Source organism: Panthera onca, chromosome C1 (genome assembly GCF_046562875.1).
Source record: "Panthera onca isolate mPanOnc1 chromosome C1, mPanOnc1 haplotype 2, whole genome shotgun sequence".
Taxonomy (NCBI): Eukaryota; Metazoa; Chordata; class Mammalia; order Carnivora; family Felidae; genus Panthera; species Panthera onca.
Window position 1 is genome coordinate 1,416,218 of NC_138346.1, and position 137,988 is coordinate 1,554,205.

Genomic DNA, 137,988 nt, shown 5'->3' on the forward strand with positions numbered 1-137,988 from the left:
TTCATAACAGGAATTTAAAGACAGTTTGGTTTATTAGCCTAATGCCCAGGCTGCAGTTGGAGGGAGCAGGGCAGAGAGAGGGGGCCTGAAAGTGAAGGATAAGAAGTAAAGAGGGGGGGATCCAGGAACCAAGGTGGATATGAAGGGAGAAGGGGAATTGGGAGATAGAGGGGTGGAGGAAGCACCCCAGAGCCTTAGCCTGAATCTAGCCACTGGGGGCGGCGGGGGGGAGGGGGGGGTGGTGCGGCTAGGCTTCTTTGCATGTCTCTTTCCCCTCTTTCTAAGGGGCAGTCTGGGTTGAGAACCCCAGGCCCTGCGCCTGCAGAGAGCCCCGCCCTCTCTCCAAGAGGCCCCAGTTGCTTCCTTTGCAGAAAGTCCTTGTGCTGTTTCCCACCACTGTGCCTCTCTGCACATTTAGCCCGGTTCCCTGGACTGCGCTTTCTTTGCTCTTTGGAGAACTCCTGCGCATCCCCTGAAACCCTATTCAGGTCTCCTCTCTCCATAGTCTTCCCTAGAGACTCCTCGGTCCCCACAGCTAATCCTTTTTCTCTCCGTGACTTCAGTCCCCTTTGTCGACTCGTCCCGAACCAGACCAGGAGCTCCGCTCCGTGCCTTCCACAAACTTGCACGGAACCGCCAAAAACCGGCTTTGGAGTCCGGCAGAGCTTGAGGAGATCTTGGCTGTACTGCGTCCTGGCGCGCGGCGGTGGACGATTAACCCCATTGTCCCTCGGTTTCCGCAGGTGTCTCCCGGGCACACCCCACCATGCTCTCTTCCCGGGGGGCGGGGGGCGGGGGGGAGCGTAGGGGGCTTAGTGCTCTCCCCACGCTCTCCCTGAGACCTTGGCCCAGAGCTGGCTCACCGGCCTCTGCTGGACGTGGAGGTCGGTGCCCGTAGCGGACACAGGCGGCCGGGTTCCCGCGTCTCGCGGGGCTCAGGCACAAGGCCCGCTAGCGCCGGGGCGTGGGGGGCTCGGCGGCCGCGGGCAGGCGGGGGCCCCGTGAGGTCACAGAGGGGCGCCCCCTGTTCCGCCAAGGACGCCCGGGGGCGGGGCGTGGTCTGGGGAGGGGCCGGGCGCGGGGATTGGTGGAGGCCGAGAGCGTCCGGCGCTGGGGCGGTGGGCAGGTCTCCAGGGAAACCCGACGCTCTGGGGCTCCGGGCGCTGCGCGGAGCGGGACGAGACTTGCGAGTGGGGCTGCGCTGCGCTGGCCGCCGCCCTGGGCGGACTGGCTGCAGAAGGTGTGAGCTCTCCGACCCTCGGTGCGGCCCGCGGCAGGGGCGCGGTCGGGATCCCGGCGGGAGCGCGGTGAGACGGGAAGGGGCGTGTCCCGGGGCTCTGCGCGTGGTCCCGACGCCCCCTGGGCCCGGCCCTCTGTCCTCCCGCGTCTGGGACAGGCAGGAAATTTGGGACCCGACGTGCTTGTGTGAGGTCGGATGAGGGCCGTCTCCCTGCACTTGGTCCGGCCGCCCTCGCGGGCTGGCATCAGAGACCTGGGGGGAGGGGACGCCTGCTGTTCGGGGAGGAATATTGCCTCCAACGTAGGTCCCTAAGGAGGTCGTGGGAGGGTGGCCCAGATGGCTCTTAATGTGTGGTTCCTGCCCCCGCAGGAGGGACGCTGGCGGAGTTTCCAACAGGATGGGGGTATCGACCGGGTTAGGGGAGGGGGGCTTTGTTTCTCTGAGGCGGGTGGGGCTGTGGGCATGTCCCCGGGGCCCGCCAGGAGCTCTGAGGGCGGATGTGGGTCCCTGGCTTTGCTTTCAGGTTCGAAGACGATAGGCATGGAAAGTGGGTGTCCCTCAGCCTTGTATTATAAAGTCCCAGATGATGACATCTCTGAAAATCAGCTGGCAGGGAGAGACGGCCAGCCTGCTGCCACTGACTTCCTGGGGACTCTGGAGATGCTCTCTACCAAAAGGTGTGGGGGCCCTCCTACGGGGGGGGGGGGGGGGTGGTTCCCAGCCTCACCCTGGGGACCAGACTTAGCTGGGATCCAGCGTTGGGGTAGGTGCTAAAAACCCCTAAAAGTTATTTTACCCCTCAAAAAGTAGTCTCTGGAGAGAGAGGAAGACCTGAGCGTTGTATCAGCAACCACTGAGGAAAATTACAACACGGGGTAGCTGGAACACCCCCTCATTCCCCCCCCCCACCCCCCCTCCGGCCAGATGTCCGCACTCCCTTCTAACTCGGCCACTCTGCCTTGGCCTAGTCTCGCCACGAGGGTTCCCAAGCTGGGCGGCTTCACACTATGGTGTTAACAGTGAGAGCCCACACCTCCCAGGCCTACTCTGGGCCAGGGGCTGGCTGCCCTCCCCGCCTAACCGTGGCATCTTGTGAAACCCACCCTGTAGTCCTGTTGTTCTTGTCCCTGTTGGCGGACTGCACTGTGCCTCCCTTCCCCCACTCACACTCGCGAAATCCGTGTTGAAGCCCTAACCCCCAACGTCCTGCTGACTTGTGCTCCTCCACAGGCTCAGCGCAGGCACAGGCCCTAGCCGTCCTGGCCCCTGCCCCGGTCACCGTCACGTGAGGTCTGGAGGCTCAGGGGTGGGGGGCTCAGAAGCTCTGCCCTGCCTGCAGCTGCGCCTGCCCCCGCTGCCCCTGTCCCCCCTGCCCCTGCTGCTCCTCAGGCTCCAGCCCGAGACCCCGGTTGTCAGGCCGCCCTGCTCTCCTCTGGCAAGCACGCCATTCTCCGTGCACTGACACACCCAGCCCTGGAGGTGGGGCTTTTGGGGAGTGATTAGGCTTAGAGTTGTGGGGCCCCATGATGACATTAGTGCCCTTCTAAGAAGAGGAAGAAGCCGACACTTTCTTTCTCTGCCACATGAGGACACAGGTGCCATCTATGAACTAGGAGCCTGGCCTTGTCTGGGAACCGAGTCTGCAGGCACCCTTAGATGTCTAGTGTCCCCCTCCAGAACCGTGAGAATGGATGTTTGTGGCTCAAGCTCCCTGCCTGCGGGACTTTGCAATAGCCTGAGCGGACTGATAGAGTCCCTGTTTTACAGAGGAGAAAGGTCTCTGAGCCCCAAGGGGGACAGGGAGCCTGTCTGGTGGCAGAACCACATGCCCACCCTGCTCACCCGGCCAGCCAGCTGGGCATTTCCAATGACTCAACAGTGGGCCTTATGGCTGATTGCTCGTGTTAGTAATTTTCTTGCTTTGTTTTAAAATCATTTCCTTTGGCTTTTTGAGGAAATTTTCCATTTGTTCATGTTTTTATAGTCCATTACCTTTTCCTCTTAATAACTCAAAAAAAGGTGTTTTTTTTTTTTTAATTTTTAAATTAAGCATGTAGTGTGTGTGCCCTGTGGCAAAGCAAGAAAAGTGGCATGTTAGTCTGCTGGGGCTGCAACAAAGTGCCACCCACAGGGTGCCTTAAACAATAGAGATGTATTGTCTTTCAGGCCGGAGGCTGGAGCCCAAGGTCAAGGTGTGGGCAGGGTGGTTTCTTCTGAGGGTGAGAGGGAGAATCTGTTCCAGATCTCCCTCCTTGCCTTGTAGACGGCTGTCTTCTCCCTGTGTCCACACATCATCTTCTCTCTGTGTGTTCCTGTGTGTCCAAACTTCTTTCCCTTGTCATAGTACAACAGTCACATTGGACTAGGCCCCCACTGATGACCTCACTTTAACTTGGTTACCTCTGTAAATGCAGTCCCAGGTAAAGTCCTGGGATGTAGGCTCTAACGTAGGAGTGTGTGTGTGTGTGTGTGTGTGTGTGTGTGTGTGTGTGTGTGTTGGGGGCTGGGGGGAAACATAATTCAACCCATAAGCACAGGTAAGCCAAAGAAGAAACAAACCAAAGCGCAGCCCTCAGATTTTTTCATTGTTGCATGTATGTATCTGTTTTTCCTGGCTTCTTTCTTCAAATGCATAACAAAGTGGCAAATGGAGATTTTTGTGTTCACAGCAGCTGTATCCCTTCTTTGGGCAAAGCTTTGTGAAGCCTCTGTGACTCACTGCTGGCATTTGAGGGCTGGCTGGTGGAGGGGGCTCAAGGTCCGGGGGTTTCCATGCTTTCAGCAGCCCAGCTAGACCGTCAGCCCGACAGTGGCACAGGTCTGTAGACCAGAGACATCGAGATACGGCATCCCCAGAGAGCCCTTAAGTTGAGAGGGAGGCAGAGAGGGGGGCCGTGTGTGTGACGGGGGCTGGGGGTAGGTCACCCTTTAGGTCAGGATTTGTACTCTTAGCAAGAGCAGAAAAGAAGCCAGCTCGCCCTCGTGAACATTTTCTGCCCCTTGCTGTGCACCCGCCCATCCCTGCGGTCTCTCTTAGTAGGCAGCTGGCTGCTGCTCTTGGACTGAAGCTCCCTCTCCTTGTTCAGACCACCCACTGGTCCATGCGTGCCTGCCAGGTGTCTGCCTCCTGCCCAGCTGTGGGCCAGGCTGCCGGCCCCCGGGGGGGAAGGCACTGCCATGGCGCTCTGGGCTGCTGGTGGACACAAGGCTGGCCCCGCAAACAGCTGGAGCTGGAACCCATCAGCTTCCAGGACACCGGCAGCCCTTTACCCATGTTAGAGACTCGGGGTTGCACACTTCCTGTGTGACCTTGGGCAGTCACTGCATGCCCATGCCTCAGTTTCCCGCTCTGCAAAATGGGAGTGGCAAGAGCGTCTGCCTCGGGGTTGTTGGAGGAAGAGACGAGATAGTGTGTGTTCTCTGCACGTGGTCCCCCCCTCAGGCCGGTTCCGGCATTGATCTTCCTCGCCCCCCCCCCCCCACTTCACCTTCCTAGGGACATCCTAGAGGCCCCGGAGGAGGAAGAGGAGTCCGAGGGTCCCCCCAGGGGGCAGGACCTGAAGGAGGCCTACATCCAGCTGGTCCGAGGCGTGCAGGAGTGGCAGGATGGCTGTGTGTACCAAGGGGACTTCGGGTTGGACATGAAGCTGGGATACGGTGAATTCTCTTGGCCCACGGGCGAGGTAGGTGGCTTCCGTGGCTGTCCCCGCCAGGGCCTGGCTGTCTCTTTTCTTCTAAGAGGGGTGTGAGGCAGACTTGCCGGTCTCCAGCAGGAAGGGTGCTGGGCTTGTGTCTTTTCTACCTTCCAGAGAGAAACCTTCCAGAAACTTCCAGAGAGAAACATTCTCACAGTTGTCCAGGGTCACACATGCAGTTGGCCTGGGCATTCCCGGGCTGCGGCTTGGGAAGGGTTACTTACGATAAATTCTTATTCTGGGCAACTGTTCAAAAACTTCAAATTACTGCATGGAGCTGTATGTACGTCGGTGAAATTGCATCGTATTTAGGGTTAAAGAGAAGGGAAGGATCTTTTTAGCAGTCAGATGGGAGCAGGCTCCAGAGCCCACGCAGTAGGCCGCGTCCAGGACCCCAGTGGAGACTCCCGGGGACCTGTGGGAGCTCTGCAGGTGCCTGGGGGAGGGCACAGCGGCCTGGCCTGTGGCACGACCGCGGCCGACACCTGTAGCTGCGGCTGCCTGCTTGTCCAGTGGGGAGATTTCCAGAGCGTGGGTTCTACTGTGAGCTGGGGAGACGGCCCCGTAGGGTACTTTCGTTCAGATCCAGGCCCAGTGGGGTCCAGGCTCAGAAGAGCAGCCGGGGCTGGGTGTGTCAGTGCGTGATTGCCAGAGGAGAGCAGGGCGGCCTGATAACCAGGGTCTCGGGCCGGAGCCTGGGGGCGGCAGGGGCAGGGGGGGCAGGCGCAGCTGCAGGCAGGGGCGAACCTTCCCCCGCACCCCTGCCGATCCCTCTCCCAGAACGCACCTCAAGCTCAGACGAGCCTCCGGACCTCAGGTGACCGGGAGGCCGGGGCCGAAGCCTGTGTTGAGTGGAAGCCACCGTGACACTGGTGGTTCAAGCGCTGACTCCCGTGGCTCCGGGACTGGCACTGAAACCAGTCCTCGGCTAGTTTCTTTCTTTTACCCAACGCCGTGGTGTCCCGTGCCCTCGTTCGTGGCTGTGGGAGGTTGGGCGTGCCGGCCTGTCCCGCGGAGCCCGGGTTCCACCGTGAGGGAGACCACGGGGGGCGGGTGTGGTGGCGGGGCCTCGGCCTCATTACTGCCTGGCGGGACCTCCGGGTCCACGGAGCAGCTGCTTGTGCAGCCGAGACAGCTCACAAGCCGGAGAGGCCAGGGGGACGAGAGAGTGTGCCACCCACCAGCGGTGACCCTACACGCGTTAATGGCCTGAGCACATCAGCCCTGGCCGGTCAGACGCAGCTCGTGGTGTGAGTGCAGGGGTGGGGACGGATGGGGTGGCTGTGGAAGGGCCTCCCTCCAATGCTGCTTTCTCCTGGGGAGGGGGGCAGAGAGCCTCTCTCCCGCGTATGGACCGACGCTCGTACACAGACAGTTGTTTTCGAGTCGGGTGGACTCCGCTTTCCCCCACAAAGTGGTGCGGGTGTTGGCAGGAGCGGGCAGCCCCTGGCCTCGTGCCCCTCTGCTCCGCGTGTCCTCGTGCTCGACATTCTCTTCAGAAGCGCCGGCGGAGCCCACGTTCAACCCAGGCAGCGCTGAAAAGGGCCTTCGTTGGCTCTTACGATGGAAAGCCCATCAGCGGGGCTCTGCAGCCCGAGGCCTGGCTGGTCCGGGGATTCTGATGACCTTGTCGGGCCCCCTCTCTCCCCGTCTCTGTGTTGGCGCCCAGACTAACCTTCCGCCACCTGGCGAGCCTGTGGGAGCTACGCCTGACACTTCTGGGGGAGAGGAAGGGCCCTGGGGACACTGGTCTGGCCCCGGGCATGGGTCCTGTGGCCAAACCCAAATTGAGGCCGGGGCCGGGGGTCGGGAGTCGTCTGGTCGGACAGACCTGGTCACTGGTGCCTGGTCCGTCAGCCACCAGCCCCACGGGGAGTCCTCTCCGTTACCCGAGGACAGAGGAGGGCACGAAAGCAGCCACACCTGGGGCCCCGTTCCTACAGAGCCGTCTCCCAGCGTTGCAGGACCGGCCTGCGGCTGGCATGGGAAGAGCTGGCAATGGGCGTCACATTGTTTGACCCTCCTGAGGCCCCAGCAGGGAGGCGGGCCGGCACAGACCCGCCACCGGCATTTGTGGGGCTTGGGCCACGAGCGGAGGCCGGCGTCCGTGGCTCAGTGTAGCCACACCAGTGTTCCCGCGCAGGCCCATAGCTTGCCCCTGGGGTCACACGTGGGGCCGCGCGGGTGAGCCCGAGGCTGGTGGCCCCCCACCCCCCGCCCCCGCCAGCCTGCTGCCTGTAAACCCAGGCAGACGTGGAGCTGAGCCCGGGTCGGGGCTCCGGCCCAAACCCAGGAGTCGCTCCGCAGTGGTGGCCATTCCAACGCCTCTCCAGATTCCCCTACCAGAGCTACGGCAGGCGACACGGGGGCCACCGGGGCCCGACCGCCTGACACCTGCTCTGTGTGACATAGGTGACGTCTCTCATAGACTCGTTCGGCCCCCGAACTTGAAGGGGCCCCGTGGCCAGGTGCCCCTGTGGTCCGCCTCACTGCCAGCCTGGCGGGCTGCCTCCACCTGGGGGGCTTCCTGGAAGGCTGGGGTGGGGGGTGGCCAGGAGCAGCTTCTCGGACACAGCCTGTCACTGAGCGCTCTTCACAGTTGTACCACGGGCAGTTTTACCGGGACCACCGCCACGGGCTGGGCACCTACCAGTGGCCCGACGGCTCCAGCTTCACTGGCATGTTTTACCTCAGCTACCGAGAGGGCTACGGCACCATGTACCTGAAGACCAGGCTCTTCCAGGTGAGGGGGCGGGGCCACAGGGGAGAGGGGGCGGGGCCGCCCTGTGGGGGTGAGGGGGCAGGACTACCCCAGGTGCAGGTGAGGGGGCAGGGCCACGGGGGTGTGAGGGGCGGGGCCACCAGGGGAGGGGGAGGGGCCGCCAGGGGGTGAGGAGGTGGGGCAGCCCCTGGGGGGGGCGGTGTGAGGAAGGGTGAAGGAGCTGCCCCCCCAAGGGGTGTGTGAGTGTGAAGGAGGGTGAGGGGGCGGGGCGCCCCTGGTGGGGGGAGGTGTGGGGGTGTGAGGGGGCAAGGCTGCCCCAGATGTGGGTGACAGGTGAGGCCGCCCTGGAGTTGGGGGGGAGGGGGGAGGGTCACCCTGGGTGCAGGTGAGGGGGCGGGGCCACCCCTGATGCAGATGAAGGGCGGGGCTCTGTGTGCTCAGGCCACTGGACAGAAAGATACTTAGGTCCTGGGGAAGTTTATTTGTGTAACAAGTGGTAACTTCCTTATTTTTAAAGATCGTTAACAGTACCAATAATAAGGTTCATAAAAAGAAAAGGAACACGAATGAGAAGACAGGATGCTTCATGATCCCATTTTCCAGAGCAGGGAGTTGTGTATCCTTTAGATTAAACTGCAAATGCACCGTAATATTTACTTTTTTATACATAAGCTGGATCATTCCACATAGATTGTCTTGAAGCTGGTCTTTTTAAAAAAAAAATTTTTTTTAATGTTTATTTATTTTTGAGACAGAGAGAGACAGGGCATGAACGAGGGAGGGTCAGAGAGAGAGGGAGACACAGAATCTGGAGCAGGCTCCAGGCTCTGAGCTGTCAGCACAGAGCCCGACGCAGGGCTCGAACTCAAGGACTATGAGATCATGACCTGAGCCGAAGTCGGCCGCTCAACCGACTGAGCCACCCAGGCGCCCCTTTGAAGCTTGTCTTTATTTGTGGAGGAAATTCCTGGTTTTGCAGAAACAGTTGCCTTTCCTCCTTTTATTTCCGGACAGCGTAACTTAGGGTACAGTTCATCCCCTTGAGTGTGCAGTTGTGAAGGTTTTCACGAGCGTGGAGTTGTGTGACTACTACTGCCGTCAACGTACAGGACGGCTCCTTCTCCGCTCCTGCCGGTGCCCCTTTGGGACCGATCTCTCCTCCCACCCCAGCCCTGGCCAGTTGTTTTGCAGATGATTTGCCTTTGCAAGAATACCAGGCTAGTGAAATACAGTAGGTAGACTTTTGAGGCTGGTGCCTTTCACCTAGCGATCGTATTGAAGGTTCATCTGCCTTGTGGTGAGTCCGCAGCTCCTTCCTTAGTGCTGAGCAGTGTTCCAAGTGCATGGTGCCGTTCTCCATTCCCAGCTGACAGAAGCTCGTTTCCAGCTTTTGTTGATTATGAATCAAGCTGCTGTAAACATTTATATATGGTGTTTTGTGTGCATGTTCGTGTGCAAGCATTGTACCCCGTCCAAGCCCCTAATATATACTGGAGTCCATCTCCAGCCCCACCCCCTCAGCTCTCGATGACGCAGCTCTGCTTTTCATCACAACGTCCCCTTTTCCGTTGTTTCAGATCAGTGGAATGGGTGTTACTGCATGTTCGATTTCTCTGGCTTAGGGCGTGATTCTTTTGAGATTCGTACGTATTTGCATATGGCAGCAATTTGTTTCTTTTGCGGTGAGGTAGTATTCCGTTGTGTGGATTCGAGACACGTGTTTTCCTGATTCGCCAATAGCTACATGTTTGAGTTCTTTCAAGTTTTTGGTTATTATGAGTAAAACTGCTAAAAACGTTTGATTACAAGTCTTCATGTGCACACACGTCTGTCTTTTCATTTGGGTAAATACCGCGAGTGGGATCGCTGGCCGTAGGTGACGTGCATGGTAAGTTTTGTAAGAAACCTCCGAAGGGTTTTCCAAAGTGGTTGTGCCGTTTTCCATTTCAGCCACTCATGGGGCGCCTGGGCAGCTCAGTCAGGTAAGCATCTGACTTCAGCTCAGGTCATGATCTCTTGGTTTGTGGGTTCGAGCCCCACATCGGGGCTGTGCTCACAGCTCAGTCTGAAGCCTGATTTGGATTCTGTCTCCCTCTCTTTCTGCCCCTCTGCTCATGCTATATCTCTGTCTCTCAAGAATAAATAAACATTAAAAAAGTTAATTTTAGCCACTCGTAGGCTTATCGAGTTTTCTTTCCCTGGTTCTTGCTTTTTTATGTCCTAGTTACGCGATTTTAGCTTAATCCAAGTTTCCTAAGATTTTCGTCTGTGTTCTCTTCTGCATGTCATGGTTTTGGCTCTGACATTTAGGTCTGGGATCCGTTCTGGGTTAATGTTTGCACTGCACGTGAAGCAACGGTTGGTTGGGCCTCCTCCCCTCCCGCACCTCCACCTGTAGGCGGCCGGCTGATCCGGTGCCATCGGTCGAGAAGACTGTCATTTCTCTACTGCTGCTTTTGTACCTTTGTTAAAAACCACACTCGGAGACACGTGTCTAGCCGTCTTTCTTCATGTGATGTCGGGACTGATCCGTGGGTGCCGGTGTCTGCAGTCCTTTTCCGTCGGTTCCGACGGCCTCCTCACCTTACTTGTGATTTTGGACAATATCGCTGGACCGTCATTTCATTAGAGGGCGCAAGTTGGTGACACTCTAAATCTACGATCCCTCCTTCACTTATTAACTAGAGTTCTTTTGTCTACAACAGCCTTCATCAACTGTTTGGTTACTTTGAGGTAGTTTTATGGGGAAGGCGAAATGACACTTGATCTTTTCCTTTTTTGCCCCTCGTCAGGGTAACAAGTGGATGATTACCTAACATTCTTCAATGGCGATCGGTGGAGCTTACTCGGGTTTTTTTTGTTTGTTTGTTTTTCGGATCTGTATAAACTCACGGATTTTAGTATATTTGGTGTATCTCAGCACATTGTGGTGGTTATGCTTTTGGATGCCCAAATTGTCACTCTTGGGTCGGGGGAGTTTGGTTTTTGCTTTAGTTCGGTTCTTGCAGTAGACATAGCTCCACCAGGTGTCAGTTTTCTTGCCTTTTGTTGGGGCAAGGAGACCCCAGCTCATCCATACACCTCCTGCCCTGGTCCCAGGATTGACTGTTGATCTGGCAGGCCTGGTTCCTAGATGGGGCGTGGTGTGGAAAGACCACCGTTTGGGTGCTTATTACTATCGTGTTGGCTGGTTTTCATTTGTAGGCTTTTTCAATAGCAGATCTAGATTTTTTTTTTTTTTATCTAAAGGAGAAAAGACACCATCAGTTCATACGGACGTCTCCAGCTCCAGTTTGGGAATACGGGGCTTTTACTCAACAGCCATGGTATCGTATTTGCACGTCTTTGCAATTAGTCTTAAAAATCTTTGTTTCTAACGTTAACAAATTTCCTATTTATTTCCCCCCGTGAAATATGTATGACAGTTTCAGAATGATGGCGTAGCATTAGCTCCAGCGCCGTGGCTCCTAAAACAACTCAGGGCTCCTTTCCTGCCTTTTGTCCCTGGGACCCATCCCACTGGGAAGGTGGAATCCAATCACGTGAGCTACTATCCGTCCGTGCTGCCTGGAGGTAGAGCTAGGTTCAGTGGTGTTGCTTTCATTGTTTAGGATTTGATTTTTACGATCTTGCTTTAATTTAGTTTGGTAATTCAGTAAAAAACGGATATTTTTCTGAAGGCAAATCTAGCAAACAGGGTCCCCCCACAGGAGTCCAGCTTCCACTGTTTCTATCCGGAGTCCTCTCTCGTCACCGGGGACTGTTTGTACAGCTTCCTCTTTGCATTTACACACCAGGAGCACACGTGCACACACGTTCCTCCCCGCGTAGGCAGTGGGACGTGCACCCTGCACGCTTCCCGGGGCCGCCTGTGGTTGCCCTTCCTCCCGACAGCCCAGACCCCCTTCTCACTGCTTGGGAAGGGTCAACCAGACGCGCACTTTCCTCCAGCCTTTGTGGTGCCGAGGGGCGCCGTGGTGACTGTCTCGCCGGTGAATGGTTCCACGCTTTTGTCGGTGATCTTCGGGATACATTCCTAGAGGGGGATTGTTTGGTCACAACGTAAATGCATATCAAAGGCAATTTTTTAAGCCTGTGGCGTGTAGCGTCCTGGAGACACATTCTCCTTTCTTTAACTGTCGACATTACTGCCATTGTATTTTACTAGTAATGTAACTGTTAGCGTTATTAAGAGCTTGCTGCTAGACGTACTGTTGTGAACGCATGTGTGACTATAGCTTTGATCTCGTTGGGATTGTTTCCTTACGATGTTAAGGAGATTATGTCCTTATGATAGAATCCTAGAAATGGAGCTCTTGGGTCAGCTCTTGGGGCATGAACGCCTTTGGTCTCCGCACAGACCCCCAGCAGCTGCCTTTCCGACCGCCTGCCTCCCTGCACCACCTTTTCTTGCCCCGTCCGTAGTCTTCCTTCTCGGCCCATCCACCCTGTGGCATCCGCCGCCTCGGTGATGCTCCGGCGCTGCCAGGATGAATGCGCACCGCCTCCCCCCGGCCCCCGACCCTTTCACAGACCGCGGCGGCACTCGGTGCCCTGCTGCCACTCGGCAGATTCTCCCGGAAGTGCCCCTGCCGTCCCCACCCAGCTGCTTTGCACGATGAAGTCCTCCTTGGCGTGTCTTACTGTTCCTTGCATGTTCTTTCCTCAGCTCTAGACTGTGAACTTCTTGTGGGGGACTGTGTAGCTCAGAGACTTACGCCCCAAGTAAGTCTGCAAGCCCGCGGCTCTGAGATAGGGGCCCTGCCCACGGTCCCAGGCGAGGGCGTGGCACCAGGGAGTGACACGGAGGTCCCCGCTGCGGCTCCCAGTGACCTCCAGATGCCCTTCAGAGCCAGCTCTCCTGGGAAGCCGGGCCCCTCTCCAGCTACCCGTCCCTTTTTGTGGGCCCAGCATTACCTTTCATCCAAGGCCCTCTTGGCCCTCCCCTTGCCACACATCCCCCACCCAGCACAGACCACCCCACCCAGCGGAAGGGCCTCGAGAGGCCCAGAAATCACTGCACTCTGCTGGGTTCATGGGAAGCGGGGGGGTTAGCTCCCTTTCCCCCCCACCTCCGCCTGTCTCCTCAGGTCACACCTGCCACAGTCTCTCTGACCCAGGGCCCCGCATCTCCGCTGCCCCGGGTGGCTGGGCTGGGCCCACAATGTCACTGCTACAAGGGGTTCCCTGAAATGAGCCCACACGTGGTATCCCTGACACGCTTTCACCTTGAGACCCCCGGTCATGTCCCCACCTTACCGCTAAGGCCACTGCTGACCACCCTGGGTCCGAAGCACCTTTCTCCCCCAATGCATTCCGTATTTACACGTTTGCTCTGGGACACCATGCCGGGTGCATACTCGGCCTCCGTAAGTATTTGTTGACTGAATGAAGACGCTTCTCTTGGAATTTTGTTTTTCTTTGATTTTGAGAAAACGGTTGCAAAGCTTAGGGCCCTGCTGAACGATGTCTCTTGCCCTGGTGACTTTCGTTTCGCAGGGGCTGTACAAAGCGGACCAACGGTTTGGGCCGGGCGTGGAGACCTACCCGGACGGCAGGCAGGACGTCGGGCTGTGGGTCCGGGAGCACCTCATCAAACTGTGCACGGAGGTTCCCCGCAGCTTCTCCATCCACAACTACCCCGAGTACTCGGGCTTCCTCACTCACTCTCCTGCTAGACTCAGCCTCTCAGATGAGGAGAAGGTGGACTGGGACCAGCCAGAGGGACAGGACCCCTTTTTCTACGACTATAAGCGGTTTCTTCTGAACGATGACCTGACTCTGCCTCCAGAAATGCACATTTACTCGACCGACAACAGCCACCTGCCCATGACCTGCTCTTTCCGCAAAGAATTAGATGCCCAAATCTTCCTTAATGACATTCCTCCATTTGCTGAGGATGAAGAACCCTGGTTTATAAAAAATGAGACCCCTCTGATGGTCAAAATCCAGAAGCAAACCTACAAATACAGGTAACTTGCCCCATCTTTCTTTCCCTCCCACGACGGGCCCGTGCTCGGGGCTGGGCTCCTGGGGGGGCCTCTGGCACCTGGCTGAGTAACCCGCAGGGTTATTTCTTGGGTTCACGTAAAGGTGCTTCTCCTGTTTGAGGCAGCGCAGCGACGAATAGGGAGGGAGAGCCGTGCGGGGCCGGTGAGCTGGGACACACGCCCCGGGTTGCGAGCATGCAGGTGCAGGAGGGTGCCGTGGCCTCGATGTCTGCACAGGGGCCCGGGATCCTGCTCACCTGCTCTCGGGAGAAGCAGTGGTCAGGAGGTTGCTGGGGAGCACGGAGTGAGGGCAGTCCCTAGAAGAGTGTAGAGCCTTGGGAGGAGCTGTGGAATAGGGTCAGCCGGGTTGATGGAGCCGAGTTCAAATCCTGGCTCTGAGACCTTGCGTGTGTTTGCTCTGTGCAGGTCGGAGCCCGTGCTCCGGCCTCTGTGGGTCATGTCTGCACACAAGGTGCACACGAAGAGATGTATGAGAGCAGGTCTGAGCAGAGAGCCGAGGGTGGGAGGGCCGGGGAGGGGTGGGCTGGGGGCTGGCTGAGCCTCTGGCTTCTCGACGTCTGGGAAGGCGTGGAGCTGCTCCGTTGGTCTCCAAAGACCAACCCAGTCTCCAAACCCCCAACCCCGTCCAGCCCTGGAAAAGTAGGCAGCCACCTGACGAAAACTGATTTTTTAAAGTTAAAAATTTTAAGAATATTTTCATTTACTAAACTTTGTCCTCAGATATAACTAAAGTATTTTAGAATCCAGGTTTGGTAAGCACAAGTGGTTACTTATGCATTCATATACCCACCCACCCATGTACCACCCCTCCATCCACCCACCCCCCCCACCCCTATATCCACCCACCCACCTGCCCACCCGCCCATCCACCCACACACCCCTCCATCCGTCCATTACCCACCCACCCACCCATCTATCCATCTACCCCCACCCATCCATCCATCCATCCATCCACCCACCCACCCATCTATCCATCTACCCCCACTCATCCATCCATCCACCCACCCCCCCACCCACCCCCCCATCCACCCACCCACCCCTCCATCCATCCATCCACCCACCCACCCATCTATCCATCTACCCCCACCCATCCATCCATCCATCCATCCACCCACCCCCCCCACCCACCCCCCCATCCACCCACCCACCCCTCCATCCATCCATCCACCCCTCCATCCATCCATCCACCCACCCACCCATCTATCCATCTACCCCCATCCATCCATCCATCTATCCATCCACCCACCCACCCTTCTATCCACCCCTCCAACCACCCCTCCATCCACGGACCCCTCCATCCACCCACCCCTCCATCTGTCCATCCACCCACCCACCCATCTATCCATCTACCCCCACCCATCCACCCCTCCATCCACCCACCCCTCCATCCACCCACCCCTCCATCCACCCATCCACCCATCCATCCCTTCATCCCTCCACTCCTTCACCCCTCCACCCCTCCACCCATCCACCCCTCCACCCATCCACCCACCCCTCCATCCACCCCTCCACCCCTCCACCCATCCACCCACCCCTGTATCCACCCATCCACCCACCCACCCAGCCATCCATCCACCTCTCCATCCACCCACCCACTCCTCCGTCCACTCACCCACCCATCCCCCCCGCCCATCCATCCACCCACCTCTCCATCCGTCCATCCACCCACGCACCCATCTATCCATCTACCCCCATCCATCCATCCACCCCTCCATCCACCCCTCCATCCACCCACCCACCCGTCCATCCCTCCACCCCTTCACCCCTCCACCCCTTCACCCCTCCACCCATCTACCCACCCCTCCATCCACCCATCTACCCACCCCTCCATCCACCCATCTACCCACCCCTCCACCCACCCATCCATCCATTCATCTCTCCCTCCACCCCTTCACCCCTCCACCCCTCCACCCATCCACCCACCCCTGTATCCACCCATCCACCCACCCACCCAGCCATCCATCCACCTCTCCATCCACCCACCCACTCCTCCGTCCACTCACCCACCCATCCCCCCCGCCCATCCATCCACCCACCTCTCCATCCGTCCATCCACCCACGCACCCATCTATCCATCTACCCCCATCCATCCATCCACCCCTCCATCCACCCCTCCATCCACCCACCCACCCGTCCATCCCTCCACCCCTTCACCCCTCCACCCCTCCACCCATCTACCCACCCCTCCATCCACCCATCTACCCACCCCTCCACCCACCCATCCATCCATTCATCTCTCCCTCCACCCCTTCACCCCTCCACCCCTCCACCCATCCACCCATCCCTGTATCCACCCATCCATCCACCTACCTGCCCATCCACCCATCCAGCCATCTACCCCTCTGTCCGTCCATCCATCCATCCATCCATCCATCCATCCCTCCACTCCTCCATCCCTCCATCTATCCACCCATCCACCCATCCATCATTCAGACATCAACTGAGCCAGTAATTGTTGGTAAGTGTTGGGTACAGAAGCTGCCATAAATCTATAGGTTCTTGACCATGAAGGAGGTTATGTGTGCACAGGAGGCTGAAGTACGTGGTGGTGAATGGGCCATGGGACTTGCATACTCTCTACTCAAATAGCAGAGTGAGCGAGAAGTGGATGTGAGTGCTTGGTGCTGAGTGCCGGACCCATGTGTATCCCTGGCCTCCTTCCCGCCCAGGGTCCCTCCCTTGAGAACCCCTTCCCCAGCACAAATGGAGAGACTGATGAACCAGGGATGCCCAGGGTCCCCGCTGTGTCTCCAGGAACAAGAAGGCCCACACCAGCTGGAACATGGGTGCCATCTTGGAGGGGGACCGGAGCGGCTTTGCGCACCATGGGCCCAAGGAGCAGCTTTCCAAGGAGATGATCCTGCGGGCCGAGGAAGGGGACTATGACTGGATCTACAGGATCCTCAGGGATGACCTCGCCAGCGCCGATGTGGCCGATGCCAAGGGCTACACTGTGCTCGCTGCGGCCACCGTGAGTCCCAGTGCCGGGTCGCCTCCCCTCAGTGGGGCCACCGTCCTCCAGCAGGGGCTTTGCCGGGATGCCTGCCGTCCTCGTGAGGCCGGCCTTCTCCCTCCAGGTTCACTGTCACACTGACATCGTCAACCTTCTGCTGGACAGCGGGGCCGACGTGAACAGGTACACGGACGAGGGCCTCACGCCGCTCAGCATGTGCTTCCTCCTCTACTACCCGTCCACGTCCTTTAAGCCCAACATCGCTGAGAGGATGGCGCCCAAGTCCCAGGTCAGCCCCGTGGCCCTGCAGCTCCCAGCACTGTGCCCCGTCTACTATCCGCCTGTCCGTCTCTCCACCCGGCAGTGCACCTCCCCGCACCTTGCACAGGTCAGGCTCAGATGGGGTGAGCAGACACCGAGGCCTGCGGGCGGGGAGTCGGAGGGGGGGACGGGGCCGGCACGACGTCTAGGGATGCGTGTCCCACGTGAGCCACACGCGCAGTGGTTGGGGCTCTGAGACCCCTCCTGCGGGCTTCAGGGGAGGAATCGCAGGGTCGGGGAGTGAGGGAAGGAGTGAGGCCCGCCTTTGCCCATGGTGAATAATGTTGCCTGGGGCTCCCCCAGGCAGGCGTTGGTGCGAACTGCTCCCGGTGGTTTTGGGTGTAGGCCCAGCAATAGGATAGCTGATCACACGGCGGTCCCGTGTCTCATTCACCAAGGAACCACTCTGTCGCCACGGTGGCATCTCTTGACGCTAGGTTCCAGTGCGGACCGGGGGCCTCCCGGCCCAGGGCGGGCGATGCCCAGGGGCTGGCTCCCTACAGCACAGGGCACCCTGGTGTCTGTCTGCTGAGCGCCGGCCTGAGGGGCAGTGCCTGCAGGGGGCACGCTTCCGCCCCTCAGGAAACCCTGGACCCTAACCGTCAGCCCCACGAGGCTGCCCGGCCTTGACCGCTGCCGAGAAAGCCTTCGGAGGGGCTGGGGCTTTCTCTGAGCGTGGTCGGGGCCCCTCCCGGGTGGGTGAGGGGACGGCACTGGACAGTGTCCCCTCGGTGGGGTCCTTCCCTCACCTCATCGCGGGCTCCTGAATCTCTTCTTCGGGGAAAGGCTCTTACTGCACCCCGGCCTGTGCCCATGGTGCACAGCCTCCCTCAGCTGCCAGACACTCCCTGAACCTCTGCCTCTCCAGGGCCCCGGCTCTCCCTGGCCTGTGTGTGGTTCTTGACGTGTGGCCGCACCAGGTCATCAGAGTCCAGGGTGGGTGGGGGCACACCGGCCGGGGCCCCAGCGTGTGGTGAGCAGGTGCACGCAGGGAGCCCGCCAGAGGCCCTGCTGCCCTGGGTGGTCCTGTGTGTGGGAGGCGGGGTGGGGGGGGGGTGGTCCCTGGGAGGAAGGAGGCGACATCCCTGCAGGAAGACTGCGGTGGAGGGTTTGTTTTCGTAGCAGCGTTAACGTGTGCCTTGTGAGTGCCCTCTCCTTCCTGGTCAGAGGTTGTTAACTCAGAGTCACGACCAACTTTCAGTTTCAATGTGATCATAGGAACGGGGACGGGGGGAGACTGTGTCGGTCCTTGTGTTGCCCCTCGGCCGGGAGCTTCTAGGGACAGGGGCTGACTTTGTCACCACAGCCTCTCCAAGCCCAGAGCATCTTCGGGGGGACCCTGGTCGCAGGGGAAGCCTCAGTGATTATTGGTGAAGGCAGCGAGAGCCCCAGAAAGGGTTTTATTTGTACACTTAAAACACTGGTAAAAATCGCTCCTCTCCTCTTCTTTGAAACTTCTTATTCTGGAAAACATGGCACGCACACAGAATAAGCGAAGACGGTGGCATGTGTGGGAGCTTGCGTGGACCCGTCACCGAGACTAAGCAGCTGCCAGCACGCGGCTCACGCACCACGTCCACACCCCCGCCTCCCCCGCCAACTGCGCTCATCTTAGCGTGGATTCCTCATCGGCTCGCTTCAGCCAGAGACGTCGGCTGAAGACACATTCTTCTGTCTCCCTCTCAACACACCGCAGACACTAGCATCTCACCTGAAAACTTTGTTAAGTCCTGTGGGATCCCACCCAGGCAATTTTCCCGGGTTCCCACGTAACCTTCCTCTCAGACTGGAGATAAATGAATCCAGACCCAAGCAAGTTCACACGCCGCACATGGTTGAGAAGAATTACTCTCTTCCAGCCCAGGGCAGGCTCCCCGCCCTTTCCCGAGTCCAAGGAAGCGGGTGGCTTTCCCGTGCCGGGCCTCACCGGCCGCCTCCGGGTGGGCAGCGCGCCCCTCTGCCACCTGCACCCTGTGCGCACCGTCCCGGCAGAGGGCCCTGGCCCACGGAGCCGCCTCTGTCTACCACCTGGCCCTTTACAGATGTGGGTCGCAGGGGGTTGGGCCCCACTGCCAGGGATCCTGCCCCCCGGCTCTGGGATGGGGCCCAGGATCCGCATCCCCGGCCACGAGGATGCTGCTGGTCCCGGGACCACACCGGGGACGCAGAGGCTGTGCGTCGGGCTTGCAGGGCGGCCTCCGCGGGCAGGACCGTAGTGTGAGCCGCGCTGCTGGTCGTGAGTGTCCCGCAGATGCCTCTAGGAACCACAGTAAAAAGATGTGGAACAGGTGGAACTAATTTTGACGTATTTCATTTCACTGGTGTCTCCACAATTTATCATTTCATTGGGTCATTAGTGTAAAGACAGGAGGGCAGTCTGCATTCTTTCTCTGGCCACGCGCACACCGGTTTGGGATGGGCCTCACGTCGAAAGCTCGGTTGCCGCGTGTGGCTGGTGGCTGCCATGTGGCTCAGGTTTCTGTGTGAGGCCCCTGAGATGTGTGCTTCCCTCTCTCGGTTTTTGCAGAGTGCTTTAGCATGGTCAGCTAGAAGCCTTGAAGGTCACTCCCAGCCTTTAGGGCTGGTTCCTGCTAGAGAAATCGGTTAGATAGGATTGTCACCCTGATTTCTTCTTTCTCCTGATTTTCTCTCTCTCTCTCTGTCCCTCTCTCTTTTGGTACTTTCCAAAGGAAGCTCCAAATATGCCAGTAAATCCCAACCTTACCTTCTCATTCCCTGAAATGGCCATGGAGTCCATCTGTTTTGAGGACCTGGTGCCCACCCCAGGCAGCCAGGAGCAGAAGTCCATCGTGTGGGGCAGCGAGGAGGACCGTCTCTCCCCGGGTGCCCGGCTGTCTCAGGAGTCCCCCGACCTGGGGAGCAGCCCTCAGAAGCAGGACTTGTCACCGTGGGACAGTTCCAGTGACCTGGAGAAGGGGCCGGACGGCACGGAGGGGAGTCTGGGCGGGTGCACGCTGGGCAGCCAGGAGACGAACTTCGAGTCTGCCGTCTGTGTGCGCAACTTCTCCTTCGGGCTGTCCCAGGACCTCCTGGAGAGGAGCGCCCAGGCCCACAGCATGCTGAAGGCCCCTTCCTTCAGTGCCACCGGCTTCGACAAGGGCACCATGAGGAAGATGGCTCTGGCCGTGGTGGAGTAGGTCGCTGGGGTGTGGGCGGCGGGGCCGAGGGTCACTTTTACGGGCGGATCTCCTGCTCGGTGGGCCGGCATCACCTCCCTGGCCACCAGGAGGAGGTGTTTCCAGAGGTTGTGTCCCACACCCCCTGAACCTACAGGGGTGCCGTGGGGCCCGTCCTACGCGCTGCCTCCAGGGTCTTAGCGTGGGCGTTCTGTGCATGGCTCAGGGTTGGGGCCTGGTTGTGACCTTAGGGGAACGGTGGCAGTGAGAGGCTAGGAGATGTGCCCTGTGGCTTCCAAAGTGCAGGTGCTCATATACATGTGCCCCCCCACACACACCTGAACACCCGCACACACTCACATGCCCCTGCACACGCCCACGGACACGCACTCTCCCAACCCGCACCTGCACGGCCACGTACACTCATGTATACCCACACACACCCGTGGACACACTCTCGCAACCCACACCTGCATACCTGCACACGCTCGCTCGTCCCCCTTCCCCCGTGGACGCGCACCCCCCACGCTTGTCCTCTACATTCACACAGGCACTCCCACGTGGGCTTGCACAATTCACGTGCACACACTTCACGTGCGCAACTCACGTGCGCAACTCACGCGCACAATTCACGTGCCCCCTCACTTGCCCTGCACAGCTGTTCTGTACGCTCACGCGCGCTTGTCCCCCCTGCCCTCTCAAAGCGTACCCCCCCCCCCACACACCACGGCGTCCCAGACCCTGGCAGGGAGTCTGCGGGTGGACACGATTCTCCTAACAATCCTCAGACTCCGCGTGCGTTCCCTGCACGACGTCCCCATCTCCCCGGCACGCGTGCACAAGAGACGGCATCTCGCTGACACTGCACTTGACGGGGCAGGGCTTCCTCAGTCCTCACACCCTGAGCCCGAGTCCGTGCCTTTCTACTCCACGTGACGAGATGGGAGGGACGCCCAAGGCGCACATGCTCCAAACTAGGGGGATGGTCTTCTCGAAAGCGCCTCTCCGACAGCGAGAGTGGAGAGTGACGCCGCTCTCACTTGCGAGATGACCAACTGGCGTGCCACGGTCACTCGTCCCCACGCGCGTGCTCAGCCTCACACTTCAGGGAGGCAGCTCACAGCGTGTGTGGACAGCAGTGACGCTTCAGTGACATCCCGCCCGTCCAGCGGAAACGGGAATTTTGGAACCCGTGCACCGCCCCCCCCATGTTCTCTAATGACACGTGTCACACTGGGGAGGGCTCAGGTCTTCCCACGTGACCAGGTCCTGGTGTCGCACACCCGGGCGGGGTCGGGAGTCCTCGTGGTGCTGCATTCTGAGGCAGCCAAGCATCCGTTTTCCATAAAACTACGCTATTTTCGTTAAGATGTGATGGGTTTGTTGCTCTTTAAATGTATCAGCAAATCTTTTTCAAAATTTTCATTTTGACCGCAATACAGTAGACACGGGTGGATGGAACCTGCGTAAACAAAGCTTTTTGGGTCCTCAAAGGATTTGAGGAGTAGAGAGGGGTCCCGCGAGCAGGAAGTTTGAGAACCGCTGCTTTAGATCGGCCCTGCCCATCCGCTGCCCTCTTGCCCGTGCCTCCTGGTTATGCGCTGGGGTGGGGTCGGCGGGACCGCCAGACCCTCTGCCTTCCTGCTGTCTTAGCTGTTCCTAAAGCCTGCTTGGCTCATCACCTTGACCTTCTTCCTGCCCAGTGGGGCTGTCGTGGATGTATGTATGTACGTGCACGTGTATGTGCCCAGTGTGTGTGTATACGTGTGTGTATGTGGATGCGTGTGGTAGCCATGTATGGGTGTGTGTGTGTGAGTGTGCTGTGTGCGTATATGTGCGTGTGTGTGTTCTCTGTGTGGCACGTGCCCGTGTGTATGTATACACACGTGTGTGTGGTGTGCACGCATGTGGTCGTGCGCGTCGTGTGTGATGTGCATGTGTGTACGTGTGCGTGCTGTGTGTGTGGTACCTGTGTCCCCGTGCAGTGTGCGTGTTGTGTGTGGGCGTGCGTGCCTGCGTGTCTGGGTACGGTGTTGTGCCCTACGTGTGCTGGCTGCTCTGTGTCATCCGCTTACAGCCACCCCGGGAGGGAGGGCTGGTCCCCACCTCACGCCCCGTGTGGCGGATGACCTGAGCAAGGCCGAGTGAGCACCGGACGCTGGGGTGGGACGGGGCTGCGTCTGGACCCCAGCCCGGCGGGGGCCGGCTCAGGTGTGGCGACGGCGGGAGCAGCCCTGGTCCAGGGCGGGGGCCGGTGGCCTCGGGGAGGCAGGGTCCTGGGCGGTTCCGGGAGAGGCCGTGAATGCTGGGGCTCAGGTGCCACACGTTCAGCGCCCTCCCGAGCCCCCTTTACCGGGGAGCGTCGGTCCCGACTGGGACCGGGGTGCTGTCCCGTGCCTGTCCCCAGCCTGTGACTGTGTCACCCTGGTCCTTTCAGACGCAGAACCAGGTGGCTGACCATCGAGCTGCTGCTGCACCGAGGCGCGGACCCCAACCTGTGCCGCGTGCCCATGCAGGCCCTTTTTTTTGCCGTGAAAGCTGGGGACGTGGCCGGGGTGAGGCTGCTGCTGGAGCACGGGGCCAGGACCAACATCCAGCTCCCGGCTGAGGTAGGACCCGCGGGCTGGGGGTGGGGACCAGGGGGCAGGGGCGGGCTGGCGGGGGGCCCGTGAGGTGAGCGGTCAGAGGGTGCGGCGCGGCCAAGGCTGGCGGGATCTTTTGGCTTCGGCCGCCGCCCGGTGTCCCTGTTCAGGGGCAGGTGGGTCTCGTGTGGCCAGCCCCTCGGCCGGACCGCGCACCCCTTCTTTTCTGAGCATCTGGGAACGTGAGTGCGGGACAGTGGCATGTCCGTGGGAGACCCAGGGAACCTCGTGATAATCTTTCAGGTTTACAGATTGGACTCTGCCTTGGGAACTAAGGTCGTAACCTTTCAGCATGGCTCCGAATCGGTTCACTTATTCTTGCCTTCGTTCATTCCCAGTCAGGCGCCTGTTACTTACACAGTCCTCCTTCGGGGGCATTGGGCTTTAGTAAACTGTTGGGGTAGATGGTAGGGGGAGGAGGAGGAGGGTGCCTGTGCCCGGAGAGCGCCTGTGCGCCGTGGACTGATGTCCTCCCGACTCTTCTCCAAGGGCGCCTCCTGTTTCCCCGACACCCTGCTTTGCGGGTTCTGGTTGCGGGACACGGACGGCCCTGTGCCTCCGCCCCCTCGTGCTGCGTGCTCCTGGCCGGGCTCTCTTCCCCAGTCGGCTGTGCTCCCTCCAGGCTGGCCCGGGGTGTGCGCCTCTGTGTGGCCGGCCCTGACCAAGCACGGCCCAGCAGCCCGCGGCTCTCCCAGGAGTGGCTGGAGGGTTGCTGTGGGCGGAGAAGGACAGGCCTGGGCGGGGACCGGAGTCAGGAGCCGCATGACCATCCACCGGTGGCATCCATCCCGAGGAGGCCCGGCAGGAAGGGCGGGGCTTTCTCGAGGGAAGGGCGGGACAGCCGGGCTGTGGTGAGGCTGGCCCACCGGGGCCCCTCTGCGTCTGCGGGGCTGGCAGATGGAATTGGAGGGTGCGTGTCCGTGGTCCCGTGCGGGCAGGCCTCGATGTCCTGAACATCACGATGAGGCCCGGATGGTGCCGTGGGGTCTCTGAGAGGTGTGGCGCGGGCGGCTGCGCTCCCGCCCTGGACGGGTCTCTCAGCCTGGGGGTTTTGCTCACCCGGGAGCCGGGCCTCACCCCTGCCCGTGTGGCCTCTGCAGCTGGGGGCCCTGACCCCCCTGCACATCGCAGCCGCCCTTCCCGGGGAGGAGGGCATCAGGATAACGGAGCTGCTCCTGCACACTGTCACCGACGTGGACGCCAGGGTGGCCGACGAGGATGATGTGTACAAGCCGAGCAAGGTGCCCTGTCCTGCCGCGGGAGGGGGGGCGGGGGTGCCGCGGGCCCCAGGAGGTGCCCCTGCACACGGTGGTACCTTTATTGCCCTTGCTCTGAACGGGGTCGGCCTACTGCTCCCTGTGCCCCAAAGCCGGCGGGGCCCGCCCCGGTGTGTGCGCCCCGCCGACCCTCTCCGGGGCGCGTGGGGGATGCACTGTCGCGTTCGAGAGGGTTTCGCGGGACGGTGCTGGGCCCCGCGGTCTGGGGAGGGATGCTCTTGCTGGCCTGTGGGAACCCGTCTGCGTGTGAGTCTGCACCCGCCGGCTCTCCGGCCCAGCCTGGCCGGGCGGGAGCTGAGTGTCTGGGCCCTGGGGGGCGAGGCTCGGGGCCAGCGCTGGTCCCCCCCTGTCTGCACAGCTAGACCTGTTGCCTTCAAGCCTCAAGCTCAACAATGAAGCGGGCCCGGCCGGCATCTACCACAGCAGGCCTACGTGTGTGCCGGATGAGGGGGGCAGGACGGCCCTGCACGTGGCCTGTGAGCGTGAGGACAGCTACAAGGTGAGCCGGGCCTTTCCGGGCCGGGCGGCGTGCGTGTGTGGTGTGTGTGCGCACGCGCATCTGAACGTGCGCACGCGCGAGTGCGTGGCCGTGGGCGTGTGCACGTGCGTTCCGTGTGCGAGCTCGTCCTCGTAGGCCGGTCTGCTTGTGTCTCCGTGTGCACGCGTGAGCAGGCTCTGCATGTGGCGCTTCGGGGACGCGGGCCCGTGTGTCTGTATGTGGTGGGGGCGGGGCGGGGCAGCGAGCCCACGGCCCCCGTCAGTCACCGTCTCTGACTCGGGACCCCAAGGCTGGGCCTGTCCTGCGGAGCCCCGGGCTTTGACCCTCCGGCGCGGGAGCCTCTCAGAGGAGGCCGAGAGGTGGGCCTGGGGGGGAGCCGGGAACCAAACCTCTCTCTGTGCTGTAGTGGCCACCGCAGCCCGGGCCGCTAGGCCTCGGAGCACGTAGTAAACTGAGCCTCCGTTTACGCAGCCACAAGGTGAAAATCGCAGCCGGCTTCTCGGGTCTGTGGCACGGGTGGGTTCCCCCCGCAAAGCGTGGTGATCAGTCATGCTGCCTGTTGCAAGGGAGTGAGGGCCTGCGTGAGGGTGGGCGGGGGGCGAGGGAGCGGAGGTGGGAAGCACCCAGACCCCCCCTGCTTCGTGGCGTCCCTGGTCCGTGCTCCTCGGGCTCCGGCCACTGTGCCGAGCAGAGCCTTCAGGGGTGCCCGCGCCCCACGCTAGGAGCAGAGACGGCTCGGCCCCGGGAGGGCAGGCCGACCCGGGCCCGGGCGGTGCGTGCCGGGCCTGGGCTGTGAGTACAGAGCTTCCCCCCCCCACACACCTGCATCTTTGCACTGATTACAGATTTGGAAGCGTTACGGGGAAACAAAGCCGGGAGATAGTAGAGGCATGGTCACCATTAGGTCCAGGGTCATTAGGTCATCGGAAGGTCAAGGGCAGATGGCAGCTTCGCGCCCCTGTTGAGAGATGGGGGCTGCCACCGTCCAGCCGTGCAGTGTTCCGGGGGGAGGAGGGGAGGGAGAGCCCCTCAGCAGATCTGGGCTGGCACCTCCTTGGCCTGGCCAGGGCGGGAGGGGGAAGGGGCGTGCGCTTGGAGGGAGGCCCGGCCGGTGCGCGGGGTCCACACACCTGCAGGGGGAGTCGGGCCCTCAAAGAGTGTTCTGGAATTGAAGCTGCAAAGGCCACTCCTCTCAAGCGCTGCCCTGCACCGTCCCTGAGCCCTGGAGCTGGGCCAGCCCTGCTGCCCCACGGTCGGTCCCCTTCCTCTGAAAACAAGCTTCAGGGCAATTTGCGCGCCGCGTGCCCTTCCCGTTTTGCATCAGAAACGATGTGTGTTTGGAAAGCCCCTTCCCAGTTCGAGGATCCACCCACCCGTCCGTTCATCTGTCCCAGGTCTGGAAGAGGCAAGGTGCTGGTGTGCAGGAGATAGCAACCAAGCGGCAGACTTGATTCCATGGCGTTTGAGTTCATGCTCGATGTCCGGTGCTCCTGGGAGTCCGGGCACCTCTGACCTGTCGTCCTGCCTTTCTCCTCACCCAGTGTGCCAGGGACATAGTCCGGCTCCTCCTCTCCCACAGAGCAAACCCCAACGTGCTGTGGAGCGGCCACTCCCCACTCTCCTTGTCCATCGCCAGTGGCAACGACCTGGTGAGCATGTTCCAAACCCGCTGGCGGTTCACCTGCAACGTTTGTGCCGCTCAGTGGCCCCCGCCCTGGTCAGTCTTTGGGATTTGCTGTTGTCGTGGTGGCTTGAAGACGGCACGGGGCAAGGGGCGTGGTGGATCCCCTCTCCCGTGGCTGGAGCTCCTCAGAGAAGGGTATAGGAAGGAAGGTGAGCAGTGGGGGTGGGGGTTCACCTGGTGGCCGCTCCCTCAGGCTGGGTGGACCCAGCGTCCCAGGCACTGACTCCTCAGTGCACCGGGAAGGGCACCTTGGCCAACACCCATCTCCTGCCGCTGCCGAGAATGCGTATGTTCGCCATGAATCCATCCGCCTGTCCGTCCGTCCATTCACCTACCCCCACCCATCTGCTACACATCTCTCCATCTACTCACCCTCACCCACTCATCCATCCACCAACCATCCATCATCCATCCATCCATCCATCCATCATCCATCCATCCATCCATCATCCATCATCCATCCATCTATCCATCCATCCATCCATCATCCATCCATCCATCCATCATCCATCATCCATCCATCCATCCATCATCCATCCATCATCCATCATCCATCATCCATCCATCCATCCATCATCCATCCATCCATCCATCCATCATCCATCCATCCATCCATCATCCATCATCCATCCATCATCCATCCATCCATCCATCATCCATCCATCCATCCATCATCCATCATCCATCATCCATCCATCCATCCATCCATCATCCATCCATCCATCCATCCATCATCCATCCATCCATCCATCCATCATCCATCCATCCATCCATCATCCATCATCCATCCATCCATCCATCATCCATCCATCCATCCATCATCCATCCATCCATCCATCCATCATCCATCCATCCATCCATCATCCATCCATCCATCCATCATCCATCATCCATCCATCCATCCATCCATCCATCATCCATCCATCCATCCATCCATCATCCATCCATCCATCCATCCATCATCCATCCATCTATCCATCATCCATCCATCCATCCATCATCCATCCATCCATCCATCATCCATCCATCCATCCATTCATCCATCATCCATCCATCCATCCATCATCCATCATCCATCCATCCATCATCCATCCATCCATCATCCATCCATCCATCCATCCATCCATCATCCATCCATCCATCCATCCATCCATCATCCATCCATCCATCCATCATCCATCCATCCATCCATCCATCCATCATCCATCCATCCATCCATCATCCATCATCCATCCATCCATCCATCCATCCATCATCCATCCATCCATCCATCATCCATCATCCATCCATCCATCCATCCATCATCCATCCATCCATCCATCATCCATCCATCCATCCATCATCCACCCATCCATCCATCATCCATCATCCATCCATCCATCCATCATCCATCCATCCATCCATCCATCCGTCATCCATCCATCCATCCATCATCCATCCATCCATCCATCCATCATCCATCTTGCCTCTCTCCCTCCCTTCCTTTCCTTCCTTCCCTTCCTTCCTTTGATCTATAATCCATCCATCCATTCATCCTTTCACTTCACTGTTATTTTTGAGCATCCACTGTGTGCCGGGCGGGCACCATTCTAGGCATTAGGTGTCAAATACGACAAGGTCTTTGCTCTCAAAGATCCTGTATTCTAGTCGCAGGAGACAGACCATAATCTGGTGTGTCACAGCATTTCAGTCAGTGATGAGTGCTACGAAGACAGTAACAGCTGGATAAGGGATAGAGAATGATGAAGGGTTTCCCTGGGGAGGTGACCTGTTGGCAGAGGCCTGGAGGAGACGAAGGCGTTGCTGATGAGGGCTGGTGCACCTGCTCTGTGCCTGGGTGGGTAGGTGGGGCACGGAAGCGTGGAGAGCTGCCTTCTGGGGCAAGGAAGCTCTTGAGAGAGCCCCACGGTGTGTGTCACGTCCAGCCAAGCTGCTCTCACTCCTGGCTTCCTGGTGGCACTCGGGCCAGTGGCTGGGGACCCGGCAGGGAGCGAGTGAGATGTGCCCCACTCTGCGTCTGGTCAGGTGAGCGCAGTGGCTCAGGTGCCCGGAGGTCAAAGGCACACGGGTTTCAGGGACGAGGGCTTCCGGGAGGTGCACCAGGCGCCACGCTGGCCCCCGGGCCGGAGAGCAGGACACGAGCCAGGAGCACTTTGGAGCAAGCGGACAGCGTGCAGAGAAAGTGCCAGGCCTGGGCTGCCCCGGCGTGTGTTGCGGCCCTCCCTGGGGGCCCCCGCGTGCCCTCTCCATGCCCCAGCGTTGCGCTCTGAGCCGGGCAGCAGTGAGAGGCACAGCAAGTGCCCAGGTGGGGCCCCCGTGAGGCCCAGGTGTGGCCGTCTTTGTGCTCAGAACTGTGGGAGCCTTACTCCGGGGATGATCTCCACATGTGAGGGAGGGGACCTGGCGGGGGCTCACGAGCCTGTCTGTGTCCAGATCGTGAAGGAGCTTCTGTCCCACGGAGCTGACCCCAACCTGCTGCTGACCAGAGGCTTGGGCAACGCCTTGTGTGTCGCCTGTGACCTCACCTATGAGCACCAGAGGAGCATGGACAGCAAGCTGGCCCTGGTGAGGAGTGAGGGGCGAGGCGTGATGGTGTAGGGGTGGCCGTGGAGGGCGGCAGGCCCTAGGGTGTAGGGTCTGGGGGGGCTGTGTCAGAACCCTCGGTCTAGCCTTCATTCCTCTGTGATGTTCAGATCCTTGAGAAACAATACAGAGTTCTTGCCTTTTGTGTTCTCTCGGCCTAAGAAATGTGAAGTGCAAACCCGCTCAGCAGGCCAGACAGAAGTCCTCTGGCTTAACTCAAGGAAGTCGCAGGCCATCACTCTGGCTGGGCTGCGGGATCGTAGACCTTCTATGCAGAGCGGGCACCGGCCGGGAGTCCTGGTCAGGGACCTGCCGGAAAGGCATCTGGGGGGCCGTGTCCCGGGCGGGGACCCGGGGTGCCGTGTCCTGTCCATGGACGTGGCTCGCTGGTGTCGGCCCTGTTCTTCTAGGTGGGCTCAGTGTGACCAGGAGGCACTCTGTGCTTTGTAGGTCCCGGAAGCCCCGCTGTTCCCTCCGAGTCCCTTCCTGCCTTGCCAGCTGGTTCTGCCGGGCACCGAGGCACGTCCCCTGCTGCCTCCCGCCTCCCCTCCCTGGGCCTTCCACGGCCCTTCCCGGAGAAGTCCCTCCCCACAGCCTCGTGGCGCGGCTCTCGGTGGGCTCCTCCCTGCCCTGGCTCCACCGAGGGTCGCAGCGTGGTTCCCTGCGAGCTGTGAGCGCCAGAGGGGGAAGCCGGAGGCGGAATGAGACCCTGACTTTCTGGAGGCCGTCGCACTTGACAGAGGCATAACTTTATGTAAAAAGAACCAAGACTCCTTTCCTTTCTTTTCGAACATTTTCGTTTAAATTCTAGTTAACGTACAGCGTGGGATTGGCTTCGGGAGGGGAATTTGGTGATTCATCCCTTGCATAAGACGCCCAGGGCTCATTCCAACAAGCGCCCTCCTCAACGCCCCTCCCCCATCTGGCGCCGCCCCCACCCCACGTTCTCTATCGTTTAGAGTCTCTGGTGGTTTCTCTCCCTCTCTCCCCCCTTCCCATACGCTCCGCCGTTCTGCTTAAATTCCACAGATCAGTGAAATCATATGTTTATTTTTCTGACTTATTTCGTTTAGCGTAACACCCTCCAGTTCCGTCGACGTTGTTGCAAAAGACAAGATTTCCTCCTTCTTGATGGCCGAGTAATATTCCGTTGCATACGACACCGCACCCTCTTTATCCGTTCATTTAGCCGAAGGACACTTGGGCTCTTTCCCTGGCTTGGCTCTCGTTGATAGGGCTGCTGTACACACTGGGGTGCATGTACCCCTTTGAATCAGTATTTTTGTATCCTTTGAGTAAATACCTAGTAGTGCAATTGCTGGATAGTTTCTTGAGGACCCTCCTCACCGTTCTCCAGAGCGGCTGCACCAGTTTGCCTTCCCACCAACGGTACAAGAGCTTCCCCTCTCTCCGCATCCTTACCAACACCCGTTGTTTCTTGGGTTGTTACTTTTAGCCACTCTGACCGGTGTTTGGATTTGTATTTCCCCGACGATGAGTGATGCGGGGCATCTTGTGTCGGCCCTCTGTCTTCTTTGGAAAAGTAAGACTCCTTTCCTTGAGATCCTATTTCCAGATCCCGTTTTGAGGACCCTATTTTGTCCTGAGATTGTCCTCTGAGCACCTGGAAATGCCTGCAGATGGGCTTCTGGGGCCTCTCCGTGCTGCGTCCCGGATTCGGGGCTGGGTATTTCCGCTTGGCCCCAACTGTGCTATCTGCTTCCGTGATTGTTTGGCAGGTGGAAGGACTCTCTTTCTTCACCCTTGAATTGTCTCCTCTTTGACCTTGGAGCCTTCCCCTGGTCCCCTCAGCCTCTGATGTCTGCCTTGCTCTCCGGTGCCTCAAGGGGACCCAACAGCCCTGTGGGTTCTTGCCCCTGGCCCCAAATCAGCCAACTCCGTCGGCTTTTCAATGACTTAATTACTTAAAATTTATTCACTTAATACTTTTTACGAAAACAAACATAAAAGGACAGCAGAGTGATGCCATATTGCCTCACCCAGAAGTACCAGTTATCAACACCTCCCCTGCCCACCTTCCGGCCTCCCTGGCACTTCCGTCTGCCAGCCAGCCAGCCCGCAGTGTGCCTGGCTCCAGGCGGGGCCGTCCAGCACGTCGCCATGCCAAGAAAGTCCGCGTTTATCCGGTGTTTGGTAGGGCCGTGCGGCACCTGGCCCTCCCCGGACCCCCGCCGTCCTGCCATCGGCGGGCCTGCCTTCCCCTCTGGGTCAGCCCACGTTGCGACTGCATCCTTCACCTCCTCCTGCCCTGACCCGAGCCTGCAGCCAGCTTTAGAAGCCACTGCATTTCCTCCTCCTCGACCCCTGAGCAAGTCCTTTAAGCCAGCTTCTCGCCCTTGCGACCGCAAGGCGTATCTGTGAGGTGTGAAAAGCCCAGGTGCAGCAGAGACGACGCAGAGAGGGCTGGCTTCCTCTCTGTGCTTCCCCAGTGAAAGGCACCCCCCCCCCCCCCGCCCGGTCCCAGCGTCCGCAGCTACATGCATGCGTCAGTGGGGGAACGTGGGGCTGTCAGGGATCTGGAACAAGAGAGTCCTTTGGTGCCTCTGGTTCTGGCTGCGAACGCGGTCAGCACGTTTGAGGACAGGCTTGGGGCCTCCCACCCGCTGGCACTGTGCTCTGCTGGCTGTTTGGGGACCGCTGCGCATCTCCGACCGGCGGCCCCGCTCGGCTAGGAAGTGGACCATAGGCGGTACGGGCGGTGTCGGCCGATGACGGCCCGGTTCGCATCGGGTCATACTGGGCTGCGCTGGGCCCGGTGGTTTGGCGGTTTTGTTAAGATGCCGCGCCGAAACTGTAACACCACGAGACCTCTTCACGGAACTCGCCCCCTCCCTCCTCGGCGTGAGCGGGGGCACCTCTGTTGGGTGCCATTCGCTATGAATGGAACGTGGTAAGTCTCCAGCCTGAGACCTTGCTGTGGTGGGCGCCAGAGGTCCCTCGCGCACGCCTACGAACCGACGCACTGCGTTCGCACGGGTGCGCCCACGCGCCCACAGTCACTGCGCGCCCGGGCCGCGTCGGCACGGGGTGGTGAGCGGGACCGGCCTGGCGTTCGCTCTCCCGTCGCTTCCAGTCTGGGGACCGGGACGGTAACAGACTCCAGTTACAGACCTGCGGCGGCTCCACGCGGGGTGTCCGGGGGGCTCCCCGAGGGGGGCCCAGCCTGTGCTCCGCGCTGACTTCCCAGCCGTGAGGTCGGCACGTCTCTCCGGTCCGTCTGCTGACTCTCCACACGCCCGGGAGGGTGGCCCCTGGATAATGTGAGCGACAGTCCTCCTTGCTGGTGGCACCTGCTCTCCTGCTTGGGGCCCTGTCCTCGGGGCCACCCTCCCGCCGCCCAGTGAGTGAGCCTCGGAAGCCTCAGGTGACCTGGGTCACAGCACCGGGCACCCTGGTTCCGAATCCTGCTTTCTGCTGGCTGGGGCGTCCGTGCACATGTGACACAGGCTCTGTTCTCCACAGATTGACCGGCTCATTGATTACGGGGCTGACATCCTGAACCCTGTGACGCTCACACAGGGGGACAAGGTGGCTGTGGGCACGGCTGTCGATTACGGGTACTTCAGATTCTACCAGGTACGGCTTTACACGCCTGTTGGCGATAGGGGTAGAGGACCTGGGGCCGTCGATGGCTCTCGGGCAGGGCTGGGCCACAGGCCCCTCACGCCTGACGGAAGCCCACCCCTGGCCTTGTGGAAGGGAAGACGTGGGCTCCCCCAGTGCATCCTGCTGGTGTGGCTGCTGGTGTGGCTGCCTGTGCGCCAACGTTCTGAGCGCTGTTCCGCTTTGCCCCCACCGTTAGGACGTGTGCTCTCCGCCAGCGTCCCCCCTGTGGTGGCTGGCTAGGGCGGGGGCTGGGGCCCTGCGGGGTGTCACCCCCCCCCCCACCATGGTGGCCGGCCAGGGCGGGGGCTGGGGCCCTGCGGTCCCTGGCGGTAACCTGGCGCTGGGCTGCAGGACCGGAAGATCGCCCACTCTCCTTTCTACGCGCTGATGCCGGTGGACCGGGAGGTCCTCCTGGCCCGGAAGCAGATCCTGGAATACATGGGCCTCCAGCTGCGCCGCGCTGTCTTCGCCAAGGAGAGCCAGTGGGACCCGAAGATGCTGTACCTGAGCAAAAGAGGTGGGTGTCGGCGGGCACGGCCGCGCGGGCGCGGGACCATCAGCTGAGAGCCGAGCCTGCTTCCCCGGAGCGGGGGAGCAGTGCGGGGCCGGCCCCTCAGCTCACTGGCCGGCCGGCCACGTCTCCTCTGCGTGACGGAGCGTCCCCAGAAAGGATAGAGTCACATACCCGAGATGGTGGCCTTCGTACCCGTGTCACCGAGGGGCTGGGGTCGTGACCCGCCAGGAGCAGCACAGGTCGCTGCTCTGGCTGCAGTTGGGCAGGAGATGCTCCCCTCCGGATGGCAGCTGCTGCTGGCCATATGCTGCCCTGGCCACCAGGCCTCTGTGCCGCAGCACGGCCTGTCCTCTGTGCCCCAGAAAGGCCTGTCCTCTGTGCCCCAGCACGGCCTGACCTCTGTGCCCCAGAAAGGCCTGTCCTCTGTGCCTCAGAAAGGCCTGACCTCTGTGCCCCAGCACGGCCTGACCTCTGTGCCCCAGAAGGGCCTGTCCTCTGTGCCTCAGAAAGGCCTGACCTCTGTGCCCCAGCACGGCCTGACCTCTGTGCCCCAGAAAGGCCTGTCCTCTGTGCCCCAGCACAGCCTGACCTCTGTGCCCCAGAAAGGCCTGACCTCTGTGCCCAGCACGGCCTGTCCTCTATGCCCCAGAAAGGCCTGACCTCTGTGCCCCAGCACGGCCTGACCTCTGTGCCCCAGAAAGGCCTAACCTCTGTGCCCCAGCACGGCCTGTCCTCTGTGCCCCAGCACGGCCTGACCTCTGTGCCCCAGCACGGCCTGACCTCTGTGCCCCAGAAAGGCCTGTCCTCTGTGGCCCAACACAGATTGACTTCTGTGTCCCAGTCACCCAACCTCTGTGCCCAGGCTGCCTGGCCCCTGCAGCCTGAGATTTAAAAAACAGTTTCATTTACGATATCAGTAAGAATAAAATACTTATTAATACACTTAACAAAAGCAGTGCAAAACTTATACTCTGAACACTACATTGCTGAAATTAAAGGAGGCCTCGATAAATGGAAAGACATCTCCGTATCAGAATCCCATTGTCTACTTTGTACAAACCAAGAAGCTAATTTAAAAACTCACATGGAATTACAAAGGTCCCAGAATAGCTATAGCAATCTCGAAAGAAAAGAACAAAGTTGAAGGACTCACGCTTCCTAAAGTCAAAATGACAAACTTACTGCAAAACAACAATACAAACAGTGTGGCGGCACAAAGGTACACACGGAACAATGGATGGAATACAGGTCCCGGAAGTAAGCCCACGTGTATGTCCGTTAATTTTCAGCAAGGGTGCCAAGGCTTTTTAGTGAGAGTAAGAACAGACTTTTTAATAAATAGTACTGGGACAGCTGGTTATCCAGACACAAGAGAATGAAGTTTGACCCTACCTCACACCATATACCAAATTTAATTCAATTTGCATCGAAGACCTAAATGTGACAGCTTGGACTGCAAGTCTCATCAAAGAAAACAGGGACGGGGCACTTGGGTGGCTCAGTCGGTGAAGCATCCGACTTCGGCTCAGGTCACGATCTCATGGTTCATGAGTTTGAACCCCGCGTCGGGCTCTGTGCTGACATCTCAGAGCCTGGAGCCTGCTTCGGATTCTGTGTCTCCTCACTCTCTGTCCTCCCCCACTTGTCTTCTGTCTCTCTCTCAAAGTAAATATTAAAACAATTTTTAAAAAATGGACAAAGAGTATGAATAGAAATTTCTCCAAAGAAAGATACACAAATGGGCATGAAGCACATGAAAAGATGCTCAACATCATTAGTCATTGGTGACGGACAAATCAAACTGCACTGAGAGAATCCCTTCGCACCCACCGGGAGGACGGTAATCAAAAAGCAACGCGTGTTGGCGAGGATGTGGAGGAAGCCCTCGTTCGGGGCTGGTGGGAACGTACCACGGTGTAGCCTCTTGGGAGAGCAGTCCAGCTTCCCTCGAATGTTAGCTGCGGAGTCGCCGTATGACCCAGCGATTCCACTCCTGGGTAGAAAGGCGAGAGAACGGAGAATATGAGTCCGCCCAAAACTTGTGCTCCACTGTCTACAGCAGCAGCATTTACACAAGTCAGAGGATGGAAAGAACCCCAATATCCGTCAACTGATGGATGGATGAGCAAATTGTGGCACATCCACATGATGGAATGTGACTCACCCGGAAAAAGGAGTGGAGTGCTGCTACGTGTATGCGCCTCAAAAACGTTATTTTAAGCGGAAGAATCTGGTCCCCAGAGACCACACACACACACACACACACACACACACACACACACACTGTATGAGCTCATTCACGTGAAACGTCCAAACTAGGCAGATGCGCAGAGACGGAGTAGATCGGCGGCCGCCTGGGACTGGACGGCCGGAGAATCACGGCGTGGTGGTTATCGGGCAGGGTTCCATTTTGGAGTGATGAGCACGTTGGACAGTTGGTCACGGCGATGGCTGCGCACCTGTGGATGCGCTAAGGGCCATCAGACCGTGCACTTGAACGCGTGAATTGGATGGAGTGTGGAGGGGATGTCACCGGAGCCGTTAAAGAGCCCCGGCGCTCTAACGAAGAGGTGCTCTCTTTTCTCTGCCCGTGTCCTTTGAAACGAGTGGCCGTGATGCTGCGGCACCACGAGATCCCGCGTCCGGCTCGGCTTTACCGTCCCCTCTCCTGGTGCCACGCAGTGTTCACCACAGTGGCTTTGACTCTGTGTGCACGGTCACGGAGCCGGCTCCCCGGGCCCACGCTCTAGCCCCTGTGGCGGCTGGGGTGCAGCCCTGGCTGCCGGTGGGCGTGGGAGGGACAGGGGAGGAAGGGGGGCCCCACCGTCTCTGTTCTCGTGGCCGGCAGGTGTCTGTGGGGTTCCTGCCTAATTAGAGGTCAGGCGGCCTTCCTGGGGAGGACTGATGTGCTGTGTAAGGAGAGGAAGGCGGAGAGGCGCAGCGGACCCCCGGTAGTAACTAGGGGGGCTCACTGGCCTCTGGCCCCCCAGCTCGGGTGCGTCCCGTTGCCAGCTGCCAGACGGCAGAGCCAGGAGCGTCCGCTCCAGAGAGTGTTGTGAGCTGGCCAAGGGCAAAGAAGCCTGGTGGCAGAGGGGCAGGGTGGCCAGGAGGCTGCAGGTGCGAGGCCAAGGATGCAGGAGCAGAGGGGGGCCGAGGGGTGAAGCCCCCCTCCCCAGAGGTCGTGGACTCCTCCATGGCCCCAGGCTCCGCCCTGTCTCTCAGACTTGCCTTGGGCTGTAAAAGGCCTGGGGTCCCCCACCCAGTTCCCTGCAGTGCTGGGCGTGGTCTCCCGGCAGGAGGGTGGTTGAGGTGGGCAGCTCAGAGCTCCTTACACCCGAGGGCACCACGGCGCGACCAGGCGGGCCCGCGGGGACTGACACGGTTCTCTGTCCGTGCAGCGGAGCTGATCCCCTACCGCAGGCTGAAGCAGAAAAGCACCAGCCTGTCCAAGGAGCTCCACTTGGAGGAGCAGGAGCCGTAAGTGGCTGAGGGTGGCGGTGGGCCGGACGGTGTGGCCAGCCTGACCCCCTGCCCAGGACAGCGTTGCTCCCTCTGAGCCCTGAGCAACACGGGCCGTGGCTGGGGTCAACGGGTGCCGTCCTGGAGCGGCCCGGTGGGGTCTGAGCCTGGGCTCCGCTTCTCAGAGACGTCTCTGCTGGTGCTGCCCTGCGCCCCTGCGTCCCTCCCAGCCCCTCCCCCACCCGCTCCTCCTCGAGGTCATGCTCTGCAACCACCCGGCCTTTCCAGAACAATCTCTTTATAGACGTACCCCCGTGGGCGTCCTGGAAGGTGCCCGCCCAGTGAAGCCTGCTGGGTGAGGTGGGGGTGAGGAGCGGGGACAGGCCGGGGGTGCGTCCACCCCGGGGCTCGCCTTGCTCCCGAGGCAGACGGCGTGGGGGTGCCAGGCTCACTCACAGTCGCACGGGGTGCCCGCTGGAGTCTGCTCCCCTCGTGCTGCGGTGCGTCAGGGTCTCTGACGCCTCGGCATCGTCTCCTCCGGGCCCTGGTGGCGGGCTTTCAGGCGGCAGAGTGTGCTTCCCGCTCTAACCGGCCCCATCCCTGGACGGGGACTTTGGGTCTTCTGTCCGCGTGTGAGTGGCCATCCTGTGAGGGGGACGGCGGCTCTGGCGGGGACGGCTGGGAAGGGCCCGGAGCTCGGGGTCGGGCGGGCACGGACGGCGGGCCCTGCCCCACTGCCCGTGTGGCTCCTTTGCAGGATCCCCTTCTTCAAGTTCTGCTACCAGTGCGGCCGCTCCGTTGGGGTGCGCCTCGTGCCCTGCACCCGCTGCTACGGGATCCTGACCTGTAGCAAGTACTGTAAGACCAGGGCCTGGGGTGACTTCCACAAGAGGGACTGTGGCAGCCTGTTGGCCATCGGTGAGTCCAGCCGCCGGGCAGGCTGCGTGGGGCCTGCTGTGTGTGAGGACACGGGCACCGGCCCGTGGGGTGGCTGAGCGCGGGGGTCGGTTATTCCCTGAAGTCTCTCAGATTCAAGCCACTTGCCACAATTCCCAGACGGGCCTGTTGCGTAGACACTGAGCCTACCTGGTCCTTCTCCGGGCGTCATGTGACCGTGGCTCCCTGGAGGCGGGCGTGGCCTGGGCGCCACAGAACTGGCACGTGATCCGCGGGCCCCATGGGACGTGTGAGGGGCGTTGCTGAACACGTGGGGCTCTGCTGGGCACGTGGGGGCTCCGCTGGACGCGTGAGGGCTCTTGTGGACGGCGGGGGATCCTTCTGGACACACGGGGGGCTCTGCCGGCCACACGGGGGCTCCACCGGACACGTGGGGGCCCCGGTGGGCACTGGTTTCCCTGGATCACAGGGCACTTGGCCTTGGCGCTGCTTCTGGAAGCTTCCTGCTAGCCCATCCTCCCCGCCTCCCCTCCTTTGGGATGACCTGAGGAGGAGGTACGGGCTCGTGGGTGGCGACGCCACACCAGGGCTCCACGGCCCCCCGAGGGTGCCAGTGCTGAGCACGGCTGTGTGCAGAGTTGTCCCCTGGCACTTGACCAGGCGGAGGGAGGGGCAGGTGTTGGCTGCCCTTTCTCGGAGCCTGTCTTTGGTGTGGTCGGACAGAGAGGCCGGGCTGATCCCCGCCCTTGGGTCCGTGGCTCTCTGAGATCTGACTCTCCGCCCTCCACGTTCACCCTCGGTAGAGTGGGGATTTTACTGGCGGGCTCCCGTGGGGTGCGCCCGGATTGGGCAAGGCGCGCAGACCCCGGGCTGGGAAGCCCCCCTCTGAAGAGCTATCACGGCTCACGCTCAGTCCTTGCCACGTGTGCCACACGAGTGCGAGCGTGAGGCCAGGCGTGGCACGGTGGGGTGGGGGGGCTCTCGTCACCCCGTGTGCGGCGGGGAGCGCCGTGTCCCGGGTGGTATGGCAAGCTGGCAGGCCCACCGGGGGTGGCCCTTCTGCGCTCCTGCCTCCCGGGGGCAGCCCGGGCCCTCACCTCCGTGCTCCCTGCCAGTTCCCGGTCCAGAGGCCCACCTGGAGGAACCGCACCTGCTGGAAGAATCTCAGTAATGGCGTGATGCCCGAGGCCCGGGAGGGCCCTGCGCGGCGGCCGGCGGGGGGCAGGCGGTCTGCACCCATGGGGCTGTGCGTGGCAATGTATCCCTCCTGGCCTCGCAATAAAGTGGCCCCACTGGGGATGTTTTTAACCCCTTCTGCCTTGCTCCGCCCCTACCCTAGGGTCTCCCTGGCCGTTCCTGCCCGGCGTCTGTCAGGAGACGGGCACGCTGGGTGGATGAGGGTCACGGCTGGAGCGCAGTCCAGAGATGACCGTGGGGAGGTCACTCCTGCGCCCGGGGGGATGTTTGCGGCCCCTTTCCAGGGGCTCCCAGCCCTGGGTCTCCATCGGTTCGGTTCCTGCTCAGAGACTCCAGGCTCCCTGCTCCCTACTGGTGTCTGGGGCGTTCATTTCTTCCAAGGGCATTTGCTGAGTGCCTGTGTGGGTCAGGCACGCTCTAGAGGGGACGGTGCACGTGGAATTCACCTGTGACTGAGATGGAGGTGACCGTAGGGGTGCCTGTGGGTCGTCGGCGTGGTTGCAGCGATGCTGGGCCATGGGTGGTGGGTCTGCTTTCCTGGAGGGGTGGGAGGAAAGGGGCAGTGAGGTCTGAGGACTGGGGTGTGACCGCTCAGAGCACTAGGTGGTGGGCGTGTGCAGGGGGCGGGGAGCGGGGCGGGCAGGTGGGAGGAATGGTTGGGAAAGGGGGGGGACTGAGCCCGTGTGGGGACCCCAACAAGGCCGGCTTTTGGCTGGTCAAGGCAGCCCTGCCTGTGGCTGTTTTGCCTGATTTCCTCGGTCTCTTGGCTCCTTGGTGGCAAGCTGGCCGGGGGGCTCCCAGGTGATGCTCCCGTAAGGGGGTGAGGAAGGCGCCTGGGCAGGAGGAGAAAGGGCCGTGAGTGGAGCTGTGCAGTTTTGTATCAGCCCCGGAGAGGCACGCGACCCCCCCCAACCACGTATCTGAAAGTGGGGGCTCGGTCGATAGGTTCTAAACGTAGCCACAGACATCGTTCTATGCTATTAAAAGTTTTTCTGCAACATAATTTTCCCCAAATGAAGATGATTTTTATTCTGATGACGCACGTGTTTATACACCTATTGTTTAAAAAAGAACACAACGGGGGCGCTTGGGGGGCTCAGTCGGTTAAGCGTCCGACTTCAGCTCAGGTCTTGATCTCACGGCTCCTGAGTTCGAGCCCCGCGTGGGGCTGTGTGCTGACGGCTTGAGCCCGGAGCCGGCTTCGGATTCGGTCTCCCTCTCTCTCTGCCCCTGAGGGAGCAAATACAAAACACATGTGAAACCACAGTAAACTAACCCGTTGGAAATCGTCCTAGTCTTACTACTCAAGGACACCCTGAACATAGCAGGTTCTAATCTGTCATTGTGCGTGTGCGCACACGGGTTTTTTCATGTGTCCTTCCATTTGTTTTTAATTAAACGACCCATTTTGTGACCTCGACCTGCCTTTCTGATGCGCCGTGCGCGTCGCACCATTTCCGCGAGGGAGCGGAGGCAGGTGTGGCGCCCAGTGGCTTCAGGGCTCACCGGTGGCACAATGCTGTGCGCACACACCCCCCCGCCTCTGGTGTTTTCGGGTTTTCGGAGCGCTCTCGTCTTCCGCCTCCTCCTCTTAGCCTGCTTGTGAGGCTGGTGAGCGAGTCTGCGCCCGGTCGCCCGGTGCCTCGCAAGCGTCGGCAGTAAGTTCGATGTCCCACCTCCCAGGGAGCGCGTGTACACGGGGAAGTCCTCTGCACGCGTGATCCTGTGTTTGGGCTTTTCCTCGTGTTACTGGAGATGCTCGCCCTTCCCGCCTCGGGAGGGCTCCCCCCGGCCTCTTGTGCGGACGACCTTCTTCTCCCAGTTCGAGTTTAGCTGCACGGGGTTTCTCACTCTGTCATCAAATCTGGTCCTTCTGGGTCGGGTTTGGTGGCAGGTCTAGGAAGCCGTCCCCACATGGAGAGGTTACAGGGCCCAGATTCGACAAGCGATCTTCACGCGTTATTGTTTCACCTGTAATTGTCCAGTCAGCCTAGAGCGAATTGTCGTGTAAGATCTGCGAGCCGCCCGGCAAGAACTGTCCCGGAGGCCGAGTGATGACGGGACCCCGGGAACCCTTCGCTTGCCAGCCACGTGTGCCCAGGGTGCCCGAGTCCCCGACTCTCCAGGCTGAGGCCCCTGCGGCATTTCTGTTTACCTGTGACGGGTGCCGGCCGTTACTGCACGCGGACGGGGTCTGCCGGGTCAGAAGGCGCCTTGTTGTCCTCGTGTAACTGTTCTGACGGTCCAGTGTGACTGGGAGGGCGCGGCGTCTGCGCTGGGGGGGCCTCCAGGCGGGGATGTGCCCTCCGGGCCCAGCTTCATAGTTTCCCGTGCAGAGGCGTCACCCCGGCTGCTCTCGGACCTTTCTCTCCCCCACCCAGTCCTGTGGCAAGTCTGCTCAGCTCCGCCTTCAAAGTTGGCCCCAATCAGGCCACTTCCGGAACCTCCTGCCGCCACTGACCCTTCCCTCCCCTCTGTCCCTGCAGCCACCGAGGCTCCGCGCAGCCACAGGGCCCCCGCGTTGCTCCCGCATCCACTTGGCGTCTGTCAGAGTCCTTTGCTTGCCTTGCTCCCTGCGCCCGTCGCTCACAGTCCCCCTTACGGCTGCTTTGGCCCGCCCCTGCCAGTGCCCTGCCCTCTTTCAAACATCCCTGTGGCTCCTCCTTTCCCGTTCTCAGACAGCTGCCCAGTGGAGTCCTCTCTGCTTCTGGGTTGACTTGTGCCTTGAGCACTTCCTCTCTGATGGCCGTGCTCTGGGCACCTCAATATCGTAGGGGACAAGATAACCGGATCCCTGGCCCCCAGGAGTCTATTCTAGAAGAGAGAGCTCTCGTGTGGGAGATACGCCGTGTCTGCCAGACCCCAGGACAGGAACCCCGGGAGAACCTCAGCCGCTGTGAGGCCACCAGCTGGTGGGGACCCCGGCCGCACTGATGGCGGGCCCAGCCGGCCGCTGCACAGGCCCACCTCCCTTGGCGCCGGGGCTTTCCCGCTTCCCGTCCTGTCGGGAACAGCCTCTGGGCTGGTGGCAGGGTCTGCGGGTGCCGACGGACGATCCAGCGGGGGATCCCGTTCCTTTTTCGTGTCTGTGGCTCACTCTTTATCCCCTCCGGGGCTCACATTAGCTGGCAGCGTGGCGGCCTTGTGTCGACAGGGAAGAGAGAGCTTTGCCACCACCAATTTCTTAAAAGGATGGAGATGCATCTTACGGAAAGGTACACCGAAGTTAGTCCCTCCAGCTTGAGTCTTTGCCTCCGGACGTCACTTAACCCATTCATCTGTCTGTCCAGTCCCCGTGGTGCCTGTGTGTGTTTTCACGTATGTGTGAGGCGCCCCCGCCTCGCCCAGTCTCCCCACCGCCGGCGACGCTCAGGCCTGCCTCTGTCACCCAGACATCCTGCTCATCAGGAATCCGGTGCCTTCCGTCTTCAGAAAATGCTGAAGCAGCCGCCTCTCACCTCGCCCTTCTTTGCTGGGCACCGAGGCATGGGTGGGGCTCTGTACCAGTTCCGTGCGGGGGCTGTGGAGACGCTGGCCCCGGCGGACATGCAGTGCGTCCTCTGACCCCTCCCAGAGCAGGTGCATCCCAGCCAGCAGCCGCCCGTCACGTCCTGAGTGCCGTGGGCCGCCGGGCTGGTCTTCTGACTCTCAGGGACAGCTCGGACCTTCGCTGTCCCTGTGGTCGGCTTTCCCCGCTATCGGCCGAGCTGTTTCTGCTCCACATCAGGTAGAAGCTGGACACTGCCAGGGTGTGGAGCGAGGAGGGGGCCCCCCTGGTCGCCTGTCCTGGGGGGTCCTGCAGAGTTCAGCTCCCTCCTCGGAAAGTTCTGTGATGTCGCTGAGCCGCTCTACCTGCTTCCCTCTGAGCACGAGGTGCCCCGGACGCCCGGCTGCCGTGGGTGGACCCGCCTCCCCTCTCCTCTGGCTGCAGTGTGCACGCCCTTTGGCTCTCTGCGAACGTGGGAGTTCTGGTCACTCAGGCCCTGCTGCAGCGTGCACGTCCCAGGAGGACGAGGAGGCCTGTACCCAGGGCAGGCCCCACGCCGAGCCACCACCCGTCTCCCTGCTGGCCTGCGCCCGAGGACCTTTGAGGCCCCTGCTTTGTGGGCTCCTCTGTCATTGGGGGTCTGGCGCCCCTGGGACTGTCAGTCACATGCTCAAGGCGGAGAAGAGGTGCGCGTGCCCAAGTCACACAGGGGAGGAACACTCAGGTCTTCTGTGCCTCAGGGCGCTGCTGGGCGTGGGAGGAACGTGGTGGGGGTGTGCGGTCAGCGGGGACAGCGTGCGGGGCCTGGTGACTCGTGAGGACCTAGACACCGTGGAGGAGAAGGCCTTGGAAGGCCCGGCTGGAGTCCGTCTGGGGGCTCCGCTGAGCGTCAGGGCCGTGAGGGCAGGAGTGGAGGCCAGCCGGGCGGTGGGCGTGGGAGGGACGGGTGCTCAGGGGAAGGGCCTGGTGGGACAGGGGCAGAGCTCGGCACAGAAATGCCCGGCACGTGGGGGGCACCCGCGGGAACCGGGCCACAGAGAGCGCCCACGGTGGCTCACGGGAGATGTGGCAGAGCCCTGGGGGTGGACGTGGCCCGTGATGGACGATCACCGGGACACGAGCTTGCGCTGGGGGTGGGAGTGGTCTCAGGGCTCTGCCGTGGGAAGAGGGCTTGCCCCCGGGACTGGGGAGGGGGAGCCCGGAGTGTGGGACTCTCTCCTGCCCTGCTGGACTGCGGAGGGTGCGTGTCTCTGTGCGTGGATGTGTGTAGACGGCTGCTTGCTGAGCAGGCAGAGCTCTGGACTTGACAGGCAGCTGACTCAGGCAGCTCTGGAGGGGCCAGTTTGCTGAGAGCGGTCTGGGGCTAGCCCACCTGCCCCGCCCTCCCGTGCTCCAGCTTGTGTGTGCTCACCCGTCCCCGCCCCTTGCTCCCGTCTTCCTGCCCCTCCAGGCTCTACTCAGCCACCCCCCTGGGCCCTTGGGGTCCTCTCTCAGGCTGGGAAACAGGTGGCCTGCCCCAGCCCCGGGGGGCCGCACTGGGAGTCGAGGTGGGGCAGGCGGGGGCAGGACAGCAGAGGTGCGGGTTGTCACGGGGTGACCGGATGGCGGCCTCAGGGCGAGCTTGGGGGCGCCTGTGGCTCTAGACGGAGTCGGGCTGTGGCAGAGCCCAGATCAGGTTTAAGAGACGGTCAGGAGGACAGTGGGTGAGGGAGGGAGGCTCAGGCTGGGGAGCTGGCCAGCAGGACGGGGGGCGAACGGTGGCTGCAGCAGGTGCGCTCTGGGGGAGGTAGGGTCCAGGAGGGGACCCTGCACCAGGGGACGGGTGCAGAGGGGTGCTGGGCCTCACTCATCAAGGGAGCCGATGGAGCCGGCAAAGCTGATGGTCTTCAGGGTGCGGGGAGGGGCAGAGGTGCAGTGGGAGGGCCAGTGCTGGGGAGGTGGAGGGACCAGCCCGGTCGCCACCGCCCCCTCCCCAGGCCTTCCATACCTGGGCTCTTGGGAGAGCGGGCAGAGCCCCGAGGGGCGGCCGGGTAAGATCAAGGGAGCCTTGGGAGGAGACCCCCAGGAAGCCGGGAACGGGGGTGGTTCGGGGAGCCTGAGAGGGGAGCGGCCAGAGATGAGCTCGGGACGGAGAGGGACGGTCGGTCCGGAATGTTGGCGATGGACACAGAAGGCCTGGAACCCGTGTTTGTCAGGGTTCCGCCCGGAACCCAGCGTTCTGTGACTGCTGCAGAGATGGTGTTGGGGTGGCCAGGTGCATCCTGGGAAGGACACCGAAAACCCAGGGCCGGGAGCCTGGGGTCCTTCCCAGCCACAGAGCGGAGGCACCGCTCCCCCCATCCCTTGGAGCCTGGCGAGCCAGCACCTGCCCCTGTCCCCTTCCTCTGGCCGTGTCCGCAGACTGACCACACGCCAGGGTGGCCAGCTTCGTTTTGTTTGTGGTTTGGGCCCTTTTATTTTAAAGAGCCGCCCCTCCTTCCCAAAGTTTCAAGGCTCTGCAAAACCTGGCTCTGACCTGGCTCAACACTGCACATCTTAAAAAATCAACAAAATAGGGGCGCCTGGGTGGCGCAGTCGGTTAAGCGTCCGACTTCAGCCAGGTCACGATCTCGCGGTCCGTGAGTTCGAGCCCCGCGTCAGGCTCTGGGCTGATGGCTTGGAGCCTGGAGCCTGTTTCCGATTCTGTGTCTCCCTCTCTCTCTGCCCCTCCCCCGTTCATGCTCTGTCTCTCTCTGTCCCAAAAATAAATAAAAAAACATTGAAAAAAAAAAAAAATCAACAAAATAATGAGAGGAGCCCCTGACGCACCACCCCCCGCCCAGACGTCCACACGGAGCTCTGCTCATCTGATGTCTGGTTTTTCCAGAAGGGAACCGAGGTGCAGTGAAGCCTTCTGTCTTCTCCCTCGTGAGGTTCTCTTCATTCCTGCGTCCCTAACAGACTCATGGGATTGCTTTCCACTGTGAGACTTTTCACATGTATTCAATTTTTATTTATCCTATGTATTATTTATTAGCCATTTGGAGTCCCCTGTCTGTGATTTAGCTCTGTGTGTGTGTGTGTGTGCTCTTTGCCCACAGTTTTCTACGCGATTGCCTTTTCCCTTGATGGTAGAAGCTTCTTACATATTCCACGGCCTGCATTTCCGCGTCTGGTCTTTCTGGTGCAGGACCGAATGCTGACGCGGCCGCGGCCGGCCACCTCATCTTTGCGTGTCTGGGAAAGGTCGCTTCACCCTCAGCTCGCGCTGTCCTGTTGTCTTGCCCGTGTTCCAAAGCGTCGCTTTCCACATTTTTGTCCGTATTCCTTCCCGATAGATTTGTTGTTGCCTGTGTGACGTAGGGGCCCTGTTTTCTCTTTCCCCTTGTGACTGGTCCGTGGCCCAGCACCATTTATTTTGTGCCCTCTTCTCCCCCAGCCCCTGGCAGCTGCTTCTTGTGCTCCCTCCCTACAGACTCGCCTTTTCCAGAATTTCATCCTGAGGGACTCAAACCGCAAGGTCTTCCGTAGCCTGGGGGCCGCATTCAGGCTGACAGCCAGGGGACCGGTGCAGTGGGGCTTTATCTCTATGGGGGGGCTCAGCCCACCCCCCCACCCACCCACCTGGAGGCCTGGAATTACTGCCAACCCACCTCCTGGGGGGTCCCCGCCTCTTCTGGGGGGAGTCCCTGCCTCCTGGGGGTGCCCGCCTCCTGTGGGGAGGTCTCTACCTCCTGTAGGGGGTTCCTAGCCTCCTGTAGAGTCTTGCCTTCTGTGGGGGGGGGGTCCTCACCTCCTGTGGGCGTCCCTACCTCTTGTGGGTGGTTCCCTGCTTTCAGGGGTCCTGTGGGGGGTCCCTAGCCTCCTGTGGGGTCCTGCCTGCTGTGGGGGGTCCCCACCTCAGCTTCTGTTGGTGCTTTCCCCAGTCTTTTGTTTTCTTCTAAACAATGGACGCGTTCTAACCTGACGATTTCCATCTCTTTCTCTGGGATACCACACAACACCGACTTTGTAGACCGCTTGTCCTCTTACCCGTGTTCTCAGGCTATGGCTCTGGGCACTGGGTGTTCTTGGCATGTTGTAGTTTTTCATTTGAGTTCCCATCACGGGGGATTTGTCACTCCCTCTCCCGTGATCAGAGGGAGCCCTGTGCTCTGGGGAGCCCTGTTTCTGGGCGGAGCCCTGGCAACACAGCTCTCTCGGCCCGTCTGGCCAGCAGAGAGCTGCTGTTCCTGTGTCCAGGCTGCCCGGGGTCGGCTCCAGCACCCCCCCCCCCCGCCATCCCCCAGGGGCATTTCTGTGTCTGCCCCACCCCACACTCCGTGTGGCCTATAGGGACCCTCACTCAGGTGACCTCAGACCGCTCCTGACTCTGTAAATGTCCTTGACTCGTCCAGCATCCTGAGGTGTCTGTGGAGTGGGGAGTGGGGGTGGGGGTGGGTCATTGCGGTCGAGCCACCGTGCGGCCGTGACATCTCAATGCCAGACATTTCCCAGTATTTCCTCCCGCTTGTCACTCTTGCTTGGGACAGTGGCTGACGTGGCTGTGTATTTTGAGGTTCCCGAGAGGGTCCTGGCTGGCTGGTTTCTCTGCTTTCCCAGGTGGGGCCCCGCAGTGCACGTAAGCTAGAGACGGTTTCCCAGCCTCAGGGCCGCGTGAGGGGTGGAGGGATGTGCTTAGAGCCACCACTGCCGCCCTTCACAGGCCGCGGCACCTGCCCCGGCCTCGGCCCGCACTCTCGACGGCTCTGACTTGTGACTTGCCACCTGTCTTGTTTCCAGAAGGAACCTAGCCCCTGGTTCCAGTCTTTCCACGTTCACTAGGGTATGGGGTGAGAGAATCTGTTCTCTATCCTGAACGAGGGCTAGCACTTTGATTATAAATGTGACTTCTGTCTCCAGGTGAAGGCAGGCTGGTGTCACCTGGACGGGAGCAGAGCGTGTGCCCCGTGTGTCCCCTGCAGAGCCCCACTCTGGCCTGCCCGGGCCGCCACGAGGGGCTACGCGGCAGCTGGCCGCTCTCTGCCAGCGGTGGGGGTGGGGGTTGGTCCGGATGTCGGTGGCTTCCTGGATTCCCCAGAGGAATGAATTGGGACCAAGAGCCAGGGAGGGGCCTCTCCTCGACCATCACCTGGCGGGCTGTGGGCGGGGTGGACCCTCCCCACCTGCCCTCCCGCCGTCAGCCGTCCTGTGCTGACGTCCACCTCACTTGGGTCCTCTTTCCCCAGCAAGGAAAACGCATCCGGCTGGGCGCACACCCAACTTCCAGAAGACCTCGAAGCATCTGGGCAAGGAGGCGAGCCAGAAGCCGAGCCAGAAGCCGGAGGCTCCGAAGCCACCACGCGGTTAAAAGGCTTCTATTCCACGTACAGCCACGAATGACTGTCTAGAGACACCCACCTGCCCCCTCAGGGAGGGAGGCCTTCGCCCCCACCCTCACCTCCTGGGAGGAGCTAGACCGGGGGCCACCCCGGGACCCCCGGGGAGGTGGGCGACTGAGCCCACAGCCCCTGCTCTGTAGGGGAGGCCGGCGTATGGCCCAGGGGCCATCGAGGAGCCACAGGCCCTGGAGAGGCCCTCCCCCGCCCCCGTGCCGGGGCCGCGTCTTCCCTCCCGGGACACACTGCCCGGCTAAGCAGAGTCCCGGGCCGGGGGAGCCGGGGCCGGGTCGCTGGTTCCTCAGCACTCCAGGCCCGTGGGGACAGAGAGGCTGTGCTGAATGCCTGCCAGGCCCACCAGTGTGGCCGCAGTTCCCAAATAAAGTGGCCCTTTAAGGCAGCTCCAGCTTCCGTGTTGGCCTCCAGGCTCTGGCCGAGGAGCTGGTCACGAGGTCCCGCGCTGCGTGTGGTACCGGGTCGCAGGGCACCCCGTGGGGGTGGTGATGGGGCCCGGCAGCTGTGCCCCAGCGATGACACAGGACTCCGCTTGGTGGGGTCTGGTGAGGTGGCAACAGACCGGACCGTCAGGATGTCCAGCCAGGCCCGGCCTCACAAAGCTGGTCCCCACTTGGCGGGAGCTGGAACCTTCCTGGGACACGCATCAGGATGCGTGTCCAGGGCAGGGAAGGAGCAGACAGCAGGTGGGTCCAGGCCTCTTCCGTCTCGCTGGCACTGGGCGGGCCGCCGAGACGTGGACCCTGCAGCCTGGGGGCTATGCCGCCGGGCACGGTCTGTGTCCAAGCCCTCCCCCACCCCCCAAGACGCCGCCCCGAGTCACGTCTGCTGTGCACAGCCCGCGGACACATGCTCACCCCCGAGCTGGGCAGGATGGGGCCACCACAGCCACACGAGCTCTCCAACCTTTTATTCGTACAAGGACTCAAGAGCATGTGATGCCAGGTGACACCGTGCAGGGGGACACAGCAGGCCTGGCTACGGCCCGGCCAGCAACTGTGCTGGGGCCGCCCCCTCCAGAGAGGCACACAGGGTGGGGACGCCCACGCGCGGCCAAGGCTGCCATCCCGGCACGTGGGCGGCTGCTGCCCCAGAGCCCCCGAGAGTCCAGCTGGCCTTTGCCTGCTGGGAAGCAGGCCCCAAGCCCAGCCCTCTGGGGTGGCAGGAGCAGAGTTATCACGAGGTGGGCGTGCCCGTGGGGGAGCGCTGCCCGGCGGGACACAGGCTGGCGGCCCCGACCAGCGCAGGACGCAAGGCAAAGCAGCTCGAAATGGCCTTGTCGGGTCCCGGTGCTGGCTAGGACTGCTGTGCCCAGCCACGGGGCTCAGCATCCGACAGACCCGTGAGGGTCCCCTTGCCTGAGCCCCTCTCTGGCAGGGTCCAGCCCCCTCCCCAGGACCCACAGCAGCTAGGGCCCGGGAGGGAGGGAGGATGGCGGGGTCCCGGGCCCGGACAGCCTGAGTGAGCAGGGGTGCGCCCAGGTCCGGGAAGCCCAGGTGCCTCCAAGCTCTGGGAGTAGCTGAAAAGCAGCTCTGGGTGAACAGGTGGAAAGCGTCTGTGAATGTATGTAAGTTTGGAAAAGCCCTTAACTGTCAAAGCCCCCCCCCCCCCCCCCTCCTCGGGCCCCCTGCAGCTGGTGGGGTCAGGAAGGGCCAGGCCTCCTGGCCGGGCTCAAGTTTCACCGGCCTCCCTGCGTCCTGTGGCCATGTGTCCCCTCCAGCCCTGCCTGCCCCACCTCGAGCTGGGGGCCGCAGGCCTAGGGGCGGTGAGAGGCAGGGCACGGGCAGGCAGCTCCTGCACGCGGCCACAAGTCCCCGTGCAGGCGTGGGGCCCGTGTTTGAAGGGGGCACCCAGCCTGCTCTCCCGGGACGGCCAGGACCGGCACCCCCAGCCTCACGTGAAGGTCAACCAAGGGCGGGGCCCGGAAGTGGCGAGGCCGTGCCCATGGCGGCCCACCTGTGTGCCCCAGACCCTCGTAGCCAGTCCTTGGCGAGAATAAAGTCCAGACAGACTCATCGACAAGGGTGCCTTCCCAGTTAGAAGTCGCCCTGACGCTGAGGGCCTTGGGGGGCGGGGTTGGGGGGGGGGGGTCACGGCATCACGGGGGCCTGGCTGAGTCAGAAGGGTTCATGCATAATCTCAAAGCCCCTGCTAGACCCTGGATGGCAGAAACCCTGATGCCCTCCCAGGGATTCTTAGGCATCCAGGGGTGGGCTTTGCTTTCTGACACACGGAGCCCGGAAGTTCTCGGCAGGAGGAGGCAGGAGAGGAAGGCACAGACTCGCACTCTCCAGCGGGACGCTGCTCGGGGAGCTGGGGGAGAGGTGCGGGCAGGCAGGCGGGAGGTGGCCACCGGCATCCCCCAGGTCCCTGAAATACATGGCTTTTGGGGACATTGTTCCCGGCTGACCTGAGGCCCTCATACAAAATTAAAAGCCAGGGTGGCCGGCAGGACCAGGGCCCCCTGCCCCACCCCAGCACAGTCCCAGAGCCGGGGCCCCTCACTGTCCCTCCCTGTCCTGCCCCCGGGCCTCTAGGCCCAGCAGAATTAAATATCGTCTGTTTTGCGTTTTGGCAAAGTCAGTTCTTGGCCTCGGTCCCTGGGGCCTGCGGCAGTTACCGCCACGTGGGCCTGGCAGCCGAGAGGACCAGGGAGAGGAGCAGCATTAGGGACACGCAGGGCCGGGGGCAGCCGGAGGCGGAGGTCTTCTGGCCCTCCCTCTCTGACAGGCCCGGGAGGGCGTGGGTCAGGGTCGTCCGTGGGCTGGAGCTTTTCTTGCTGACTCTCCGGCCACAGAGGTCGTCGGGGCAGCTGTCCCCGCTGCCCGAGCCACTGCTGTCGTCACCTGGGGAGGAGAGGAGGCTCCAGCAGGCCCGCCCCACCGTGAGGGGACCCCAGGCACAGCAACCGTCCACACGGGCCTCCCGCGGTCGGCTGTGCCAGTGCCAGCTCCGCCCTGAGCTCCCCGACCTGCCCGGGGCCTGCCGGGTCCGTATGGATATCCTGGCCAGGCCCAGCTGTGCTTGGGGACACACGGGTGGGGGCTGCTTGGTGTCTGTGTCCAGACAGCAGCAGCATCTCCCTGCCACCGTGGGAGCCTGGGGGCTGGAAGGGTCTCTCCTGGGCACCCTTGCCCTGCACCGCCCCAGGGCCCCGCCCCCGTCCCCAGCCCCGCCCCAGGGCCCCGCCCCCGTCCCCAGCCCCGCCCCCAGGGCCCCGCCCGCACTGGCGTCCTGGAAGTCCACGTCGTTGCCGTTGTAGGCGCTGCGAAGCCGGTTGGTCATGACCTTCAGCTGCATGATCTGTTGGCGGACCGTCATGTCGGGCTTGGTGATGTCCACCTCCACCTCAGGGTTGTTGATCTGATTGGCCAGGCCATCACCCATCACCTCCGGGAGGTACCTGTGGGCAGGCCCTGGGTCACGGCCTGGTCCCTGCCAAGGGGCAATACCCTGGCACGCCCTCCCACACCCCTCTTCTCCTGTCCAGGTGCTGGCAAGCTCGAGACCCCCAGTGGCCTTTCAGGGGCCGATGGGAGCCCACAGTCGCGGGGCGTGGGCACACGGAGCACGGTACATGCTGCCGGGAGCTGGCCCGGGTGAGGGTTTCCTGTGTCCTACCGCGTGTCTGGGGTCGGGCACGGCCCCGCGCACACAGCACTTGGTGCCACAGGCCGCACAGGCCCAGGTGAGACTGCGAAGGGGGGCCGGCCTGTGGCCAGCCAGGCAGCAGCACCTACCGGCCCTTGGCCATGCCGTTCCAGCAGCGGTCGTCACTGGCGGCGCTCATGGCCATCTTCTCGCTGCACAGCATCCCCGGGAGGCTGATCCAGAAGTCCTGGGCATCTCGGAGCTGTGCCTTGGCCTCGGAGGCCTGCAGGGCGGGAGTCAGACCACGGGGCGCCCTGCTCGGCCTGCCCTCCCCTCCCCTCCCCTGTCCACCCAGGGCCCGGCTGTCTGAGGACCACTCACCAGCTTCTCCAGTGAGCCCGTGGGGGGCCTCTCCTGTAGCACCAGCTTGCCCCGGCGCTGCTTCTGCTCAGGCCCAGAGCTCTGGGGGTTCACCTTGGGGTTCCCACAGCCCTGGATGACCTGGGGGAAGACCGCAGGGGTCCTGCAGGGGCACGAGGCCACATCCGGGATGCCACACCACGCCCACCGCACCCTCCTGCCCGCACCTTGGCTGTGAGCGTATCCCTGTTGTCCTGGAGGGCGTTGATGGCTTCTGCGAGCCACAAATGCACACTGCCGATGACGCTTTCCGCACCCGACGGGCCCCAGAACTTGTCGGTGATGAGCACCATGGAGTCTGGGACAGGCGTGGGCACACGCACAGAGGGCATTTGGTAAGTATGCACGCCAGCCAGGCCGTGTCCACACGTGAGCTCAGGCGTGTGCTGATACGCACGCGTGCCGGCCGGCCAGGGGTCCGTGGGTGAACATGTTAGCTCCTGTGTGTCGGCATGCACGCGTGTTGGGCACACGCGTGTGGAAGCTCGCGTGTGCTGGCACATGCTGAACTGGCCCACCGTGGGCGGGTGCTAGTTCACACGTGTGGGTGAGTCTCACGCATCAGCACACGTGAGCGTGTACACGGGTCGGCCTGCGGGGTCAGCACAGTTAGGACTTACCGGTGCCGGAGCGCGGGCACGCTGGCCCACCTGACGTCAGCAGCGTCAGCTCACACGTATTGATGTGGATGCGTGTGGGCCCCCCACGTGTCGGCACGCGCACAGGCCGGCTGGCCCACCGCATGCGGTGGCCCGCCTTAGGTCACGTTCATGTGGGCACGTATGCGTGAGGGAGCCCTCGCTCAGCGGGGAAGGGCGAGGAACTAGGACCCCGCAGGGCTCCATCCCAGGCAGCAGCCTGCACTCAGAATGGCCTCCCTGTCCCTTGACCCCGGGTCACCCTCCTCCCAGGGCCTCTGGCCAGGCACTCCCGAGGACGGGACTGGCTTTGTCCCTGCTCTGCTCTGGCGCGTGGTGGCAGCGAGGGCTCACCCAGAAGGTTCCTCCACTCGGCGTCGAGGTCGGCCTGGTTGGCCAGGCAGCCTTTGAGCACATTGCGGCAGTAATCAGGGCAGGGCCGGGCGCCGGGGACCCCCAGGCAGTGCGCGCAGTAGACCAGCTTCATGACGGCCCTCGAGCACTCCGGGCCCAGGGGCACCTGCGGAGCCAAGGCAGCCTGAGCCCAGCCCCGCAGCTGGGCGTGCCCAGCCCCCCAAGGAGCCCGGGGCTGGAAGGCTCTGGACAGAAGTCAGGAGGCCTCAGTTCTGCCCCACCCACAGTGGGACCTCCGCCTGGCCCCGGCCCTTCTTGGGGAGCCCCTCTCTTCTCAGATGACCAAGCAGGCCCACGGGTCGTGGGACCACTCATCCTAATAACTGCTACCGTCCTAGTGAGCGACTCCCTGAACACTGCCGTCACCAAGCCTCACGGGGGAGCGTGAATAGGTCTGTGTGCGACGCGCACGAGGGGACTGAGGCTCAGGGCTGGGCGGAGGACCCGCTAAAGGACGCCAGCTGGAGGCGGAGAGGCGGCTCACACCCAGGGCTGTGTGGCTCGGAGGCCGATGCCCTCCCCCTCCCCGGTTTGTCACCAGGGGGTCTGACTCCAGCTGCCTCTCGGGGGACGGGCCTGCTGGCCCCGGCCTGCTCTGGCCTCCGAGCCAGTTGCCCTTTCGACTCCCGGCCCCTGACCCCGCAGTCGACTCGGCATCTAGCCCCACACCTTCTCCCCTCTGGTCCTGCACGGGACCCAGGCTGGCTGAGGATGGGACCGCCCGGCTGCCCCCACCGGAGCTCAGTCGCGGGACATTGGGACGTGCTGTAGGCGGGGCAGGGAGCCGGGCCAGGAGACCCCGGGGCACGGGGCGGGGCCGAGATGCAAAGCGGCGGGGGGCGGGGCCGAAGGGTCCCCGAGGGAGGTGGGGGGGGGCCGCCAAGCGCACCTGGGCCACCTTCCGGACCACGTCACTGGCCACGCCCAGGCCCTGCACGAAGGCGCGAGCTGCCACGAAGGCGCGGGTGGCGCGCAGGCGCAGCTCGCGCGGGGCCTCCCCGAAGGGCCGCAGCGCCTCGGCCTGCTTGCCCAGACAGTCCAGGTAGTCGTCGGGCAGCAGCAGCTGCGGGTGCAGCTGCCTGAAGAGGCGCTCCAGCAGGCGGGCCCAGAACTCGGCCAGCGTCTCCTCCAGGTGCAGGTTTGCGCCGCGGTAGTAGAGGCGCAGCTCGGAGTACAGGTCCCGGAAGGCCCTGGCGCTCTGCGTGTACAGCTCCCCGAAGGCGCCGGGGAAGGTGTCCTGCAGCGCCCGCTCCGACTCGTTCAGCAGGTGCTGGAAGTGATCTGGGCCAGTGGGGGGGGGGGGGGGGGGGGCGGTGAGGCCTCCCGGGGCCTCCTGTCCCACCCCCCACCTCCCCCCGCACACCCTCTACGCTGTGGAGGCCAGGCCCCCGATGCCCCTAGGACTTCTAAGACCTCACCCCACCCCCCGTGGCCTGGGGTGCAAAAGCCTGGGTGGGGGTCCCCTCTCGGGTCTCAGGGCCTCCAATGGACACTTCTGAGCTGGGGGCAGGCTCAGGGTGCCCTCAGGGACTCATTGGGATCACCCGTAAGGGGGGCAGGAGGGTCCTCTGAGTCAGGAGGTGGGGCCGCCTCCTTCCTGCTCTTTCCTCCCTGCGTTGCCTCCTCCCACCCCCCAGGCCCGTGTCCGGCCCTCCCTCTCATGCCTCCCAGAAGCTGGCCTGCCTGAGGGTCCGGGTTGGATCTCCTGTAGCCCTTGGGACCTGCCCAGAGCCCCAGACAGATGTGCTGCAGCCTTCCGGGAGGCAGGGCGTGGGCGTGGTTCGGGGGAGATGCCCTGCACCCCGTATGCCCAGAACGGGGTCCCGGACAGCACCCACCCCCTTTAGCAGCAAGACTGCAGTCTGTAACCACATGGCCCCTGCCCTCGGACTCGGCCCCCAGAGCCGTGGCCACCCTCCCCGCACAGGCCCCTGGACCCTGGGCCCCCAGGGGTTTTCAGGCTCCTCCACATCTACGCCACCCAAGGCCCTGGGCTGTAGGGCTCAGGACACCCTGTGCAGCACCCCAGGTGGGAGCCGGGCAGCTCCTGGCCAGGCTGCCGGATGGTGGGAAGGAGGCAGGGGGCAGAGGTCACGGGCCCCCAAGGAAAGCCACTGCTGCAGGTGTTGCCAGGCTGGGCCTCAAAGCCACTCGGGGCTGTCTGCCAGCTGCAGGCTCACACTCTCCCTCCTGTCTCAGCTCCGGCTCTGCCGGGGCACCTCCTCCCTCCAGTCAGACCTCAGGCTTCAATCTCAGCTCAGAGGTCACTTCCTGGGGGCCCCCCACCCCAGCGCCCACACCGTCCCCCTGGGGTGGCCACCGTGGACGTCGTTACACCAGCCCACTCTTCACGGTCCAGGGCGTTCGATCTCTGCCCAGACACGGCGTGAGACTCCCGGTGTGAGACCCATGAATGCCACGCACAGCAGCTGCCCCGGAGATGTGAGGACCACGCCCGGGGCCCCAAACTCCTCCTGCCCCCGCACCAGCGCAGACCCGGCCCTCCGAAGCCCCATCCTCAGTGCCCCGCCCCGAGCTCGGCCGTCACACTGCGGTTCCTGGCTCCGGGCCAGCCGGTGGCCAGTGCAAGGCCTGTTCCTGCCTCTAGTGATAAGGAGCCACCTTGAGAGCAAGAGGGACCCTCTGAAGGGCGGACAGAGGGATGGGCCTGATCTCCCCAAACGTGCACGTGTGTTGCCGTGCACACCACGGGGTGGACAAAGTCGCCTGCAGACCACCCCACGCTCACGGGTCCCCTGCTTGGGCCCTTGCACGTGGGCAGCTTTCCGCTACCGGGACCCCCCAAATCTCAGCTCCCAGCCCCAGAGCGCTAATAACCCCACCCATCCTGTGAGCCCGCCTCACCAGCAGAGGTGCCCTCGTGCCCAGCTCCCCACCGTGTCAGCGTCTGGTGGTCCCCAAACCCCAGTGGCCTGCTCACCATCGAAGTTCTGCAGCTGGGTGGTGAGTGTGGCCTGCAGGGCGCGGCCGCTGTCCAGGAGGGCTGTCTCCAGTTCAGCCCGGCTGCGGTTGGCCAGGTTCTCCTCCATGTGGCTGGTGCAGCAGGTGTAGCCCTGGGGGCAGATCCGCAGGTGCTCACCTGTGGGGAGGGGCCGGCGTGAGGGGAGGAGGGGCGGGGAGGCTGCTGGGGCATGGGTCCGGGGGCAGGCATAGCTTTGGGGACCAGGAGAACTGGCCCCGGGGCTTGGCGGGGTCTCCTGGGCAGGGCGGACATGAACAGCGGACCCTGGGAGGGGCACAGCTCCAGTGGGGGTCCCGGGGTAGGCGGTGCAGTCCCCAGCGTGGGACACAGGAGCAGGGCTTCCTCCGCAGGCCACCCTCCAGGCCGTCTGGGACAAACGCAGCCGGGCTGGTCATGAAGTGAGGATGCAGGGATGTCGGAGGTCCCCCCGGCCCCTCAGTCCCCCTGCTGCCACCATGCAGGTGAGGAGGGCCATCCCAGGGGCTCTGGAGCAGCTCAGGTCACATCTGTGACCCAGCACGGAACTGCCTCAGGGCCCTGTGTATGTGCGGAGGGGTGGGCTCCCAGACTCAAGGCTCCCCAGGGTAAGCCTCCAGGCCTGCATGGTGCCCCCCTGCCTGGGCCCTGGCTGAGAACGGGCAGGGAGGAAGGGGTCGCTGATGGGCAGGGCTGGACAACCAGAGCCTCCTTACCCCTCCCCCCCCCCCCCCGCCCCATGCCAGAGCACGTGGGGGGCAGCCTAACCCAGCAAGGACATGGCCTGGACACAGATCTGCCGGGGGCGGGTGGGGCAAGAGGACACACGGGTGTCTCCGGACGTCCCTTCCGCTGCGCCCCCAAAGCCCCCATCACTCCTCACGCCGCGGCCTTGGCCCTTGGCTCCAGGGCAGCACCACTATCCGTGTTCCCACCTTGGGGTCAAGGACAGGTGCTAAGTCACACAGCCCTGTGGTTATACCGCTGTGCATACTGCGCCGGCCACAGGTCCCAGTATTACAATGATCACAGCAGCTCGGAGGTGGGTGCTGTGACCCCACTTTATAGACCAGAGACACCAAGCTCAAAGAGACTAGTTTCCCGTCCAGTCCATGCTGCACAGTGAGAAGCCAAGGCTACCTGTTTTCAGGACTCCACGCCCACCGGGCCACCTCCCCGCCCTCCCCACCCGTCCCTACCCCACCCTGCAGGCCATACTTCGTGCCTCTAAGCTGTGGGAGCGGTCCCTCCTGGGGCCCCCTGGGCAGCAAGGGTCTGACGGGGGAGGGGGGCAGGGGCTGTGTGGGGCTGTGTGGGGGCAGGGTCATCCTGTGCACAGTTGTGGGGTGGGGGTGCGGCGGCCTGGGCAGAGTTCTCTGGGTCCCGAGGGCTGGGGGCTGGCTCCAAGGTGACCCGCAGGGGAGAATCAGCAGCCCTGGGTGCAGACAGCCTCTAGGAGAGGCCTCGGGTGGAGGGGAGAGAGAAATTATTATCCTGAGGCTGAATTGCCCCGAATTGCCTCTCGGGACCACCGGGTCACACCAGGTTGGACTGTGTTTATCTGCTGCCGTGTCTGGCCTCCGTGCCCATCGGCGGGACAGGCGCTGCCGAGGCCTGCAGGTGCAGTGGGAGGGGCCGCAGGTGCCTGGGTGGGGCACTCAGACCCGGTGTCTGGTCTCAGACACCTGCTCCCCCCAGGGGCTGCATGCCTGGAGGACCGCCGCCCCCTTCTCCCAGGGCCTGGAGGTGATGCTAGCATGTCCGTCTGAGGGGGGCTGGGACCCCCATCTTGGGGCAGGGCTGACCTCGGGGTAACAGACTGGAGCCGGAGACCACTTGTGACCACCCCCAGGGGAGCCCCAGGTCTGCGGGGGGTGTGTGGCCGTTGGGGACCTGAGGCCTGACCCTCTGGGTGAGCCAGACCTTTCCGGGCCTTGTGGGGACCAGCTGGGGCTGAGGGTCGGAGCCCGGGCCTGGTGGGGGGGGCAACCCGCCAACATCCCTGTGCCGCTTCTCCTGAGGGGTGGCATGCCCAGGTGCCTCCAGGCAGGGAGGGCTGGGCCAGACAACAGCTACCATGCTTCCCTCTCGGGTGCCTTTGCCAGCAGGAGGCAGGACTCTGAGCAAGATGAGGGTCCTCTCCATGGGGTCCCCGGGCCCCAACCAGGAGAAACCTGAGCTCCCCTCCTCAGTGGGGGCCCGGAGAGCGCCCTCTGCACACCGGGGTCCCAGTGGTGCTGGGGGGTGGGGGTGGGGGTGGGGAGGGCGAACCAGGGGTGTGGCCTGGGGCAGGGGGCAGGTGCCAGCCGGGCTTCATGTGGGCCCGGGGCCGCCCAATCCTGAGTATTTGCAGGCTGTGGGGGCGGACGGCATCCCTGGCCGGCTGCCCTCCCTCCTGAACCCTCCCGGTCCCCCGGTGGCCCAGACCCCCTCCCCGAGCCTGCCATTCACGCAGACAGCAGAGAGGCTGGGCAGAGGAGGGGGACGCCGAGAGATGCAGGGAGCTCCGCCGTGGGCGGCTGCTGCGTGGGCTCCCTGGCACTGTCCCCACAGCCTCCCCGGCCCTGCCCGGCCACCTCGTCCAGCCGCCCGGTGGCCTGCGCTGTTCCGGCTGCCCCGGCACAGCCCCCGGCCCTCCCTCCCTCCGCGGACACACGGGAGTGAAGACACGGAGCCAGAGCCCGGGCGCCGGCCTGAGGCCCCGGGCAGGCTGGGCCGAGGCGGCCGCGAGCCGGCCGCGGGGCAGACGCAGGGGCTGCAGCGCCTGGCGCTCGCCCTCCGCCCACCCTGGCCCGGCCCGGCCCGGTCCGCACATCGTCCGACGGCCCTGGATGCCGGCCGGCCGGAGGCGGGCTCAGCAGGGCACCCCCGCGCCTCGGGGAGAGTGGGCCTGCCCCTCCCGGTCGGAGCCAAAGCGCCGGGCGGGGGTCTGCGGGAGAGAAGGGGGCCCCCCACCCCGGGCAGTGTGCACGACGGAATCGCACCCTGTCGCTTCGAACCTCTCCGGCCCCGAACCCCCCCACCTCTCAACACCTGCCGAGAGACGAAGACTCGCCCGCGCCGGCAGGCGCCGGCCCCTCTTCCCAAGGACGCTTCCACCGGCCGGCCGGTGACCGTCCCTCCTTCCTCCCTCGGTCCCTTTGCGGTTTTTGCAACAGCGGGCCGGCCACATCCAGGACTTCCCTTGGCCTGTGGGGCACTTCCTCCCTGTGGCGATCCCCGGGGGTTCTGGGGAAACGGGAGGGAGGTCCGATTCACCGATTCACGGTGGGATGTACGCCCGTCCTGCGATCCCTGCGGCTCCTTCCCTTAGGCCCCGCCCCCGAATTCCCAGATTCCCTCCCTTCCTGCTCCTCAGGTTTAAGTACTGCACCCACTCCCCTCACCCCATCAGCGGCTGCTTCTCTTTCTGGGTGGCAGACCAGAGGTCCACCTTTTCCCTCCAGATTCAGATCTCTCGGGGTCACCCCAGACCCCCGGTTTCTCTTCACTGAGCCCGTATCAGTCTACGCCTTAAACATCTTTAAGGCTCACACCCTTCTGCCACCTGCTGAGCGCTGGTCCCAGCTGTCCCGTCTTAGCAGTCTCCGAAAGGCGTTCCCCACCCAGCAGCCACCCCCACCAGCACTATCACCCTGATGCTTTAGCCCAAGACCCCCTTCCCAACAGTGGTCACTGGCTCCAATGCCAGACACGGACCTCATGTGTCCAGGCCCAGCCCAGCAGCCACCCGTGTCTGGTGGCGCTAGAGCCCTCCCAAGGAGACTGCAGAGGGAAGATGGCGCCATGCCAAGCCCACGTCTCCAGAAGCTTCTAGTGCTCACACGGGAGTATGCAGACTATCTGCTTGACCTGTCTTTAAAGCCACAGCCCCGATGCTCTGCACCACCTGGCCCAGCGACCCCTAGAACACTCTAAGTCACTGTCGACAATTAGCCTGCGCTACTGCGCTAGCCTCCCTGGATGGGCTGAAGCGGGGCCGCGTGCCCAGCTCCAGGCACCAAAACCCAGCAAGGGAGAGGCCCGGGTCTGGAAGGGCAGGAAGGGGGCGGCTTCCCCACCCCTCTCCTTTACTCAACTCTGGACCCTACCCGGGGCTTTGCCGGCAGACTGGGGGTGAGCGGCTGTCCAAGGCTTTCCCCTGGACAAGTGCCCCCGCCCACTCTTGCTCCTGGACCCTATGTCGCTCCAGTGGCCACAGGATCCCCCTGGCATGTCTACCAGCCGACTGGGGGTGGGAGACACGGAGCAAACAGAGGGAGCTTCCCTGGCCACTGGCCACAGCGGAGCTCCAGACCTTCCTTTCTCAACAGCCCCCCATCCCCCAGAAGCCTTTGCCCCTGACGAGTCCCTGTTGGAGGGTCACACTTGATCACCTAGAGTCCGTCCAGAAGGGTGGCCTCGGATGCACCTCGCAAAGGACATTTCAACCACGATCTCCTACTCCCCCTTACACACCAACAACACCCATAACCCCTCCTGCTTCCGACCCAACCTGCTTCCCTACCCCTCACCGACCACCCAAAGCCCCCTCCCACCCCCCCACCATTTCAGGCAAATGACAGCGTCACCAAGCGGCCCTCTGCCAGTGCTGCCGCAGAGCCTCCGCCAGGCACTGGGACCCGAAACCGAGGGGCATCGGTGCGGACAACTCCTCGCTCGGTGGGTGGGAGGGGTGGGCCCCCCAGGCCCGTGAGGGGCTGCGTCGCCGCGGCCGTGGAACAAAGGCTGGGCGCCCCGGTGCCCTCGCCAGTCGCTGCGGGCCAGGACGCGCGCCGCGGGGCGGGAGCCGGGGAGCCAGCGCGCGGTCTGGAGATGCGGCGGCGGTGCTCCTGGCGCGGAGGGGACCGGGCGCTGGTGCAGTGGGCGCGGCGGGCGCCCAGGGGCTGCGGGGGCTGCGGCAGGCGGGCGGGGAGGCGGCGAGCAGGGGGGCCGCGCGGGGGGCTGCGGCAGGCGGGGCGGGCGTGGGGGAGGAGGGCCACGCGATTGGCGGGGAAGGGGCTTGCCGCAGTGGGCGCGGCAGGCATGGGGAGGGGGTGGCAGCAGCGGGGACTCGCGGGGGCTGCGGCAGGCGAAGGGGAGGGGACGGGTCTGACGGAAGAGGAAGGGGGGCTCGCTGCAGGAAGGGGGCTGCGGCAGGCGGTGGGAGGCACTGGAGGGGGTGGGGAGGGGTGGCGGGACGCTGCGGGATTGCCGGCGGAGAGGGGCCCGGGGAAGGGGAGAGGTGGGGAACGGCAGGAGGGGACGGGGTGGGGTGGCGATGGGGTGCGGCGAGAACGGGGACCCACGATCCACGGGGTGGACGCTGGGGCACCTGCTGCGAAGCGGTGGGGAAGCGGAGCGAAGATGCGCCTGTGGGGGGTGAGGGCAGCGCAGGGCAGGGCGGACAGAAGATGGGGCCGAGGCGGAGGTGACGGGGGACAGGGGTGGGGATGAGGGGGCGAGGCGGAGGGAGTGAAGGGAGGGGTGGCAAGCCTGGGGACGGGGGCGCTGGGGGACCGGGGAGATGGAGATGGCTTGGGGTGGACGGCTGGCTGGATCCCAGGCGGGGTCGCCCAGCTTGGATCCCGGCCCCGCAGAGGCCACCCGCGCCGTGGCCCCGAGAACCCTGCGCGGCGGCGGCGGCGGCGGCGGCTCCAGCGGCGGCGTCCCAGGCTGCGGTGGCGGTGACGCTCCGGGTGGCGCGCGACTCCGGCTGCGGGCGCGTGGGGGGGGGGGGGGGCGCCTGGGGACCCGGCCGGGGGCCGGCGGAGGAGCAGGACCGGGCCGGAGGGCTCGGAGGCGGCGCAGGCGGCCAGGAGCCGGGGAGGAGCAGCGGCCACCGCCGCCCCGGCAGCCCCGCGGCCGCACTGGCGCGCACGGCGAGGGCGCGGCTCCCGGCAGCGGGGACGCGCCTCCTCCCGCAGCCCCCGCCCCGCCGCGCTGGCACCGCCCCGTCTCCCAGGAACCCGCGGGCGGCCTCCCCGCGCCCCCTCCGGCCCGGCCCCTCTCCGGCCCGGCCCCTCTCCCGGCGGGGGCCCAGGCCCCCCTCCGCTCTTCCCCCGCAGCACAGCCCCGAGGCGCAGGCCCGGAGCGCGCTAGGGAGCCGGGAGCCCGGGGCGGGGGCCCATCCCGGATGCTGACCTGAGGCTGGGGGGGGGGGGGGCGGGGGTGGCAGGGAGGGGATGGGGGTGTCGGGTTTCTCCTGGGGACGGAGAATGGCAGCTCCCCACCTGGGAGCCCCCTCTCCTGCTGACGACGACCGGATTCCCACTGCTGTCTGGGGCCCTCAAAGCCACCACAGCCGCTACCTGTCCCCTCCAGGCCTCCAGCCTCTCAGCTAGGCGACCTGGGCCTGCGTGCCAACTGCTGATCTCCTTCCCCTGGGAATCGGCCAACCCCACCTGGCCACACGCTCCCCGGGCACCCTCCCACACTGGTGTCTCTCCCTTCCCTCCCAGGACACCGGGACAGCCCTCACCAATACCTTGTACTCCCCGGAGCCCTGGCCCTGGCCTCACCTGGCTGCCACCGCACAGGAGAAAACCACCCACTCAGGCCACCCTCCTCGCGGCCAGCCTGCACTTGGAGAGCCCTACCTGGCAGGCAGCGCTTGATCAAAGACCCCTCACCAAGGCCACAACACCTAAGACCCCTGAAGAAGGGGGTTTCACCAGGTAACCACAAGGCTGCTCTCTGTGCCGCCCGGTTCCTGCTCGGGACCTCCTGGGCAGGCCACCCTGCCAGTGAGCACCAGGTTTGGGGGCGCCTCGGTGAGGCAGTGGGCCTGGCCTCATCAGTCTGGCCGCAGCTCTGGCCAAGAGACCGAGCCCTCTCCAACGGGCCTCCCCTGGGTTGCTTCAGGGTTCACCGCTCACTCCATGACCTCAGAACAAGTCGGGGATAAAGGGGACCCTGGGTTTGTGCCTGCTGCACCTGAAACCTCAGGTCTTGGCTGCAGGGCAGGGAGCACTCTCTTGGGGCCCAGGGGTAAGTGCTCCCCGGAATCTCTCCCATCAGGCCGAGCTTGGCCCAAGCTGAGCTGAGGAGAGCACCCCCTTGGGCTCATCCGCATGCCAGCCGGCTGGGCATCGGTGGGGCGTGAATGCCTGAGGCTCTGCACAGCCCTCCCATCCACCCTCCCGTGGGGCCTGGGGCAGCTGAGGGGGCCTCTCCAGTGTCCACAGGGAACGACCTGGAACAGCAGGAGGGGGTACAGCTCAGGGACCCCCTCTGCTGTGTTCCCCGCAAAGACACGCCTCGGGTCTGCCCATCCTCCCCCCTTGGACCCCCCCCCCCCCACAGGCAAAGGGGGCACCAACTCCTAGCTGGGCTGGAACATCGGGCAGGACCCTCCAACTGAGGGAGCCCACGGGGGCTCACGGTGACCCGGGCCCAGCCTCCGCTCAGGCCCCATAAATCCTGGGGCTGAAAAGACAGAATGGGAAGGGGCAGAGGGCTCGGCTGACGCCCCCTGACCCAGCCACTTCCCGCCAAGCCTGGTAGCCGTGTCCAAAGTCACGGGCGCTGTCGGCCTGGCATCCCAGCTCCTCAGTCCCCCTCCAGCTTGTGGCCTGCCACTTGTAGTAACTCTGGGTCCCAGCGCCCTTCCCCCTGGCCCCACCCTCTTTCAAGGCCAACTCAGGTCTCCCTCCAGGAAGCCCTCCCAGGCCCCCCGGGGGCACAACACCCACTCAGCACAGGCAGCCCACCCTCCCTGGCAGCAGGAAGGCCACTCTGCCTGCTGGTGGGGCCTCCACTTCCCTTCTCTTGTCTCCCTGCCCAGCACCCAAGCCGGACCCGGGTCAGTAAACAAATATGCCTGAAGACACCGCACAGAGAGACTCTTTGTCTGGTGTCGGCATTCAAGGAAACGCAGCTTCGTGCCATCACGGCCCCAGAGTGGCGGCCTCAGACCTTCCTGACCCGACCCCTCCCACAGGTAGCAGGACAGCGGGCAGCGTCCACGAGGGGGTTTTCGGGGCGAGTCTGCTCCCCACAAGGGCGCCCTTGTTCTCACAGAGGCCCGGCGGCCTCCGCGGGAGATGGGAGTACTCGCTGCTCGCTGCTCACTGTGCAAGGTGTTAGACGCGATCTGCACAGCAGCCCCTCTTTCCCTCGCCGCAGCGGGAGGTGTAGGCGCTGACATGAATGCCCGCGGTCACTCGGCGGGAAGTGGCTGAGCAGTGCTGGCCTCCCGCTCCCCTGCCTCTCCCACTGCGAGACCTCCCCCCACGCCAGCCCCGGGGTGGGGGGGGCGTCCTGAGCAGGACGGGGACGCGGAAGCAGGGGCAGGGGCAGGGGCAGGCACGCCCCACCGCCCAGCAAGCTGCAGACGGCCGGCCCGCTGCCTGGGGAGGACGGTCCCCCCCCCCGCCCCCCACCGGCTGAGTCAGGGGCCGCCTACCGCCCAGGCACCTCCACCCAGCTCGCCAGCCCAGCTGGCAGGCACAGCTGGGGAGGGGGCTGCAGATCTGGACGGGACACAGTTCACCGTGAGTGACAGAAAAACGGCATTCTTTCTTAGCATAAGAGTATCTGGCCCAAAGGAACTGAAATGAAAGCAAGGACTGGAACAGAATCTCGCACGCCCCTGTGCACAGCGGCTGCCTCACAACAGCCGGAAGGTGAAAACAACCCGTGTCCGTCCACGGAGAAGTGGGTCACAAAACGTGGCAGAGCCACAGGACGGAATATTACTCAGCCTCAACAAGTAACGAAGTGCGACACCTGCTCCGACGTGGAGGCACCTGACCTTGCCAACGCCGTGCGGAGTGAAAGAAACCAGACTTGAAGCAACAAATACCATGTGACTCCCTGTACGCGGAGGCCCCCACGGTCGTCAGAGTCACAGTGACAGGGCGGAAGGTGGGCGCCAGGGGCCAGGGCGGGGCTGGGGAGTCCGTGTCCACTGGGGAGAGAGGTCCAGTGGGGGAAGATGAGAAAATTCTGGAGACGGATGGTGTGGACGGTGCATATGTGCTTAATGACCCTGACCTGTACACAAAAACGGTTAAAATGCTAAATCTTTTTATGTGCATTTTATCACCAAAAAAGCAAGACCCCCCACCCCCATCTGCAACGTACGTACGCTAAATATCTAGCACGTACTTTCACCAAAAACTTACACCGGTTTACTTTAAATTAAAATATTCAGGACATACCTAAACTACAAACTTTTTCGCTATCTGGATTACCAATTTAAGAAGATATACTGCAGTTTTATTTCCAGCCCTTCGTGGGGTGTGGACAGAAGCCTGACTGAAGTCACACAGGCTCCCTCCCTGCAACACTCAGGCACAGCCCCAGCTGAGGTCCTCACACCCACAGCCCCAACCCCCTCAGAGCAGGCTGAGTAACAGGAACATAGAATCGTACCCATCTTACAGATGGGAAGACTGAGGCTGGGAGACGTTCCGTGACTCGCTCAATGTCTCAGGTCTGCTGCCCAACTTGTGTGCCTCCCTGTCTTCGCTGAAGGGGAGGAAATAAGAGCACGGTGGCACCTGGGGCCCACCAGCAGCTTGGAAGTCCCGCGTATGGAGAGGAGACCCCTCTCCTGGAAGCTGAGCCAGGCCCGGCCACCTCCACTTGGGGGGGTGGGACACCTGCCTAGACGCTCCTGCCAGTAGCCAACCCTCCACCGGAGGCCGCGCCCACCAGGCCCTGCTGGGCACACAGAGGGTCACGTGAGCTCAGCGTTTGCCCCCTTGCCCGGCTCCCCAGAGGTGGAGCCCTGATCTTGTTTGGGTTCGCGGAGCAGGTGGGAATGTTGGGGACCATCCTATTCCCTGGCTTCTCCAGATCAGTTTCTCAGGGGCCGGTGAAGCTGGAAGCATGTCAGAGAAGGGCCAGGCCCCTCAGGAGGTGGGGAATTCTGCTCCCCTAGGCACCCGGTGTCTCCACCCCGGCCTCGTCCAGCCATGCCCAGCAGGCAGAAGGGCACACAGGCACACAGCTCTGGATGGGGGTGGCATGGTCCCGCTCAGGGAAATCCTGGAGCAGATGGTCCAGGGGATGGAACCAGCCCCGTCCCCAGAGAGGGGCCACGGGGACGTTGATAAGGCCCCACGTGACCCGGGCGAGGAGAGGCCCCCGATGCAGGCTGCCAGACCCCAGGCCCGGCTACGGATTGAGGGTGTGTGTGGGTCCTTCCGGCACCATCTCCTATCCCCCTCCAACCTCTACGCAGGATCTGTGGTTACTTCTGGTGCCTCCATCTGTGGCTCTCTTGTAAACACCAGCTGCCACCCTCCAAGGCCACACAGAGTCCTTCCTAGGTGTGGGCATGGCCCTATGCTGGGGCAGTGCTCCCTCACCGAGAGCTGTCCTCCAGGACCAGCTCTTCCCGCAGCGCTGGGGGAGTGCTCCCTCACCGAGGGCTGTCCTCCAGGACCAGCTCTTCCCGCAGTGCTCAACTACCAGAGACCAGGGCCAGCCGGGCGGGAGCATGGAAGCCACACCCAGCACTGGCCGGTAAGCAGAAGTGGGTGACTGACCAAGGGGAGAATCCTCCCCTCCAGCCTAGATCTCTGAGCCCCGGCCGTGTGGCTGCTCAGCCTCCCACCAGGGGCCCTCCCCCACGGCACCTCCAGAAGGCAGGACCTGGAGACGGAGGGCCCGTGTCCCCAGCAGGCCCCGCGGCATGGACTCTGGCTGTGCACACGGGCGCACTGATGACCACGGACGCTCCATGCAGCAGGCACTGCTACCATCCCCATTTAATGGAACAGCACTCTGAGGCTCAGAGAGGTTCAGTAATTGGCCCAAGGTCACACAGCGAGTGAATGTGGAGCCGGCACTTGAACCCCAGTTGGGAGGGGTCTTTGCTCTACAGCCCTGGAGGGGCGGGGGGGAGGGTGGTGCGGTGTGACTGCAAACCTCACCTCAACACGTGCATGTCTGGATTCACGTGTTAGCTCTCTATACTTCCGACTTCCGACATAACACGTGGTCACCGTGGCCAGCAGAGCCACAGCTCACAGGACACGACCGACGCTCGTCCTGTCCTCGTGCCAGTGGCTCTGCTGGTGGCCGCGTTTCAGCGGGAGAACGGCCCCAGCACGCGGGAGGAGCTCAGATAACACCCACTGAGTGATGCAGAGAGACTGTCACCTCTGAATGTCCCCGTCACCTCCGGGTGCCCGTAGACACCCCTGCTCCGCGGCCCGGCCCCACCCCCAGCCCCTGCAGGCCCTCCTGGGTGCATACACTGGCCGCAGCACTGGCCCCACTGGACCGTCTGCTGAGGCCCGCTGACCCCTTCCCGGGCGCTGACGAGTCGAAGAATTATGCGGAGGACCACGAAGGACGCCAGGCGAGGCGCAACGGTCCTCAGAAAACCGCACAGTGAACGCGTGACGTGGTGCCTCGCCCGCTCTCCTGGGAGCGCGCTCTGCGTGAGCTGACGGCAGGTCTAGAACCAGCCGAGACGTCGAGGTCGTGGGGAGTGTGAGAGGGATTGCCGGCCACCCGCTGCAAACGAAAGGGGACAGAGTGCACCGGCGGCTTCCACGGCAGCCACGCCCCAGACACGCCACCGCTGCCTCGTTCGTGGTAACAGGAGACGCTCAAGTCCGCTTAGAGGTTAGCAAAAACAGAAACGCGATTTCTTCCTCGGCCGTGCTCGCCAATTGCCCGAATTCCTTCCCGGGGCCTCGCCATGCACCCCAGCTGAGGACCCCGGCCTTCCGCGCCCTGCCTTCACACCTGTCGGTCGGCCGCGGTTCGCCCTCCTCCACAGACGACTCCACCACCCCCCCCTGCGAGGCCATCCTGGCCCCAAAGCAGAAGGGCGCCCCTCCCCCGTGCTCCAGGCCGCTGGTTCCACCCCGCCCAGGGCTTTGGTTCAAGGTGCTTCGCATGAGGCGCTACTGGCATTTCTGGAAGCCACCTCCTGGCTGTTCAAGAGTGCCCAGCACTTCACAGGGTCCCTGGCCCTGACCGAAAATGCCCCCAGCGCACAGCTCCTACTTGGGAACCACACCGGACCCTGGGGATGGGGCTTTAGCTGTGTGTGTCTGACCTGTCCCCCAACCCCCCAAATGCACAGTGATGGGGATGTGCCAGTCCCTGGGTCACTTGAGGGCAGGATGCCAAGACGCCCGGACTCTCTGTGGCGTGGGCAGCCCGTGCCACGCCGGGGGAGGAGGTCAGGGACGGCGGAGCGGAATTAAGAGCCTCATCCTTTTAAAATAACTCTGTCGGTCGGTCCACTGTGTCCCACACTCCATGACAACGAGATGTGAGTGATCATGAGCCAACCCAGGCAGTGGGTGGCATCATCTCTGTCCCCAGGGCCTGGAGATGGTCACAGGTGGGTGGGATATACTCCCTTGGCCCCCAGAGCCAGGGACAGGCAGTCGGGGGCCCCGGAGCCTAAGGACACACTCGGTTGTCACCCGTGGCTCACCACGGGGGCCCACATGGTTCGATGTGGCACCAGGCACGTAGGATGCCGTTAGACACAGGGATGGGCCTGGATGGGACTCGCAGGCTCAGAAAGTGGGTCCTCAGTGTTGGGGATACTGTCTGAAGGTATGCACGGGCCACCAACCCCCAGATTCCAGTGCCGATGGGGAGGGAGCCCCAGAGAGGACAGGTGCACCTGTCCAGGGCCTGGCTGTCCACCCTCCAGGTGTTGGTGGCACTGCCACCGTCCTAGGACCGACTAGCTGGGGTGCAGACGAGGCTTGGACAGTCAGTGTAGGCAGGCTCTGGCCCGCCGAGCCCAGGATGGTCTGAAGGCCCCAAGGGAGTTTCTCACTAGACCTTGATCTTCTGGGAGACAGAGACCGTGGCTTTTCACCTCTGTGTTCCAGAAACTGGCAGAGGGTGAGCACACAGTGGATGAAAGGTGGAGACCCTCGCCCCGGCCTGGCCAGCCCTTCCTCATCACAAGGGGCAGGGCAGTGGGGCTCGGACATCTGTTGCCGTCAGGAGCACCGGCTCTGACCTCAGGAGGCCCTCCCGGGGGCGGCTGGCCAGGCGCTCCTGCAGTCGAGTGTCACGAGGGCCTCAACTGGGCCTCACACGGGCCTGAGAGTTTCCTGGCCCCTTCCTGGGCCCCTCTCTCCTCGTGGCTGTGGGTGCTCCGGGGCCTCGAGCCCCAGCTCTCCGTCCTACCGCCGACCTCCCCCTTGCACTCTGGACCACATGCCCAGCGCCTATGGGACAGGGACACACAACGTCCCCCTAGTGCCCCCTCCCAGGGTGGGCACTGTTAACCAGTACCCACACCGGACACCGAGGCAATGAGGCAATTTGGAGAAACCCCTCAAGGGACAGGCCTCTGAGCACGGGGAACCCCTTTCTGGGACCCGGCTTCCTCATCCACATGCTACGTGGCCGGACCCACCCTGCAGACACCCATGGAAGCACCTCCAAGCCAGAGACTGGAGGCAGCCAGGGCGAGGGGCTAAAGGAAGCAGGGCCTCGGTCCTCAGCAGGTGGTGGTGGGGGGGGGGGTGGGGAGAGGCCCAGAGCGGGGTTCCCGCAGGCCCGCCTGCCGGCCAGCTCTCCTCCTCTCTTCTGGTCCTCGCGTCCACTTCGGGGCCCTGGGGCTCACGGCACAGGCCCCCGTGCTGTGCTCTGCTGGCCCTCACCCAGCACCACCCGACAGGGCCAGTCCCCAGCTCGGACCCGGCCAGTCTCCCCTGTGAGATGCAGCAGGGGCGGCGGGCGGGGCCCTGGGCCTCCGGGGGGCTGAGGTCAGGACAGATGGCAAGGGAGCGGGATTGATGGAGCCCCTCGGGGCTGCCCTGTCACCCAGCCAAGCCTCCAGGACCCAGGGAGCACTTAGCACAAATGAGCAGCGAGCTTCCTCAGCTGGGCCACCGTACCAGGGGACAGCTGCCACACGGTGGCCCGTCTGCCACCTTCTGCCTCCCCATCTCCAAACCATGTGCCCCCTCCTGGCCTCTGGGCCCCCCTCCCTCCCCCAGGCATATTCCAGCACCTGCCCCGAATGCTGGGCCCCCTCCCCTCAGGTGGGGACCTTGAGCCTGTCGAAAGAACACTGGTGTCGCTGAGTACTATCCCAGCCAGGTGCCCCCCAACCCCACGAAGGTCTTAAGGCCGCCTCACCGCCCGCCCCGCTTCTGGGACGTGACACAAGCCGGATGTGTTGGCGGGTCAGCAGGCCCCGAACGCTGCAAGGAGTGGCTCCTGACCCTCCCACCCTGACAGGGATGGAGAAGTTGAGGCTCACAGGGGGCTGGAGGCTACTCAAGGACCCGGCGGGGGTCAGGGCCCAGACCTCTGAGCCCACCCACACCAGGGCCGTGCCCGGAGAAGCCTGTGGGTGGGAAGGGGCCTGACCCCTCCACACTGTCACCAGGGCCTCGGTACGCATCTGTGCCGGGCTCCTGAGCCTGTGGCGGACACGCGGAGGCATGACCCTGTCCCGAGGAGCCATGGTCACGAAACAGCAGGGCTCGGGACCACCGCTGCCAGACGGAAAGTATCTCAGGGAGCAGATGGGCTGGGCCACCTGATTCATACGCTGCAGTCCTGGCCCCAGGAGGTCAGAAGGTGCCCTTATTTGAGTAGGGGGTCTGTGAAGGTGAGGTCACACGGGAGTTGGGTGGCCCCTAATCTGATAGGTGTCCTTACCTTTTTAAGGTGAAACCTGGAGGCAGATGAGCCCACGTGGACAACCCACATGAAGCCAGAGACATTCAGGCCCAAAAGGCCAAGGACCCCCAGCGGCTGCCAGAAGCCGGCAGGGCCTGGAACGGGTCCTGCCCCCCAGATCCCAAGGGAGCCAGCCCCGCACACCTTGATCCCGAACTTTCGGCCTTAGAACTGCCAGACGGTAACCTTCTGTTGCTAAGCTGCCCAGCGTGTACGTCTGACACGCCCCCGGCACCCGGCCCAGGCCTGGCACACGGGAGGTGCTTGGAGTATTTACTGCCGAGGCCCGCCCAGACTTGGGGAGAACCCTGGGAAGCAGGGCAAGCCCCAGAGCGTGGGTGCTTGGGGGACGCCCGGCCAGGCCGGTGCCAGCCGTGTGCCAGGGGCGGGCACGGGGAGGACCCACCTGGCAGGAGGGGGTGTGTGTACCAGGAAGACGACCCAGCTAGGAGCTGGCGGGAGAGGACGCTGAGGCCACAGGCAGAGGAGGGCACGGGACGAGGCCGGCCTGCCCGCCCCCCCCCACCACCAGTGGCTCCTGAACCCACCCAGGATTCTAGGGCTCCTGCTGGGAGAGCAGGTGTGCACTCCCTCTGCACTCCCCCCACCCAAAGCCTCCCCGGCATCCACAGCCCGTCTGAAGTCAGTCTAGGAGGCTTGGCCCCCAAGGTCCTGCCCCCCCAGCAGGGAGGCCACGCCTGCCCTCGCCTCACACCTGGCCGCCATGTGCCCCCACCTGGGAAGGTGGGGAGAGGCCTGGGGCGGGAGGAAGCATCCCCGTCCGTGCCACCCCCGCCCCCAGGAGACTTCCAGCAGCGAGGGGCACCTGCCCGGGCCTGTTCCTAGACAAACACCAGCAAGAAAGACTGCCAGCCGCCCTAGCTGCGAGGAGCCGGGCTCCGGGGTGGGTGGCCTCCGGCTGGAGCCCTCACGCTCTGGAGTCTACTTGTCTTCTCCCCAGTGTGGGCAGTGACCTGGGCCCACAGGGCTCTGCTAATGGTCAGACGTGATCGGGGCCGGCCCCCAGCAGAGACGCTGGATAGGCAGGGGCTGCACTGGACAGCAGGGCCCAGTGTCCTCCAGGCGCCTGACAGGGGCCCTGAGCCTTGGTCTGGAATCACCCTGAACTAAGCAGGTCTTGGAAAGAAGAGTCTGCCTTACAAGGGAGGTGTTCCTGCTGCCTGGGCACGTCCAGGCCTGGGCACGGCAGAGGCCAGTCCCACGCCCGACCTGACTCCCAACGGCCTCGGGGCAGGCCCTCTCCCGTCCAGGGCCAGCCAGGCTGACACCTGTGCCTGTGGGTGTGGATGGCCTGGCACGAGCATGGGCACCCCCACACAACCGGGCTCTCCTCCCGGTTCTGAACCCAGCCTGCTGCCTGGCCGACGTGTCCCCAGTCCCTCTCCCAAGAGGCTGGGCCACCGTCTGTCAACCTCAGACTTACACTGTTCCTTAATTAGTGCCTGCACGGAGCCAGGCCGACCTGCCTCGTCCCCTAGGCTCTCACCCCCGGAGAAGCATTTGTCCGTGAGTCCTGGGGGACTTGGCCCAGCACGGTGCTGGGGACACGCCGGGGGTTTCTTGCAATGGCCAGGAACACACAGCCAGGCCATCCTGCGTGTACCCGGGGATCATCTGATTCATGCCCCTGGTGCCTGGGAACAGCCCTCCTCGGGCAGGAGCAACAGCCCTCAAGGCCTGCGGAAGAGCTGGCCGCCACCAGACAGGTATCGGGGGGGGGGCCCAGGCAGAGGGCAAGGCCCAGCTATGAGGAGGGCCAGTGTATACACGGCCCTGTCCCGATGGAGGAAGGGAGGCCAGGTCAAAGGCTCGGGAAGAGTTCCAGTTAAGAGATGTTCTAAGCCGGCCTAGAAAGGAAGCCAGGCCCAGGAGAGCCCACAGGAGAAGGCGGTGGGGGGGGACCACCAGGGCCTGGGCCTCGGGCTCCTATCTCAGGCCTCCAGGCCGGGATGGCTCCAAGCCTTCCAGAAAACTCGGAGCCCAGGACTGGGCAGCAGCAAATGCCATAGGCTTTGGGGTCCACAGCTTGAGCTGCACGTGGGCTACGCGTGCTGGGCAAAGTTACGTGGCTCCCCTGGGCCTCGGTTTACTCATCTGTGAAGCAGGTCTACAAAAACCCTTCCTCACCCAAGGCATCAAACAGACAGTAACGCGAAAAGATGTGCACTGAGTCGGGGTCACGTTAAGGGCTCTCAAGACGCTACTGCCCGAGGGGTCTGTGCGGGCCTGCAAAGACCCCAGGGCAGGGGCAGGGGGAGAACGTGGGCCGGGGCCGGCCACACGGTGCACGGTGCCAGCACATCCCTTCCTGGGCACCTTCAGGGGCGGTCGTGACCATTGCCAGTGTCGTGCGTGAAAACCGGGGGCTGCGTGGCGCGGGAGGCTTGCGCAGCAGGACTGACATTTGAAGTAAGGCCCAGGGAGGATGTTGCTCCTCTGGCAGGAACACCGCAGCGTGTCCAGCAGGGGGCTCAGGCCGTTGCATCATGCAGGTGGCCCCGTCGAGTCCTGGCTCCCTCGGGCCTCCCCATCACACGCCTCCCCCCGTCATCTCAGGCTGGGGATGATGAAACCATAGGTCCTCAAATGGCAGAGGGACGGAGCCGCAGCACAACCAGGGGCTGAGGACCACTCGGGGACCCGGCCAGGCACACGGGGTGTTTTTGCCTTCTGAACAGGGCAGAGTACACAGAACCCCGTGGCCTGGGGCCAGGCCGTGTGCCATGTGGCCTGTGAGAGCCCTACAGACCACAGGTGAGGACAGATACTGGGTGGGTTCTTTTGAGCCCAGCCAGGACAGCCCTTTCTGGGATGCGGGCTTCTGAGGACCCTCTCCCAGAGTCTCTCACCACCCAACAGGCGTCGGGGGTCAGAGCCGGCACACGGAAGCAACGGTTTCCGCCGATGGGCCCGGGGGGGGGGGGCCCTTGGTGTGAGCTCCAGGGTACGCTGTCCCCCCCCTTGCCGGCAGGTAGGCTCAACCCCAGGCCAGAGGGGACATCAACCGGTTCTCACTGCACTGACGGCCCCCTCTGACCTCCAACCCCCAGCGCTGGACCTCTAGACCCCTCCTCCTCTGCCCAGGCCCTTCGCCTCTCCCTGCCCACCCTCCGTGGCCGGGCACGGAGCAGGACACAGGTGCGTCCCCAGCAATGTGGACCGAGGACCTACTTGGTGCCGGGAACGGGGCCAGCTTCTGTGGCTACAACACGGACGTGACAGGAGTGGCCCCTGTCCCCAGCACCCCAGCGAAGGGTCAGAGCAGTACAAGGCATGTCACTGGAGTGCCAGGAAGCCAGGCAGGTGCTGGGAAGACAGCTGGGGGCCAGGAGCGACCTCGCAGGCAGAGGCAGAAAGCCTGCGGGCTCCAGTGGGCATGTGTGATTCAGCACGGGGCACTGCACGTCCCCGGCACTGGCTCCCGGCAGAGGGATCCCTCACTTTCTCTCTGTTGCCTTCTGGCCTTCGGGAGGGTTCCCTGGGCTCTGTGGCCCCCACGGCCTTACCCGGCTCTGCCTCCCCAGGCCCGCTTCCTCACCTGTAAAATGACAACAGCTGTCATCACCAACTGCCGGGCACGGCCATCCAAAAAAATCACACGAAGTCACGAACTGGAATCTTATGTGGCCTGACACTCCCCACTCTCACGAGCCCACCGTCATTTCTAAGGTCCCTTGGGCAGAGGCCGTAAACGCCTCCCTGCTTTCCAACCACTCCACCCGGTCAGGGCCGGCTGAGTCGGGCGGGGGGGCTTTCCACAGGCGGGGACCCCAGGTCCCCACGCTGGAGAAGTCTGGCGGCCAGGCCTGCAGGAGAGGAGAAGCAGGCACGGTTTCCCCAGAGGCGCGTGCTGTGTGAGGCCGCCAGGGGGCGCCTGGTCCACGGAGGCCAGGCCCCGCGGCAACAGGAGGGGACGGGCTGGCCGCTGCCCTGGGAGGTCACCCTGTATCCTCTGCTCCACGTGGCGCTGGCACCGTCTGGGCGCCTGGGCCCTGCAGGGCCCTCCGCCGTCCCAGCGTTCATGGGGGCTTCAGCCACAGGCTGGAGGGAGGTGGCCCCTCTGAAGAAGCCCTCCCCCTAGGACGGAGGAGCTGAGGGGCGCCCGCAGAGGGGGCGCCGGCAGAGAGCGCGGCCCCTGGCATTCCAGGCCCGGAGGAGGGCGGCACCCAAGCCCTGGCCAGCACGACACTGGGACAGCTGCTGGGTAGCCACTGTCCCCCAGCCGGACAGCCAGCACCCCGTCTCCACCCATCACACACAGAGACTGCAATGCACTTCGATCCTCCGGGGCCCCTGATTGACTGCCTCCCCCAACCCAAGGGGAACAGGAGCTGGGCCCCAGCCCAGCCTCCGCCCTTCCCCAGCTTCCCCAGTTTGCCCCACTCTCTCCCACCCCTTGGCAGCTGCCCAAACTCGGCCTCCTGGCCTCTCGGCCTCACCAAGACAGAGGCCTGTGGGTTTGAGCAAGTTTAGGATGGCCCCTAAGGACACAGTGGCCAAGCGGGAGTGGGCACACGGAGAAGAGGCACAGGCACAGGCTTCCAGCCGAGATCGGGGGCTGAGTGGGGGCGTCTGGGGTGGGATCCAGAGGGAAGGCTGGGGACACCCAGGCCAAAGTTCTCCTGTTTGTGTGGGAGGAGGGGCAGTGGTGGAGCAGAGGGTGAGCCCAACTGCAGAGGGCCCTGTGCAGCCAGGGAGCCCGGCAAACCCGGCCCGCCGGAGAGGCAGGCCCGACACGGACAGGAACTCTCAGCAGAGGGAGATGCTGGAAGGCCGCTCTGGGGTATTGAGAGGGGGCCTCTCCAGAGCCTTGGTGGCCGGGTGGGCAGGTATGTCCAAGGGTCTCTCAAGGCAGCCCTGTGTGTGTCTGACCGTCCCGGGGCCCAGGGGGCCAGAACCCGGCTGCCTCCCTCCCAGTCCCCAGCAAGGCAGGGCCATGGACTGCACATGGATGCACTCCTCTGTCACTCAGAATTCCTGTATTTGTGGTCATTCCCTGTCCCCCATGTCACCGTCTGAGCAGAACCCTTACTCACAGCTCTCCCCCTAGTTTGGGAGAAATCCCTTCCCTAAAAGAAACTAGTCCGCTCTGAGCTTGCCCACCGCGTCCCAGGCGCCCTGCACAGACCTAGTGTGGTTCCCCACACAGTTGCAGTGTGGAAGAGCCTGGGGGCCTGGGTGGTCCTTAGGACTTTGTACTCCACCCCCCACCCTCCAACGCTCCTCAGAGGCCGGCAGGGAGGGGGTGGGCAGGACTGCAGGCAGCTGCAGGGCTGAGGATGCCTGGGAGGGTCGATGCTCTTACAAAGAAAAGAAACGGCCCCTGGGCGGGATCCAAAGCGCCGACCACCTGCAGCTCGACTCCCCGCCAGAGGCGGCTCCGAGTGCCAGGCCGGCGAGCCACGAGTCCAAGTTCGCCAGGCAGGAGCCCTTGCTTCGGGCTCCAGGTGGCAGAGGTCAGCGCCTCGCCCCCACCCCCAGGCGCACGGCTGACTCCCTACCTCGCAGGGGCCCACTCCCGCCAAGAATGGGGGACTTGTAATTGAACCCACCCAGGCTGCCGTTGCTGGGGACCCCAAAGGAATCTCCAGGCCCGACCCGCGGCGCCTCCCGGAGAGGCCCGACCAGACAAATGGGAGTCCCTCGCCCGCGGCCGCCGTCAGCTGCGCCCCGACAGCCGGCCCCGCAGTCAGCCCTGCGCGCCCCCGGGCTCGGACCCCCGGCCCCGCCACCGCGCTGGGCCGAGCCGATGGCCGAAGACGCCCAGCCCTAGCTCTGGCCCTGCAGGACTCCCCGCCGGGGACGGCCCGGGCCACAGCCCCACGAGCACAGCTCCTCGGGGAAGGGGCCGGCGTGCGTGCTCGCGGCTCGGGGGGCGGCCGAGAGGAGCGCACGAGACCCGGGCGGCACTCGGGGGCGAGGGCCCGAGGGGGTGCAGACGGGCGGGGGCGCAGGCGGCCGGCTCCGGGCTCAGGGCACGCAGGGGAGAGCAGGAGCGCGCAGTAGGGACCCGGGCGCGCCGGGGTCCGGGGCCCCGGGTGCCGCGCCCTCACTTACCCGAGATCTCTGCCTGGGGCACGTCGCTGAGGCTGAAGCCCTTGGCCCCGTAGATCTGGCGGACTTCGCTGCAGCTCCGGCTCTTGCTGGCAGGGTCCCCGCGGGCGCAGGCGGCCAGCGCGGCGGCCGCGCAAAGCAGCCACCAGCCTCGGGCCCGCAGCTCCATGGCGGGGCCGGGGCGCCCCGGCCGCCCGCCCGCCCGCGCCTCTCTCGGATCCCGGTCTGGGCCGCGCAGCCCCCACCCGCGAAGGGCAGAGCCAAGGTCCCGGAGCGTGCGGCTCGCGGTCCGCAGGCAGCGGCGGCCGAGAAGGCGGCGACAACAAAAGCCGGCGGCGCGGGGCGCGCGGGGCGCGAGGTCCGGCCGCTCGGTCGGGCGGCACAGAGCGCGGCGGGCGAGCGCGCAGTCCCGGCTCGGCGCCTCCCCTGCCGGCGGCCCGGCCCCTCGGCTGCCGGGGCGGGGGCGGGGCGGGGCGGGGCGGGCAGGGGCGGGGCGCGCGGGGCGGGAGGGGCGAGCAGGGGCGGGGAGCGGCGCGGCGCGGGGCGCACCGGGCGCTCCTCCCGCTCCCCGAGGCCTGGGGCCGCCGGCTCGCGCCGCGCTGCGGGGCGCTCGCGGGGGGGGGAGGGCGGGGCTACCGGGGAGCGCCGGGGCCGCGTCGGGGTCCCCGAGGGCGGGTCCCCCACGCCCAGCGCCCGGGGCGGCGGCGGCGGCGGCACCACCTGTGGGGGCGGGGGCGGGGGTGCTGAGGCAGGGCTTCCCCCGCCGGACGTGACGTCACGCCTCCCGCGCGCCTATCAGGGGCTTCCCCGCCCCCCAGCCGAAATCGGCATCCCTCCCACCTTCGCCTCCCTTGCTCCCGCCCTGCCTCCCTGCACCCTGGCGGCGCGCCCGCGTGTCCGCTCCCGCAGCGCCGCCTTCCCCTCCGCGCGCCGTCCCCCTCCTGGCCTGCACCGCCGTCCCGGCCCCTCGCCCCCCACGTCCACCTCAGTGGCCTGTCCCACGGCTCCGGCTCACACCTGAGATTTTGGTGGGGAGGGTCGGGGCGGGGGGCTGTACGCCGGAAACTAGCTGGGACGCCCGACCCCACCCTTTCTCAGCCCTGTAGGGAGGCAGCCAACGACTTAGTTATTGGACATGCTCAGCCGGGTTTTGGTCTCCTCCGCGTGGGTCCTGGAGAATCCAATGTGACCCAAGCAGAACGTCTCTATAGGCTGGGGTCACTGGGCGGTGGCGGGTAACCTCGGAGCAGGGATGGGTTCGGGGCCAACAACAGGTCAGGTAGCCGGGGGCGGGGGGTGAGCAGGGCGTGCAGGCCAGAGAGCTTGATGGGAGAGGCCGGTGGGGCAGCACGCGAGGTGGTCACAGTGGGTGGGCCGGCAGTGCCCTAGCTGCAGGGGAAGTGGGGATGAGGGTCAGTGGTAGGGGAGGTAGGAAGCTGAGGGCTCTGGTATCTGGAGGGCTTCCGGGCTCCTTTCCTCCCCAGCTGCTGCGCCCCTCCCCTGGCCTCCACTCTCCCCACTGCCCTGGGGCAAAGGCCTCAAAGACCACCAAGGCCCCCAGGCCCCCAGGCCATGAACCCACATACCTAACTGGCAGAAACGGGAGGACGGCAAACGAGTCAGTACCCTTGGCAGAGGACCCCGAGATAACTACCATGTGGCAATAAGAGCCTCAGGGCTGTGGTCTCCCCTCACTGCAGGGAACGGTAGCCGGTGCGTGCAGGTTGTCGGCTGTGTGGGCTGTGAGCGGGGGGTGGGGGGCCCTCCCTCCCTTGGGACTCACGGGAGCAGTTGGCTCTGCAGCCCCAGAAGGGGCCTGGGGTCTCCTGCCCTGCCTCCCAGAGAAGGCTGCCCCCTTCACCCGGAGACACTGAGTCATTGTACCAGAGGGAGGCTTTGGGGACCCAACCCGAGTGTGCAGACCTCCTGCCCTCCCCACGCACCTGCTGCCTCATCATGTTGGTGACTCACGGACCCCCGCACGGCACACACAGACACGCGGGCCTGTTCCTTCTTGTCTCCCCCTGGCACAGCTGCCCGGACACCTCCCCCTCCACACCACATGCCCGCCCGGCTTGGCAGGCAGCCCCCGATAGGGTTAGGAACACCGGCCCGGGCACTGGGCACTGTAGGAGCTCACCTCTGGCCTCCAGGTCAGGCAAGAGCCTGGACCCGGGCCTAAACTCGCCCGAGCCTCTCTCTCTGTCTGGTTGTTATGGTGATCGCTGTTGCCACCTCTTAATCCGACCGCTGGGAAATTCCTCAGGGTGGGGTCAGTGTCCAGTGCATTTCCGGGCCTTCAGACAACAGTGTGGCCGGAATGTCCGTGCACCGCGCGCACAGCTCAGGTCTCCAGCGCCGCCCTGCCCGGGCTCCTCCATCCCATAGAGAAATCCTTCCCACCACCTGCAAGGTCAGTCCCACCACCTGCAAGGTCAACGAATCACTCCAGCATCCCACAGGGGCAAGAAGAGCTGTGATGAGGGCCCTTCCTTGGGGTCGGCACATGGCCAAGGGCGGGGGGTCAGCAAGTGGGATGGTCCTCGTGGCTCTGGATGGGGCTGTACCTGCCGGAGAGCCTTGATGACGAGGGGCCGGAGGGCACGTGCAGGGGGCAGCTGGCGAGGCAGCAGCAGACCTGGGACGGCTAGATGGTCGCCGCTGGAGGTGGCTCTGCGGAAGGCTGCCAGATGTGGGGGCCTGAAGGGAGGGGCTGGCTGCACCTCCCTTTCCGTCTTCTCTCTCGCGTCGTCTCGTTCCCAGGGCCTTCCTTGCTCCCCCACCCACGGGGCGTGCTTACGTTTTACAGGCTGTGTACACGGGTACCGGGCGAGGACGAGCTCTCCGACCCGGGCCATAGGCCCCAGAGCAGCTGCTCCAGGTGCCGGCCGAGACCTCCTGCTCCTGAGACACAGGCTGCCTCTGTTGAGCCCGCCCTGCTTCCCGCCGTGGGCCTGGACAGCCCAGGATGAGGGATGCTTGTTGGCCAGGACAGGGCACAGCGTGGCACCAGCAGCCTGGAGGGGCAGGAGCAGGGCCAGGTTACGCTGGGGAGGACCACGTGAGCCTGCCAGGCCAGCCTCACCCTGCGCGCCCCTACGTGCTGTCACCCACGCGTGGGACAGCCATCGGTCGCGTGGGAGCAGCAGTGGGACTGGGTGGGGTCATCGCGGGGAGCTCCGGGGGTGAGGGTGTGGGGCTGACAGAGTCCTCCGTTTGTGCCCCTTGTCCCAGCCCCTGGGATGGGACCAGCCCTTCCTGACTTGGGGAGCTGCCCCGACCACCGGGCAGGCACAAACACGACAGCACGAAGGAAGGCAGGAGTGAAGCAGGTGTTTATGCGCTCGTGGGAAGGGAAATGGTCCTGAGCAAGTGGTGTGTGACAGTCACTGGGTTTGCCCTTTTGGTGGCACCAAGTGAGGAGCTGGGAAGAAAGGGACCATTTAGAGTCAGCCGGGGGGCGGGGGGGCGTGTGGGCCCCCCACATTTCCTCTTCTTGAGGAGAGACCTGAGTCCTGGAGGGCACTGCTTCTCAGGGTCCCACTGCCCCCTGCCTCCCGCCCCTGGCCAGGAGGAGTCCTGGCATGTGGGGCCCCGATGGCCCAGAAGAGGACAGACCTCGGACTCAGGGCCATGGGCCGCTGGCCTGCACTTCCTCCGGAGACATGGAAGCTCCCCGGCTACTGGGGAGCAACGGGGGTCTTTTTCTGTTGGGTCTCGTGATGACTTTTGGCCACCCCCAAAAGCGAGTTTCCAAGTAGACTGAACAATTAAAGTCACTTCCATTCACGCGTGCCTGCTCAGAATGTCACCGCCAGCTGTGTCCCGCGATAAGGGCTGAGTCCTGCTGGCAGTCAGAGACCACTGGGCGGGGATGGCTGGGCTGTGACACCCTGACCTACTGGGATCCTGGGAGGTGTCACGATGACCCGGGGAGAGCAGAGGGTGCTAGGGGCCCCTGGGCAGAGCAGAGGGCGCTAGGGACCCCTGGGCAGCAACCTGGTGGAGGAAGTGGGCACCACAGGGCGTGGCTGATGGAGAGGGTGTGACACGGGCCAGGCAGGGGCTTAGCGAGGCAGGGCTCTCTGCAGCGGCAGTCGGGGTCTCCAATGGACAGCAGCTCGGCTGGTGGACTCTGAGTGGCTGTGCAGAACCATGGAGACAGGAAGGGAGCTGCCCTCTGACCTTTGCTGCCTTGAGGATGCACCCACTTACAATGGCTCCCCGCCTCTTGATGGCGACACTTGGGGAAGTCGCTTTGAGTCTCTCACGTCAGCTCAATAAGCTGTTTGTTCTCTTGTCCTACAAAGAACCTGGGCCCAAGACCACCCCCAGGGATTGCTCTAGTATGGAGTGTCTGAAACGCAGCCTCGGTCTGGGTCTGCGGCGCGCTCAGTGGGATTCTGGAAGCTTCCCCCTCACCAGCCTAGGCCTGGTTCCCAATCCAGAGCAGCTGGGCTCTGAGTCTCAGCTACAGGGCGCCCTTGCTCCCCACGCCTGGCAGGCTGCCCCTCGGGGCAGGAGCCGGGTGGAGTTCGCAGGACGCAGAAAACATGGGTGCCATTATTCTGCAAAGGTGGTCCTAGCCGTGCCCAGCCCCGCCTCTCCCCAAACCCCTGCTGGGGGCAGTGGACTTCAAGGAGAAGCTCTTTGGCAGTGTGCTCGGCTCAGCAAGCCCTTTGATCAGCCAGAGGTCTGGGCATGCCTCTCTTATCCGAGGCCAGGGGCGGGGCAGCCGTGCGAGGCTCGGTCACCCACTCGGGGCTGCGGGCCGCACCTCCAGGAGATGCTGCTGGGGGCGCTTTCCCAGGTCTGAGCACACACCCGGCTGGAGGACGGGGCCCACACACTCAGCTCTGGCCTGGGGCCGGGAGTGGTTTTCCCTGGGCTGCCTTGCTCTCTCTGGCTCCTTGGCCCGGCTCCTGGAGGAAGGGGAAGCCCAGACACAGAGCACCAGGCGCAGCCTGACATGTCGGGACCAAGCGCTCCCGGGGCCCGGTGCGCGGAAACGCGTGCGCAGCCCCCTTGGGTGCCGGAGCCCCGCGAGCTCGGTGCGTTCCTGCTCGGCTGCCTGCTCTCCCTCTCGTGGCTTCGGCCTGCCCCCCTCCCTGCCCCCCTGCCCTCCTGGGCTTCTCAGTCTTTTCCCTCTCCAGTCTGTGTGGCCAGGCCGGCTGCTCCAACGCCAACTTCAGGCAAAAGCCACAGCGACTTGGCCCGCGGAGCAGACAGAGCAGGAGGGCCCTTAGCCGGTGTGCGTCTGGGCCCGGCCCACTCCCTGTCCCCCCCCCCACCCCCCGGCTGAACTGACTGGTCCAATAAACTAACCCAAACTCTTCCCCCTCCCAGGACGTCGCCGGGCTACCCCCAGAACCTTCCTCTAATCTTAGGGCAGGTCTGAGAGGTTACTTCCAGTTCAAGAGGCTCGGAGCTGAGGGCCTTGTGTGCACACAGATGTGACTCCTGAGACCTCCCGGGGAAGTCACTCTGCTGGGTGAGGCCTTCCACTGTCCCTCTGTCACCCTTCCCAAGGTGTGGACCAGCCTGTCCCCAGGGCGTGCTCAGTGCCCAAGACGCAGAGCAGTTTCCGGGGTGCAGATGAGCTCAAGGTGCCCAGTGCAGGACTTACTTCTGGATGAGCTGGTTGACGACAGGTGCTGCCCACGCACTGGGCCCTGTCCCCCCGGCACCGTGGTGACCAGGGGTCCACCACGAGGCTGGAAACCTGGTTTCCACTTGTCATTTTAAAGAAGAAACAAATCCTGCCTTGGTTGGCAGCTCCTGAGCAGGGGCGGGGTCTGTGCACCTGGCCAAGGAGGCTCCAGGCCCGTCTTGGGTCAGGGTCCGGGGTCCGGTGCGGACCCGGTGCGGACACGTGGTACTCAGACCCGCCTGGAATGTATGAGGCTGGCTGGGGCAGAGCAGGGCTGGGGTGTGGGGAGGAAATCAGGGGCTGCAAGGAAGACACTTCTGCTCAGGGGGGACCCGCCAGAGTCCAAGGGGCAGGGTCTCGCCACCTCGGCAGATGGGGACAAATCCCAACATGGACCGTGGGGGGCAGGCACCGACAGGTGGGGCTGAGAGAAGATTCCAGCCCCTCTGGCAGCTGAGGGGAAGCACCAGGTCCTCCTGTGTGTTTCTCTGTGCGGCAGTAATATCCTGCTGTGTGGGAGGGGACATCTGATGGCCCACAACAGCAACCCCACCCCAGGGAAACAGGGCTGAGCTGGGGAGTGGGACCCCGGAGGCCTGCAGGAGGAGGGGCTGGTCTTCTCGAAATGGGGGGGCTGGCTGCTGGTCTCAGAGGCAGGGGAGAGTGTGGGGACGGGCTGGCCGGGTGGGTACAGCCGAAGGCGAGGGAGGGTTCAGGTCCCTGGCACTGCTCGTGGGCAGCTGTGCATCCCCACAGCACAGCAGGAACATCTCCGAGGATGAAGGAGGCACAGAGCTGAGGAACTGAGTGACAGAGGAGAGGCTGGTGACCACAGTCCATTGGGTCAGTTCTAGGGGAGCAGGATAGGGCCATGGCCGGTCCTTGCTGGAGAGGGACAGTCCCTGAAAGTGGAGTGGCCCCTCCCTAGAGGCACCCACCCTTCCGTGAGGGTCTGAGCACCCTCTGAGCACCCACCCTCTGTGAGGGTCTGGAAATGGTGTTCCCTGGAAGGGGAGAGACGGGCAGCTCACCCCTCTTGAGGGCCCCCTGAGGCGAGGGCTCAGCCTGGTCTGGCCAGGGAGAGACAGAGCCAGAGGAGGGAGCTGGGGGTGCCGGCCGGCTGCGCCCGAAGCCTCGGCCCGGGAACCTCTCAGGGGGCTGGCCTTGTAGGCAGATCAGGTGGGTCAGTGGCAGGTGGAGGGCCTTCCAAGGAGGCACATGGAGCGGGGGTGGGGTCAGCCAGTGAGGGTGGAACCAGGCCGAGGCCATGCGTGCAGGTGCTCCTGACCCTACATATACGGTGCCCTTCCCGGCCTTGGGGCCCACGCCCTGCCTGCCCTCCCACCTTGCTGCTGCCTGACTGCTGATGATCGGCTGGGCCACCCTGGCAGGCCACTCCGCCTCCTGCTGCCTCTGCCTCCGTTTTCTTACAGGGAAAATGGGCAGAAAACAAGGTTGTTCCCTGATTAGCCAAATAATCTTATACAAACAAAGAGAACTGAGGGACTCACACTTCCCAATTGAAGAACTTACTGCATAGCTACAAAACAAGTCAAAACGGCACGATGCTGGCCTAAGGTTTACCTTGGTCTGTAGGTTTACAGACCCACAGGAAGATGGAAATAAACCCGAATACATCGGTGGCCGACCGATTCCCAGTAAGAGAGCCCAGACCGTTCAATGACAAAAAGTCCTTCAACAGATGGTGCTGGGCCCCTACCTCACACCGCACACAAAAAGGAACTCAGAGTGGATCAAAGACCCACATGGAAGGAGTCAAAACTGTGAAAGTCTCAGAAGAAAACGCTGGGGGGGCTCCTCGCCGCCTCGGAGTGGGTGAGAGGTTCTTGGCTACAACACCAAGGCACAGGCAGTCAAGAAAAAACTGGGTAAATTGGACTCTGTCGACATTAAAAACTTCCGGGCATCGAGAGAGTGTATAGACGGCCCACGCTCGGGAGAGGCCGTCTGCGGATTGTATCCCTGATAGAGACCTCGTGTCAGGATATATAACGAACTCTCACAGCTCAGCAACAAAAGGTCAAGAATGGACGGAGGACCCGAACAGGAACTTTTCCCAAGAAAACGTGCAAATGGCCAACAAGCACGTGAAAAGAGGGAAACGCAACTCAAAACCACGCTGAGATGCCCGCGAGGATGCCTAGAATGGGGGGGAAAGTAGCGAGTGCTGGCCAGGATGTGGACAACGTGGAATGCCTGGGCGCTGCTGGTGGGAGCACGGGACGGGACGGCCACTCTGGAAAATGGTTTGGTGGATCCTGAAGAGTAAAACGTCGAATGGTCACTTGATGAAGCTTCTCCACCCCTACGTACACACCCAGAGAACTGAAACCAGGGCTCCAGACAAACACTTGTACACAAATGTTCACAGCAGCTTTATTCACAGCGGTCGCAAAGAGGAAAGGACCCACGTGCCCGTCGCCTAAAGCAAAGGTAAGTGCAGTGGGGTCCGTCCACACAGTGGAGTATTATTCAGCCACTAAAAGGGATGATGTTCCGACGCTCTCTGCGGCAGGGGTGAACCTTGAGATTGTTATGCTCAGTGAAAGAAACCAGACACAAAAGCCGCATTGTGTGATTCCACTTATAGGAAAAGTCCGGAACAGGCAATCCACAGAGACAGAAGGCAGATCAGTGAGGCCAGGAGCGAGGGGGAGGGAGAAGCAAGGAGCAACTGCTAATGGGCAAGGGCTTTCTCTTTGGGGGATGAAAATGGTTCACAACCGGACAGAGGTGTCGATGGCACAACACTGAACGCGCTAAATGCGCTGAATGGTACGTTTCCAGATGGTTCGTTTTATGTTCTGTGGATTTTACCTCAATAACAAAACAGAGCAAAAGAAAACCAGGTTGTTTGGAAGTATAAATTGGATTAATTCTTTTTTCTTTACAGTTTATTTATTTATTTTGAGAGAGAGAGAGAGAGAGAGAGAGAGAGCAGGGGAGGGGCAGAGAGAGAGAGAAAGAGAGAGAGAGAATCCCAAGCATGGAGCCTGACTCGGGACTTGAACTCCCGAATCGTGAGATCATGACCTGAGCTGCAATCGAGAGTCAGACGCTTAACCGACAGAGCCACCCAGGCGCCCCTCAACTGGATTAAAATGTTGACGCCCTGCGGGGCCCTGACGTTCTCACTGTGGTCATGACGAGTGCCGTCCAGAATGCCCACAGCCTGGGACGCCAGAGTCAGGAGAAGGAGCAGCCTTAGGGTGTCCTCACTTTAACTTCAGGCCCGGAGCAGACCACACTTGTCACGGTGACGCTGGAGTTTGTCCCTGGGAAGCCTGGGGCTGCAGTGAGAGCAGGAGCCTCTCTGGAGGGTCCCCTGGGAGGGGCGGGAGTCGGGGGAGGAAGTTCCCCCGGGGGAAGCGGAGCTTCTCAAACTCAGAGACGAGGGCCAGGGGCTGTGTGTTTAGTGTCCCATCCACGACCCCTGGATTGCCACTTTTGTGGTGTGCAAGAGCCACGCCCTCACGACGTCAAATTGCCGTGGAAGCTTCCACGTATGGACTCAGTGCGTCGCCCACCAGCACAGGGAGGGCATGGGCCGCACAGAGCAGGCCCGGAGTGCTCGAGGGGAGCCGGCGCTGGTGTCGGTTAATTCGTTTGTCTCGCGTGCAAGCCGGCAGCCCAGCCCGGGCAGGGCCACGTGTGTGTGTGGCTGTGGTCCATCCAGCCCCTATCCCTGACCCCACCTCTGGCTCCTGGGCTCGGGAACTCCCAGTGGGGGGGGGGGGGGCAGGGGGGACAGTCACCTTCGCCCAGGCTTGACTCAGCCCCACCTTAGCACCCGAGTGACCATACCTGGACATTTGCCATATGCCCCCGTCCAGGCCGACGGACCTGCCCCAGGATTTGTTCCTACCACGAAGACCGCAGTTGGCTGGTGTCCCGGAGCCTCTCCTGTGCGGGCAGGACGCGCCCTTCGGGGCCGGGTTCAGAACCAGGCTCTAGTGGGACGCAGACAACGTGTCCCGCCTCTAACAGAAGAGTGGGTCACCAGCCGGTGTGCTTTCTGACCCCTCTCGGTGCCTCAGGAAGACCCCCCCAGCCCCGGGGGGCCACTTCCTCTGGCCTCAGGCTCCTTCCCACCCTGCCTGCACATTTTCCGGAAGGAGCTATTCTGGACGAATGGCCAACTCTACAGCTGCGCCTTCAAGCCGTCAGGAATCGGGCATCGCAATTTAATTGCGGTGTGGAAAACACGCAGAGACTTCCCATGGCGGCCACGTCCCGCTCCCGGGGTTCGAGACATCCAGAGCGAGGCGCAGTTGCCGTGCCGAGTGGACCCGGGCCCTGGGGTGACAGGACGCGGACGGGCTAGTGGGAGGGCTTGCAGCCCTGGGGCTTACATGTCAACACGCTTGATCTGAGCCCACGAGGGGGCCGTCCAGTCAGGAGGCTCAGCTCGCCGCGCCTTGGGGTGGGGGACCATGCACTGCAGCCCCTGTCAGAGATGGTGGAGGTGCTGGGGAAGGAGGAGGCCGAAGTGGCTGAAGACGGCTGCCCTCAGGCAAGATCTGGTTTGTGTGACCAACAAACCAGAAAGTTTCCCAGAAACTTAAAAGTACCCAAACCCCAAAACCCTAGTAACTCACGTATACGTGACGTTAAAACGAAACTCCACGTTCAGAAGTATAAGAAAAATAATAATAATAATAATAATACTAAAGTCCCTGTATACACTCTCAAATCTCATCCTCCATCCAGAATGATGGAGGCTAACACTGCAGGCGTGCCCGTCTAGAACTGTCTCTGGGTTCTTATGTGGGCACATCTGTTCGGGTTGATTGAGCACATTGTTGTGCAGCTTTTTTTTTTTTTTTTTTTTTTGTAAACCGAACTGTAAGTCCCAGCGGTCTTTCCACGTCTGTAACAAGATCCCCTTGTTACTTTCAATCCAGTGCCTGTCTTCTGCAAAGTGGCTGCATTTTCCGTCTGTGGAACCACGCCTCTGCTCAAGAGTGTGGTTATTTCAAACAAAATGACATTAAAACCGCACCAGTGGCTTTGTGTGAGCACACGTGACAGGTTCTATAGGAGAGACGCTCAGAGACACGTCTGCTGAGACGTGGGACGGGCGCTTTAATAGTTTCCACGGATGCGGCCACGCTGTCCTCCAAGGGCACCGGGTCAGGGCAGCACCTGTTCACAGATGTGGTGGTTCTTTGCTACCTGGAGACGAGAGGTGCTGTCTCGGGAGGGTGCGTGTGCTTCCCGAGGCGTGTTCTCACAGACTCACGGCCTCTGTTGTGCTTCCCGGTGGCCCGTGCATTCAGGCACGTCACCATTTTTCACCTTCGTTGTTTTCGTATTGATTTTTGAGGAGCTCTCTATGGATTAAAGATCAGGCTCTTGCCTGGAAATCTGGGTTGAAGCTCTCCCTCCCCCTCCCCCACTGATGAAATGCCAGTAAATACACAATCCAACACACGCGCGTCTATTTCTGGGCCCTTATCCTTGGATTTCTTTGTATATTTCTGCCTGGGCTGAGACCACACTGATGTGAACACTAGTTATACAGGACGTGTATTGCTTAGTTCTGAACGTTTCTTGGCTCTCTTCATTCAAATGTTCTCCGTCCTAAGAACGTTGGGTTCAGCCTGTCAGATCCCATAAACAGCAGAAGAGAATTGCCCTGATTCTGTAGAAAAGTTCTAGAACTGCTTTCTTTCCCCTCAAAATTGAGAATTCTGTGTATTTCACATTTCTCCCTTTATTCACTTTTTATTGCTTTTCAGTAAAGTTTTATAATTTTCATCCATCTAGGCTCTTATTTATTTATTTTTTAATGTTTATTTATTTTTGAGAGGCAGAGAGAGAGCGCAAGCAAGGAGGTGGGGGCAGAGAGAGGGAGACACAGAATCCGAAGCAGGTTCCAGGTCTGAGCTGTCAGCCCAGAGCCCGACGTGGGGCTCGAACCCACGAGCCGTGAGATCATGACCTGAGCCGAAGTCGGATGCTTAACTGACTCAGCCCCCAGGCGCCCCATTTTTCGTTGTCTAGGCTTTTAAATTATTGGGTTTATTTTTAGAAGTTTTGGGCTTCTAGGAACAGTATTTTTGACAATATATTTCCATTGGTTGTTGCTGTGTGCGGGACAGTTAGTGACTATTGAAGATTGATTTTTTCCTTCACAATCTGATTAGATTCTTTTTTTCCTTTTTTTCCCCCCAGGTAGGCTCTGTGCCCACTGTGGGGCTCCAACTCACGACCCTGAGATCAAGACTTGCATGCTCTATGGACAGAGCCAGCGTGGCACCCCACTTATCTAACGAATTCTAACGGGATTTCAGTTGACTATTAGCCACAACTTAATCTTTTAATTTCCAAATACTTATGTCTTTTATTTCTTTTTAAATACATTATTATCTTGACTGGCATCTCTAGTAAAATGTTGGTAGATGATGAAATATTTTAAAATATTGACAATCATGAAGATACTTGTTTTTCCTTCCTTTTGAAGCGTCAGCATTAACCGTGGTGTCGGCTGAAGGTTTCTAGAAGAAATCCTCATCAAATTGGGGAAGTCTTCTTTCCTTGCTAAGAGGTTTCCTTTTAACGTTTTAGTAGGGAAAGAGGTGGGATTTTCCCACACCTGTTGTGATGAGCGGGTCATTTGTCCCTTCTGGCTTCTCACTGCCGTCAATTATAGTCATAGGTCCTCTGACGCCGAGCTACCCTCACATTCCAGGATTTACCTGACTTGGAACGCGAGCATCTTCGACACCATCCTGGCTGTCGTTTGCTAGGGTAAGCCTCCGAGCCCTTCAGTCCTGATGGTCTGGCCGACTGCTGTGTGGATGGTCTGCCCCGGGCTCAGGGCAAGTGTCCGTCACGGTGTCCGTGGGTGGGAGGGACCCCGTGGGCATCAGTGGCACCGTCCCTGTCTTGCTCTGGCTGCTGTTCCACCGGGGGGTGACCGACGGCACCTGTCGGCCTGGCCTACCGTAGCCAGCTTCCGGTGCTGTGTGTCCCACATTCTAGCAAGTTCTCTGTAGAGCCGGCTGCCTCCCCACCTCCCTCTGGGCTTTCCGTGACCTGCTCAGTAAGCACCGCCCAAGCTCAGGACAGCACCACCCTGCCTCGGGGGGCCTGGTGGGGGAATGGGCGGGGGTCTCCACCTTCTCGGGAGGAGGTGCACGGGGCCTGTAGTCTCTCCTCCCGCGTCTCCGTATAGTTGGTCATTGGGAGATTGTACTGGCGGGATCTAAGTGCCACCCACGGCTGGAGGACAGAGAGGGCCACCCCTCCCGAGACCTGGGCACTGCTTTAGGCACAGCTTCTGGGGGCTTGGTGTGCCTGGCAGGCTTCTGCTGCGGGGGGAGACCCACGGTGGGGGGGGCACACGGAAGATATAAGGACGCTCACCCTCAGGCCGGGAAGAAACCGTTGTTCAGAGTTGTGGATACTTGGCTCCCGGTCCCAGAAATAGGCCTTGGGGGCTTGTCGTGACACGGGCGTGGGGCCCCTCAGCAGACGGCACATGGCCCTGTAAGAGCCAGCCACATCCTCCACTGTGGGCCCAGAAAATGCCCTAATGCAGGATGGGGGAGCTCAGGGAGTGGCCCTGGAAGCTCACGACCTGGGGTCTGCATCTTGGGGCCCCAGCCCGCCTGTCCCGACAGCCCAGCCGGGGCTCTTGGCCCCTCCAGACCCCCCCTGCCCGGCACCTGCTCAGGCAGGAGACCGTCGTTTATCCTTCGTCCTTCACCCCATTTGCCGGGGGACTTCTCGTGAGGCAGGACTCAGGTTGGGCACTGGCCGTGACCCCAAGGCTTTCTTCATGCCGCCTCCTCAGCCCCCACCACGGCAGAGCAGCCCTTCCCCTAAGTGCCCCCGAAACACTGAGCTGAGACCCCTTAGGCCTTCACGTACGTGGGTGGTGTCGCTGGTCCGTGTCCGTCGCGGCACCGAGGGGCAAGCGGCCACTGGATTCCTGACCTCTGGGGTGGATGGCGGGGCGGCGGACAGGCCTCTGAGCACGGAAGCCCCCGACAGGCTGGGGTCCGGCCCCGGGGGAGGAGTCCTTGGCAGGCCCCCCAGCCACCTGAGGCCTGAGCTGGCGGGGGCAGCTCCTGGTTGACAGATGACAGTAAAATAAAATAGGAAATTGAAAAGCCGGGGAAGAGGCTCCGCGAGGCTATTTCGACACGGAATAGACTCTCCAAACCGTGAGTTTGATGACTGTGGTAGAACCAGAGGCACGCAGACCACGCTCCCCTTGAAATGCACAGTGGTTTTGTTTTTTGTTGTTTTTTCTTCTTTAAATTATAGGAGGAAGGAGCGCTTGGCACAGTACAGCTTGGGACTTGCCAAGCCCAAACTATTTGAAAAAAAAAAAAAAAATCACAAGATTTTTGCCCAAACATCTAAAAAGCCTTTGATTCTGCTGGAAATTCAAGGTCTGTGCAGATGGCCGCTGGGTGGGGTGGAGCTGTGGGCCGGGCCCCCACGGTGACCGCAGCGTGGCCCTGGGAGGTGGCCCAGCGCCCGCCCGCCCTGCGCCCGGCTCCGGCCAAGAAAATCCAGTCCCTGAGGGCTGTGGCCAGCGCTCATTTAGGTCCTCCCAAGTGCCCTCTTCTTCCCCCTCCACCGGGAACACGGTCCTCTGCGTCCAAGGTAGCAAATGGAGGGTCCCGGCCCCCCGGACGTCTGGGGCTCCCCTAGCGGCTCTGGGAGGCGACGGTGAAGACGGGGGCTTGCCCAGGGTTCACCTGATACAAGCTGGAAGGGACAGTCCACACAAGACGCCCTCACTCTGACACCCGTGACACATCTGTGGCCCCCGAGACCACCCGCGAGTCCTGTGACTCCCTAGGAAGACGCACACAACTCACCCAAGCTGTCACTCTCATGGTTTCGGGGCAGCCGCGGGGACGGCTGCAGGGCAGAGGCCAGCACAGACTCTGAACAGGACGCTTCCCCGTCCCTCTCGTGGGTCAGCACAGCGGTGCCCTCCTGGCATCCACGTGGGCCCGTGTACACGGAGCACGGCCGCCGGAGCCCCCCGTCCCGAGTCTGTACTGGGGCTCCATCGCGGGGGCACAATTGATCCTTCAGCTCTGATCGTCCAAGTCGCTGACCTCAGTCTCCAGCCCTCTTCTGAAGTTAACTGACACCACGTGACCCAAAGACCCCCGCACTGTCACGATTTGGTGTGCCTGGGGCCCCTACCAGCCCAAATGTCCCAAGGGTTGAGGGAGGACCTCCCAGACGCCGAGGGCAGACCTTGGTTAGGGCCAGGCCAAATTCCTCGCTGCACAGGCTCGCCCGCCGTCACCGAGGCCAGTTCTGAGGGCCACCCTCCACGGGGGTCCCTGGAAGAGAGGGCAGACCCCTGGGGGCACGCGTGCTGGGGGCTCCACGCCCGCACCCCTGCCTGGCGTGGGCTCGGCCTGTCTTCCAGCTCTGCCCGCCGAGTGCCCAGTTCTGCACCACTGCGGCCGGCAGGCAGACAGCATCCCCCACGTCCCTGCGGTCACCCCAGCCAACCCTCCTCCTGAGGTCCCAGGTGCACAGCTCGGGGCGAGTGTGGAGCTCAGCCTCAGGGAAAAGACCCACCCGAATCGCTGCAGGTCAGAGAAAGAGGCGGCCCCCGGCTCCCTGAGCCCGGCACCTCCCTTCTTGAGGAAACAGTGGAGGCAGATCATTCTGGAATCTTTCAGCAGTGAGGCTCCATCCACCCTGGGTGATTGATGACAGAGCTGGGGCCGCCTGCCAGGGATGGACGCTTGGCTCCCTGCCAAGTCCCTGTCCCAGCCCTCCTGCGGCACAGGCCATCTCCGTCCCCACGTGGTGGACAGGACGGGAGCCGCAGCCGCGTGGGAGGGGGGCCTTGTGCAGCGCCTGGGCTTTCCCTGGCTTCGTCCTCCACCAGCTGGGACTCTTCCTGCCTTGGCCACGGGGCCTCCTTCTGGGCGTCGACGAGGCCTGGCTCCATCAGTGGTTTGCAAGCTTGATTTTTAGCAGGAAATGCTCAATTAAAAGAGTGACTTACACAGACCTCCACCTTGATCTACAAAACGGACAGGCCTGAAGGTCCTTGGGCTGGAGAAGGAAGGGGTCTCCAGGCTCCGCCCTTCCAGCCCACTGTGTCCCCTGGGGCTCGGAGGGGTGGCGTCGAGAGGACACGTTCACATACACCGGGAGATGTGGGGAGGCCGACCGCTGTCACAGGGGGTCATCTCCGTTACCGCGATCAACTGTGGACTCCCACCCCATCTGTAAAGTGCCCTCCCGGCAACTCCTAAACTGGCATTTGATTGAGTCGCTGGGGTCTCCAGCTTAGCCGAGTGGACACGTACCTCTGACGATGCCCCGAAGCACCCTGGGTCCAGAACACTTAGGACCTGTCTGCAGGTGTCTCTGCTCTCCGTGCCCGAGGAGTCTCCAGTTACCGGGACCTCAGGGTGGGCGGAGGGTGTGGCAGCCCCTGGCCAAGAGTGGACTGAGACCCTCGCCCCACCTGGCCTCCTTGAGGGACCTCGGCTGTCACCGGGGGAGCAGACCCCTGATGACAAGAGTGACGGAGCTGAGCAGAGAGGGGAGGGGACAGGTGCACACAGTCCCAGGATGTGTCTGGAGGACCTGTGCCGGAGCTCAGCTCCTGCTGGATGCCAAGGCTCCTGGCCCCGCCCCCACCCCTGGAGTTCAAGGTGGGGCAGCAGGGTTAGTGTCGTAGTCCCCCCGCCTCACCCCACACCAAGCCCCCGCCACCCTGGTGCTGGAGTATGTGGAAAGGACACAGCCAGATAAGCCACCCCTCACCTCCGTTGGGTTTTTAAAACTCTTTATTTGGAAATAATTGGAGACTGAGAGGTGAGTTTCTGTAGACCCTTCACCTGCCTTCCTCCAGTGCTAACATGTTACATAACCACAGTGCGTTTGTCCAAACTAATCTTTTTTTTTTTTATATATATAGTGTTTATTTATTTTTGAGAGAGAGAGAGAGAGTGTATGAGCAGGGGAGGGGCAGAGAGAGGGAGACACAGAATCCGAGACAGGCTCCAGGCTCTGAGCCGTCAGCACAGAGCCCGACGCGGGGCTGGAACTCACCAACCGTGAGATCATGACCTGAGCGGAAGCCGGACGCTTAACCGACTGAGCCCCCCAGGTGCCCGTGGGATTTCCTCAGTTTTGTTACTGTGTTAAATGATGGTACTTCCAGCTTGTCCTTGTACCATTTGTTACGACTTATAAAAGCTATAGATTTCTATATATTATTTTGTATTTGGTCATGATGCAAAATTATGGTTAGCTAGTATTTCATTTGGGATTTTTGCATGGATCTTCGTAGAAGAAATCGATCTTTATGTATGACATTTGTGGAATTTTGCCATCAGTATCATGTTGGCTTCATACAAGACCAAAGACTTCACGTTTTATCCAGTTTTCCACATTTATTTGCATCGGGTCGAATAAGGCGGCCATTAACGAGTCCCAGCAAGCTGTGGGGGGGCACTGTCCCTTGGCTGGGACCGCGGCCCGGCTCCCGGGTGCGCCACACTCCTGCGTGGTCCTGTTTGCAAGGAACGTGTCCCATGTGGAGGAGGGGAATGTCTCGCGCGGCTGGCGGAACGTTAACGGTGCACGCTGGTCATGTCGCCCACGCGTCTCAGGAGTGCTCAGGTCGTCAGGCCGTTCTGTGGCCAGGACAGCCAACGTTAGTACGCGTGGCCAGTGGGGATCTAGGTTACCTTGTTCGAGACGCAAACCACAGGAGCTGACAGAAAAGAGCAGTTTCGCAGCCAACAATCGCATCGGAGAGTAAGGCGACCTTTCGGGAATCTTTTCCTGAAGGCCGGAGTCTTGACTCTGTTGGATTGTTTTGGCATCTCGCACGATTCCGTTACTCAGGCTTTCTGTGCCTGCGTGTGTTGGGAAAAGCTCTGAGACGGGGCTGGAGAGATCATCTCAGGTCGGAGCACGGCTCCTGCGCCCAGGATGCAACACACAAGGCTCCACGTTGGAGAAAGGATTTCATAACGAAGCAGAGGAAGTCACGGCAGGACTCGTCTGCTCTGTGCTTCTGCTCCAGGGGCTCAGAGGCCACTCCCAGCCACTGACTGCACCTTCCCGGGGCTGTGTCCCTGACCCCCCGCCCCCGGGCCCCTCCAAGCTCTGCCCTGGGAGGATTTGCCCCAGGGCTCCTCCCCTCCCCCTGGGACATGTGCACCGGGTAAGAGCGGGTGTCCGGAGGGGACCAGGGGCTGGGGGGCGGGGGCTCCCCCTCCTCCTCCTCTCCTGGGAGCTGCCGGCGGGCACGAAGGAGACTGGATCCCGAGCCGACACAGGGCAGTGGACCACCCTGGGGGCAGCTGTGTGAACAGAGAGGCCCGCAGGGAGGCTGTGAGGAGCCTCCAGGGTGGGCAGGAGGACAGCTCACAAAGGAGAGGGTTCGGGTGGGCTCGGGTGGGCGTGAAGGTTCCAGAAGGAGGGAGGGTCTCGGTTGGTGGGGGCCAGGGGGGTGTGGAGTAAGAAGGGTCTGGGGTCCGGGCCCCTGGAGTTTCCTGTGGCTGCACTGGTAGGTCAGCCCTGAGTCGATGGCTCGAAACAACGAAGTTTTATTCTTACAGCTCTGGGGGGCAGAGGTCGAAAATGAAGGTGTCAGCAGGGCTGGCTCCCGCCAGAGACTCTGGAGGACAATCCCTCCCCGGGCCTCCAGCTTCTGGAGGCGCCCGCGCCCTGTGGCGCGTCGCCCCATTGCGCCACCTCTGCTTCCGTTGACCCGTCTCCTTCGCTGGCCCACGTGATGACGCTGGGCCCCCAGGACACGCAGGGTGACCCCCGCCTGCAGAGGCCCTTTCTGCATTAAGGGGACTTTGCTGCAGGTTCTGGGGCTTCAGAAGTGGTTGTCTCAGGGGTGTGATTCTGTCACCCTCAGAGACCGTCACCAGCATCACTGCAGGGGACACTCTGGGGGTGACATTGCCGGACCGCAGGTCGGCATACGTTCAGCCTCCCGACCCGGGCCTCTCGGGGGCTCAGAGGTGCTGCCCCGTGCCCTGCCCCTCTGGGGTCCCCAGTCTCCCAGCGCCTCTAGGGACCTGTGAGAGCCTCCGGCCTGCCCTCCAGGCATGAGACAGGACGCCCCGATTGCAGGGGCGACCCTGTCCTGGGCAGTCAGCCAAAGGCCAAGGGACTCACCCACCCAGAGACCCTGGCCCAGTCTCAGGTCCTGTCTACACAGGGAGGGGCCGTGGGCGGGGCTGTCAAAGGCCCTTGGAGCACAGGCCATGTGTGTGTGACTGCACACACCGCCCACATCTGCACCCCTGGGGCACCCCCGGGCGGGCACCCTGTCTCCCTGGCCACTCCCCAAAGCACCTGGTTTTGAGCCCTCGTGTGCTCCTGAGAGAGCGTGACATACTGCCCCCGCCCCGGGAGAGGGTCTATGTGCCTCCTCTGGGCCCGGACAGGGGCTCGGACGAGGGCGTGGTGTTTGGGGGGCTGGCTCCCCGGGGCAGGGTCACCCCCCTCCTCGGAGGCGGCCGCTGTCGCTGGCAACAGGCAAACTTTGCAAAGAAGCAGGGCCTCAAGCTCCAGCCTGACTCCCTTTGCCCACAGCCTGGCTCCTTTGATGTCTGCGTCCTGGGTCCTGGCTGGGCCTGGCCCTGTCTGGGCAGGCACGACAGCCCCACCCCCGGGCCGTGGGGCCCCGAGGGCAGGGGCGTGGGTGCAGCTGCTGCAAGGGACCCTCTTCCAGATCACACGCTTTTCTTCTTTGATCTCGACCCCTCCACCCACCACCCTCAGGCCTCAGAAAGAGAAACTGGGCCAGAGGAGGGAAGCCTCGTGTGGACTGCGGGCAGGGAGGGGGGCCTGGGGTCGGGGGTCTCCGGATCCTGCTGGGGTGCCCTCCTGGCCTTGCCTGAAGGGACAGAGCCCCGGTGCTTCCCTTAGACCTTCTCTTCCTTCCGAGTCCACGAGGCCAGCCGTCTCGGTGGCCACACAGCCTGACGTGTCCCAGAGACCCAGAGAAGACCCCGGGCGCGGGCTCCGGGTCAAGGACTCCACCTCTGAGCAGATGCTGGGAGGGACTGTCCCCGGAGCGGCTGGTGGGCACTGGTGTCGCTGTCCAAGCTGGTTTGGTCACCCCTTGCCTTCCGGGCCGGCTTCTGGGGACCGAGACTGCTCTTGAAGCCCCTTCCCCGAGAAAGACCCTGTGGCCACGTGGTTGGCTTGCGCCCCTCGGCTGTGCGGCGGCCAGGACCCCTGGTGAGGCAGGAAGCCGGCTTGACCCGCATCCACTTGGCTGGGGTGGGGTGTTCACAGGGTGTGAGCGAGGGGCTGCTGTGCTCTCCCATGGGCCCTGTCTCCCTGGAGGCAAGCCCTCCTACAGCGTGAGCCTTGCTGTCCCACTCATAGCCGGTGTCACCCCCCCCAGTGCCTGTGTCACGCCCTGCCACAGCCGATGTCACCCCCACTCTGTCCTGTGTCACCCACCACGCCCCATGTCACCTCCCGTCGTGCCCCATGTCACCCCCACTGTGCCCCGTGTCACCCGCCACTGTGCCCCGTGTCACCTCCCATCATGCCCCGTGTCCCCCCATCATGCCCCGTGTCACCCCCACCACGCCCCATGTCACCTCCCGTCGTGCCCCGTGTCACCTCCTGTCATGCCCTGTGTCTCCCCGTCGTGCCCCGTGTCACCTCCCAGTGTGTCCCGTGTCACCCCCACCATGCCCCATGTCACCTCCCATCGTGCCCTGTGTCCCCCTGTCATGCCCTGTGTCACCCCACTGTGTCCCATGTCACCCCCCCACCACGCCCCATGTCACCCCCCACTGTGCCCCGTGTCACCCCCCGTCGTGCCCTGTGTCACCCCCCACTGTGCCCCGTGTCGCCCCCCCATCGTGCCCCGTGTCACCACCCACTGTGCCCCGTGTCACCCCCCGTCGTGCCCCGTATCATCCCCCATCGTGCCCCATGTCGCCCCCCGTCGCGCCCCGAGTCACAGGGCTGGGAGGTGAGTCCGTCTCCTTTCCTTTCCCGGCCCCCAGGTCTCCACATGTGTGTTTGTGGTCACTTGTGAACTAACACCTGTGAACTTCCAGAAGGACTTCGAAAGCACTGCGTGAAAGCGAGGGGTGGGCCCTGGAGACACAGACGCTGGGTTTGAGGACCCCCACGTGACACAGGCCCGCGTTTCAGCAAGCGTGTCAGCGGGACGCTGGGACGTGGGGAGCGCCCACGGCCACCTGCAGGAAGGTCGTACTCTCCCCAGGTGATTTACCCTCACGTCACCAACGGGAGTGGCCACGGGCGGAGACCACGCGGGCAGGGATGCCCGGCCTTCCGCCTGGAACATACCACGGCGTCGCTTTGAATTAGAAACATCGTGGATATTCCAGTCTGAACTGACGGCGATCTCTGGGATGAGACTTTTTTGTGATTTCTAAATGTCCTGTATTTTCTTTACAATCAGAGGAAGGAGGTAGGACGCGCACCTGGCCAGGCACGCCCGCCTGTCTCGGCCGCGTTAGCCTGAAGCCGTGCCCCACGGGGCCGGGGAGCACGTGGGACACCCTGCCTGTGTACGAGGTGTGGTCACAGGTGCTGATGGGGCTTCGAGAGCCAGGGTGTCCCCTGGGGGGACACCTTCCGGTCGGGGTCCCATGGGCACAGGCCTAGAGTCGCACGTGGCTCTCCAGAGGCGAACCCCGCCGTCGTCCCCTTGTCTACGCGGCACATTCCTCAGCCTGGCCCCCAGCCTCGTCGTGTGGAGAGACGGGGCGTCTGAGGCTCTGGCCGCCTCTCCCGTGCCCGGGGCCACTCGGCCAAGAGGGAACTCTGGGGTCCACAGACCTGGGTCCCCCTCTCCCCACCGGCTGTGGCCCTTGGGAGGTGGCTGACCGTCTTTGACTTCGCTCTCCTCCTTGGACCAAGAGGTTGGTAACAGCCACCTTCTAGGGTGGCGGTTGACGTGCACAAGCGAAGTGGGTTCGGTGCCTTGGGTTAGGGCTTCTCAGCAGACGCCTCTGTTAGACACTGCCCGTGGTCGCCAGGAACAGAGCTCTGACTGCCGTGGCTTGAAGACATTTCGGGGCTGGTTTTCTTCAGCAAAGTTTGGGGCCCACACGGCGCCTCCAAGATCAGGGGCCCAGGCTCTCTCCTTGCTCCTCCACCAAGCTCAGCATGGAGCTTCCACACCCACGGCTGCCTCATGGGTGAAATGGTTGCTGAGGCTCCCTCCTTCACGTCTATATTCCAGGTGGGAGGAAAGGGACAGGCCCAGGGCAGCGGGGACTCTCTCTGAGCAGACTTGGCCTTCCCCCAGGAGCTCTCTTGGAAGCCCTACGGGGCACCTTCTGCTTTCATCCCGTGGGGCCCTCGAGCTCAGGGAGGCTGGGCGAAGTCTTTGCTGTTCCAGACAGAGTTCTGTGCTGTAGGCGGAGGCACGGTGACAGTGCATGCCATTGCTGCTGTTACCACCCGGGAAGTGCCCGCACAGCGCTGGGTGTGTGTGTGGGGGCAGTCGGAACCCCAGGGATGGGTGGCCGCAGCCTGGGAAGGGCACCGGGGAGTCCTGGTGGCTATGGGGGTGGGGGGGTGGGGGTGGGGCTTTGCACAAAGCGGCTCCTTCAGCCCCTATGAGATCCTGAAAGCGGGCAGGCATGTCAGCAGCATCCCACAGATGAGGTTCAGAGAGGTTGAGTGCTTGCCCCGAGTGACTCAGCTGGTAAGTGATGAGCTGGCATCGCCCCAGCTGGCCTGACACCAAACCCAGCTCTCCTTACGGCCCCTGCCTGCCCCCTCTGCCCACAGCTGAGTGTGGCTCTGGAGAAGGCCTCTCGGCCAAGTCCCCAGCCCAGAGCGTTCCCGCGGCTCTGGAGGCCCCGAGGGGTCGCTGGGCAAGACTGCCTCCCCACCCCCGCTCCAGCCAGGGCTCGGCCTCCCGCTGCCCTGCCTTGTACAGGGTGGGCATCGGAAGGAGGCGGCTACTCTGGGCCCGGGCATCAGCACGGCTCTCTCCCACGGCCTACGCGGACCCCCTTCCCCCCCCCCCCCCCCCGGATCAGCACCCTCCCCAGCTCACGGCCTCCGGAGGCCCGATCAATGGTGCCTGAGTCCCCTGGGGACTGAGGAAGACATGCTGGCCTGGGCTGGAGGGCCTGGCAGGAGGACTTGGACACGGGAGGGGTGGTGCCCACCTGGCCTGCCTGCCCCAGGTGTCACAGGGTGCCTGTGGAGCTGCCCCAGGGGGCTCTGCGACGTCTGTCTGCCTCAGCAGGGCTGGCTCCCGCCCTGAGCGGCGCCCCCACCCCCCGCCACAACCCCCGGGGCACCGGGCCCTGCCAGGCGCCCCCCACTCGGCCCCACTCTGCCCTGGGCCACTGCAGGCGCCCTTGCAAGGCGGGCAGTCTTTGTGTCCCCAGCGTTCAGCCTATCACGACAGTGATTCAGACTCGCTGCGAGACATCTGGAAACAAGGCCGGGGAACACGAGTGGTGTGGGTATTTGGGGGTGTTTCCTGCTAGTCCTCACCCTGACGAGGCGCTTCTGTTCTGCTTCTGCGGGTAGCGGATGACGAGCCGCAGCCCTGAGGCCTCCTGCCTGAGTGCTGGCCGGAGAGAGCCAAGGCCCCATCCGCATCCAGCTGGTCACACCCTATTTTTAGACGCTGCTCCGGAGCTGGGGCTTCAGGGAGTGAATGTAGGCCAGCAGGCTGGAGTCCTTCAAGTGAATCAAAACGTGCAGAGAAGGGTTAGGGAGGGACACTGGGAGGCACTTCCTGGGCTCACTCGAAGAAGTGAAAACGGCACCGGCCGAGGGCAGAGGGGCTGAGCCTCCCTGGTCACTGCCGACCGGACGGGCAGGGCGAGCGAGGGGCTCTCACCAGGGACGGGCCTCGGGAGCCCGCCGAGGCGCGGCTGCCCTGCAGGGCCCCTGTGTGCTGGGAGCCCCCACTTGGGCGGCCCCTGGGCCTCAGGCGGGGGTGACTTCCCGGGCCTCTGTGTCTCCCCAGGCATCTGTCCCTTCCCTGGTGTAGGTGGGGGACGTTCTGCTGGCCCTCTGGTACTGGCTGAGTCCTCCCCGGGGATCTGATGAGTCACCTTTCCGTATGCCCAGGTGGGGAGGGGGCTGCCGGGCAGGCGCGGGCCCTCCCCCAGGCCTCCCAGCGGGTGCCCCCAGTCCTGCCTCAGCTGAGCAACCTGCCCTTGTGCTGGGCTCTGCCGACCAGGGCACCCTGAGCTGATGCACCTCTCAAGGGCGGGGTACCCCCCCGGGGCAGGACCCAGGCCTGTGAACCCGCTGGGCAGGGAGGCGCTGTAGGAATATTGTCACGGGACAGGCGGGTCTGGACGCGGGCACAGGGCAGGGCAGGGGGCGGGGCCCTTTCTCACTGGCTGGGTCTGTGACACCTGGCCCAGGCCCCCCAGGCTTCTCCCTGGCCCCGCCCACCCCTGACCCCACCCCGATCTGGCCCCGCCCATGTCCTGGCCCCCGCCCCGCCCTTCTCCTCCTACCTGACCGCTTGAGCGTGGGAAGAAGCAGATCTTGCAGCCAGTGAGGACTGGGTAAAAGGTCTCAGCTCCCTGGCCGCCTGCTTGCTCACTGCGGGCAGAAGGTAGGGCAGAAAGAGGACTCAGAGGACAAACCAATTTCTTCGTGAAATCTGCCCGCCCGTCCGTGCTTGGGGCCCTGCGCGAGGCCGGCGGGCGGGTCCTGTGTTTCCTGGAGGGGCCGCGCGCTGCGCTGGGGCAGGGGCGCCTGAGGAGTGAGGGCACCTGTTCTGGAAGCGGGGGACAGCCCGGGCGGGGGCAGGGAGGGTCCAGCTTAGGAGGAAGCTGCCCAGGTTGCATCGCTGTTGCCTTGGCCACCGCCCTCCCTCGCTGGGCCCTGGGTGTGCTGTTCCCAGGGCGGCCCCTGCCTCTGGAGCCACGGAGCTTGGGGTGGGGGGGGCAGAGCCGCCTGCCTGGGGCTCGGCCCACGAGGCCTGGGGGGCTGGGACCCAAGCCCTCTCTCCCCTGAGGTCTTGTGAGGCCCTGGGCCACAAGGCTGAGCAGGTGGTGTCCACAGGCCAGAGGCCCCACCCCGCTTTTGATCCTAGGGGGTGGGGGCACCCCCCCTTGAGCCCCGGGAGAGGCCCCCACCGTTCAGCTGGGTGGGGTTTGCTCAGCTCATTCCTCTGGGGTGGGGAAGGTCAGGGGTCCTCAGTCCTGGGGACAGAGGCGGCAAGTCCGAGGACCCCAGATCTCAGGCTGGCTGCTTTGGTGCCGTCTGTCGCCCAGGGCAGGAAGTGTCTGTGAGCTGTCTCTGACCACGTGTCAGCGCCCCAGGCTCGATTGTCTGAGCCCACTGAAGCCCCCTCCATGCCCTCTGCTGCTTCTGGATGAAATCCAGACTTCTCCCCCTCCAGGTCTTCACTTTTATAAACACACCCCAAACCCGTTGTCGGGAGCCACGGCACATTTGACCTTGGGCCTGGCTAAGGCTGTGGAACCCCCCCCCCCCCCCCAGCTTGCCTGGGAGCGTGGGCCGGAGTGGGGGGGGGAGCCCTGTCCCGCACAACCCTGTGTTCGCATATTCGCCGGTGCCCGGTTAGCCTCTGTAGTGGTCAAGACAAAGGATCTTGCTGGAATGACAGAAATCCAGCTCACAGATTGAGAATTTACCATCACTGCTCGCCTGGGTGACCCGTGGGCCCTGCTCCCCAAGCCCTGGTAGCTGTGGGACCTCAGGGCATTTGGGGGCAGCACCAGGGCCACGGGAGGGAAGCTCAGAGTCCACGCCTTCCCCTGGAATCCTCCTCACTGGGTGAGGGCTTCCAATGGGGCACACTGGTCCTCCGGCTGGAATCCCCAGCTCAGCGCCTGGGTTGTGGGAGCCTCGGTGTGAAGCCAGGAGCAGGGAGAGGCTGTCAGAGAGGCAGAGGGGTGGGGGGTCAGGGTGAAAGGGCCCAGGACCAGTGCTGAGTGGCCCTGCAGGGAGCAGGCGGGTCTGGTTGGGGGGGGAGGGGAGGGGCCTGAGCAGAGAGGCCCAGAGCCCTGGACTCTGCCGGCAGGACAGAGGGGGGTGGTGGCACCGCCCCTCTCCACAGCCGCCGTGCCAGATACCGGGGGCCTGGGTCACCTTGCATTCGGCTCCTGCCCCTGCAGGACTTTGCAGCCACCCCTCCCGGGCTCTGGGGTCTGGGCGCCCCTGCGTCACAGTGTTTGAACGTTCCTTTCTGTGAGGACAGCCCATCACCCTCACCCCCATGTACTTGAGGGGGTCCTGAGATGCAGGTACTTGCTGTGTCCCCAGCCCCTGGGACCAGGGTAGCTGGGAGTCCACACCCTCCCCTGGAATCCTGCTTTGATGGGGGTGAGTCCCCCCCCCCCCCCCCCCGGAGCAGATGAGGTCAAGGTGTTGGAATCCAGGGCCTCGACTGGAGGGAGCTGGGGTGAGGGGAGCAGGGGAAGGGAGGGGAAGGGACAGGTGTGTGGGGGGAGCAGCCTGGTCCCTCTGTGGTTCCATGGTCTCCAGGGCAGAGATGGGTGGGTGAGGACAGGGCTGCAGGGAACAATTGTGGCCTCTGCTGGGGAAGGGCTTCTTACAAGGAGACCACCCTGCCGGGAGGAACTGCCTGCTGAGACCCCGTCCTGCCCCCTGGTCCTGGAGGGGAGACTGGACCGAGCCCACAGTGTCCCCACTGGGACCCTCACTTAGCCTGCCTTCAAGGGCTGCTGTGGGGTCAGCTGCTTTGGGACACTTGACCAGACGCCTTAGCCACGTGCCCGCTGCCCAAGCCCCCGGGGGGCTCGGGCGCTGGGTCCCCTTGACCACCATGTGCGAAACTTGTGGGATGGATGGCACGAGCCCATCAGTGAACTGTCCCGGTCACTGTGACGGGTCCCCAAAGTGGTGCTGAGGGTCAGAAGACCCCACACCCGGGTTGGGGTCCCTCAGCGTGAAGTTCCCAGTCACCGGGGCTGTGGAAGCCAGTGTCTGTGGCCGAAGCTCAGCCCTGCCTCAGCTGCCTTTGGTCTCTCACTGTGGATTCTAGAGCGAACCAGAAACTCTGGAGTCCCAAAGCCGGTCACATGTGCAGTGCAGACCCCAGAGGCCCACACGCCTGGCGGGTGGGGGATTCTCCGAGGACCTCTCCCTGGTACCCCTAGGACACACTTGGTCCCTTGGGGTCCCCTCTCCTGGGCAGGCCCGCCCCTCCCCCATGGCCTCTAGCACAGCCTGACGCCGAGGACCCCCAAGTCACTCCTGCCCACACATCTGTCTGGTGGCTTCTGGGATCTCTCCCCAGACGCTGTTCCCGGTCCCGGACCCAGTGAAGCCCTCCTCCCATCCAGACCTAGCTCCTACCTTAAGGCCTGGTCATCTCTGTCCACTTACTGCCCGGGCCCCAGGCTGGTCCCTGCCCCGGGTCTCCCTCCATGCGGCAGCCAGTCGGGTGCCCCCAGACGCCAGTGTGGTCAGCCCTGCACCTGTCCAGCGTGGCCTGGCCTCCTGATCACCTCCCGACCACCCAGGACCCCGGGGGTCCTGCCTTTCCCCCGCCCAAGGCTTGGTGAACACCCACATTCCTCGTTGGAGGCTTGGTCACTGGGGCTATCCTTCTGGGTGCCTTGCTCAGGGCTGAGCTGGCCCGCGGGACACTGGCTTCCGAGTCCTGGCTCTGAAATCCTCAGCGGTATTCCCTGTGCCAGCCTGCTTGCTCCTGTGCGCGTGTCGATGGGGCCGGGGCCCTCGTGTCCTTGGGTGTTGTCCAGGGCACGGGGTGCTGGCCGCTCCGGGGCTTGGTCTGTGGAAGGTCTGCAGGTCTGACTGCCTTTGGACGCTGCTTCCCTCCCGGGGAGGACGTGTTAGCGGGCCGGGTGAGGGTGTCGAGGTGAGGTCGGCCAGCAGCAGCCAGAGCCCTGCTGGAAGGGGCCCGAGTCCCATAGGCCATAGGCCTTCCCGGGCACACGCCCTCCCCCATCCTCCCCTGGGCCCCATGAAGACTCCTGTGTTCAGAGTGGGCACAGCGCCCGGGGCCCGGCAGCTGCAGAGGAACCCGGGTGACCGTTTGTCAAGAGGTGTCCCTCGGGGCTCTCCTTCTGGGTGGATGGGCCACGGCCAGCAGGAGCGTGGGGTGGCCTCAGGTCGGAGTTCTCTGGACGAGCTTTCTCCAGTGGAGAAGACTTCTGGGGCTCTGGGACTGGGGACGCCGTGATTCAGCACTTGAAGGTGACTCAGAGATGGCCAGAGTTGCGAGTCAGCCATCTGAGATAGCATGGCTCGACTGTTTTAAAGTCCTGTGTGTGATTCATCGGTCTCAAAATGTACAAGCAGGTGACATTAAGGTGTCGTTCCATCACGGTCGTTATCGTGTTTCCTATACGATTGAAACTGGACTGTTCTGATTGAAATGCCAGGATGACATTCCTCTGTGATTTTAAGCTTTTTGGTGATTCTAAGGAAAACGGAGCTGTGCAGAAATCTGCGGGTAGTTTAACTGTTACAAGTACCCTGCTGTCGCCGAAGCTATCATGGGTGTGCAAATGTTTGTGTTTCTGCTGCAGCACTCGGAGGAGGAGGTAATTGGGTGATTAGGAACCAAGATGTTCTGTGTAAAAGACAAGGCAGGAGAGAAGTTAATTAACAGTCCTGTGCTGTTGACCCTGAGCTGTAAACATCACGATGAACTCCCTGATTTTTCTTTTCAAACACGTGTATCTCCCAGCTCCCCCAGCGGGGCGACGCTGACAGAAGCGAGCACGGGGGCGGCTGGACGGCACCCCGCGAGGCGGCGAGTCCGGCTTTGGGGCAGCGTCTTGTACATTCGGTTGTTTTGGATTCTAGAAGATAGCGTTACCGAGGTGGAATTCGCTCACGTGAAGCGTAAAACTCAGTGACTTTTCGATGTATTCAGAGCTGTGCAACCTTCACCGCTGTGTGATTCCAGAACATCTTTGCCACCCCAAAGACAAACGCCCCTAACTGATGGCAGTCCCGCCCTGCCCCCGCCCCCCCCCCCCCCCCCCCCCGGAGCCACCAGTCCGCTGTCTGTCTCTGTACGTCCGGCCTGGACATTTCACAGAAATGCGATCATTCAACGTGTCGACCACGCCTCTGGCTTCTCTCAGGGAGCGTGTGGACCACACAGTAGTCGTTTCCAGAAATGCCCCCACCCCTGCTCTTCCTAGAGCTCCTCTGTTGCTTCTCCCACCAGGCCTGGGGGCTACTTCCTGCTCCCCTTGGCTCGGGGCTGGCCCCGTCACCCACAGCACCTGGTGGGAGCAGTGTGGCACCCCCCACCCCCCCAGCCCCATCACCACCACTGGGCCCCAGGGAACAGACCCTGGCAGCCCTCAGAGCAAGAGGAAGGGAAGGAGGGGCACGACCAGCGGTGTCCTCTAGGCTGGCCTCGTCCTTTAAACTTACCAGCCCAGAAGCTCAAGCAGAGTAAAGAGGCAGGACCCAGCCCTGCCCAGCCCAGCCCAGTCCAACCCAGTCCGGCCCAGCCTGGCCCAGTCCAGCCCAGCCCAGCACAGCATAGCATAACCCAGTCCTGCCCAGTCCTGCCCGGCTCTAGCTAGCCATGCCCGGCCCAGGCCAGCTTAGCCCAGTCTAGCCCACCCTTGCCCAGCCCTGCCCAGCTCTGCCCAGTCCAGCCCAGCCCAGATGTGCCCAATCCAGCCCAGTCCAGCCCAGTCCAGCACAGCACAGCACAGCATAACCCAGTCCTGCCCAGTCCTGCCCGGCTCTAGCTAGCCATGCCCGGCCCAGGCCAGCTTAGCCCAGTCTAGCCTGCCCTTGCCCAGCCCTGCCCAGCTCTGCCCAGTCCTGCCTGGCTCTAGCTAGCCATGCCCGCCCCAGCCCAGCTTAGCCCAGTCTAGCCCGCCCTTGCCCAGCCCAGCCCAGCTGTGCCCAATCCAGCCCAGTCCAGCCCAGTCCAGCACAGCATAGCATAACCCAGTCCTGCCCAGTCCTGCCCAGCCCAGCTTAGCCCAGTCTAGCCCGCCCTTGCCCAGCCCTGCCCAGCTCTGCCCAGTCCTGCCTGGCTCTAGCTAGCCATGCCCGCCCCAGCCCAGCTTAGCCCAGTCTAGCCCGCCCTTGCCCAGCCCTGCCCAGCTCTGCCCAGTCCAGCCCAGCCCAGCTGTGCCCAATCCAGTCCAGCCCAGCACAGCCCAGCACAGCCCAGCATAACCCAGTCCTGCCCAGTCCTGCCCGGCTCTAGCTAGCCATGCCCGCCCCAGCCCAGCTTAGCCCAGTCTAGCCTGCCCTTGCCCAGCCCAGCCCAGCTGTGCCCAGTCCAGCCCAGCCCAGCCCAGCCCAGCCCAGCCCAGGTCCTGGATGTCTCCTAAAGCAGGGTGTGCTTGTGGGTTGGAGCCTGTGGATTTGGGGAAGCGACGCTGGACAGGAGGGCAGAGGGCAGAGGACCTTCAGGGCCACGCAGCTGTGGAAGGTGGGACTCGGGTGTTGAGTCGATTCAACCAGCCCCTCCCCATGGTGGAGCCGGGGGGGGGGGGTCAAGACCAGCGGAGGGACGTGCCACAAATGGTATCTTCGCGGGTCGCGGACCACCCAAACCGGCACGAGACCTCCAGGGTGTGGAGCCAGCTTGGGCTGGAGAGGCCTCCCCCCCACCCCCACCCCTACCTTGTGACCTAACGCAGGTGGTGGTCTGAAATCAGCTTCGTTTGCGTCACGGAAGTTAGCGAATGCTACAGTTCAGCCCTGGCCCTTCCGAGTATCCGCCGTTGAGCGTTTACCAGAACACCACCGAGTTCACTGATTTACTAGACGTCACGGTAGATTCGGTTCTGCCTCGCCCCTCCGGCGCTGCAGTCCTGTGGTGTGTTTGTGGGGGGGGGGGGGGGCGGACGGTGTGGGGCGGGACGGGGCTGCCCAGCCAGCTGGCACGTCCGGGGGCTCTCAGGACACGTCCCTGCCTCTGGTGTGACGTAGGCGTGGGCTGAAGCTAACCGTGCAGGTTCATTGGCTCGTTTGCGCCCTGACTCTCCCCAGGGAGCACGGCTGGTGGGGCCCATGGTGACCGGACAGTCTCTGTCCGCAGGAACTCCTAGTTAACAGGAGACAGATACACAAGAAAGAAAAAAGAATGAACAAAAAGACAGTGTGTTTAGCGCAACCTGCTGGGGCAGGGGAGGGGCCTTGTCTGAATTTCCAGGGCCTTCTGCTGGGACCGTGGGCATTCCCGCCATCTTGCCTTCAAGGCTCCCTGACTTACACTTTCTGAGGGAGTCCCATTCCTGGCCGCCAAGCCTCTCCCGACCCCGGCTCGCTGGCCGGCTGCACTGTCCCCTGCTGCTTGGCGGGCCTGGGGACACTCGGGCCTAGAAGGAAGTCTGGCTGCCCTGGGCCGCCTCCTTGGGGCCGCTCCTCAGCCCTTGCCCCAGCCCGAGGCCTTCTCCTCTGCGGGGCAGTGCCGGGGTGGGGGGCGGCCTCGGGCTGTGACAGCAGGTGCTAAGGGCTGGCGGCCACCACATGCGGCTTCACCCCCGGGTCCTCCAGCGCCTGGGGCCAGAGATGGGCTCCCCTCAGGGGGCAAAGTCGGCTTTCACTGTCTAACTGGACGGGGGATATGAACTCTGGATTCTAAGAGCCCAGAGAAGCACGTGAGAAATCTCGCACGTCTCTGTCGTGTCTCCGAGGAAAGGGCCAGGGACGCCGGCGAGCACTGGACGCGGAGGTGCACAGCGACCCCGCGGGTGGGGTCCTGCGGGTGTCTTGAGAGCCCGTCTCTCCCGGCAGCAAAGCACCTCTTCGTGGGACGCAGCGGGGCCCGCAGGGACCAGGTTATCCCTCAACCTCAAAGCCTGCGTGCGCCTTTTCATGGGCATGGTGTTTTCTTCTTAGTAACCTTTTCACTGCAGAGTAACATGGGCACCGAAGAGTTCGCCAATCATAAATGTACAGCTTGGTGCATTTAGAGGAGGGGCCACACCCACGAAACCACCATCCAGACGAAGACGCAGAACATCGGCCGGCCTCTCCTCCCCTCCGTCAGTGACCCTCTCTCTCAAGGGGAGCCCCTCCTCTGCCTTCCACTACCATCAGGGGGTTTTGTCTGGGTTTGGACTTTACATCAGTGAAAACACACAGCGTCGACCCCTTTGTGTCTGGCTTCCTCAGCGCACAGTGTATTTGTGAAGTTCACCCCGGTTATTACCGGCAGAAGTTCGTTCTGTTTTCGTTGCCGTGTTCCGCGGCATGACCCATTGGGAGTATTTCTCTGTACGACTGTGCTCGGACGCTTGTGTTTCTAGCTCGCGGCCCAGATGGATGCCGCTGCCCCCAGCACGCGTGCGCTTGTCTCTTGGTGAACACGCCCAGGCATTTCTAGGAGAGGAGTTGCGTGGATTCCCAACTTGGGAAGATAGTGCCAGACAGTTTTCTAAAGTTGCGCTCACACCAAAAATCACAGAATCTCCCTGTCTCTGCATCGACAGGAACCCTTGATTCTGTCAGCCCTTTTAATCTCACCGTTCCGGCCACCATCGTGGTTTTAAGCGTGCGTTTCCACGGTGACTGATGATGCTTTCTTCACGTGTTCATTTGCCACGTGGTGGGGTCCTTTGCACGTCTTTCACCCATTAGGAAACCGAGTCGTCCCTGCGCACCGAGGACAGCGGCTTCCTCCACCGTTGCCCAGGCTGTGGAGCAACCAAGATGTCCTGGGGCAGGTGGACCGGTAAATGAACGGGGGCGCACCTGGATGGCGGTTACGTGGCCCTAGAAAGAGACCGTGGGGAACCGTGGGGACCGCGGGGGACTTGAATGCAGATTACTCGGTGAGAGAAGTAAATCCAAAAAGGCTACACGCTGTGTGATCCCAACTGGGACCTTCTGGAAAAGGCTGAATGACAGAGATAGTAGAATGATCAGTGCTCACGAGGGGTTGAGGAAGGAGGAGGGACGAACAGGCGGAGCCCGGAGGGTTCCCAGGGCAGCGAGACCACCTTGCGTGATGCCACACTGACGGACCCACGCCATTACACCTGTGCCCGGACCCACAGAGTGCACAACAGCCAGAGCGAGCCCTCGTGTCAATGACGGGCTCTGGGCGATTGTGATGTGTCAGTGCAGGTTCATGGATCGTGGCCAGTGTCCCACTGTGGTGCGAGGTCGGTAAGGGACCAGCGTTGTGTGTGGGGGGGCAGGGGGCCATCTGGGAAATCTCTGCACATTCTGTTCAATTTTGCTGTGAACCTAAGGCTGCTCACAAAATAAAGTTTGTTAATTCAAAATACGACATTTAGAGAAGAAGCGAGAAACAAAATAATGCATTCATATGATTTCATTTATAGACAATTACTTTATAGAACTTATCGAGATGTTCGTTGTGGTCTGATACGCAATTGTGTTTACATTTTTTTAATGTTTATTTTTGAGAGAGAGAGAGACAGAGAGAGTCAGAGCACGAGCAGGGAAAGGGCAGAGAGAGAGGGAGACACAGAACCCGAAGCAGGCTCCAGGCCCCGAGCTGTCAGCCCAGAGCCCGACGCGGGGCTCGAACCCACGGATCGTGAGATCATGACCTGAGCTGAAGTCGGACGCTTACCCGACAGAGCCACCCAGGCGCCCCGTGCGATTGTATTTACACAGCATGTGGGTGCTGGAGAGGACGGTGGACCCACTGGAGCAGAAAGACATTGTACAGGTGAAAACATTCGTAACATTGTACAGTTTCATGTGCTTGCACCGTGTTTTCAGTTACATTAAATACCGTTAGTGAAATCTTTAACATTTTTGTGTGCCCAAAGGGTTTTTCTGGACAAAATTCAAGTGCAAGGGAGTCTCTTGTTTTGTTTCAATCACCTGTAGTTGCCGGGAGGAACCCTGCCTCCTGAGGGCCCCTCCCCACCCAGAGCCTCTGCTGTGTCTGCAGCGCGGGTGGCGGTCCCTGTGTCCGCACGTGAGTCCGGGGGCGCTGGGCCTGGGAATCTGCGTGTGCTCCAGGAGAGGCCCGGGATCTCCCCCCATGGCTGTGGGGCAGCTCCGCTCCCTGGGGCGTGGCCATGACCCCTGCCCGGGGCGCACCTCTGCCAGGACCCCTGTGTCCAGCCGGCAGGAACCTGCTGTCACGCCAGGGACGTTGAGGGACCGCGGGGCTGAATCGGGGTCGAGATGCTCGGCTCCCTGGCCGGTGCTTTTGACAAAGGGTAAGCTCCCCCAGAGGGGCCGTGCTCCCTGGTGGCTCCTCCCATGCTGTGCCGTCCACACAGCCCTCCGGCCCCTCAGTGTCCACTCACGGGCCGGGTGTGCCAGGGGGGCCGGGCAGGGGCTTCTGGAGCAGGGTGTGCAGGGCTGGGCAGGGGTTCCTTCTGCCCCATCCGCTCCCCGGGGTATCCCCCCTCCCAGACTCCGTCCCTGTTGTCTGCCTGTCTTCGTCTTCCAAAGAAGGGGACTTGGCGTTCTCGTCCTCGAGGGCAGCCGAGTACGTGGCGGGGAGAGGCCGCCGGATGGTGGCGTTGGGACCTGGGGCTCTCTGTCCAGGTGTAGAAATGAGCAGGCCACGGTCATCAGTCGTGTCTCACTGCCCTCCCGTCGGGCAGAGGGGCCTGCACCGTGCCCGCCGGGGCCCCGGCATGGTCTGGGGAGAGGGCTTCCTTCCCCTCCGGGGCCCATGCCGCCGTCCCCACCCGCCTGGGCGCTGCTCACCGACGGCTGCCGGCCTAAGGAGCTTCACGGGCGGCCGAGGACTCAGTGTCCAGCCGTGTTGCCCAAAGCGCCCTCCAAGAGCCCTCACCTCGCAGGCCTTCCTTCCTTCCGCGCCCCGAGGACGGGATAGGAAGGAGACGCCCAAGTGGAAGGAAGGAAGCGTTTCTCCTCCTTCCTGGAAGCGGTGCCGGTGGTGAGCGCACATCGCTGACCAGCTCCCTCCTCTGCCTGACGCCCCCGCCCCCCCAAGTGCAGGTGGAGCCCCCAGCAGGTGGGTGGACGGCCCCTCGCGGCTGCACCTGGTTGGCCCCATTGCGCCTTGTGGATCCCAGAGGGCGGGGATGCCCTGTTCTGTCCCAGTTACCACCTGGCCCCAAGGCTCGGTTAAGGAGTCGGTAAGTGAGTCAGGGAAGGAAAACCCCAGGTCCCGGAAGAGGAAAAGCCAGAGGCTGGGAAGAGAGATTTGCAACACAGAAACGGAGCTCCCCCGAGGCAGTTACAAAATAGCAGGGAGGAAACCAGGGGGGACTGGACAGGCACCTCACGCAGAGGAAGCCCGAATGGCACAAACCTCGTGAAGACGAGCCCAGCCCCGTCGAGATCAGGGAGGGGACAGCCCCCAGGGGGGCAAAGAGACCGTGGGGACCACACAGGGAAGCCACGGGGACCTGCACAACCGGATGCAAACGGGTGATGGTTTGGGAGATGGTGTCACGCTGTGTCCCCTGGAGGGCGGGGGCCCTTGACCGGGCGTCTTTGCTCCCAGCTTGACCCTGCAGAGATCGGGGTGCGTGTGTGGCAAAACGGTCCTCGTGGCCACCTCGTTCCTCACAGCTGGAAGCGGAAACGGCCCTCACGGCCCCCAGAGAACGGAGACACGGGCTGGCAGAAGAACGGGGTGCAGAGGAGCCAGGACCGGTCGGAGTGCGCGGGCCCTGACGCGCCCCAGGTGGCTGAGATGGCAGGCCTCCCGTGGCCTCCCGTGTCCCCGCCCTGCCTGAGGCCACCGCAGCGTCTCCGGGACGCAAGGAGAGCGGGCGACACTGAGCCGTCATTCCTGGGCAGGGGACAGCACGGGCACGTCGGATTCCCAGATCCCAGGACGGGAACTTCCCAGACAATGTCGTCAGCCACACTGCGGCGTGCTGGCACCGAGCTGGCAAACGTCTCACGGGGAATTTAAATATGTTTCAATAGAATAAAGCGATTTAAGTCCACTCTAGAGCAGGAGGGATTGTATTTTGCCTTGAAAGGGGCCTCGGAGAGCGGTTCGGGGGTTTGTCTGCGGGGCAGGGCTGGGGTCATGGGGGAGGGGAAGCACATACCTAGAAAGCTGGGGATCTCAGGGGTCCTGGGGGCCGAGGAGGAGGAGGGACCTGGCTGTGACCTCCTCGGGCCACTGAGTCAGTCGGGCGTGAGGCAGTGTGCTCACGGCCACCACCAGACCTTCCTCGGTGCCCAATGTCCAGGGGCCCGGTGTTTCTTGTCCTGGATCCCTGGGCGCCCCCCCCCACCCCACCCCCCCGAGTCCTTGAGTCCTTGGGGGCCCGGTGCGGGGCTGTGTGAGTGCCCGAGGGCAGCTCAGCCAGAGGAATGCCTGCATCTGGGCTGGCCGGCCGCCAGTGTGGGCTCCCCCAATGACAGCCTTCGACAACCAGGCCGCTGCCTCATTGCTCAGGAATGCGACTCGGCCTATGCTGGCCCCGCTGGCCCCGCTGCTGGGCCGGCATCAGGGGACCCTCCGGGCCAGGCCTCCTCTCCCTCCTCCTTCTCCGGCTCCAGGGACGGGCCAGGGCTCTCCTCTCCCGCAGACGCCTGAGCACGGGGTTACTGGACCGTAGGGAGCGGCTTCTGTGTGGCATCACTCGGGGCCGGGCCGTCTCCAGAAGACCGCTGGACGGTGTGGGGCCATCGATGGCCTTGCGTCTGCCGTCAGCCGGGAGCCTCGGGCCCAGAGTCACGTCCGTGACAGGGAGGAGGGCCAGGGCAGCCTGGGCTGGCACGGACAGGCTGGCCAGGGCATGGAGCCTGCAGGGGCCAGGGATGGGGGGCGGGGGCTGCCCCAGGCGTGGCCGTGGTTGCGGCCTGGAGGCAGGAGCTGGGGCGCAGGGTGCCTTTGCCGCAAGGCCTTGGAGGTGGGAGCCAAGCGAGGCTCCCGCAGGACGGTGGGGTCTACACCCGGGACGCCACCGGCCGCTCTGACCACCCAGGCAGAGTGTGTGCGAGCGAGTGTGTGCGTGAGCGAGTGCGCAGCTGGGTGTGTGGGGGTGAGTGTAGGGGGCCCTCAGCCTTCGCCCCTCTCAGGAGGGCCCGGGGAGGGGGGTTGGCAAAAATAAACATGCAACTTTCCCCCCGAGTGTAAGGACCTCCGCAAATGTCTTCCTGCCTCCTTCGGCTAAGCCGTCCTGTTTCTCAAGCCACATGGCAGGTGTTTATTGTTTTGTGAGAATGTACATATGTGTTCCACGAGTTCTTTTCGACATATGACACGTGTAACGCTAACGTGCGAGTATGCAGACTAGAATACTTTGTTCACAAGGGGACAAGGTCGGGCGTTTCCAACGCGAGTGAAAGGTGCCTGTGTCCCCAGGTGCTGGACACACATCACCTCACGACTTCCCAGGTGGATGTGGACGTTCCTTTCCTGGGCTGGGTGGGGGGGCACCCTCAGGCCCGCCTGCTCCCAAGGCCTCTGTCCTTCGTGCCTCGCTGCACGGTGAGACGCGAGATACGCTGGCCCGGGACACGGTGTGGATATGCAGGGGCGTGGGGTGAGGGGCGACATAAGAAAAGGGAAGCTAGTGATGGGAGTGACGGAATGTGGGTCAGAGGCCCCCCTGCAGCTCTGATGTCTGGGCTGCGTCCCCACGGCCCCTGGGCACATGCCGCTGGGCTGGGCTGGGCAGTTTTGGCTGAGGAGCCTTGAGAGAGAGAGAGAGAGAGACAGGGAGAGAGCGAGCGACCACGTGTGTGGACTCAGAGGGCTGGCTGTGAGGAGGAGTGCGTGCAGACCCCCGAGGCCCAGTGAGCAGGAGACCCAGTTCGAGAGGAGGGGGGATCCGTCCAAGAGGAGGCCTCAGCGTCCCTGCGGGGAGTCCAGAGCTGGGGGCAGCTCTGTGGGGCCCCTCCAGCCCTCCTGCTCCGCCACTCCCCCCGGTCTCCTGCCCCGCTGCCCCTGCCCAGGGCCCGCCCCCCACCTCTGGGGGAGTATGCCCAGGACTTCAAAGGCCCAAGGAGGCTCCCAAACCACTCTCCCCGGTCCTGAGCACAGAGGTTCCTTGTTTCCCTGCCCCAGGCCCTTCCTGCCCCCCTCCACGCTGCAGTCAACAGGAAACCCTTGGGGTCGCCAGCCCAGGGGACCCCCAGCACCACCGCCTGGGCCAGTCCCCGGCCTCACTCGGGGCCTGTGAGTCTGACCTGCCCAGGACACCCTCCGGCTGCCTCTGGGCCAGGATTCACGGGGGTGACAGGCAGAGAAGGGAGACCCTTCTAATTCCTCCAACGGCAGCTTCTGTAGGTTCCAGAAGTTTCTGCAGAGACTACCTGCTAAAGAGCCAGAGAAGTGGGGACAGCCTTAGCCCAGAAACAGCTTACAGGCAGAGGACAGTCCAGGATCAGAGGTCCAGGCCAGTGGGAGGACCGAGGCCAGCTCTCTGGACAGGTGTCATTAGGACCGTTCGCCAACCCAGGAAATGCTCAGCCCAACCTGGGGTGGACCTTTCCCCTCCCCACCCCACCCCCCCCCCCCCCACATGGACTTCAGCACATCTGCCATTTGTCTTTGGTATGTGTCCTTGGCTTGACTGCTTCTCAGTAGGTACTCCCAGCAGCTTTACCATCAGAATGTGAAGCACAGTCCACACCCACCCCCCCCGTGTCTCCCAGTCGTCACCCACCTTCAGTGGCCTGGTTTCCTCATCTGTGGCCACGCTGACGTCTTTGCTGACTTTGAATGCTCCAAGCATGATGCTGCCCCAGGGCCTTTGCACAACTGCTCGTCTGTCAGGAGCTTCTTCCCTGGCACACACACACCCCCTCTGCCTGCTTCTTGTCTCTGCTGTAACGTTGTTCCCTCAGTCACACCCCACCTGCATTTAGCAGAGCTCCAGGGCTCTGTTGTCTGTTCGCTGGGCCCGTGTAGGCCCCTGAGAGCGGGACTGGGTGTCTGCCCAGTTCGTGGCGTGCGTCCCAGAAGACGCTTGTCCACAGCCGAGCCTCACCCCTGCTCAGCCCAACGGTGCCAGGGCTGACCTCGGCTGGACTTGAAGGCCGCAGGTGACAGACACCCTTGTTCTGGGGGCTATTGACACCCCCTAGGTGTCACCCCAAAGGAAGCAGGGCGGGCCGCGCGGCTGTGTCCCAAGAGCTGAGGGCTCCGTGTGTGGGGTGCAGTGGGCCAGGACTCCCAGCCGTCCCCGGATCCCCCTGCTTTCACACACACGGCGAGACTGTGGGGAAAACACGATTGTGGATAGAAATGACGTGAAGATTCTTTACTTGCTTTGTAAACTTAGGCTTGGTAAATCCCCCTGAGCCCACAGAGACCCCAACTGGAAGGACACAAGGTGGTTCTCTGTCTCTGGGGGCAGGGCCACTCCCTCCGTGACCGTGGGCCCTCCTCAGGGCACAGCCCTTCCCGGGGTCGGGGGACAGCCCTGCCCCAGAGGGATAACCCTCCTTGGGAGTGACAGCCCTCCTAGGGAGGAGGGGACAGCCCTTCTCAGGGGGAGACCCCTCCTCACGGGGGGACAGACGATCTGAGGCCAAACTGGCTTACAGATGAGTAGCCCAGGTCCAGCCCAAGGGCAGTGTAGGGCAGGCAGGGTGAGGGCCCTTTCTGGGACCCGGGGAGAGCTGGGCTCAGAGCGGCCGGCTGCCTCTGCGGTGGGTGGGTGGCCCAGCGGCTGTTCTTGCCGTCCACCGAGGCCCAGCAGGTGTGGCCGTGCAGACAGCTGGGCTTGCACGGATGCTTGTGCGCTGAGGTCAGCTGCCCATCCCTGGCCGCTGGCCGCGCCCGGGGCTATTTTGGGAGCGCGTAGCCTGGCCTTGGTGCTCCTTCCCTGGAGCTCCTGGAAGTCCGCTCGGGAGTGTGGATGGTAACCCCCCGTCCCACATCTGTCCCGTCTCCGGAGCAGCTGGTCCCGGCCCAGGCGGGCCTGGTGCCCAGGTGCCCGGCGTGGAGGCGACTGGCCCCGTGCTGGGTCCCCCAGAGGGCCACATCCAGCTGCTTGGAGCCCGTAGCCCATCCCCCAGGATGCTCTGGAGCGGGGCCCACGCCCTTCTGGCAGGGAGGGTTGTGGAAGCCTCTCCCACTCCCTGTCTGTCCCTGTGGGGAGGGGGTCAGGGTCGATGACCCTGGAAAGCCAGTCCTGTCTCCCTCGTCCTGCCTTACACACCCGGGGTCACTACAAAGAACTGAGAACTGCTCGTTAACTCATCCCTTTGTTACACAGGGATCAGACCCCTGTGTCCAGACCTTGTCTGGGCAGACCAGCAAGGTAACACGAAAGCCAGGGGCCCGGGCCCACTGTGGCCCAGGGTGACCACGAGACGCCTCAGGCAGGGGACCAGGGGGAGCCAGCTGGCTTGGGACCCCTGGGTGTGCGGCCTTACGGAGGACGGTGGGGCCAGGCCTCAAAGCCCAGCCCTCCTGGGCACGCCGGCCCCGTACTCGTGGGCATCCCTCGGCCCACCCTGCCTCCTCTGGGTTCCTGCCGTGGGAGCCAACCACCCAGGTCCCAGGCAGGCAGGACCCTCCGGAGAGGGCAGAGACAGGCTACCTGGGTGCCGGAGGGTGGAAAACAGCACAAGTCCTCTGGGCGTCTCCTGCTGGGATGCACCCCCCAGTGCCCTCAGGGGGGCGGTCCTGGGCCCAGGGAGGGTGTGGCTGAGGGGCTCCCCGAGACTGCCGTTAGGGCTCGATGGCGCTCCAAGCAGGGTTGAGGTGCTGGGAGCTGGGGCAAACCCGGGAGGTGCCCCTTCGTCAGGGCCCACGGCTCCCGTTGTCGCGGCGTGGGGTCCCCCAAGGCCGGAAGGCACGAGGTGCACTGAGGAGCCAGACTCGGGGCTGAAATGAAATGTCTGCTGACCGTCCTTCGCCCTGTGCTCCCGAAGCTCCCTCCCCCGGCCTAGAAGACGGCCCGGGAAGAGGTCACAGCTGCGGGGTCTTCTTGGTGACTTAACATCCAGAGAGTTTAATGAGCTGTTTGCATTGCATGCATGCACGCGTGCGAACGCGTCTGTGTGTGCACGTGCACGCGTGCCTGGGAGCAGGTAGGGGCACGCCGCGTGCTCGTAGGTGTGCGTGCCCGTGCGTGGGTGTGTTGGGGGTGGTTTCCGGCCCTGAGACGCCCCTCCCCTTTCCCCCCTACAGACTCAGCCCCTTTGGACTGCGCTGTTTCTGGGACATGAGCAGCAATGTTTTTCCATTCCCTCCCCGGTCTCCTCTGTCAGTGACGACCCCACAGGGGTCCGTGTCTCCAGCCCTTCCTTCTGAGGCGGAGTGTGCACTCACCAAGTGGCTGTCTCCACACAGCCCGTCCTGCCCCTCCTTCCTGTGGGCCAAGGCCCTTCCTGGCCCCGCCTGCAGCCCCCAGGGGGCTGTGTGAGCCTGCGGGGACTGAGCGCCAGGGCGGCCTTCATCACGGCCCCCCAGGCCCGCACAAGTGAGGCCTGACTCCCAGGGCGTCCTGCCTCCAAGCTGGGGCGGCCGGGTGGCCGGACGCTTCTCACAGGGGCTTCAGTGTGCACGAAGGAGGCTCGGAGACCCTCTAGGACCCCCGTGGCCTTGGGGAGGCGTGGGCGAGGAAGCAGCCCCTCCACCACAGAGACATGAAGACAATCTCTCCCCAGAGAGACTTTCCTCCCATCCTGAGGACGAGGGAGGAGGGGTAGCGTCTGGGTTTGGTTCCTGTGCGCAAGCCCAGGGGTGGGGGCTGGGAGGCGATGTCCGGTGCTGAGGGGCCCCGCCTCTGTGGGGCGCAAGATTTCAGGAGCTTCTTGTGTTCTGCTTTAGGAGACCCAGAGCTCAGGCCGAAGGACCCTGACCGTCCTCCCAGGACCTCGGCAGCCGAGGTGGCTGTGTTTGCCTGGCTGGGAACGCTGGGGGCGTCCTGGCTGTCCTCGGTCCCCGTCTGGACCTGGGCGGGGGCGTGTGGTAAAGGCTCCAGAGTCTGGCTGGGTGGCCAGCTCGCGGGGAGCAGGGGTCTGGGTAGCAGTGGGCAGTGAGAGGGGCTAATGAGCTCAGATCGGGTGGGGGCCCGATCTGCTCTCCTGGCAGGGTGGTCCCAGGCCTTGGCCCTCAGGACGGCCGTGGTCAGAGCCGACAGGCCTGTCCTTGGGCCTGGGGTCAGCGCTGCCGGGTCCTGTGTCTGGAGGGTCGTGTCGGGAGCAAGCAGGTCCTGAGTTCTCGTTCAGGGTTTGAATAAGCCTTTAAGAGGCCGAAGCAGCCTCGCAGCGCAGCGTGGCCTCCAGAAGCTGAGCAAAGGAGAGTGAGGCCCGGGAGGGGAGGCCCCTCTCTGCGGCGCTGGTGACGCCCGAGGCCTCCCCGGGCCCAACTCGCTCCCAGGCCTGGCAGGATGAGGGGGAGCCTCGGCAGGGCTATGCTGAAGCCGTGCGGTCCTGGGCCGGTCCAAGCCACAGGGTGGGGAGGAGAAGCCAGCAGAAGCCAGAGCGCAGCCAAGAAAGTCTCCTTTATGCTCTGGCCCAACCCGAACCCGCAGACCCGAAATAATACGGTGAAGCTGTGGATTGCTGCCCAGAGACGCCAGGCTCGGGGCCTCCCCCGGCCCCTGCCCTGCCCAGACGGCCGACGGTTGTCACGGAGGCCGCCCGTGGGGCAGTGTGTGCCCACAGCCATGGAGGGGGGAGGGGCAGCAGGGCCCCGAGGTCCTTTCCGGCTGGGCCCCGGACCGGGTGTGTGGACCCACGGTCTCCGCGTCCCTGCCCTTCGTCCCTGCACGCAAGCAGGAGCCTGGGGAGTGGCCATCTTGGGGGGCCCGGGTCCCCTTCCTCTGATTTTCCAAGTAGGCTCTGTCCAGTTCCCCAGGAGAACGGAGGCAAGGGCCAGGCGAGGGCCGGTGGCCTTGGTGACTTTCCGAACTGGACTGCCGTTCCCTTGATCCTCAGAAGAGGGCACACCCCAGTGGGCGTTGGGGCCACAGTGGCCTCTGGCTCCCTGGGGCAGGGGGACTTGTGCGCCTCACAGCCCCCCTGGGAGCCACGTCCTGCCAGTTGCAGGCTGGGGGACCTCAGAGCCTCGGGAGGGCCGCCCAAGACTTTCTGTTCCAACCCTGGGCCAGCTCACTAGAGATCCTGGCCCTGCTCTGCAGGTTGGAGGGAGGGGCCCCGTGGAGCCTCGGGAGTGTGAGGTCAGCCCCGTTCTCTGGATCTACCAACAGTGTCCCCTGCCAGAACCTCGTGGGCACGGAGCGCAGGAGAGGGGACACGTGGTCTTGGGGCGGCAAGGGGGCTTGGGGTCCTGAGGCTGGGCTGGCGTGGGCGGGGATGGCCGTGGCCGGAGACTCAGGTCCAGCCAAGGTTACTGGCAAGGCCTCTGGGAGCAGGCGGCCCAGGGAGGGGTGCCGCTCCGCCCACCTGCCAGCCGTGCCGGCCTGTCCGGGTGAGTCCCCACCGCGGGGCCCGTGCGAGGGCCCGTGAGCCGCCGTCGCGCTCGGCGTGATGCGTCCCCCCCGTGGTGGCCTCTCCCGGCCAGGCCAGGGGATGATAAAGACAGGACACCCGGGTGGCAGGAGCCGGGCTGCCCTAGGGGAAGAGTGAGGGTTCGGCCGTGGACAGACGGAGGGGGTCCAACAAAAGGACCGTCAACGGTGCCGACAGCTCCAAGCACCGAGAGCTCACTCTCTGACCCCCCCCCCCCCATCCCCGGGCACGTACCTGAATTAGTAAACGGGACGCGCTGGTGTGGACAACACGGGGCTGCGTCTCAGATATTAGTGATTGTGGTGCTTTTTCTGAAAGCACAGGGAGCCGGCCAGGGTTTTTCACGATGAGCATTCACCAGGGACACGGGGTCTGGAAATTGAATTCAATGGCTGCCAGCAAGGACATACTGTGCATCCGCTTTTGGCCAGGGCTTGGGGATGGGGGGTTGGAGGGGGGTTGGCTGGGAGGATCCAGCTGTACCCTGAGAACAAACGTTTTGAAATCTAAGTACCACGAACTAAAAGAAAATCAATTTCCAATTACTTCTAAGCCCCAAGGTTACACGGAAAGATAAGCCCGGAGAGCAGCGTCTCGGGGGCTGGAAGCACGGCTCCCAGGTGCCGCCCCCCCCTCCCTGTGACCTTGGACAGGGCACCCCTCCCCCACATGCCACGGTGTCCACACCTGCCGGGTCGCCACTGCCCCCTTGTCCCACCCCCCGCCCCCGACCACAGTGCTTCGTTTGGCATGTGGGGGACGCCCAGACTGGGGGGGCAGGCAGGGGGAGAGGGGACCGAGGCCTCCGCTGCGCTCAAACAGCCAGCGGTCAGGTGGCAGTGTGCCCGGCGTGGCGGGACCGCGGTTGCTGGCCACGACGGCTGTGTGACTCCTGACACGGTCTGAGCTCAAAGCACGGCTGGACTTGGGAGAAACACCTCTCCGTTGGCCTCAGAAATCGGCACGTTCGTTGGGGAACCGTGGTGCTGGGGTTTTTTCAAGTTTCCTCCATCGGACCAGCCTCGTGTGAGTGCGGGCGGCCTTGCTGTCCCCCCGACCCATGTCTGCCGCCGTAATCCCTCCTGGGGGCCCCGCTGGGTCCCCAGTCAGCAAGCAAATCCCCAGGGAACAGGGGCCGCAGGCAGCCGGCTGGGACCCCGCTCGTCCTCGCCTCCCCTGCTCTCCCAGGTTTTGCAAGTAGCTGTCTCTGCTGTGTCCTGTGGGGAAGCACTTCCATTATAATTTGGAGCAAAGGGAACGGGGGTCCTGCCTGCCTGACCTCGTGCAGCGGCCACAGCCTCCGGTTAGCAGGTGCCAGGGGGTGAGCCCTGCTGGGACGGGGGGGGGGGGCCTTCTCGGGCCGGGGGGGGGGGGTGGTGAAGCAGGAGGGGCCCGGGCACGCAGGGAAGTGCACGCGCTTGGACAACACACAGGGGTGAGCGCGGGACGTCGGTGGGGCGTGGGGGGCGGGAGCCCCAATTCCATCCCACGCCTCCGTCAGCCAGTTTCACGGGTGGGTGTGGTCTTCCCTTTAATCCTGGGGTGAGTTTTACTTCTAGTCACTGTTGGCGTGGAACCGGCCACAACGACACACATGCAGGAGCCTCTCCCGCCCTGTGAGGCAGGCTGTCACCTCTCCCGAAGGCAGGGACCGTGCTCGCTTTTGAGTCGCCTGATGGAGCTGAATGGCGGCACCATGAGCTTGTGCAAACCCGGCGTTCTCTGGGACAGGGCGCCTCCGCGTTTCCACAGAAACTGGTGACAGCGTGGTTTGTGGACATCTCCCGTGAGTGGGGACGCGGGAACTTCTCTGAGCTCCCAGCGCCTCCCCCAGCACCCTGGCCTCCCCCGGACACTGTGGGAGGCTGTCCGCCCGCCCTGTCCCCCCCCCCCCCCCCCCCGGCCTCAGCCAGCTGTCACCCCGTTGCCCAGCGCCCCGCCTGGAGTCGCTCCCCCTCGGGCCTCTGCCGTGACCCCGCCTCGCCCCCCCGGCCGGGGCCCCACTGGGCCCCGCTCGGCCTGCCTCTGCGAGCTCAGTGCCCCACCATCACCCACCTGCTCTCACCCAGCGGCCTTCTCTGTCGCCTGCCCTGTGACCTCCAGACCCCTACACCCCACACAGAACCAGATGCAGATGAGGCCCTGGGAAACACGGGGGGAAATGGATGGACGGATGCATGAAGGACCCCAGGTCAGACCCCCCACCCCCGCCCAGGGAGGTCCCCCATCCCCCCCACACATATGGGGAATCAGCCTGTTTTCTGTGATTCCCTCTGGGGCAGGGGAAGGTAGTCCCCTGTAGCCCATCCCCCCTCCCCTTGCCCCACTCCCGCCCCTGGCACTGGGGCCTGGCACGCACTGGGCAGGGTCCCAGCTGAATTTGCACGAGACAGAGGGGCTCGAAGGGGCCCCACCCAGGCCACCCTGGGGAGTGCAGTATAACATCTCATTTTCCACAAGAGGCCAGAGGGTTCTAGGGCGTGCCCAACCTCAAAATGGCAAGCATCCCCCCCACGCAGTCATGAGCACCCCAAGCATGCACACCCCATGCTGTCCTGGGGACCCCACCTTTTGGCCCTCTCTGCAGGGCTCTGTGAGCACTTAACTAATCAGCGTTTTAAAAGAAGGAGTTACTTCACTTGGAAGCCCCTGAGAATGGCATGCTCACTGGTCCCCTGGGCTGCCACCTGGACCCTGGATGTCTCTGGGGTCCCCCTTCCCGGACTTGTCTTGGAGGGCACCTCTGAACCCGGATCTGATCCAGGGCATGTGCTACGTGATAGGTCCAGGGCTGTCCTCGGGAACCCGGGAGGGGCTGGGGTCTCAAGGGCCCCCCAGGCTGTGGGACACGGCGTGGGACACGGCCGACGCAGTCCTGGGCAGGAGATTCGTGGCGGGACCTCCGAGTTGGCCCGAGGTCACGCCAGGGTCCCCCATCAGGGTCAATCCCTGAATGTCGTGCCAGAGATGAGGGTCCTGCCCCCAGGATAGCCAGGGGTGTGGCCCCCCAGCTGCTGGGACAGATGGCGGTGACAGGCTGGGAGTGGGGGGGCTGGAGGGACAGCTGCTCCTGTCCCTGTGACTGCCCCAGGCCACTGGCCCCTCGAAGGGCTAGACAGGGTGGCATCGGTGGCTCGGACATTAAACCCAGACCCACAGGCCTGGGGCTGCGACCCCCTGGTCCTCCCAGGAGGGCAGGTGGACGGGACGGCCCCTCCTCTGGCAGATCTCAGGGGAGACGTTGACTCCTGGCTTCTCATTATTTGCACCCCCCTCCCCGGTGATCAAAGGGACTAAGTTCTCAACTCAGCAGGTGCTTCACCCCCAGCCAGGCCCAGGCTCCCCACAAGCTGTAAAATGGGGGCGGGGTCTCCGAAGGCCCCCAGAGCCCTGGAGGAGAGGCTCCCGTTCTTTGGAGGTCGTGGGGCCAGAGGAGTCTGGCGTCCACGGATCTGTCCACCTGGCGGAGCCTGGAGGTGGTGGGGCTTTGGGGACGGGCAGGGAGGGCAGGCCGGGTGGGGGAGGTGGAAGGGGTGGGAGGCGGGACCCGGCTGGGGCCCCCTCTGTTCACCTGGGTTCTGCACTTCGTCCAGCCGACCTCCCACACAGGGCTTCCCAGATATTTGGGGTTGATTTTTGGATACAAACCTTTTACCTGGGGGCTCCCCAAGTCCCTCACCCGAGGAGACGACTTTGCCTTCACCTGGGAGTGTGAAAGCTTGACATCAGGTTTGTCCTTAACTTTATGTGGCTTTGGGAAGTCATCTGGCGCCTCTGTGCCCCGCTTCTCCGTCTTCGGATGGTGCTAATAAAAGTTCTGGGCTCGTGCACGGAACCCAGACCTGGGGGGTGGCGAGGTCTCGTAACGTTGCCGGGACCGCCAGGGACAGCCCCCAGGCCACCTCGAATATCTCCCTTTAACAGGCAGGGCGTGTCCCCCCACTTACAAACGTCCTACTTGCTCACAGCACCCGGAGAACGCAGGAGCACAGGGGGCAGACACAGCCGCGGGCCTGACGCGGTCGCCGCCCCGGCTCGGAGGCCCCGGGTGTCCCTCTCCGCCTTCCGTGCTCACCGCGTCCAGAGGTGCACGCACGCGGACGGACTGTGGCACGCGCTGCCTGCGGCCTGCTCTCTGCCAACATCACTCTGTTGGTGGCCACACGGCGTCTGCTGGGGCTCGGCCATTTCCGGGAGCTCGTCTCACGAACGAAGCAGAGGACTGGGCGCCCGTCGTGTTATGGCTTACAACAAGTTCCTAACACTGGAGTTGATGGGTAAAGGGCACGTGCCCTTTAAAGACCTGAATATTATGGCCAAAGCGCCCTCCCTCCCCGTGGACTAATTAAACCTCATGCCCTCCAACCCCCCACCTCCCCCACGCTGGCCTTCAAACCCGTATTCACCTGTCCCCAGTGTTGGTAAACAGGGGGCATGCCCTGGCACTGTAATTTAATCTTTAAATTTGCTGGAGAGGTTAAGCGTCCTTCCAGAAATTTCTGGTGCGTCTCACACTGCCTGGGTATAGTCGGAGTCTTTTTGCCTTCTCACGGGTCCTGCCTTCCCGGGAATGCCGGAGGCCCGTCGTCTCCGCAGCTGTCATCCCAGCTTGCCGTGGGCACCCCGTCTTGTGGTCCTCGGGGCCGGGACCGCAGAGCGCCGCGTGGGGATTCGCCCACGAGAACGTCCGCCCGTCTGTGTGTCCGTGCGATTCCCTTCCCGCGTCAGCACCTTCCGCACGGCGCTCAGAGCAGGCGTGGGGTCGGCCTGAGGCTCCGTGGGTCTAGGAACTCGCTCACTCGCAGGTTACGCACAAGTTTGGCTGAACTTGAAATTCTACGTTCGAAGCTGATTTTCTTCAGTCCTCTGAAAACATCTCTTTGTTGTTTCTGGTTCTCAGGGTTTGGTCGGGCAAACTGATAACCTGGTACTGGCCCTCTCGGAGGTCAACGACCTTTTCTGAGAACATCTAGAACTTTCTTTGTCCTTGTCGTTCTTACATTTCTTTTTAACGCGAGCGAGCTGGTCCTCTGCCTGCCCTTTGAATCTGACACCTCGTCTTCCTGAAGATGAAGGAATTCTCACCATCTAGCTCTTGAAATATTTACTCCTGTTTCTCTCTCTCTGCCTCTGTGACTCCTGTTCTGCAGACGCGGACCCTCTCTGTCCCTTCCCCAGCCCTCTCCCTGACGCGCTGGGGGGCACCGCTTGCCCCGACTCCCGCCTCACCGGACGTACTCCTGCCGTTATTAAGCCCATCTGTCAAGTCCGCCGTCCCAGCTGCTGTGTGTTCCCGACCCCGCGTGTCCACCATTCCTGCTCTGCACCCCCCAGCGCCCCCTGCTCCCTGGGACAGTGTTATTAAGCCCCCTTTCTGTCCCCGCCCTGCCTCGCCCGTCAATTCCAGATCGCCTGGTGGAGAGTTATCCGTGGGGTGGGCTTTCCTGGGCTTCATCTCTCCCCCTGCATTTACACTCCCATGGGTGTGGTGGGGGTGGGGTGGGGGTGGTGGGGGTGACGGGAGAGTGGGGGTGGGGTGGGGGTGGGCATCAGCTCCGAGGCTGGAAACGAGCACCCAAGGGTGGGCTGCAGCCCGAGGGGGAGGCGTGCCAAGGGGGCGACTTGCTGGCTGTGCCTGGCCGGACCTCACCCCCTTACCCTGGGCTGCCGTGTCCCCAGAGCCTGGCTCTCATCACTCCCTGCCTCCGGTGGCCAGCGGGCGCTGCCCCACCGTGACGGTGCTGCCTGTCCCTAGGGCTCAGCACTTCTGAGCTCTCGGAGCATTGGACAGGCGTGTGATAGGTTTGGGGAAAGGGGGCAGAGGGGGGTTTTTGACATCGACTGGAGGCATTTGCCAGCCGGTCGCAGGAGGGTGAGGCCCAGGAGGGAGGCAGGGCTGGCTGGGAGGGCGTGGGAATCTGCAGACCCACAGGACCCTTCTCTGGGCTGGGAGGGGAGCGGCCTGCTCTCTCCCCGGGGGCTGGGCAGGCAGACCTGGTAACACGGGCAGGGTCGTCTCGCTGCCGGTGGCATTGGGGGGCCATGGAGGGCACGGCCAGCCAGGCCGGCCCATCGAGGCTGTCCGATCTGCCCGGTGTGTACAGCACCCTCCCCCAAAGTGGATCCCCCACCCTGGGAGGGAAACCTTCCTAAGGTCGGATTCAAAAGTAGGTCCAAGGAGGACTGTTGGCGTCTGTCCACAGCCCTCAGTGCCAAGCTTCCCGCTGGCTCCCTCGCAGTTCTTCCAACCTTGTCACCTTTGACCTCTGAGTCAGCACGGAAAGTTCCAGCCTCCCAATTTTGGACCCACCGCAGTGGCTCGGAGGATGGACTTCTTGTCCCCCGTAGGTGTGGCCCAGGATGTGGGGTGCTGAGTTACAAAACCCCCATAAATCTGGGCTCCCACCACCCTGGGCTGTCTTATGCTGACATCCCCCCACCTTCCCAGATGTCTCAGGAGGGAGATTCCGATCGGCTGCAAGGCTCAGTGACTTCCGAGCTCCCACGGAGCCGCACGCGGGTTCCAGTGACCTCCGACCTGTGTGGAGGCCCTGCAGGCTCCCCGGGGAAGATGGGGTGCTCTGGGGAGCCCCGTTTTCTCGGGACGTGGGAGTGCTTCTAGCAACACGCAGACCACAGTGGAGGCCGACCAGGGCCCCGGGGCTGCTGGTGCCTCAGGGAGGTGGGGTGGGGCGGGGAGGGGGGTGGTCAGGTGCAGCCACACCAGCGGCCAGGCCACCGAGGAGGAGGCTAGGAGAGCTGGGACACTGGGGGACTGCGAGAATGGTTACAAATTGTGTCAGCTGTCATAAGGCAAGGACACATATTTGATTTAAAAGACAAACATTTCTGTTTTTGCTGTCTTTTCTGTGAGTCTCTCAAGAGAGGTGAGGTTCTGAATTAAAATGACCCGGTTGGATAGCTGCGCTGTCCGCGTGCCTCAGTAGGCGAACGGCGGCACAGACAGAGGAGGATTCGTGCGGTCGGGTCTGGGCCACCGGCCGTCTGTCGTGAATGTGGCGACGCCTGAGGTCCTCGGCCCCGGTGGGGGGGAGGGGTGGCATGCATCTACCCCAGGACAGGGGCTGAGAGGTCCTGCTGACTGACCGCTCCCCCCCCCCCCCACCACAGGATCCGAGAGGGCAGCTGGCTTCTGCTTGCCCACCTCCCTTGTCGGCAGAGTCACTACCTCACCTTGGACCGGTCCGTTATAGGTGGTGCTCCTGATATTGGCCCCAAGGAGCCCAGCCCACAGTCCTGCCTGAGGGGCGCTGTCTGCTCCCATGGAGTCATCTGGAAACCAGCTTCCGGCACAATTTGCACATCCTTCTTAAAGAGGTACAGAGAGGGGAAGGGCCCAGGGAACAGAAAGCGTTGCTGTAAAGAGCTGGGGGTGCCTGATGGCCAACCCCCCAAATAGGTCTTTCATCGGCGCAATTTCTTTAAGTTTATCTGTTTTTGAGAAAGAGAGAGAGTGCAAGTGGGGGAGGGGCAGAGAGAGAGAGAGAGAGAGAGAGAGAGAGAGAATGCCAAGCAGGAGCCACACTGTCAGCACAGAGCCCGATGCGGGGCTCGAACTCGCCAACTGTGAGATCGAGATCGTGAGCCGGGCGCTTCCCCGAGTGGGGCCCCCCGGGCGCCCCCCGGTGGCTACGATTAGCCGCCACCATCCGCGCCGACCGAAGGCGGCGAGGGCACCTCCTCAGCTGCTTCTCATCGCAGCCCCAGAGGAACTGCGTCTCCCCTGCCAGGCCCGTTCACCACCCAGAGCCACGGGGAAGCCTCCCAGCCTCTGGCTTCCCATCCCGGAGCGACGGGCTCGCCAGCACGCCTGGCGACCCGCCGGCGCTCAGCCCACAAAGGAGCAGCCGCGGCGGACGTGTGGCGGGAGAGACAGCTCGGCGCGGAATGAGCAGATTTCAGCAGAGACAGCAACTGACGTCGAACAGACGTGGCTTGTCTTCATCAAGGGCTCTGGAGAAAGAACTCCAGCCCGGGATCAGATTCTAACAAGATGCAAACAGTTCGCACACGACCGTCAACGAGAGGCGCTTGACATAATGTCTTGCAAATGGTGGCTGGCGATGACAAGGCCTGTCTACAGACCGGCGGGCGGGGAGCTGGGTGTGTGCAGACGCTTCTGTGAGCCATCCTCGTGCCGCTGACAGTCATTTTTTCCAAAGGGGCTGCACTGACTAAAACGATCTCAGTCGTAAGCTGCTATTAACATGCCACGGCCCCCACGTTCTTTTCACAGAAATAATTTAAAACAAATGTGTCAGCGCCGGGAGCCCGTGAGAATGTTTGCACATTCTGATGTGGAAGCATGTGGAAGGTTCCGGCGCCATCCAGCTCGGGCTGCCTCCTGCTTCTGTGAAATGCAGCCAACAGTGTGCAGTTCCAACCCCAGCCGTTACCACGGCCGCCACCTGTGCCCGTTTTCACCGCCACCGCCGCCACAACCTTTAGGTGTCCTGCGTGCAAACCTACCACGTGTCACCGTCCTGTTGCTGTCCCGTCTGATTGCCCAAAATGTGGTGGCTTGAAACAGCACACGTGTATTATCTTACAGTTTGGAGGTCAGAAGTCCTAAAGTTAAGGCGTCCCCAGGGCTGTGTTCCTTCGGAAGGTTCTAAGGGTGAGCCTGTGTCCTTGCCTTTTCCGGCTCCGGGGGCTGCCCACGTTCCGTGGCTCGTGGCCCTTCCTCCGTCTTCTCTCTGTCACCTCTGCTTCCATTTTCACGCCTGTTTCTCTGACTCTGACCCTCCCGCCTCCCTCTCTCCCTAATAAGGACCATGTGATGACATTGGGCCCACCCAGATAACCCAGGATAATCTCCCCGTCTCAAGAGCCTTACCTGGGTCACACCTGCAAAGTCCTTTGCCATATGAAGTCACACATTCATAGGTTCTGGAGATTAACGTGTGTCCGTCTTTGTAGAAGCTCTTATCGTGCCAGCCGTGATAGGTATGGGCAGTGGATGCACTGGATTCTCGTCTTTGTAGCTTGGGGGTTGCAGGATGTTATGGGCATCTTGGTACCGCGAGGTGCCCTGATCCTCAAATGCACCCAGGTGTTGTGCACTGAGGAAAGGAAGGTCAATCGGTGCAGCCGCTACGGAAAGCGGTCTGCAGGTTCCCCAAACAATTAAAAATGGAGCTGCCACATGATCCAGCGATCCCACTTCTCAGTATACACCTGAAGGAAACAAAATCTCCGTCTTGAAGACATATCCCCACCCCCGTGTTCGTCTCAGCATTCCTTACAATAGCCAAGATACGGAGACCATCCGTCTATCGATGGATGAACGAAAAAAGAAAATGTCACCCCCCCCCCCCACACACATGCACATGCACTGAGATATCATTCAGCCGTAAACAGAAGAAAATAAATAAGGAAGAAGAAATAATAAGGAGGAAATCTTGCCCTTTGTAAAACCATGGATGGACCGCGAGGCCATTATGCCAAATGTAATAAGTCAGACAGAGATAGATGAATACTGTATGATCTCGCTTATATGTAGAATCTAAAAAACTGAATTTATAGAATCAGAGAACAGATGGATGGTTGTCGGAGGCAGGAGGTGGAGGGTGGGTAAAGTGGTGAAGGTGGTCAAAAAGTAAAAACTTCTAGTTTATAAGATAAATAAGTCCTGGGATGTTATGTATAGCACGGTGACTGTAGTTAACAATATCATATGGTTATATTTGAATATATATATATATATATATATATATTATACATATATATATAAACCACAATCAGTTTAGTTACACAATTATATATATACCATCATTATCTTGCAAAACTAAAAATATAATGTTATGTGCCAATTATATCTCAATAGAACTGGAAACAAACCAAGAAAGATCTCAAATCAACAACCTAACTTTACAATTTAAGGGACTAGGAAATGAAGAACAAACTAACCCCAAAGCTAATAGAAGGAAGGAGGTGATAAGGATTATGGCAGAGATAAGTGAAATAGAGAACAGAAAAATTATAGAGGAAACAGAGAACGTCAAAACTTAGGGTTTTGGAAAGATTAAAAAAGTTAACCAGACTTTAGGTAGACGGACTAAAAGAAAAAGGCAACGACTTGAATCAAAAATGAAAATGGGGAAACCACTACTGATTCCACAGAAGTAAAAGGGATTATGAGGGGCGCCTGGGTGGTTCGGTCGGTGAAGCGTCCGACTTCGGCTCAGGTCATGCTCTCGTGGTTTGTGAGCTCGAGCCCCATGTCAGGCTCTGTGCTGATAGCTCAGAGCCTGGAGCCTGCTTCGGACTCTATGTCTCCCTCTCTCTCTGTCCTTCCTCCACTCATGCTCTTTCTCTCTCTCCTTCAAAAATAAATAAACATTTAAAAAAATTTTAAAAAAAGGGATTATGAAGGAGTGCTCTGAAAAACTCTACACCAGAAGATTGGATAACAGATTCCTAGAAACACAAAACCTATCAAAACTAAATCACGAAGAAACAGAAAATCCAAGTAGACCTATAACTACTGAGGAGATCGAACAAGTATTAAAAAATCTCCCAACAGAGAAAAGCCTTGAACCTGGTGGCTTCACGGGTGATTCCTGCCAAACATTTAGAGAAGAAATAATATCGATCCTTCCTAAACTTTTCCAAAAAGCTGAAGAGGAGGGAATAAATAATCCTTGTTGTACGAGAGGCCAGTGTTACCCTGATACCAAAGCCAGGCAGACAGACTGCAAAAGAGGAAATCTACAGCCCGATATCTGTATGAACCTTGACGCCAACACCCCCAACAAAGTACTAGCAAACTGAATTCCACGGCATGTTGGTAGGACTATATACCACAATCAAGCAGGTTTTATTTCCTGGAATGCAAGGAGGGTTCAGCACACAAAACTTCGTCGGTCAATACACGACCTTAACGGGATGGAGAGGAAAAAGTCACACACTCATCTTAATTGATGCAGAAAAAGCACTTGGCAGAATTCAACATCCTTTCATGATATGACAGTCAGCAAGCTAGGAATAGGAGGGAACTGCCTCCACGTGGTAGAGCCACGTGTAAGAAACCCACACCAGACAGCACACTCCATGGTGAAAACCTGAAAGTTTTTCCCTTAAGATCAGGAGCAGGTCAAAGACGCCCATCTTTGCCACTTCTGTTTAACAGAGCGCTGAAGGGTTTATTTTTGGCAAGTAGGCAAGAAGAGTGAGGAATAAAAGGCACCCAGATGGAAAAGGAAGAGGAAAAAAGATCTCTCTTCCCAGCTGAAGTGGTTTTACTTGTAGAAAACCCGAAAGACTCCACAAAACGCCCGTTAGAGCCAATAAGCGAATTCAGCTAAGTAACACTGATGCTCAGTCAATGCACGGAAATCATTTCTATATGCTCATAATGAACAGTCCGAAAAGGAAATTACAGAAATGATTCCATTTATAATAGCATCAAAAAGAACCACATACTTAGAAATTAACTCAACCAAGAAAATGATAGACTTGGGTGATACAAACTGTAACACATTTCAGGAAGACATTTTTCAAAGACATAAATAAATGGGAACCCACGCCGCGTCCATGGACTGAAAGGCTGGAAATAGTACAAATGCCAGGACAACCCGAGCGGCCCTCAGGTTTAACGCGACCTCTGTCAAAATCACAGTGACTCCTTCACAGAAATAGAAAATTCTTGTGGAATCTCAAGGGACCTAGAAGAACCAAAACAATGTTGAAAAAGAAGAAGGAATCTGGAAGACTCACACTTATTTGTATTGAAACGGTGTGCTATTGGCATAAAGACAGAATATAGACCAGCGCAATAGAACACGGAGAGACCAGAAATAGACAGAGTCTATAGACCAGAGTCTAGACAAGGGCGGGGGTCTAGACAAGACCAGACCCATTGCTCGGGGCGATGGGGTGATGAGGCGGGGCGGGGGCTGGGACTGGGGACGAGTCAGCTCAGGGGGAAAGGAGACCCCGAGGCCACCCCCTAGCTCAGGAAACTGAGCTTCCCCTGGGCCAGGACCTTCCAGGGACTCCCCGGGACCGAGGCTGAGGCGTGCTCAGCGGCACCGGGGCCCGGCCTGTGGTCACCTGTCACCAGCTGGGTTTGGGGTAAAGGTGGTTTCTGGCCAGCCCTCTCTGGGGACAGGGTTGTGGGAGGACCGGGTGCCCTCCCCGCCCCTCCGTCCAGACTGGCGTCCTCTCTGGTCTGGAGCCAGGGCTCGCTCGCTCACAAGGTTCTGAGCCCTTTCCTCGGCAGAAGGAGCTCCCTGTCCCCATGGGGATGTTGACTCTCCACCCTCTGTCTTCTTGGCACCGATAAAGACACGTGTGCAGGGGAGGTGACAGCATCCCCAGTCAGAAAGGGGGCCTGTGGGGTTGACCAGAGGCAGAGGTGACAAGAATGTCCTCCTGGTGGCAGCCGAGACAGAGGGAGGGTCCACCTGCTTGTTCCTGGTTTGCTCACCCCTACCGCCCCCCTCTCGCTGAAGAATCACCTGGCCCTCCCTCGCCGGGATGTCCTGGACCCTGACCCCGGCTCCGAGTTCTCCACGGGCTCTGGGTGTCCATCCGCAGTGCTGACCCTCGACACACGTGGCAGAACCAGGAGCTCGATGCGGGATCCAGCCTCACACGGGATGGGGGGTGGGGGCGGGGTCCCAGGGTCAGAGCACCGCCGGCCTGGGCGGCCCGGGGGGCCCGGGGCTGGGGGGCTGCATCCGGGAAGGAGAGAAGGTCTGTGGATCCAGAGCCTGGAACATTCTGACTGATGGAGGGACCCTGCCAGGTCTCCCCAGAGCCCGGCAAGGACAGGACCCGAACTCAGCTCCTGTGTGGGAGGCCCCAGCCCCGGCTCCCGGAGAGGCCTGTGCCCTTCAGGGGTGTTTGGGGAGGTTCCGTGAGCGTGACTGTGAATTTCAAACCCAGGGTCCGGAGTCGTTAATAATCAGACGTGAGGGGTGATGTGTCGCGATGGGGGGGGGGGGGCTGGCACGGGCTGGCAGGCTCTTGCCCTGGTCCACGTCCCCGTGTCTCTGTCACCCGGGACAGCAGGAGCTGGGCCTCACAGGACCCTGCAAGGATCTTGGGATGTGGCTCAGGGTCACGGAACTCTGGCCCCCAAAGCCCAGGCCAGGCCTCCCCAGGCTTCCTCCCGATTTTCTGTCCCTGGTCTCTAACCCGGCTCAGCGGCCCTCCCAGGGCTGCCGCCCGCTGTGCCCCGTGCTCAGCCCTTGTGGCAGGTTGGACAGTGGCCTGGGGTGGGGACCTGCTCTCGGGTTCGGCCCCCTCCTTCCGGGGCTGGCTTGTGAAGGGGGTGCTCGCCCTGTCCCCGGAGGCACCACATCCCGGGCCCCACCCTCTGTCGCTGGAACACTGTCGTGCCGTTGCCCCAGCACCGGTCTCGCCCTGGGGGAAGGGCTCCTCGTGCTGGGGCCGGGCCGCGCCGAAAGGTCACTCTTGCCTTTGAGCGTGGGTCCCCACCCTGCACACACAGAGTCCCATTCGCCCTGTGCACGGCCCTGACTCTGTGGGGCCGGCACCCTCCTCACGCATGGCCCTGCCCCTGGCACAGGGAGCGGTGCGGGCCAGAGGGGAAAGGCCGAGGGGACAGGGCCGGCATCTGGCCGAGTCGGAAGGCCCCTGCCCAGAGGCGGCACTGACCCTCCCGAGGATCCCGGTGTCCCGGGGCCGCCCAGGGGCCCCTCCCCACCTGGGGTCCCAAGCTCCCGGCCTGAGACCTCTTCCAGAGACTGGGCCCGCCATGCCTGCTCCGGGGATAACCCGTCGCTGCTGAGTGGGCACAGGCTCCCGGGCCGTGCTGAGCACGACCTGAGGGCAGGTGACTGTATACGGGTTTCACGCCCCCCCCCCCCCCCCCCCGTAAACTCTCAGACTGAGGGCTCCGCACCGGCCCGGGGGGCTCAGCCGTCCATTCTGACCCTGGTCACCCTGGAGGGAAGGGTGAGGCCGCAGGTATCTTGATGTCTGTCGGCTTGACTGTGACGATGCTGGGGCCACTTGTCCCCTCTGAGGCCACCTGGGGCGCCCCTGGTCCTTCCCCTGCCTGTGTGGCCCAGGGCCAGGAGCGTGCTGGCCTGTGACAGCCAAGTCACTTGAGCCTCGGCCAGGCGGGAGGTGCCTTGCCCTCTTATAGACTCTCGTAAAACTAAAGCTCTCCATTTTCTCAGTTAGCAGATGGGGAAACCGAGGCTCTGGGTCGTGAGGTGGCCCCGGAAGTCCCTGGGTTGTGACGGCTTCCGTGGATCTCTGGCTCTGGCCTCAAGTGGCCTCTCCCCGTGTGTGTCTGTGTCTCAGGTCTCCCTCTGCTTCTCTTGCAAGGGCCCCTGTCACGCCCCCAAATCCAAGATGATTTCGTCTCTAGACCCTTAGGTTGATCACGTCTGTAAACATCTGTTTTCCAAACGAGGTCACACTCTTGGGTTTTGGCAGTGAGCACCTGCTCGTGTATTTTGGGGGCCTCAGTTCAACCCCCTGCAACCATGACCCCCACAGACCCACTTGCATTGGGAAAGTGCACGGGGTCCAGGGTAAGGCTTGAGGCCTTGGGGCGGTGTGGCCCCCAGGGGCTCTGAGAGCAGCCCTCCGGGCGGGCAGCACGGCTCCCTGAGCAGGACGGAGCGGGGCCACCACACCGTGAACACTGTCAGAAAGCAAGAGGAGAAAGTGACTCTAGCTAAAAGGAGAATAATAACCCCACAGGAAATGAAAACCCCACGGAGAGGCGTTCCCATGAGACAGATACAAATTGCAGCCTATTGCTTAAAAATGCACGTGAGGACTTTAGGAGGATGACACAGAACACACAAGGTCAACATACATCACAGCGAGAAACACCCAGAAACCGGGTGACACAGTTCAAGAGATAATTAGGAATAAGGTGAAAAAATCACTCAGAAGCGAAGTCCCGACTGGAAGAAAAAGGAGAGTGATAAACACAGCAAACGATGCCTTCGGAAAAACAAAAGGGAAAAGTAAGACAAAATTTAAAATGTAAAGAAACAGGGGCGCCTGGGTGGCTCAGTCGGTTAAGCGTCCGACTTCGGCTCAGGTCACGATCTCACGGTTCGTGAGTTAGAGCCCCGCGTCGGGCTCTGTGCCGAAGCTCGGAGCCCGGAGCCTAATTCAGATTCTGTGTCTCCCTCTCTCTCTGCCCCTCCCCTGCTCGCGCTCTGTCTCTCTCTGTCTCAAAAATAAGTAAAACATTTGGGGCGCCTGGGTGGCGCAGTCGGTTAAGCGTCCGACTTCAGCCAGGTCACGATCTCGCGGTCCGTGAGTTCGAGCCCCGCGTCAGGCTCTGGGCTGATGGCTCGGAGCCTGGAGCCTGTTTCCGATTCTGTGTCTCCCTCTCTCTCTGCCCCTCCCCCGTTCATGCTCTGTCTCTCTCTGTCCCAAAAATAAAAAATTAAAAACGTTGAAAAAAAAAATTAAAAAAAAAAATAAGTAAAACATTAAAAAAAATTTTTTTTTAAAGAAAGAAGTGAGTGCAGTTTGAGAGGGAGCCGGCAGGTCACTGCGGGCAGGCTGAGCGCGTAGGTAAGCATGCTGAGAAGGCGTGGAGACCGGGGGTGGGGCACACGCTTGGAGCGGTCGCGGGCAGTCGCCGCCGCCAGGGTAGTGGGGTGCTGTCATCGCCACAGGGGCTGTGTAATGACACCCCAATATTACTTCCCACACAACAAAACCAGCACACTTTGGAGAAGTGCAGTTACTTCTATACAGCGCGGGCCCGGGGCGCCTAGTCACGGGACGGCGAAGAAGCCATCAGGACACCTGCTCGCGTCAGGAGGGCCCGGCGCTCACCCGAAGAACCTCCCACAGCCAAGCGTGGAACTGGCTGGGCTTCAGTAAGCGTGGGAAACGAGTAGATGGAAACCTGTAACACACGTTCAAATCCGCGGGTTCTTTCTATTGGCTTGAAAACTTATCTACGCCGTGTGACAAATCCCCTCAAAGTCTGGTAAGACTTGGAGTGAACATGTGGGTAAAATTTCTTATCTCACCTGATGAAGGATGAGCTCCCTGCCCCCAGCCAACGCTGGATGTTGGAGGGGGACCCCGCTGGGCTCGTCCAGCCTCCGGCGCCCTTGGGGGCCAGCCCTCCTTTTGCCCCCGCCGTCAGTCTGCTTGTCCTAAAAAACCAGGAAAGTCTTAAAAGCTCACTCTGGGAGCGGCTCAAGTGGTCGGTGCTGGGCCAGCTGAGGTTCCGGTGTGCAACCAACCTGGGGCAGAAGCCCAAGAATCAGACGACCCCTGATGCATCCATTTTAAGTCATTCCAATTCACATTTAGCAGCCCTAACAAAGACCGCAAGTTGCAGGGCGCCAGAGGAGACAGAGGCTCACCTCCGGGTGGGCGGCCCCGTGTGGACACGGCCACTCCTCAGCGACAGGGCTAAGCCGGTTCCGTCTTGCCCCCCACCTGCGTGGTCTGAGGCTCACGCGAGTGCCACATTTGCTCCGACGTGGGAAGGAGAGAGAGGGACGGGACGGCGCGCCTTGTCTGGGAGGGTATGTTCTGGGCGATTCACACCCACTTGTGCTCACATCCCCTGGGACAGAACGCAGTCACACGGCCATGCCAGCAACAAGGGAGCTGGGAAGCCTAGTATTCATTCTGGGTGGCCACGGGCTAGGTGATGGCACTTAGTTACCAAGGGAGAAGAGGAGAACGCACGGCAGACACACCCAGGGATCTCTGTCACCTGCAGGCTGCACATCCCCCATCGCAGGAGACCATATGAAGACTGAGGACACCATTAAAGTGTGCCTCGTGACTTCCTTGGTCAACAAAACACGGGCAGAAGGAAGGTGTTCACTTCTGAGAGATGTTTACAAGTCAGAACCCGGGGCTCCGAGACTAGCCACGTTCCTAAACGAGAGAGCTTTCCAGAGCTGGGTGCCAATGATGGCGATGCAGACCAGACCCTGTGCTGACCCACGGTGGGCCCGTGGCACGACTGAGAAATGACTCTTGGCTGTCGCAAGCTGCTGGGATCTAGATGTCGTGTGCTACGGAGGCTTAACCCCGCTTCCAAGGCTGGTTCGTGGCCCACGATGTGGTATTTCTGTGAGTGTCTAGGAGCGTGTGCGTTAGCGCATTTACGGAGTTGGGAGCGTAAATGACAGATAATTCAGAACTGTGCTTCTCCAGATAATTACTTAGCATCCTCCGTTCATTCACGTTCTTGTACCATTTAGCGGCTTGAAGACACGTTAGTTCCCAGATACGTCCCGGTTGTCTAACTCACGCTGATGGTGCACAGATAGATCGTAATAGAATTTTGTTATTTTATACAGTGATGTGACGATTACCTTTGTGCATACATCTTTGAACTCCTTATTTATTTAAATTAATTCCTGGAAATGGAATTTCTGGGAGAGTATATAAGCCATTTAAGGTTCTTCATACACACTTGCCAACTTGCTTTTCAGAAATGCTGTGTTGATTTGTCCCCTCGTTGGCAAAATATGAGTTCGTGTCTCACCCCGAGTTCACCAGTGCTATCATTTCTAAAAGTCTTGGCAGATCTGACAGGCGAAACATGCTATTTTGCTCTTCTGTTTGTGTTCGTTGACTAATACTGAATTTAAAGAGACTTTAGAACTCAGTCTAATACCAATTTGCGTGTCTTTCATTGCGAGTTTTCTGTTTTCTTCGTCCGCTTTTTTCTGTTAAAGTCCTAGTGTTGTGAAAAAGTAATGATCGCATCTCAAACCGACATATTGTGATAGTTACGATGTATCAGGGGGCAGAGTGGACCACCTTATCACATGTCCCCTTGTTGTGCTCCCGAGAGGACAGCTTTTTGTTTGTTTGTTCATTTTTGTTTCAAGCTTCTACTTAAGTTCCAGTTAGTTAACATACAGTGTAATATTAGTTTCAGGAGTAGAATTCAGTCATTCACTCAGATGACAACTGTTCCTCTTGGAACTCCTGGTTCTGGTCTGCCTGGCGATTGGCTCTGGATTTCCCCACGACATGCCTGGAGTTGGGAATGATATACTCACACTGTTATCTTATTTGCCATCTTCCGCTGTCTCCGTGTGATGGCGGCAGAGAATTCAGCTCCTCGTGCCCTCTGATGGCAGTGTCCTTATGTCCTGGTGCTCAGCTCTTTCATTGACCATCTTTTCTCCAGTCGTCACTGGCCTTTTCTCAAGTTCTCACTTCGTACGATGCCGATCTTAGCTCCCCTGCCCTGCACCTCAGCTCTTTCCACTCCTTCCTACTCCCAGCCTCTGTCGTCTGACAGATGACACCTTGTCAAGGTGGATGGCATTTGCATTCCGTTCTGAAATCATAATTAAGTCTTCTCTACTTGACCCAAAAGCTTAAAATCTAAAATTTAAAAACCAATACAGTTTACTTTACTGTGATTATGTAGATGTTTATCTTAAGGCCCAAAATTCTTTATTTCAGAGTTAAGATATCATTTCCCTTCTTGGTCTAGCTTTTTGGCTTTCCTAGAATTATTAGTTGCCTTTTTTCCCCTCACCCTGTCCTTAACACTCAGTGATTTGTAGGGGCACCTGGGTGGCTCAGTCGGTTAAGTGTCCGGCTTTGGCTCGGGTCATGGTCTCACAGTTCGTGAGTTCAAGCCCCGTGTCGGGCTCTGTGCTGACAGCTCAGAGCCTGGAGCGGCTTTGGATTCTGTATCTCCCTCTCTCTGCTCCTCCTCCCTTGCAGTCTGTCTCTCAAAATAAATAAATACACTAAAAAATACAGCTACAGTCTTGGCGTCTCCCCCTCCTTCCCCTCCTCTCCCTCGGGTGGCACCTATTGTGCCATGGATCTTATCTCTTGTGGTTGCACTTGACTCTGTCATTTTTCGAGAACACACTCTTAGCACAAGCAAAGAAAAAAAAATCAGACTTCATCACAGTGAAAAACCTACATGTGCCAAAGGACACCATCATGGAAGTGAAAAGACAACCCACAGAGTGGGAGAAAATATTTGCGAATCACATATCCAATAAGGGTCTAGTATCTAGGATATATTAGGCACACT

At 62.2% G+C, this 137,988-nt stretch overlaps 3 protein-coding genes across 14 annotated transcripts; 2 read left to right on the top strand and 1 right to left on the bottom strand.

The window, feature by feature from the left end:
* Window positions 1–1,100: 1,100 nt before the first annotated feature.
* ANKMY1 (ankyrin repeat and MYND domain containing 1) lies at window positions 1,101–47,708 on the top strand. 12 transcript variants are annotated; one of them, XM_078450659.2, is made up of 18 exons: window positions 1,101–1,307; window positions 1,764–1,917; window positions 4,737–4,923; window positions 7,535–7,678; window positions 13,157–13,629; window positions 16,423–16,639; window positions 16,746–17,009; window positions 19,633–20,096; window positions 22,517–22,688; window positions 23,822–23,962; window positions 24,357–24,497; window positions 26,039–26,146; window positions 28,615–28,746; window positions 32,248–32,361; window positions 32,743–32,908; window positions 36,304–36,382; window positions 37,122–37,282; window positions 47,153–47,708. In XM_078450659.2, the coding sequence occupies exons 2-18, from the start codon at window positions 1,781–1,783 to the stop codon at window positions 47,272–47,274; spliced, it is 3,222 nt and encodes a 1,073-aa protein (XP_078306785.2). In that variant the 5' UTR covers window positions 1,101–1,307; window positions 1,764–1,780; the 3' UTR covers window positions 47,275–47,708. The 12 variants fall into 12 exon arrangements, with proteins under 12 accessions (XP_078306785.2, XP_078306787.2, XP_078306793.2 ...); XM_078450661.2 differs by having other exon boundaries at window positions 24,361–24,497; window positions 26,077–26,146; XM_078450667.2 differs by having other exon boundaries at window positions 19,633–19,910.
* Window positions 47,709–48,212: 504 nt separating this feature from the next.
* On the bottom strand, window positions 48,213–76,484 carry GPC1 (glypican 1). Its single transcript, XM_060624352.3, has 9 exons — window positions 76,031–76,484; window positions 55,322–55,480; window positions 53,270–53,661; window positions 52,321–52,486; window positions 51,496–51,626; window positions 51,290–51,409; window positions 51,058–51,191; window positions 50,545–50,720; window positions 48,213–50,163 (listed from the first exon to the last, which is right to left on the bottom strand). Exons 1-9 carry the CDS (start codon window positions 76,194–76,196, stop codon window positions 49,934–49,936), a joined length of 1,674 nt encoding a protein of 557 aa, XP_060480335.3. The 5' UTR covers window positions 76,197–76,484; the 3' UTR covers window positions 48,213–49,933.
* On the top strand, window positions 55,776–64,736 carry LOC144617099 (uncharacterized). Its single transcript, XM_078450617.2, has 4 exons — window positions 55,776–55,824; window positions 58,038–60,196; window positions 61,780–61,995; window positions 63,105–64,736. The coding sequence occupies exons 1-2, from the start codon at window positions 55,776–55,778 to the stop codon at window positions 58,976–58,978; spliced, it is 990 nt and encodes a 329-aa protein (XP_078306743.2). The 3' UTR covers window positions 58,979–60,196; window positions 61,780–61,995; window positions 63,105–64,736.
* Window positions 76,485–137,988: the final 61,504 nt, after the last annotated feature.

Coding starts and splice junctions, on each gene's coding strand:
- LOC144617099 (XM_078450617.2), top strand. CDS start 55,776: ATGTCGGAGGTCCCCCCGGCCCCTCAGTCCCCCTGCTGCCACCATGCA. Junction 55,825..58,037: donor CCCCTGCTGCCACCATGCAG/GTGAGGAGGGCC, acceptor CGCCGGCCTGAG/GCCCCGGGCAGGCTGGGCCG.
- GPC1 (XM_060624352.3), bottom strand. CDS start 76,196: ATGGAGCTGCGGGCCCGAGGCTGGTGGCTGCTTTGCGCGGCCGCCGCG. Junction 52,487..53,269: donor TGGTCCGGAAGGTGGCCCAG/GTGCGCTTGGCG, acceptor TTGGCTCCGCAG/GTGCCCCTGGGCCCGGAGTG. Junction 51,410..51,495: donor GGGATACGCTCACAGCCAAG/GTGCGGGCAGGA, acceptor GTCTTCCCCCAG/GTCATCCAGGGCTGTGGGAA.
- ANKMY1 (XM_078450659.2), top strand. CDS start 1,781: ATGGAAAGTGGGTGTCCCTCAGCCTTGTATTATAAAGTCCCAGATGAT. Junction 20,097..22,516: donor ATGGCTCTGGCCGTGGTGGA/GTAGGTCGCTGG, acceptor TGGTCCTTTCAG/ACGCAGAACCAGGTGGCTGA. Junction 26,147..28,614: donor TCGCCAGTGGCAACGACCTG/GTGAGCATGTTC, acceptor GTCTGTGTCCAG/ATCGTGAAGGAGCTTCTGTC.